Raw genomic sequence first — 109,897 nt, 5'->3', positions numbered from 1 at the left:
ATAGCACTCTAGGCCCCGGCTGCTTTCCGCTCCACTAAGTATTACATCTGTACGGTTTTCCGCTTTAAGCCGTGACATTTGAAGTGCTTAAACTGAGATATCTCCACTCCGTTAATTAAACACCTCTTGGAAGCCCAAGGCGAGGCGTGCTGGGGCTGTAATGGGACTCAGAAGTTTTGGCAGCGGTGCCCGGTGCCGGTGCCGGTGCCGGTGCCGGTGTTTGGCGTCGAGTGCTCTCGGGCAAGCGGCGAGGCACGTGCAGAGGAAACGAGTCGCCGTGGAAACGAGTCCTTTCATGATGCGACTCCCCAGGAGGCGCGGGGCCTCCAGCTGAGCCTCGTAACTCCCCACCCCTGCCCCCCCGTGCCATTCAGTCCACCCCTTCCTCCCCAAATCCACACTGAGAGAATTCCTTATGCAATCAATACTCTCAATCAATAATCAATGATAACTACCACAACAACAACAACAACAATAATAATAAAAAATAAGAATAATGATTATTATTATTATTATTATTATTATTATTTCCGCATGAAGACGGGCAAGAATCATTCCGTTGGTTCTCCATTTTGAATACGAGCCAGTTCCTTTCCTAGACCCACGAATGTCTCCATTTTGAATTTGTGCCAGTTCCTTTCTCAGACCCACGAATGTCATTAAAAGTGCATTTATCAGACACAGCAGCAGGCATAACAGTGCATTATTCAGTGGAGGGAAGGGATAAGAGTTATTCTTGCTACTCTTCTTTCCCGGTTCACTGGGACCACGGGTCTGACAAGCATCATTTGTCAGGTTCATAGCGAAGCAGTACCACGAACCCGACGAGTTTGATACCTCTGATCATGTGAGATATGTGCGCCTAAATTCCAGGGTTATTCTTCTAGTAACAGAATGGTCACAGAGTTCTGAAAAATCACGACACTGCTCCAAAATGGAGGCAAAGACTCATGTCGGCTCAATCAGTGACCTGCAACTTGATTAGCCGCTGGCTAAAAGTTGGTCGAGCCAATCATATTTCAGGAAACGAATCGCACACGACCTTGCCTTCCCCGCCGCTACAGTGCGGAATGATCAGGGGTCGTTGCTGCCTTAAGGTTCGAGGTTTGACTCATTCCACTCTCCGTAGACCCACTCATATCTGTGAAAAATATCCAACAGCGAAACGGATTGTTACTTTTGCTTCATACTTGTATTTTTATTTATTTATTTTTTTCAAGAAGAAAAAAGGGAAATAACATAAATATGTGACTAGTACTGGTGACATTAATAGCAATGGAAAATACATAATAATAAAATAAATGTTCTGGAAAAGTAAGAAGCCCTCAGGTCTCAACATCTAAAAGTTCCACCGGTCTGGCAAATGTAGCGTAGTATTTATACAGTGCCCACTGTCTGACGGGATAGAATGACACACACCCGTGGGATCTTTCTGTGCACAGAGGACCAAAGTAGCCTTAACAAGAGGGGTAGGGCTAAAGAGTATTGTGTTTGAATTATAGTCAAATTGTCAAATTGATTCAGAAAGAAACATCTCATGCAGCCTCTCTCTCTCTCTCTCTCTCTCTCTGTATGCGTTCTACCTGTCTTTGTGAATCACACATGTACAGTATACCTTCCTCAGGTGAGAGATCTGTGTCTGAATTGAGCCGATAGCTGAAGGAGTATACCCTAGTGTGAGGCCGGCCTCTTTAAATGCATTTCAGAGATGGAAAACAATGACTCCCCCCGGGAGTCCTGGTAAGCGATACCCTCCCGTGAATACACGTAAAATCAATATACACATAAAGGCACTCTAACCCTTTTCAGAATCTCTGGATTCGCACTGGGGTGGGCGCGAGGCCACTGCATCGGTAGGTAGTTGTTGGGAGGGGCCATCTGGAAGGCAACAGTGTGCGTATTTGTGTGTGTGTGTGTGCGTTTAGAGAGGGAGGGGGGTACAGGGTCTTCAATGCAAAAAGATGCAATCAACTGGGAATTGAATATTCTCATGCACTGTTAACATTCCAAGCCTGCTTCCTCCCTCCCTCCCTCCAACACCAATATTGTGATTATGAATTTGAATCCCTCCCGTAAATATCAGTAACCGCTCTGCCTGTTGCCCTCGGGGAAATACAGAGGATTCATTAAAAACATTTTGGGACTGACTGAATGTCAGCGCACTGCCTGTCAACTAAAATATTCATTTTCTCCGCTTGTGCTAATATTAATATAACTTCAAACAAACAGCAGTAGTAACTGCATATGAAATCATATTATTTTTTATGTGTTTAAAAAAAAAAAAAAATTATTGTGAAGGCAGATAGCTGTTTTATTTCAGGATTTCTTACTGTGCCCTCCAGGGATTTACACAATTCACTGTGCAAGCAGAGGAGCGACACAATAATACTGTCTGAAGTTACAGAATAAACAGTGACATGACGGTCCCACTGTACTGAGTAAAAAACCTCCCCTGTGTTTGCTGTGATGTATGCTGTCACAGCACGTTTGCAATGTAAACAGAGCCGGTTTTAATTATTCTCTAAGTGCAAATGTTTCGCGGTGTTCCCCTATGTGCTGTGCAGTACAATCACCCATAACCTAACCCCTAAGTCAACTCTTAACATATGAAACAAATGTGTGTATGATGCTTATATCAAAAAGTACATTATATCCTACATACTCCATTATAGTTAAAAGTTTATTTTACACTGAATGTCTTACTGAGCGTATGTTTTGCTGAAAGTCGCCATTTATATTTTTTGTACTATCATAATAAAGAACACAAACTCCCACACCGTGTCTGGCTAATCAATTCTAATTAATGCAGACATTCTAGAAGAAGAAACAAGACCTCAGGTGAACCTTTCCTTCCTCTGAGTCACAAACCTAGCCATCATTACATTACATTACAGGCATTTAGCAGACGCTCTTATCCAGAGCGACTCACACAACTTTTTACATAGGATTTTACATTGTATCCATTTATACAGCTGCATATATACTGAAGCAATTCATGTTAAGTACCTTGCTCAAGGGTACAACGGCAGTGTCCTTAGCCGGGAATCGAACCTGCGACCTTTCGGTTACAAGCCCAGTTCCTTACCCACTGTGCTACAAGCCGTCAGCGGAGAGTCGGACGAGCGGACCCGCTCCGAATCAACCTCCGCCCTTTCTACACCCAAACCGCCCCCTGAGCGAACGACGAGACGACGCGGGGAGAAGCGGCGCTCGAGCGGCCTCGTTTCCCGCAGCGCAGAGCACGTTCTCACGCCGACCATACGCCGCGCGCATCTTCGACCGCCTTTCGATACGTTCAGTCCGAACCGTCGCGAGGTTCGATGAACTGGCTGACACGAAAGAGAGAGAGAGACTCGGGTGGAAAATGGTGACTTCCCTTGAGCCAAACACTTCACTCTCTTTCAGTGTATATGTACAGATGCTGATCTTGTTTTATTTCACCTTGCACCCTTTTCATAGAATTAATGATATAGAATTTTAAAAAACCTCACAAATCCATTGGCTTTTATTGTCCGCCTCCTCTGGAAAAGGAGCAGGGTATGGAAGGGTGATTCAGCGTAGCTGTGAACCTTAGTCATTATATCATGGCCGCTTCAACAGCACAAAGAGCAGTGGGCAAATTAGCCAGCCAAGGCCCTAATAACCCCGACAGTGAATTACTTTTTAAAATGGCTTAAAACGGAAACGATTCTCAACGTTAAGGGTCGACTGAGGTAGGTTAGAATTATTGTGAAGGGATTTACATTTGCCTTTGCTACTTGAATTTTAAGCTTATAGCATATGTACTACTGAAGTGTTCTTTTCCTAAGCACGCAGCTTCATGTTACTGAGCTGAGTTTGCATGCTTACAGATTATATATTATTGATTTGAAGCCTCGAGCCTGTTCTGGGTGATGGATAAAATCATTTCTGCCTTCCATCTGTTTCCAACCTCTGTCTCTGTCTGTGGAAAGCGGTTCCCCCCCTTAGAGTGAGCCAAAAGCTGGCAAAAACACTGCTGCCATGCTGGGCAGCTGCTACGGTGCCTGGATCTGGGCATGGCATACAGTATCAAATCAAACGTAATGCCTTCGGATTATCTGCGGCGTGTAAAGCACCAGGCCAGAGAGCCCGTAGGTGTGGGAGCTGACTGACAGATCTCCGGGCACTGCTGACTGTCAGCGGAGGCGACGGGTAACAGGAAATGATGCGCGCCGATCAGTTTCGAAGCGACAGCGGCGAAGTGCGCCCGCCGTCGCTGAGAATTACAGACGCGACGGAGGAGGCCCGAGCAACGCGGGTCGTCCGGTTGCCGGCTTCGCGCCAATCGGCGACGGACGTAATCGAGCGTTAAAACGAGGGCTGCGAGATCCTCCTCTACGAAGGTTACGACAAACAAGCGCTTTTTGAAGCGCCGAGTCTGGCACCGTCTGGAGCCGAGGTGAGCTCTCGAAATGATCGCCCGGTTCGTACGGAAAGCGTCCGTTTTTCCGCGAGGCGGCGGGTCGAGGTTTCCCGCAGGCGGGCGCGGCGTCTATTTCAGGCACCCCGCGGAACATTCCGCTTCTCTGTGGCGCTAATTCGCTAACTCGGCCAAACCGTAATCCCAGGCAGAGACAGAATGGAGTCACATTCAGAGAATCTGGTTCAGCGCACACCCCCCCCCCCCCCCGCCCCCTCTTCCTTTCCCCAACCCCCACCCCCATCTGTCACACTCACGCACACACGCGCGCGCACACACACACACACACGCACACACACACACCGCCTGCCCGCGGTTACATAACCATAACATAATGTGATAAAGCTCTCTCTAAAGCCATCTCGATTCCCAGCGCGATTGAGCCAAACTCCAGGAATTACTGAATAATTTAAATCGAATGATGGCGAGGACATGGCTCGGAACCCGCCGCTAATTGAACTGCGGCTCCAGGTCCCCCCTAATGAGGAGGCGAACTGAGCGGCTCGAGCGTCTACCATCACCTGCAAACCGGAGACTGAAGCTCGGGCTTCCGAGGTCCTGCTTCTGCACATCGTTAACGGTAGCATCATTTAAAAAATATTCTACTCTTCTTTTTGACTGTATTTCTTTCCCTTTTTATGTGCTATTTCTTTCTATCTTCTCCCTGGCTTTGCCTCAGCCGTTTACTTGCTGGCCCAGTCTACTGTGTGCACCGAGAGTGGATGCTACCCTTATCACATGCTACACGCACGCAAATTCACACATGCCATGGCACTTTGTAAAACCCTTCACTGGCTTCCAGTGGTTGCATGCATTCAATTCAAATCACTCATACTGGCATACAACGCAACGAATGGCACCACCCCTTCCTATCTTCAGACAGTGATTACATCACTACCAGCCAGACCCTCCTGCCATTATGGAGTAGGGAAAAGGTACCCATCTGCTCAGTCTGTAGAATCTGCACGGCTACTACAAAGTGCTGTCACCAGAACACATGCGTGGCTTCAGTGATCAAAAGCAGTCTAGAAACACAGCGGCTAAAGTCAGTGTGTTAGTGACTGTAGTTGTTGCTTGGCGATGTCTTAATCGCACGCTCAAAAAAGTGAACAAACTCCATTGAGAGGCAGTGCTCATCGAGCGACGCTGTCCTCCCCCTCGTACAGAATTATCAGTCTTTCATCAGGCGGAAGGCAAGGTGGACGCGAGACCGTCGTAATGAATTGGGTAGTTATCTCTGGCGTTCCCAGCGCCCGGCGGACGATTTCTCACCGACTCTTCCTAATAAGAAGGGCCGCGTTTTCCGAGCGCGGCGGGGGTAGGCGACGCGACGCGGAACCGAGCGGGGGTTTTCATTTTTTTCCCCATCTCGCACGTGGTTTATAATGACTTTTATGTCCTTGTTTCAGAAAGCAGTGGCCGATCTAATTAACCTTCGTCGGCGAACGGGAGGAATCGCTGACTCGACCGTGTTCCGGTAATTGCCGGTGATTAGAGAGCGAGGGGCTGCCAAAGATTAGATTTGAGCTCCGCGTTAAACGGGGAGTTATTGCGACGCGTTGGCCGCACTTGCAATGCCCGCAGTGAGGAAATGATTCACTATGAAGAGGCAACACATTCAAAACAGTGATTTAGCATGGGGGGGGTGGTGGGGTGTATGGGTGGGGAGTGGGCACATAAAGAACAGAGCTCCTGGCTCTCCATCTTATCACCAAGGACTGATAAAAGCTTTGTCCCCTTGCATTTGATTTGAAAAATGATTCTGCTAAGCAGATACAGTCTATACCCAGGGGGCGGGATTCATAGAGTTTAGTGGTGATACATAACTATACAACCGCTTAATACTAATCTTCTTTCAGTCACAATACAGAATGTGAACTGAAACAAGCCAGCTTCCACAAATAAATACAAATACAAACACACAAAACTTTCAAGCAGACTGTTGATCCCTACAATAGCCTGTCATCAGCTAATAGCACAGCTACCACCAGAATCCGCCATTGTGGTTCTGCTCCAGGGTTAAGACGCAGGAATGTGGTGACCTGCAAAAGGCTCTACGTTGATTTCTAAAATAATTTACAGTCCAGAGAAATGCTTACATATTTCAAAAGTCATACACGCACATCTTCCTTAGCCAAGCTTTGTGTTCTGGGTTGAGCTGTGAAGAGAACAGTGCTTTAACCTCCTTTACGACCCAGAAACTAATTTTTGTCTCATGAAGGAAACATGAGTTCCTGGTCTTAATAATAGGAATCATATATTCTACTCTGCTGAAACAACTACAAGGCACATTCAATAAAAATAAAGAATATTTATGAAAATATTTTACCTCCAACATGTCTTGTCATCCACACACATATTATAAAAAAATTCAAACACTTAAACTTTTGTTTTTTTTTTCTGCTGGGGCCAAGGAGGATAAGGAAGGTGTTTGCCGTGCATTTCTCTGCACAATAAATAAATATGAAAGTGTATAAATGAATACGTAATAAGCAAAAGTAATAGTAATTCTGTAGAATTCCCACAATAGGTCAGGTATACATTTTCCTTTATTCTAGCGAATGGACTGGATTCAATGAATGTTTGCCCTTCACTTTGACCCTCAAAAAAACTCATTTTTTTTGAGGGTCAAAGCCGTTAATATTTTTCTTTTTTTTCCACAGGTGCACTCTGTAAGTTACTTTCTGGCATTCACAGAGCTCAACAGTGCCCGTGGGGAGAGAGAAAAAAGAATAACAATAACAACAAACTTTATTTAATTGTGAGAAAGTTAAGGAGCAATGTTGACTGAATCCAGACCGTTGTGTGAGGGAAACAATATTTTGTTTGAAGAGGACAGCTGCTGGATCTGCAGTGTTGTTGAGTCCCGCCTCCATCGCCGCTGGTGTTGGTCCACACAGAAAAGCCCAGCCGCTTCCTGAGCGGGTTTAATTAAGCAGATGCTATTTGATTACCCCCGAGTCACCGGAGAAAGGAAACGGTAAACCCGAGCGAGGGGGTTTGCGCAGAACCCCATTAAAAAGTACACGGGCTCTGTTTCGTCTCAATTCTCTACGCCAATTAGCTGTGACAGGACAAAGCCGCTCCGCTGGCTAATCAGTTCGCCGTCCCCCCGTGTCATTGATTTAGGTCATCGAAATTATTCAATAAGCCGTCAGCAACGAAGCGAAACGCAGAAGCAGCCGCACATCCAGATCAATAAAACGAGGACGGTTTTGTTTAAACCCCCCTTCCATGGATTTATTTTTTATTGTTTCGTTTTTCTTAAGGTAGAAAACGCAGCTTGTTTCTTTCTTTTTTTTTTTAGTTTAGTGTAGCATTGTCATGATGCCACTGCCAGTTTACAGTTTAATCTGAAGAGTTAGGCATGACAGGATGTTGTAGATTGTAGTAGAACACTACTGTAAGTACTGTAAGTCTACGAGATGCAGACTTATAGACTAATATCTTACAGACACACTGTTCTAAGTGCATAGAGTATACACACTGCATCTCAGACACACTGCTCTAAGTACAGAGAGTTTCCACACTGTAGCATAGACACACTGCTCTAAGAACAGAGTATACACACTACATCTCATAGACACACTGCTCTAAGTACAGTTTCCACGCTGTTGTGTAGACACACTGCTCTAAGAACAGAGTATACACACTACATCTCATAGACACACTGCTCTAAGTACAGTTTCCACGCTGTTGTATAGACACACTGCTTAAAGTACATAGAGCATACACATTGCATCTCAGACACACTGCTCTAAGTACAGAGAGTTTCCACATTGTTGCACAGACACACTGCTCAGTGCTCTAAGTAGAGAGAGTATACACAATGCATCTCATAGACAAACTGTTCTAAGTACAGAGATTTTCCACACTGTTGCATAGATACACAGCTCCAAGTAACAGAGAGTATACACACTATGTCTCATAGACACACTGTTCCAAGAACAGAGTTTCTACACTGCATCTCATAGACACACAGCTCTAAGTAACAGAGCGTTTCCACACTGGCGCAGAATCATTTCCTGTTGCCCACACGTCTCACTGTTCCTACGGCGTGGGCCACGGAGAGACTCATGGCTCGAGGCTCCAGCTATAAGCTTCTGCTCCATCCTGCGGCCAGACCCCGCTCCGCGGAATACCCACGATGCTCGTTACCGCGGTTCCAGTGGCCGCCGCGTCCTCAGACCTTTTAAGGAGACGAGACAGTCGGCGTGGCAACAGGCGGCGGAGAAGTGGAACTCAAGGGCTGACCCAATTATCCAAATGTGGATAAACACAGAGGAATGGGAAAGCAAATAGGCCCGGGCTTTTCGCTGTGGCACCACTTCGGCAGATAAACGAAACGTTTCCTGTATCCATGTTTCCCTCATCAACCGCAAGAGAAAATAAATGACCAGGGAGTTGGGGAGGGGGTTGGGAAGGGGGGTTGTGTCTGGAGCATGTTTACATGACAGATTACATTACCAAAAACATACAGAGTAAAAAAAAAAATACAGTCAAATGTATCTTACAACATACAAAATAACTCCCGAATGCAGCAATCGGTAAAATACAATCAAAATGGTGGAGGAGTTGGTTTAATTTCAGGTGCCATTTTACATGTGAAGTACAAACAAGCAAATGCTACTCACACCCCATACCTGATCACAAAATAGAAGGTTCTGTCTGTGGTGCATTCAAGGTAGAGCTCGAAAAACACTATTTGTATGCTCTACATTGCACTTATGCAGTGAAGCACCCATATCTTAGTTCTGGTTTTCAGCTGGCATATTGGATTATCTCGAAGGCACATTCCACTTGTTTATCCATTTCTAAAATAGCAGCAGTGTAGTGTAAGGTGTAAGGAACTGAGTTTATACCCTGGAGGTTGTTATACAGTTTGCATAACCTGAAAAGCTGTTGTAAAGTGTCTATGAATAAATGGATTGCATGAAACTGTACTGAAAATCAAATAAAAGCCAAGTTGTATAATCATCCTTTTGGTTTTGTCGAAATCAACAACACTGGCAGTGACAGTAGTGTGGTTTGTGATTGGAAAATGGGTTAAAGCTTACCCAGTTTGAATCTCAGCCCTCCAGCAGGAAACGCCACACTAATCCTATTGTTATTGTATTTTATTGATCTCTTCTCCGTTGGAAGGTTAAAAAATTTTTTTTTTAAATTTATTAATGAATTAATTATTTTTTTATATAGCTGTGGTTTCCTAGATATCTTCCTTGCAGTGTTCTCTATCTGAAACCGACCACTAACCCAGCTATCCATTGCTACTTAATTAACCTGCCTGGTTTAATAAACTACACTGAGAGTAGGATTGGCTGCTTTGAGCCGATTCTTCCAGGATGAGAGATGAACATCAACAAAATTGGCATGTGGTAATTGATGGATTATTATATTCCATTTCCATGATTGGACAGATTAATTTAGTGCTCTCCTGTACAGTTCATTTGGACTTTATGGTGCTATGCACATCCTCATGGAAATGGAACATTCAGAAAATATATTATAATGTATTATCAAGCCATTCAGTTTTGGAACAGAGGACAGTGTCTCTGACAGGTCACCTTGCATGTCCCCCACCCCCTCCCCCCCACACACACACACACGCACACCTCTACCTTTTCTCTCTTCCTCCCACACTTTCCGAGCCCTTCTCTCATATCTTCTGTCTCCCAACTCCCTCTAGTTCACTACCTCACAGACTTCCTCCTGCCTCTTCCTCTAAATTGCTCCCTTTCCGAAAAAGCTCTCCCCATCACTCTCTCTAAAAATCACTCACAACACAACCCATGTATGTCTTCCTGTCTCCACCAGTTCCTCAAAATCTGCACCCCTTCTTTTGTCCCAACCGAAATGTTCAATACCCATTGTGTTCAAAAGCGGTGCCAAAATATTTTTTGAGACGGGAGCAGGTATGTTAGCGATGCCTGATTCCTATTGGCCCTTGGTTTTCCAAGATCACTCCGATGACCATGACCTTTCGTAGTCTATGCACCTTCGTTATCCATCCTGTTTCCTGGTCCTTCATGGTCCCTCTGAACCAAGATTTTTCCTTCTTCATGGTTGCTCTTAATCTGATCCACAACCCCCTTACCTCTGCTGCTGCACAATCCTTCTGGAAACCATCCATCCTGCTGACGACCATTCATGATCCACAATCCCACCTGATACCTAGCCATCCTGGGCCAAAATTCCCCCTGATCTTTCCAATCCAGCGATATTCCGGACTCTTGCTCTAACATTAGTAGGCTGGGAATTGTGTTCACTCACACTTTCTGACAAGAAGGTTAATTATTTTTATTCAATTGCTTCTATGGTTTCTCTCAATGTGTGCACACCTACACATATTTAAAACCTGTATCAATCTTTATGCATTTGGACTCATCTTATTTTGCCTCAATATTTCAAATAATGTGTTTTTTAAGAAATGGGAAAATGCTAGTTTTCTGAAATACATTGCAGTATATTGAACAGAGACTGTAATTAAATTTTAAGTGTACAGGTCAAAACCAGTATTGATTTCACAACTCTAATCCAGTAAGCATATGTCTGTGGTTAATGCCATTATAGTTATTGTGGCATAATAGAGCTTGAGAATTGCCTCCCTCTTTATTTTTCTTAGGCTGTCAAGTTTTAAATTATAATGGAATTACAAAGAAAACAAAGCATCTCCATACTTGCATGTCAAGCTTTTTCTACGGGTGTTGTTCATAATTTGTGATGTTTACAGGCTGGATTTTTATTGCGTGCTTTATTTTGGAGACGAAGCGGTCTTTAATTATGTCGTTTGTAGATGTTCCCGTGTAAATGAGGGACACAAACGGCACAAAGGCGCGCGGTGTTTACGCCGACGTCTCGCGTGACTGCGCTTCCATTCATTCCCTTCACTTTGCCTCTTCTTTTGATTCTCAGCATCTCCCTCCACCGCTGTGTTAATCGCGCGCCCATTAAACTTCCCATTGACGGTGCTCGGAATGAATAAAAACAGCGTGACGGCACCAATTACAGAGGTGAGAGGAGCCGGAGCAGTGGAGAGGAGAAAGCTTATTCCTAAATCACCACGCGCCACAAGTGCCTTAGCTGCGTGCACTGAAAGGCGTACCAGACTGCCTTTTTCCCCCTGTGTATCGCGCTTAAAAATAAATAAATAAATAAATAAAATAAAAAAACTTGCGACTGCTTCTTTAGGTAATTGCCTTCCCAAGACATGCTGGCGGGGAAAGTAAATGATACGGGGAAAGAAAACGCGCACGTTACGTTAACTTTTAGATACGTTTAGATTTTCTGAACTGTATGAGCGCCCATCACCTATAAATCTGGTTGCCAGGTCTAGAAAAAGGCATGGAAAAACCCGCGCCCAAATGGAGTAAGGTAGCCGGAAGCTGGTGGCAAGTACCATAACTATGCCAACAGTTTATCGCTCCTTGTTTCCTTGCATTGTATTTACGTCCTCCGCCAAATAGAAGTCACAATAATCTTTTGAAAAGGGTCTTCACAAAGAGGCTATCTCATTTGCACAACTTCAATAATCTTAGTTGATAAAGTAATTGCCACTAATTAAGCACAGGTGATGACTGACAGCGACGATTTACATGATTTACATGCACCACTCACACGTTAATTTCAGTGCGATTACTTACTACTTGTTTTACAGGAGGATGATGGGAAATGCCCACATTAAAAATGTTTTTTTTTTAAAATAATAAATTCACGATTCAGCTAATTAACTAATCATGGTCTTTAATCAAGCCTTAGTAGAATCAGGTGTCTTAGTGGTGGGCTAAAACAAAAACCTGCAAGCACACCAAGCCTTTTCAGATAAATCTTATACGACAGGCTCGGGGCGTGCTTTATTTGGATGCATTTTTCTTTTTACTGCAGTGATACTCAATCCTAGTCCCAGAGTGCCAAAGAGTTTTCTTTGTTTTTGTTTTTTCCTTAAGATCACTGACTGATTCAGACCAGAGTAACCAGGTGACCTGAGTTAACTGTGCAATCAACTTCTTTGACTGAGCAATTTTGAGCTACTCAAGTTCTGAGTAACAATGAAAGCCAGCAGACCCTGCAGCTCTCCAGGACCAGGAGTGAGGACCACAGGCTCAAAGACATGCTTTTCACAGCATTTCAATTTCCATACATGTTCACAGTCCTGCCTGACAACAGCTCTTCTTAACTGTGCTATCTGGCTGGCAGTCCAAGAGACCTTGCCTCCTTTGTGACCAAGCAGGAGATGCTGCGTAATTGGTCGATATGATGCCAGCAGTAGCTATGCCAAATAATGACATCATTAAGTGATGATGCAATTATTAAGCAATTATTTTATTTATGGAAGCTATTAATATATTTCTGGTGTGTATTTTTATTTGTAAAGATGTTTGGGGAAATATTGTAAGTAGAAGTAAATGTGGCCCTTTGGCCTACTGAGTAAAAAAGTAACCAGGCTAAATAAATGTTTCCGGTGTCAGCAGCTAAGGCCAGGGGGCGGCTAGCATTTCTCTCCTAGCGCGTGCCAACAGAAGCAACAATTTTGGGGGCTTCTCAGCACAAATGATGACATCATAAACCTGAACCCTCAAAGGACTTTGCTCTAATGTTTGACGAAGAAGCTCCCTAAAAAATCCTGAAACTCCGATAGAGGTTGGCCGTATGGAGAGTGTAAAAATATAATCTGCACTACACATTTATAGCAAGTTATTTTGAGAATATGAGAAATAATTTAATATGTCAAAATATCTAGGATGATTCATGAATCGTGATGGTTTTGGGTTGCTAAACTTGATGCTGTAATCTTACAAATTATACAGCACAGCTACTACAAGGATTACATCTTTTGTATCACAAACCGGAGAGTTGGGGCCTGTGCAATCTTGCGCATTCCCAGTATCCATTGCACGAGAGGCCGCTCAGGAAGTGATGCAATCAACCTCCAATCTCGCTCATTGAAAACAGCGGCGTTCTGTCATCCATCTATATACTGTTAATGGCTGAGACACCCATACTGACCTTTTTTAAAAAATAAATTATTTATTTAACCTTTATTTACCCAGGGTTGGTTTGCTGAGCACGGATGCTCTTTTGCAGGAAAGCCCTGCTTCTATATTCTGAAGAATTGGAAAGACGCTAGCTGCTGTAAAGCCACACACAAGAGAAAAAAATGTACTGACAGAGCGGACCATGGGTTGCCATATTTTAACCTGGCAAAATCAAACAGATTTTCTTCACTGGTACGTTGTGTTTTATTTAGCAGTGTCTGTCGAACCTCATCAAAAATGTCATCACTTAAAGGCTTCCACAGTCGGTGTTCTAGGCAGTTAGCATGGACCTTCATTCACCACAGAAATAGCTGAATACTGTTGGCTGTACAAACCAGCCTTGCCGGCTACTAATTTGGTGTAAGCCTGATATTGACAACTTGATACTTTTCCTTTGAAGTCCACCTTCAAACACTCGCGGAATTTCTTTCAAGGAAACTTAAATATAACTTTCAGGTTCAGATTAAATAAGCATGGACATAACAGCGATGACTCCAGAGTAAACTATCGAAAATGGTTCTGAACAGGTGCTTTTCAACTAAATTATTAGGTAACACGTTAAAAAATGCATTTCTGGTGCAATTTTGATGATCATTTATTTTTTGCCTGGGTGAACATGAAAGGCATCCATTAATGAATCAAATATTAATAATGTCAAACTCTTCAGCACCAGAATTTATTAGCTTCTGTTTAAATACATCAAACAGAGCACATGGAACCCCCCCCCCCCCCCCCCCCCCCCCCCCCCCCCCCCCCCCCCCACACACACACACACACACACAGCTGAGAACACAACATGTATGTAATCAGCTCGACATGGGTCATACAGGTAGATGTAACGTTAGAGTGAAGACAACAGGAACCCACTTCAGCATATTTAGATCCATTTATTGATCCACGAGATGGCTCTTTTTTTAGTACAACGCAACAAGACAGTAACGCCGAGCACAGAAAATGAAAGAAAAAATAAAACAGTATAAAAAAGCTCTTTATCGGTTCCCCAAAGGAACAAAACCACAGAAAATTAAGACATAAAAAAAAAAAAAACCAGGGAGAGAGAGATCATGTCCCGACTCCAAAATAATAAAAAATATGAAGCAACAAACATGCACAGTCCTTCAATCTCTGACTGATATGATTTTTCTTTACTTTTTTGTAGGGGAGGAGGGGGAGGGGTAAGGGAAAGAAATTCAAGACTGTGATGTTGTGCCACAAAAACAGACAGTCCACAGCATTCCCAAGGTACATCAGCAATTGCAATTTGTAAACATTAAAACCCTCCTTTAAATATTCTTATTCCTACTGTCAATCCCACTCGGATGGGATTGTGACGTAGAAGCTCTCTGGCCTTTTGTTAGCAGTGGAATCTCAACAGCTTCCAGGTACTAATGATCTGGGGGGAAAAGGGGTGTGAAAAATCCCTGAACCTTTCCTTTGACGTTATGCTGAAATAACCAGCATCACATACATATCACGGTGCAAAGGCTTCTATGTACAATCTCAGATGCACGGACTTATTGAAAAGACAAATTTCTTGAATCTTAAAAAAAAAATAATAATAATAATAAACCAGAAAAAATGATAAAAACACATACAAAGAAAAATGCAATCTCGTTGCTTTCGTGTGCACACCGAGAGTCTTTTTCTCATGTTTACCAGGAAAGACAAGATCAGCGAAGGATGGGTTTATTCATCTTTTCCCTAGATAAGCGGCTCCTTCGCCCCGACCTCTGAGGCAAACATCGCACAGCACGCGGCTCACGCTACCAAAAGGTCAGAGAGACCGCAGGAGAGACCGCTCCTACACGTTCAAGGTAATGTTAAATATGACCGACAGATTTCCTTAACTGTTCACATCGCCTACAGTACATACATATGATACAACATGAGAACGAGGTTCAAGGCATTTTTTTCTTCTTCTTTTTTGTCATGTGCTGATGGAACTGCGTTGATCCATTTCTGACCAATGGGCCCCCTTGATCTGAAACTCGTACAGACAGACGCACACACACACACACACACATTGTTCAGAGTCTCACGATGACGCTGCCGAAGCAAAACAGGAAACCAATATAGTGAATCGGATACTGTAGTTCTCACACAAACCCGGTTGTTCGACAGCAGCCGAGGCAGGGAATCTCCAATCCCACCCCAGAAAAGTCCCACTCTGCTGCAGAGCGTTAGGGGTTCATTGGTAACCCTCCTCCGCCCCCACCCGATTTTTGAAATGTACCACTTTAGATGGTGAGGTTTCACGGTGACCCTTTTCCATCTCTTTAACCGTGCCGGGACACAAACAGCAAAAAGAGAGGCAAAGACGAGAGAGAGGAACACGGAAGATTCCAGAAACGGTCCTGTCACTGTTCTCGCTCGGTCCCCACCCAACTGGGAGTTGAGCGCTAGTCCAAGGCTGGTTGACCCAGCCTAAAACTCCAAACCCACTTCAAATGCTTCAAACGCTTTGAAAACATTTCCTTTCCTCTTCTTACTTTTCATCCTCTGTCGTTAACCTGTTTGAATTTTTTTTTTTTTTTTACATTTTTTGCTTTGTCTTTTCAATTTTTGATACAGTAGGCAAAGTCAGGCCGAGTCCAAGAGGAACAGGAAGTTAGCGAGCACTGAAGCGAAAAGACGCTCACTCCAACCTCCACCTGGACATACCCTATCTGGGCGACCCAGATTTAAAAAAAAAAAAAAAAAAAAAGACATTCTGTGAAGATGCTAAATGGCACAAATCCTGGTGATGTCACGTTAAAATGTGGGGTTTTGAAGCGACGCTTGGATCGTGAATGAGCACTCAGAGTGAGGGAGGGCGAGCGCACATTCGTCCATTCGCAAGCTGATTCGCATTTTTGCTCTTTTTCCACCGAGTCCAGCAGGCAGCGGTTGAATGCAGTCATTTACCACACAGTCATTGTGGACGGTTCAGACATGGAGCGCATTTCTTCTCCATCGCTCATGTTTCACTCTGAAATACGGCCTGGCTGGTCTTTCCCGACTTGGCCCCGGTGACTCTCGGCTAATTTCACCGAACAATGTCCATAAATCAGCCGCAGCGGAAAAGGACACCAGCTAGCTTTCGTACTTGTCCCACCACACTGGCTCACCCAACAAAAAAATAAAAGAAAAAGTGAAAAAGACAAAGCAGCGAATGAGAAAAAAGATTTAAAAAAACGCAATCTATAATTAAGGCGGCTAAAAAATATTGCAGAGTATTTTGGCCCCTGTTTTGAGACAGACTGCCAGAACAGTCAAAGTCCTTGACCCCAATCACTACAAAGGATCAAGAGTGGAAAGAAGGGAAAAATAAACAGTGAACAATGAATCTAAATTAAAAACATTTAAAAAAATGAAATCTTCTTTGGAGAGGAAGGATTTATTTGGTTAGGGTGTGTGAATTTAAAGAAGTAAGATGTTCTAAGGGATTAATAATGGGGTAAAAGAGGTGTAAATAAATTATTAGACAAAAAAAAAAGTAACTGGTCAGTAATTGTTGACTAGCCATTTTAGCTAGCGCAATTTTGAGCGTGCACTAGCGCAAGACCCGGGCACCAGCAGGCTTCATCCAGCTGGCGGGAAGTCCTCACGCGGCAAGGGACGTCACAGTGCGTCATCGAACCCTTACCCCATTTCCCCACTGCACAGCTGCACTGCCCACATTTAGGGAAGAGGGAGTAAGTAGCCTCTCCCATCTTGGGGGGGGGGGGGGGGGTGGGGGGGGGGCGTGTTTTGGGGAGTGAGGAGGCAGAGGCAAAGGCCAGCGCAACCCCTCCTTTCAAAACAAAGACGGGAGGGAGGGTGAGAGGGAACACACCCGCAGTCCGCAAGGTCGACACCCGAGGACGCCGACGCCTCGTTTTATTTCGGAGGAGGGCGAGGTGGAGGTGGGGGGTAGGTGGGGTTTTGGGGGGGGGGGTGGGGGGTGGTTGAGCTCACACCCACTCCTGCATGGAGCGCTTGCAGTACAGTATGTGGCGGGAAGTGCCCATCCGTTTGAACTGGAAGATGGTGTAGACCAGCACCAGCAGGCACAGCGCCAGGATGCAGGGGATGACGATGGCCACCGCCTTCACCGTGCCCGCCGTGTTGTCCAGCTTGATGACGATGTCCACGTCCTCCTCCGGGGGGCGCCAGTCCCGCTCGGGGTCCTGAGACTCGTCGCAGCCCATGAAGTCCTTCAGGATGGACCTGGGGTAGCCCGGCTCCACCCTCAGCTTCTGGTTGTTGAATTTCCAGTACTCTTTCCCTTTGTAGAAGTACGTGAAACCTGCAGGGGTTTTGGGACAACAAGGGAAGAAAATGAAAAAAAGGCCTCGGTCAGTTTAGCTACATTTGCCATTAAGGTTGTTTTTCTCTTTAGCATTTGTTTTTCAGAGGACAGATTCATACTGACACTGATGAAGTATGAAGAAATCAATAATCTGATGCATTATAGTATAATATTTATAGTTCATGTGAATTTCCGGTGCTCCCCTCTAATCTTCAATGCCTTTCCCTATATAATCTAATGCACTCTGTGATTTTTCTTTTAGAAATGTGTTGTGCACATTAAAATGCATATTGCTTCTCTGCGCACCTGCACACAAATGTTTTTCTTTCAAATTTATGCCTATATTAAATCTAACACATCTTTAAGTGGTCCTAACAGGGATGGAGCCAGCTAAGGTCACCAAGTCTAACTGAACGTACAGTACGCGCTGTGTTCAGGCGGCAGTGTGGACCGTGCACGTTTAGAGAGAACACGTGGCCGGCCAAACTATGCCTGGCAACACTGTGCCACCCTTCACGCACGGATGGGCGCGGCCACCGCCAAAACCGTGATCTCAGCACGCCGGGGGGAACGAGAGAAAACGCGAACCCCCCGCGTCTCTCCACCTGTCCGTCTCCAAAACCAGGAGTACGCTGACACCCCTTCCCTCCGACACCCATCTCCTCATCCTCGCCATGTGACCAGCCCTGGCCAATGAGAGCATCGCTCCGGCCCCTGAGGCCACTCCCATGGTTCCATCTCCCTCAAGGATGCCAGATTGGCCTTGGGAACGGGTCTCAATGTCCGTTTCCTCGCAGTCTGTCTGACCTAGTACACTCCGTTCCCCTTGTGAAATTTGCTTAAACACTCAATTAATTAATGAACTAACCTCAGCGAAAAGGCAGGGTCGTACCCAATCTGGCATTTAGGACTTGAGCAAGTGGAAGTGGAAATGACTATTAGCCATATTTATGGGCCATAACATTGACAGTTATTGGCTTATGCAAATCAGTCAGTAATTGTGATTGTTGTGCTTTAGAGCCTTGGTGATTATAGTGATGTCCTACAATGCAGTACAACACAGCACCTTAAAATAAATGATGCTGCTCATTTAGACTAATGTGAAAACGATGGGAACCTATGCAAGGAAACCAAAAAAAATAAATAAAAATCAAGAGTACATAAAATATTTGGTTAATGTCCCCTTCTCCTAAAGTCCATGGGTGATTTTTCGAGTGAGTTTTGAGGTATCTACCGTTGGCTTTGTCCACAAAGGCCCCCTGGGGGGAGTCTGGAACACCTTTCCACACTGTGATGGGTTTGGGGTACCCAGGGTCCATGGTCCTCATCTCCTCATTGTATCGCCAGTACCTTCAAACAAACCCCCAAAAAAGAGTACAATTAAAGTGTCTGTCCTTATTTTTTTAGTGGATTTGGCAAACATCTGTGGTGGCTGGTGGTCACAAAAGTTTGTTTTCACACTCCAAATACCAGAGTTCCATTTGAAACGAAGCTATTACTGGGAGCACATCGAGTGCTTATTTTACGTTGAAGATGATCCAGCGGTAATGTATTTTGGAGGAAGAAGACTGCATAGAGACGACCACCAATGTCGTCTGACATGGTAATATTGAGCAACACATCAAACCTAATTTTAAAGATGCTTTTTGGAATTTTTGACGCTTGCTCTTTGGCATTCGGCTTGCAAGTTCCTGTGCGTGCGTCATCACATTTGAATGCTTTTGGGATTGTTGCACCCGACACCACCAGTGGAAAACAGCACATAGAGGAGCAATTTATGACATTGAATTGATATTGCTACAAAAATGCCACTGTGAAAAGGTATCTAATATGGCATTTTATGGCATTTTTTATTATGAAAAAATAGAGGATTGACACTTTAATATCCTCAACTGCACAAAAAATAGTGTGCTTAATATCCTTGGCTGCTAACAAGAGTGGAAATGAAGTGTGGTGATAAGCAGTCTATTGCTGTCATTTTCAATGGCACACAGAAAGGTTACATCATCCTCCATACACACAGAACAGTAACATCATCCTCCATACAAACAGACCAGTAACACCATCCTCCATACAAACAGAACAGTGACATCATCCTCCATACACACACAGAACAGTAACATAATCCTCCATACACACAGAGCAGTAACCTCATCCTCCATACAAACAGAGCAGTGACATCATCCTCCATACACACAGAGCAGTGAGATCATCCTCCATACACACAGAGCAGTGACATCATCCTCCATACACACAGAACAGTGACATCATCCTCCATACACACAGAGCAGTGAGATCATCCTCCATACACACACAAAACAGTAACTTAATCCTCCATACACACACAGGGCAGTGACATCATCCTCCATACACACAAAGCAGTGACATCATCCTCCATACACACAAAGCAGTGAGATCATCCTTCATACATACAGAAGAGTGACATCATCCTCCATACACACAGAGCAGTGACATAATCCTCCATATACACAGAGCAGTGAGATCATCCTCCATTCACACAGAGCAGTGACATCATCCTCCATACACACAGAGCAGTGAGATCATCCTGTGTAAGCACCCACAGACATCATGCCAGCTTCTGCTCTTAATTATTTCATTACCCCTATCGTTTACATACTCATGTGACATGTGACACTACATGTGACTGCGGTCTCATCTGCAGCCAAGCAGGCGTTGGTGTATAATTGAATAATAAATAAAATGAAGAATTAAGAAGTTGGCATGAAATCCAGGAACAGATGCAGCCCTCTGGGAACAGGGTTCCTCCCCCATCATAAAGAATACAGCGATATAATCATCTACAAGCACCCTGTACGGCGATATCATCATCTACAAGCACCCTGTACAGCGATATCATCATCTACAAGCACCCTGTACGGCGATATCATCATCTACAAGCACCCTGTACGGCGATATCATAATCTACAAGCACCCTGTACGGCGATATAATGATCGACAAGCACCCTGTACGCCGATATCATAATCTACAAGCACTCTGTACGGCGATATAATGATCTACAAGCACCCTGTACGGTGATATCATCATCTACAAGCACCCTGTACGGAGATATCATCATCTACAAGCACCCTGTACAGCGATATCATCATCTACAAGCACCCTGTACAGCGATATCATCATCTACAAGCACCCTGTACAGCGATATCATCATCTACAAGCACTCTGTACAGTGATATCATCATCTACAAGCACCCTGTACAGCAATATCATAATCTACAAGCACCCTGTACAGTGATATAATGATCTACAAGCACCCTGTACGGCGATATCATCATCTACAAGCACCCTGTATGGAGATATCATCATCTACAAGCACCCTGTACGGCGATATCATCATCTACAAGCACCCTGTACAGCGATATCATCATCTACAAGCACCCTGTACAGCGATATCATCATCTACAAGCACCCTGTACAGCGATATCATCATCTACAAGCACCCTGTACAGCGATATCATCATCTACAAGCACTCTGTACAGTGATATCATCATCTACAAGCACCCTGTACAGCGATATCATAATCTACAAGCACCCTATACAGCCATATCATCATATACAAGCACACACAGCACAACAATATCATCATCTACAAGCACCCTGTACAGTCATATCATCATATACAAGCACACACAGCACAGCAATATCATCATCTACAAGCACACACAGAGTAGTGATGTCATCAGCTACAAGTATATACATGACACAGCAATGTCATCATCCATAACCGCAAAAGGAACACTGATGTCATCATCCACAACCACATACAGAACTGTGAAAACATCATGCACAACCACGTGTAGTGCAGATACCATGTCTTCAGCCACATACTGTACAGTGAGGTCATATAGACAGGAGGAGCCAACAGGAGTTCCGGGGATTGTGATTGGCTGTGCCAGGACTCACCTGTCCCCTTTGAAGAAGTATGTCTTGGCCACATCCTCCCACCACACGGCTGTCTCAATGCTCTGCGTGGGCATTCCGCTCCCGAACATGGAGATATCCTGGGGGTAGGTGGGCTGCAGCGTGGTGTCTTTGAACACCCAAAATCTGTTCCCTGCAAAACAGAGTCGCAAACAACACGGTTCACACCACAAGGCCTCCGCCGAGCTGGTTTTTAAACACACAAACCACACCGCATTGACCAATGAGCGTGACGGGGGGCTAGCAGGACAAACAGGGGAGAAAAGGACATTGATAATGATCTGAAATGGGTTATGGAGGGGGATTTGAATGGATCCTATTCCCAGGACAACACAAGGTCACAACAGCTGTCACCCCATGAAAGGACTTATATGTCCCAGATAGATTCAATTTCAATTGCTTTTCCATTTAGGCACCACAAAAGCGTGACGCTCATTAGAGACCGACATCATCCAATGTATCGCACGAGAACTGTATGGTTTCCAGAAGCCCCTTGTCAGTGACCGCACCTGTCACTTACTCCTGAATGAACAAGCTCCCGCTCGATTCAGGGAACTGCCGCTTCCGGAAAAATCTGAAGCCAATTCCACAGGCTGTGTGTGTGTTTCATCCTCGGAAATAACCCGCAGCTAACTGTGGCGATGGGCACCGACACTCCCTGCCTTCCAAACAGCGATTTCTAAATGTCACAATATCTCAGTTACTTGAGCCATCTCAAAACTGCTGTTGTGCGCAATCGAGCCGTTTGGGAGGGGGGGGGAGGAGGAGGGGGGGGGGGGGGGGTAACTGAAGCACCAGACATGCTCCGGAGTTTATGAGGAGAAGCGTTTCGATCTACCCGACTCGGGGACCTCTGGGTGAGTTTTATCCTCTTCATGTAATAGGGAAGGAAAAAAAAGTGTCTGGTACAGGGATCTCAAACTCGAATCCTGCGGGGTTATCGTTGGCTACTTTTTTTTTTGTGTGTGCGTGTTTCAGAACTCAAGTGCTTAATTAACATCATTGACCTGCTAAAGATCTATTTGGAGTTAAGGGCAAACTGCATTGTGGTTTTTGATTAAATATGGCCTTGAGACCATTACATTACATTACAGACATTTAGCAGACGCTCTTATCCAGAGCGACTTACACAACTTTTACATAGCATTTTTACATTGTATCCATTTATACAGCTGGATATATACTGAAGCAATTTTGGTTAAGTACCTTGCTCAAGGGTACAACGGCAGTGTTCTACCCGGGAATCGAACCTGCGACCTTTCGGTTACAAGCCCAGTTCCTTACCCACAGTGCTACACTCCGACCAAATCACACTGTACCCACTCCCTCCCTCTCCCTCCCCTCCCCCCCCTTAAAAAAACGTGAAAACTCACTAAACCGCTGTAGTAGACTGGTGGAGCACTGAAAGCCCCCATGGTGAACGGATTCGCTTTAGGGTCTCGAACGAGCGTTTTGACGAGACGCCTCAGAAACGTGTGGAAGACAAGGCTTCTATGCCACGCTCACGCTTCAGCGTGTGGCCCATCTGCCCTAAAATAACCCGCGTCCCAGCGGCACAGGAAGTCCCTCTATGGAGTCGGCAAATGGGCTGGAAAAGCAATCATTCCATCACCGGCGATGCTGAGCAGGAGCGGGAGAGGAAGAGGGAACACGCGAAGGGACGCAGGAGTCAACATTTTTGTCAGAAAAAGTCACTGAAACGCCGTCTAGGCGTTCCAGGTTAAAACCCGGCTGTATTTGGTTGAAAAGCGAAACTTTTCTAGCTGACGAGGATGAAGCCAGGCTATTTCCGGGTAAAACCTGAGCCATGCTGGCGTCAACCTGGTCCATTTATGTCAAAACGTCTCTAAACCTAGATTTCCACACCTCGAGACGTCTAGACTCCGCCTACTGCTGACTGGGCAAAAGATGCACTGTCTAAGAGGAGACTGGAACCCATGCCATTCCGGCGTATAATCCAGGGAAGTAAACACATGAATGTGTGTAAACGCAGCCCCTCGGCTCCGCTACTGCCTGCGCTGCCCACGCCAAAAAGCGAGGGAGGAGGAGGAGAGTGAGTGGAAAGGAAGGGTTTCTGCCCGTGGCTTATCGTTCTGCTCGTGAATATCTGATCATTTGTCGATGCCAGGCCCTTCCAACGAGGGGATAAAACGGCAGGGAAAGAAAGGGCGAGGGTGTTATCGCTGGCTTTTTATCCTGGAAATAATTCAGCAGTTTAAACAAAACAAAAAAAAAGAAAAAATAAACAGAAAAAGGTTTGGGCACAAGGTATTGAAGATATTGTGATGTTAGATCAAATATTTTCAAACCTAAATGCCTTGGTTTTTGTTTCAATTCGCTCTTTTAAAATGAAAATAAAGAAATAAAACTCTCCTGACTCAACTGACTTTTCTTTTAGCTGCACTTTCAGTCTGATGTGCTTCTCCATCATGCAGGTGAAGTAGGCTTTCATCTCTCCTTTTATTGGTGATGTTGCAACGAGGACACCTGCATGGCCGTTTGAAATTTGAAGTGTAATGGTCAAAAGATGTACCTTACTGTATGAGCAAGCTATGCCAAGACCTCACCGCTGCTCTCGCTCTCTCTCTCTCTCTCTCTCTCTCTCTGTCTCTTTCTGTCTCTCTCTCTGTTGTTTGTGTGTTTGTGCGTGTATGTCTGTGTTGTGTGTGCGCGTTTCTCAGTGAAGGATTAACTCCCTGCTTTCCTCGGTTAAATACAACAACCGCTCTCCAGATAAACCTCTGTCATAAATCTCCTGCAAACACTTCACCCCGCGGCCTTGAACTGGGGGGGGGGGGGGTGGGGGGGGGATTGGGCTGGACCATTCCTACATCATCATCTGGTGCTCACAGATTCTCTCTCAGATTTTAGGAGCACTGTCTTTTTCCTCCAAATGAATAAATAAAAAAAATACATTTACATTAGCTGCAGTAGCCTTCCACTTCACAGGCGAGACCTTATCAGCCGAACAAGTATAATGTATAATTCTGCCAGGGAAAAAAAACCAAAAAAACACACCCGACTCCAGTGCAACACGCTCGGTCCCTCGGCCAGGAGTCTGCCAGGCGCTGCCAGCTCCGTCTTCCATTATTAATGACGGGGGCGGGCGCCCAATAGCAGGCGGGCGTTCGATTGCCATGGAAACGGAGGCGCTGGCGCGTCGCCGCCTCCCTCTGATCGGGCCGGGTGAGACCGCGGACGCAAGGCCCCGGGCTCCGAGCAGAGGGCCCTCCTGCTTTACACGGCCTCAGCGCACACGACGCGCAACGACACGCGAGCGCGTGCTTATTGGGAGGCGATGCCGTTCTGTGACGGTGATGTCAGCGCTGTGGGCGTGGCCCAGTCAGCGCTTCAGTCTCCAGCGCCTGGTGTCTGTGACACTGTAGTGACCCAGTGGAGTAAAACACAGTTCAGATCGACTTTATTTGCACAGTGACTTTCACGGAGACCTTTGCACAAAGACGCTTTACAGAAATGGGACATAGAGGAAAGATTAGGCAAGACCGAGTCTGCACCCACAAAGATCCAGCAAGCCTGTCCATGACTACCCAGGCAAAAAAAAAAGAAAAGATTTGTATCTCAGGTTGTTTGTTGAAACTTATGCAATTGCTGTCCTGGGCGTGCAGTCAAATGGTTAGGGAACTGCGCTTGTAAAAGAGGTTGCAGGTTTGATTCCCATGGGAGGAGGGGGCGAGGCATTGCTACTGTGCCCTTGAATCATTTCAGTGAAATCAAGTCTTATGACCGGATTTTGGATACACGCCGTAAGCTTTGCACGTGGCTCGCGGTTACAATGTCTACAAATGCAAACGAACGCGAACGTAAGTAAAAAGTCTGCGGACCGTCTCTCACCTTTGAAGAACACGAACTTCCCCTCGCTGTTCTCGTAGACGGCGTCGATCTTGGGCGGAAGCCCCCTCCAGAAGTAGGCGATCTGCATGGGGTACCCCGGCATGACGGCGTTGTCCCGCACCCTCCAGAACCACTGGTCCTGAGGAGAGAGGAGGCGGAGAGAGCGGGTCACGAACGGCGGTCCACTACATGAAGAAAAAAAGAACAGCGATTTCACAAGAGGTCTCGCACGGAAGGCGGCTGGAAATAGTGCCTTTGCTGCGAGGCAGAGCTCGGGGAGTGAAACACCGCGGAAACACTTCATAACGTTGCAGCAAAAGGTGTGGCGAAGAAAAAAAGTCATAGAAACACTTTTTTTTTTTTTTTTTTTACCACCAGGAAGGCAGAACATGAGATACACAGGTTTCTCCCATGTGACAACGTTACGAGCGTACGTTGTGCGACTCAACAAGCGGATGAGAAAAAAATGGAGGAGAACACGGCGTTATCATCACTTTACACAAAATCCCCAGAAGGAATTCGGAAAAAGAAAGCTCACAAAAGGTTACAGCAGTACCGTGTAAGTAAAAAAAAGTGGCAATGATGTTATTTAATAGGTGGGTCCCACCTCTTCCCCTTTCTGAGTCTGCCTTGCATCATTAGTCCAGTGCTAATTGCCTATTTGCATGAGGGGCTTACAACACCGACTGTTTCATAACCCGCAGGATCTGCTGCCAGGCTGCTCAGCAGGAGTTTTTTTTTTCATTTACCCAGTGAACATTTTTGTTGTGAAAAGTCGATGAAACGTCGTCTAGGCATTCAAGGCCAAAAAACCGGCTACATTATGTTGAAAAGTTCAAGTTTTCTAGCTGACTAGGACAGGCTATATTTGGGGAAAACATGAGTCATATCGGCGTCAACCTAGTCCATTTATGTCAAAACCTCTCTCAACCTAGATTTCCACACCTTGAGATGTCTAGACTCACTGGGTAACAACAGCACTGTGCACAGAAAGACTGGAAGCCATAGCTTTCAGGTCTGTAATCCAGGAAGTAAACACATAAACGTGTAATTTCATAAATGCAAACCCGCAGACTGTGCTGTTCATGGCAAAAAGATCCGGTCAGGTAAAAGTGGGCTCATGCACGTGTCATACACACACACACACGCGCACACACAGCACATATGCACACAGCACACACACAGCACACATTCACACATACACACATACATATACACACACACACACACATGCAGGCATGCACACACACACGCACGCACACACACACACACACACACACACACACACACACAGATAACACCCGGCCCGGCTCATTAAAGCTGCGGGCCCCGGTAGCGGGGAGCGGAGCCTCGGGCCCCAGGGGAGATCAGGCGGCTCTCTCTCTCTCTCTCTCTCTCTCCCTCTCTCTCTCTCTCTCTCTCTCTCTCTCTCTCTCTCTCTCTCTCCTCCCCACGGGGGCCGCTCTATTTTTGCCTCCTTAAGCGCTGAGGCGGCTCTTAATTGCGCGACGCGCGGCCCGGGCTTCGGGAGCTAATCGCGCGCGCGCTTTCGCCGCTCGGCACAGCGTGCGAGATCTCACCCGCTCTCCCGCGGTCCGCGGGGCTCCCGCCGGCGCCGCCACAGGCCCGCCCCGCCCGGGAACCGTAAACACGCCGAAACGGCCCCGTGACTGGCGCGCGTGCCGCGGCGTTCTGACGCACTCCAGCGGGGGGGCGCTGACACCCCGATCGATTAAACGCGCGCATCAGCGAGGCGTTCGCTTCTGGAGGAGCTATAAAAAAACACGAGAAGCATTCAGAGGGGCGGCTGCAGGAAGCTGTGATTCGGCCTAGCTCTCGGAGCGAACCCCTTTTTTTTCCCCCACACGTTTTCAAAACACCTATCCGCTTCCGGAAAGTTCCATGTTAATCATGAAACTTGTGTTAGACGGGCAAACTGGGGAGAGGGAGCACTGTCTGTTAGGATCCCTATCCGCTGCGCTACAGAGAACAGCTCCGGACAGTGCTTGGGGCAATGCCGAAAAAGCTCACGCCACCGAACTCCTCAACCTTGGCTCTGAATTCCCCCCCAATGCAGCACACCGAGAGTGACACCTGTCTCTCCGCACGTCCCCTAGTCTCCGAGGGACGCGTTACCGTGGTGCCACTGGCATGGAGGCGGCGATCACACTTCCTGTTTTACAGCCGAGGGCCTTCACAAAGAAGAAAGAAAACAGCTATACTCACTCACTCACTCACACACACACACACACACACACACACACATACACGAAGTGTTGACAGCCTCTTCGGAGACGAGGGGCGCTAAAATGGGAGCTTCATAATGAATTGTCATGAAGCAGCGGTGCTAAGCACGCAGAACAGCGTCGTGCCGGTGAGTGAGCTTGCAGCAACGCGGCTGAGCTAACAGTAATGCTAATGCTAAGGAGCCTGTAATGGTGGCAGCAGCAGAGTAAGAGGAGGGGGTTTGAGTCGAAAGGAAGAGGGCCCCCCCACCCCCCCCCCCCCCCACCCTCACCATGCTGGCTATGTGGGCATTGGAGTGGCAGGTGTGTGGCAGTGCAGGGCTGGAGTGGTGCCCACATGGGCTGCCAGGGGGCAGAGAAACCCAAAATAGAACATAGCTGCACCCCAGTCCCCTGCACACCCCCTCCCCCTCCCTCCACCTTCCTGCTGCCTGTCACACAGTACAGGGACAAACAGAGAAAGGAGGCAGGGGGGTGGCAGCAGGTTGAGCCGAAGAGAAAGAGAGGGGGATGGAAAGTAAAACTGAGAAAATAGTCAAGATGGGGAGAGAGAGGCACAGGGACAAAAAATGGGATGGAGAAAAAAAAAAGGAGGGGGAGGAGGAGGGGGATAGAGAGAGAAAGAGAGGCAGCTTCGCTTCATGGCTCCAGGCTAGGGCCTCGTGATGGCAGTGGCTGTTCGACAAAATATTTTTAAAAAATCTCTCCTTGCAGAGTCACAGAGCACAACAAGACCGTGACAGACCAAGATCACCCGCCTCTGCTCGCCTTTGATCCCCGAACACAGCCTCGCACTCCCAATTAAATCCCCCCCAAAATATGATTGGATCAGCCACGGAAGGAATGAGCAAAAGAGACAAACGCCTTTAATTAAGCTCAGGACTTTTTCTCTTTTTTCTAATCCCTTCCAATTTCATTACTGCGTGGCCCCAATTAAATGGTGGAGCTCAGAAGCTAGAACACACATGCAAACGCACGCGTGCACACACACACACACACACACACGCACACAGAGAAGTCGGTTGCTCGTTTGTGCGACCCTTTTTGGTACTTAATCTACCCCTACGTGAACCTGTGATCAGTGTTTGACTGCGCTCTCTCTCTCTGTGCAGGCTGTATATTTTCTTTATGTAACTGTGCGTGTGTGTGTTTGTGTGTGTGAGTATTTGTGTGTGTGTGTGTTTGTGTGTGTGAGTATTTGTGTGCCAAACTTCTTGTTCTGACAGAAAATTGTCTCACAGCTCAGAGCCATTATCAGATAAAAGCTCGGAATTTGCTACTGGTTACAGACCTGAGTGTGCACTCTATCTCTTTTTCGCTTTCTCTCTCTCTCTCTCTCTCAGATCTGCTCCATCCTCGTGTCTCGTCTATCACTCTCTCTTTCTCTCTCTCTGTGTTTTAACAGATCAAATCAGAACTGAGCTGAATTATGAAAACCAGCCAGGATAGAAGTAGTTAAGAAACACTGCGCATGTCACACGAGTCTATACAGTACGTTGGATAAATAAGTACTGAAGACGCCTTCTGTACTGTAATAGTTCACTATTCTGTGCGCTGCATACCTTGACGATGCCTTCTGTACTGTAATGGTTCACTATTCTGCGCACTTCATACCTTGACGATGCCTTCTGTACTGTAATGGTTCACTATTCTGTGCACTGCATACCTTGAAGACGCCTTCTGTACTGTAATGGTTCACTATTCTGCGCACTGCATACCTTGAAGACGAACATCTCCCTGCGCAGGATGGCCAGCGTGTTGAAGCCGCCGTCGCAGATGTTGGGCTTGGCGTTGGGGTGTGCGGGCTTGTCCCCCGCTGGGAGGCGCGGGGGGCGGGTCTGGCGGTCGTGTTTTCGGGGGTCCGACGGGGGCGAGCGGGGGGGCGGGGCCGTGGGCAGCGGCCGGGTCGGCTGGGGGGCCTTGTCTGGGGGACCTGGAGATACACAGAAAAAAATAAAAATAAAAAAAGGAGATGAATTATACAATAAATGTATAATTCTGTCTACCTCATAACTTCATGGCAATATGAGCACAAGGTTATGAGCCTGGTCACAGTTACACAGCAAAACTCCCAGTAGAAAATCAAAGTCACATTATAGTTGAATGAACACTTCCTGTATGTGAGCCTGGTAAGGCTCATAAGCTTAAGGTGCTATGAACACCAGACAGACCCAAAGACCTCTGACTGAGCAGGACAGTCATCTCCAGCCTTATTTATGAGTTCTACAAGGCAAGGGTCACAGGCACACAGGAAGACGCCCTCAAGACCGCAAGGCCCCAAATGAGTTTCCAAGACGACCGCTGAAGGGTGCCGTGTTGCGACCAATGTATGTAACGGCAAACTTAAGGAGCAATATACACGTTCAATGGCAGGACTAGTCCACTTCCACACAATCAACCAAGCCTCCACAGGGGCCCACATTTAGTCTCTTTGATAGCACAAAGAGAAGGTAAGGAACTGCATCTATTAATACCAACAAAAAAAAGCAAGACAAAAATATTTAATAATCCTCCGAAAAAATAATAAAATCAATAAACTGATAAATATAATGAAATCCCGCGTTGCGCAGCCTCTGAAGGGAGAGCGGGTTTATCAGGATCGATGCAGGAGCGTGTAACGGCAGGAGTCTATTACAAACCCAACTGTCTGTTCGCAGCAAGATAAGCGTGGTCTGTGGGAAAATAAATAAATAAATAAATAAAGCTTTAAAATTCACTGTCAGGTTTTTCAAAGGCTCTCTTTGCCCCAAAGACAGCTGCTGTGAAAATCAGTTCTCGTATTAATTTTTTATTTTTTTATTTTTTTTAATAATTCACATGCTCAAGAGCTGGGAAGAAACATAATCATGGCGAAAAAAGATTTTCACTTCGAAAATTATTTATTAATGGTGTACAGAAAGCAGTTAATTGCCACTGCAAAATTTGCACAATCATTTACATATTCACCTACAGCTGTATGTCAGACATTATCTGAGAAAGAAACTGGTCTACCAGTAATTCCACCCCACTGTCAACGAAAACACACAAAGGATAATAATCCAAATCACATTATGCCCTGGTAAAAATGGAAAATGGAAACTGTTACTAAGACTAATTCCTCTTCTTAAAAAAAAAAAATAACATTCATATATGCACAGCTGTGGTTGCTAAGATACTGTAATTACTGTGTGTGTTTGTGCGTGCGCGTGCTATATATTCCCACCAATCAGAGACACGCAGTAATCTCCCCCGTGTCACCGCCGCTGAACGTTACGAGCGCGTTCGCTCGGCGAATCGCGCGGGGGTACGGCACGCTCCCGGCCGCGGCTCTGTTGACTGCTGAGCGTTTTTCGGGGTTTCGCTGGGGCGGCGGGGCTTGATCTCGGGGCGCTCGCTGACACAAAAGAGGGCCGATCGGACCCGACTAGGGTGCCTTATCCTGGGGACGTGAGGTTGAGAGAGCTCGCGAGCTGACGAAACGCCGGCCTCCAGAACGGAGAGCCCTTCTCCTGCGGCTGACCCCACCCCCGCCCCTCCCTCCCTCCCTCCAGCTCAGCCCCCTGTTCCTCTCATTCCTCCACTCTTTCTTTCTCTCTTTCTCTTTTTCCCATTCATCTCTCTGTCTACATCTTCCGCACAGTCTCTGTTCCCCTGAAACTCAGCCTTTCCTCCCTCTCTCAGAATTTCTCACGTCGCTCTCTCCTTCTCTCCAACACTTTCTTTACTTGACTTTTGTTCTTTTCTCTCTCTCTCACACACACGCACACATTCCCTCCCTTGTTTACCTCCTCATCCTCTTTCTCTCTCTCTCTCTCTCTCTCCCTCTCTGGAGAGGTTGGGGGAGGTGTAGAGGCAGGCATAGAGAGGTATACAAGTGTGTGTCTGTGTGTGTGTGTGTGTATGTCTGTGTGTGTGAGTGTGTGTATCTGTGTAAGTGTGCGTGTGTGTGTGTGTGTGCGTGTGTGTGACCCAGGGGCCATGGAGGAAACCAGGGGTCCCTTGGGAACCTCTTTTTCATCAGAAACCCTTTTTATGTATTTCCTGCTGATTGAAACATCTATGAATGATTCTGCTTAGAACTGCATCACTGCATCAAAAGAGCTTGTTCTCAAAAAAAAAAAAAAAAAAAAAAAAAAATCATTATTTTATCATCTAATGAGTCAGTCTGACTGGAAATCATTTTCAGATTTCTGTAGGAAAAAAGGTGTCTGAACAAGAAGCTGGGAGTAAATGTCCACGCAGGTACACAGCGCACGCACGGAGTCGATCTCCAATACAGCGAATCCAGCCAAACACTGCCTTTCATATTCTCACCGAGGCACAGCCCTGCTCCCATTGGAGGAGAGACACCCAGGAAACAGCACTCAAGAGCATTAATAACCTTAATGGCCCCAGCAGCAGGAGAGCACGGCGGCGCGCTGGTTCGTCTGTGAACGGGGGTGTGAATCTGCCTGTAATGGCGTTTTGGAAATGGGAACACACTTCGGGGAACTGGAGACCCGAATCCCACTCAGAGCCATTACTGTAGGCAAACCTCCACCAACACCTGTCAGCTACAGCTGAGCCGCTAGCCCAGGGGTCTGGTGCTGAGGGCTGGTGTGTGTGTGTCTGTGTGTGTGTGTGTGTGTGCGTGCGTGTGTGTGTGTCTTTGTCTGTGTGTGCGTGTGTGTGTGTGTTGGCATTGTTCCGTCAAGAATTGCATTGTGCACTCCGCTACTTTATCAGAAGATTTCAAATCAAACAAATGCTTGGGATGATTAAATAAATCAGAGTGGAAGTTGGAATGAAATCCCAAAATGGATCACTCCTCATTGTGCACCCCTGCACTGTTCACTCCCTCATGGATCCAGCTTCAGAGACCTCTCCCCCTGTCATTGTCCCCCCCCACCCCCCTCCCCCCCACCCCCAGGCACCATCACCACAGTGACATACCGTAGATTTTCTGGATCCCCTGAAGGTCGTCGTAAGGCAGTTTGAAGTTCTCGGTGTCCATGTACTGGTAGAAGGGCGCCATGATGGCGGTCGGGTCGTTGGAATGCTCCAAGCCCAGGGCGTGGCCCAGCTCGTGCACCGCCACCAGGAAGAGGTCATTTCCTGCGGAGACAACAAAGAAACCAGTTGGGATGGGGGAGACGGATACAGTGGCCATGGCAACTACTACCGGGGTGGGGGGGGAGATGGTCATGATGAGACTATAGTCCTGTACCTGTGGGAGTTACCCCAGCCGAAGTACCAGAACACACAACACCATACATTAACATGTGTGTGTACACGTGTGTGCGTGTGTGTGTGTGTGTGTGTGTGTGTGTGTTTGTGCTTGTGTAATAGATCTAGGGACTCTGAGAAGGGCTTTAAGCACTTGTCAGCGCTCTTGCAATTAAGGCCAGGGTTTTACAGCAGCTGACCCACTGACCCGGGACTGGAAATGAGAGAAACACAGCCTGCATATGGCAGTGCAGCTCTCCGTATGTCCCGTGATTCCTGATTGGGTCTCAGAAGGACGCTGCAGCTGAGTGCTCACACATTACCGGTACTTGCTACCCCTAACCCTCCCTCAGCACCAAACGCTCTTCATTTTTCATCTTATAAAATAATACTTAGGCCTGTTTCACTTTCTTTCTTTCTGTTGAGAGTCTGTAAAGAGCATGGAATAATCTGCTGGAGCAATAAGAGTAGAATAATCTTCTGGACCAATAAGAGTGGAATAACGTGCTGGACCAATCAGAGTAGGGTAACCCGCTGGAACAGTCAGAGTGGAATGACCTTTTGAACCAATCTGAGTGGGATGACCTGTAGCACCAATCAGAGTAGGATAACCCACTAGAGTGCTTTCTCCTCACCTCAATCAGATATAAAAACAAAAAGTTAAAAAAAAAAACCTTTAACCAGTGAAAATGGTTCAGAAATGAACTGACTTAAATACACCAATGCAATTGTCTGATCACATCATTCTTCATAGGAACAGCATTTATGGCCAGAATATGGCCGGTGGTCGTCCTGCACTCAAATACAGCAGCCAAACGCTTTCCAAGAGGCCCTTTTGTTACGCTTCCCTTTGACTGCTGTGGTGTTCCCCTCCGTGTGAAATACCGCGAACAGCCACGGTTAATAGTACGCGGGTACCAGTCTTGTGGTTCAGCACAACTCCTCGCAGGGCTTTACAGTATAAGCTTGCGCTGTGATGTCATTCCCACAGAGAGATATCGGAGAGCGTATCTATGGAAACGCAAACTGAGCGTGCCACCGGGGGCGAGAGCACGAGTACAGTGCCCTGAAATAAGGATAAGGCTCTTGAGGAAATGAAAAAAAGATGGAGAAAGAGCGAGAGAGAGCGAGGGAAAAAAAAATGTTTGGTGATAAAGATCTGAGGGGAAACAAGGCACAGGAGGCATATTTCGGTGTAAAACGTTCTCTTTTTAGGTACTCTGTTGTAGTCCCTTGCAGAGCCAGACAGAGGAATGGAGGGGGGGGGGGGGTAGAGGGGGGGGTGCTGAGCAGGCTGCTCCAAAATCTGTAGCCCATGAGCTGGGAAGAGGAAGAGGCAGCAGTTAGACCCACAGGGGAACTGGAGATTTTGGCATCTCCTCAGATGGAGACCACGTGGGGAGGGTAGATTGGAGGGTCCTGTAAGGACACTGTTCCCTTCAGGGCAGCAGCCACACATGATGGGGCAGTGGGCCTGGAAAACACCACAGACCACTGCCTAGATCACCATGCGCCCTGGATGCTGGATGTTTACATGAGAGAGAAAACTACTGTGTGTGTGTGTGTGCGTGTGTGCGCATGCGTGCGTGTGTGTGTCTGCGTGTGTGTTTGGGTGTGTGTGTGTTATGATTTATGACTGGCAAATCTGTACTGATTTCTTTTTGCACCATTAATTATTTTATGCATTTAACATTTGTTTGATAGGGATTCACAAACATTAGCACAAATGCATTGCGGAAAACAATAATCGGAAGCACTATGCTGTAATATTTCTGACTCTTGTCAATAATGTGCTAAAAGTGGATTAACATTCTGACTGAAAGGAAGCCTTAGCACCCTGAAGCCATCCGGTAAAAACGTGGGCCCCCTAAAAACAGGGCTTAGAGAGTTATCACAGCAATTCTCAAGGGCCTTGCTGGCATAGTCTTTCTGAGCGTTAGCCAGTATGCTTGAAGGGACCAATATGCCTGCCTGAAACATTGGTACCAAGCGCAGGCAGTAAAAAAAAGGTCAGAAGGTCAGATGATCGCCCTGTCTTGTCACAGCCACAGATGTCAGCTGTACATTATGTGCTTAAAAACCAACTCCGGGTCTCAGCATGTTTTATGGGTCAGGCCATTAATCAGTCGTCATTTTAAAAGCACTTTCTGTAGGTCCGCCATCTCCGCTACGTACCCCTTCACCACCATGATCGTATCTGTCTGTCTAATTATTTTCTTATTTTGAGAAAACTCTTTCTGAGTGGAGTTTTCTCCCCATGTCCCCATGAATTTTCCTCCCACAGTCCAAAGACATGCAGGTTAGGTTAGTTGGAGAGTCTAAATTGCCCCTAGGTATGAGTGTGTGAGTGAATGATGTGTGCGCCCTGTGATGGACAGGCAACCTGTCCAGGGTGTATTCCTGCCTCTTGGCCAATGCATGCTGGGATAGGCTCCAGCACCCCTCATTGCCCTGACCAGGAATAAGTGGGTTAGATAATGGATGGATGGATTATCCAACCCAACACATCAGGTGAGACAGCTGAGAGCTCGTTAGTCTTCTGTTATAATGAGTGGGAACAGGTTGCACAGACGGTAGAAAAAAATAGATACATTTTTAAAAACTAAAAACGTGGCCATCTGTGACAAGAGTACATCGGAAACACCGAGAACAAACGGATGAAATGACGCACGCAGGAAGCCGACCGAAAGGAAGCCATTTAACAGATGGACTGCGCAGCACTGCGCAGCACTGCGCAGCTCCGCGCAGCTCCGCTTCCAGGCGTTCCTTCAGACGGACCGACGCCCGCACGCAACGCGGCAGGGATATCACAGCCTCGAGCGGCAGAACGTCTTCTGCTCCCGACCCGGGGAGATTGATCACCAGGCCGCGCGCGCCGTTAGCATCCATCAATTCGCACGCCGGGCTCGAACACGGGGGTCACGTCCGGCGCCGCCCCGTCCCACTCCATCACCCTCCGCTCTTCCGCGGCTATGAAGGGCGGCGATGACAGCACTCTAAAATGAGATGATGCGAGCGACTCGAAAGTGGCGGGAATTTTACACGGCCAATCGGTTAACGGGCCACAAGCGACGAGGTCCGCGCGCGCTTATCTCCCGCTGCCGCACCCGCACGAGTCACCAGGTGCGACGAGACGGGGCCTGACACTTCGGTCGGTAACCGTGGCGACTCTGCCAGTCAAACTCCAGGGAACGCGCTATAAATAGCCGAATGAGAACCCGGGCCAGGAAAACCCGCGGAGCGGGAGAGAGGTTTGGGGGGAATCAAGACGGAGAGCCGGACCGAGGGCAGGACGCACGGGAGAGAGAAAAAAGGTGTCAGAAAATAGCGCGTTTGGAGGACTGCGTTCAGCTGGCGAGCGCTCAGCGCTCTATGGTGTCTCCTCTGGGCGGAGTCACCGCCAGTGTCCTTCTGGTTCCCTGTGTGACTGCAGGCGAATAAATCCCTCTTCCTTCTGCCACACAACAGCGATATGTCCCATTTCTAGCAGCAGAACTGAACGTGCGGGAGAAACGGCCGGGTGTATAATAGACGCGGCTCTGATTTGATGCCTGGAGGCCCTGATATTGAGTCAGCAAGACGTGAGACAGGCGCCAAAACTCGGGTCGCCTGCGACCTCTGTCCTGTGACCGAAGACCTTGCCGTCTTCCCGAACAGAAGCGCTATTTCTGTTTATTTCAGCATTTTCCTCATAATCTCTGCACTATTTTAGATATGTCTGTCTTCCTTAAAAAATAAAAAAAATTTTCAATATTCAAAGCAATTTTACAGATTTGTTGTTTTTATGCTGTGCAGTTGTGAAGCTGCAAGCTCAAACATGTTTGCACCTGACTCCTCATTAGCCATTAGCACCATTCACACTGATAAATATAGAAAATACCCCATAACCAAATACACATAACCAAAACAGCCAGCCCATAGCCAAACACTTCTGGTGGCATGTTGCTATACTGTGCTGGGCTGCTAACCTGCTGCTTTAGCACAATGATAGACCTCCTGGTGGACACGCCCCCATAGTGACCTCACAGGAAGTGGATTCAGGTCTGGCTCTGCCTGAACCTCAGGTGTACCGCACAACCCCGCACGCCGTTCCCAGAGCCGCCGGGGACTGTCCTACAAACACAACCCGGATCCCCCCCGACAACAGTCACCGTCGCCGAGACACACAAACCATAGCAACTGAGAAAAATCCAATCGGAGAAGATCTGCTATATCTGAGCCCGTGCGCATCACACTGTCTATTCCAGGCGGTGAAATTGATTTTTTTTTTTTTTATCCCTGCAGAATGGGCTGAGGGACTATACTGAACCCGAACCAAAAGGAATAAGATCTAAAGAGCCCAACTGCGATCACACAGACACAGTTTAAATGAAAGTAGAGACAGATCCCATCGGCGTCCAGTATCCAGAGCGAGTTATCCTCCGGGCCGGGAGCTCGAGTGGTAGAAGAGCGAGAGATAGTGTAGAACTGCAGAAAGAACGGAGGCCACCTCCCCCCCACCCCCCCCCCCCCCCCCCCCCCCCCCCCCCCCCGGCCCCCCCAGCTCCAACCTATCCCCCACACCTATACCCACCCCTGCCCCAAACTCTCTCAAATACTCGGTTATATTAAACAGGGGCTTGTTGACAGGGCAAACAGCAAGTCCTGTGAAAGCAAATCTCACACAGAGTAGAATTAAATATGACCCATCGATTTGAGAGTCCTCTTCTGTCTGTTTGAGCGGCAGAATTCCATCAGCCCTTTTTTATATGAGAGGGGAACTAGAGGCGCCTACTCTGCAAAGCAAAAAATCCGAATGGTCTCACAGGTCGATCTCAGTAGACGGCCAATCAAAACCTCGAAGCCATATTTACACGCAAACAAATGGCGTAGCAGGGAGAGCAACCGGATTTAAATCTGCGTTTCCCCAAACCTGCGCAACAGTGCGACCGCAGAGAAGCAAAGCACTTCATCTCCCCTAATTTAGACTTTAAATTCATGACCTACTGGAACACTTAAACGAATTGTTTGCGCTAATTAGCAAACTGTAAAAAAAAAATTCAGTCGTAAAAAAAAAAGTAGGAGTGAATATATACGCAGGGCTGTTTTGGCAGCTGCATCTGACTGTTATTCCAGCGTTCCTGGCGGAGACGTACTCATGTACATCGTCAAAAAAAAAAAAAAACTTTACTCAGGCAATATAACTCAGTTGGGCATCGATCGAGGACGCAGCCCGCCGCCGCCAGAGCGTCAGGCCACGAATGTTGGAGTCGTGACGCATTTACAATACCCGCAACTTTCCTTACAACCGGCGAAGGCCCCGATGCTGGACTCAGGAGATCAATCAGACGCGTTCACAGTCCCACACACGGTGCTCAGCCTATTTTTATTCCGAGGCACCAACAAAGCAACGGCATTTCTTTCTTCTCTCGCAATTTTAGCCCTGGTGGGAGTAAGTCGATATTTTTATTGCGCACTTTTGTCCATCTCATACATACTCAGGAAGCGTGTGCGGTGTAATATTTGTGTAAGCAGGTACCACTCACTAATTCAGGGAAGGGTACCACTGTAGCTCCCATCGCTTCACTGTAGAAAACCTCATCCCCTCTCCCGCCTCCCCCGGTGCCACCCCCCCCTTTGTCAAGCCCCCAAAAATGCCCCAAATATGGGGGTGGGTGTCTGAAACCAGCTTGTATATATTCTGGTTGGTTCTGATTTCTGGACCCCTCCTGCTAAGTCTGCGGATTTTAAATTCACCGCTCCCCACCACGTCCAAATCAGACTGCAGGAGCAGCCGTGCAGATTGTCCACGCCCACCCGGGTCAGAAACCGGGCCGAAATCCTCCTCTCTGACGTCCCGGACCCCGTGGCCGCGCGGCGTAACTGCTCCTCATTGAGAGGCCACACTGAGGAGGTTAGCTTACAGCACCTTTAGCCTTCCCGTTGTGTCCTGTCTACAGCCGTGTCTTCCCCAGTCAAAACCCTGTACACACACACACACACACACACACACACACACATACACCCGTGTAGGGCATGGGGAAGCCTCATGCAATGATCAGTGTTTACAGTGAAAGTTTTTTTTCGGAGGAATTTAGCATTTTTATAAAAGCACTCTGGACTCATCCACCCCCCTCCCCCCCCTGGGGGGTGTTGGAGCAGCAGACCGGAACACTTCAGCTGCAGACATTAGTGTTTTGAACCCCCCCCTCCCGCCCACACTCCCACATCCCAGACCCCCAGACAGCATGATTCACCGGGTGACCTCGTTCTGCCCCGATAACAACTCTTCTGTTTGTCAACACTCTCTCTCTCTCTCTCCTTCCCTCTGTTTCCCTCTCCCTCTTTCTCTCCTCATTTACCCTGTTTCCCACGCTGTTGGTCTCTCTCTCTCTCTCTCCCTCCCTTTCTCTTTCTCTCTGGGGCATCTGTTGTATAACATGCTGTCTCCACATTTCTCCCCTTTCTTTCCCCCTCTCCTTCTCTCTTCATTTACTGTTCCTATCTGTTGCTCTCTCTCTCCTCATTTATCCTCTCTCTTCCTCTTTCATTCTCTCTTTGTCTACCTCCTCTCTCCCCCCTCCTCCTCCCTCTCTCTCCATCCCTCTCTCCTCATTTACCGTTTTGCTCTGTTGCTCTCTCTCTCTCCTTATTTACCCTCTCTCTTCCTCTTTCATTCAACTCTCGGTCTACCTCCTCTCTCTCCCCCTCCTCCTCCCTCTCTCTCTTTCTTTCTCTCTCTCCTCATTTACCCTGTCTCTTGCCTTCCCTAACCTCCCACTTATTTACTCTCTGTCTCTGCCCGACCGGCCCGTCTCTCTCCTCGTCCGTCTGCACTTCCCCATTTGCCCTGTCTCATCGCCTCCTCATAATTCACAGCCTTGTTTACTTTGACTCTCCGTTCGTCTGTCTTCCCTCTCATTTCTCTGTCAGTTAGGAGTGTAGTTCGGCTTTGTCTCTCTACCTCTCCTTCCGCTGCCCTCCCTCTTAATTGATCCCGTCGCCAGAAAATGACTGACTTCGGGGGCAGATGACTGACGGGGGAGAGTTTAACTGTTATGGGAGAGTTTAACTGTTATTTCAAAATGGCGGGTGCCGTTACATCTGCCCGTAACATTAGTTTTGCACCTTTCAGAGGTCCCCCCCTCTCCTCCCTGCCTCTTCTGTGATAGTCTCAGATAGTCTGTTAGATCTCACAGAGTCCAAAGACTCTCTCTCTCCTTACTGTTGCAGCGACTGGCGAAGCAGCTCAGACACACAGCCATCAGGCCATCACATCATTAGAGAGCGGTTCATTCAAAGGTGACTAACACGGTCGTGACACATCACTTCCGCGGGTCTCGAACTTTATGTCCGAATCGACAGGCTCACCTTAGGCCCTCCTTCCCTTCGTTGAGGTGATGCGGTCGGCAAGAAAATATTCAGTAACGCCCCCAAAAAGGTGGGCGGGATTATTGCTCTGACCTGAAATGCTTTCTCCGGGCTAATAACAAAGCGGTACAAGTGCTACATAACAAACGATGTTAATTTAGCGGACGCTCTTATCCAAGGGCAGGATGCGGTGCTTAATGAGGTCGGTATTCGAGGTAGGGGGGTCACTCACCGTCGTGGTTGGGGTTCCCCAGGGTCCAGGGCTCGTCCGAATCGAAGTGCGTGTCCCCGCCGATGCCGGGCCCGGGGAAGTAGGCGTGCGCCAGGAAGCCGCCCTCCCCGTCGAAGGGCGAGCTGTCGCCGTGGAAACCCGAGGCGAATATGATGGTGATGTCGACGTCCCGCTTGCCGTTCTCCAGGGCGCTGTAGGGCACGGCCTCGAAGCGCAGCGGCGTGACGCTCTGCCACACGTCGAACGCCCGCCGGATGGCGTTGTGCGTCTCGGCCAGGCCCACTTTGGGGGTGACGTTCTTTATGCTGCGGGGGGGAGGGGGGGCAAAAAAAAGGTCAGCACGGCGTCACGGCAACAAAGAGAGAGAGAGAGAACATGCGTATAGGGCGAGGATCTGCGTGAAACACGCGAGCAGAGAGAACAGACTGTAGAACACACGTGCAACACGCATGTAAGACAAGAAGATATGCTGAGCACAAGTGAACATGCAGTAGGACACACAAGTAAGACAAAATGTTCATAACAGGCACACATCCTGATAGATCTTTCAATAATCAGTACAGTTCAGTCCAATAAAAGGGCAGCAACACAGCAGTCTACCTCACACTGGAGATAAGTGTTGAGCGTTACAGCGTCTGACAGAGTGACCATAATCAATGGGTCAAACCGGGAAAAGGAACATTTCTTTAGATGTTCAAAGTGAGAAAAAAAACAGCTGACCTTTCATTCCCAACCAGGAGGAATGGATTTGTCCACAATGAGTCTCTATTATGGCAGTAAATGGCTACCCACAGTGCATTGAGCTGGGAAGGAGTCAACTAGGGACACAGCCACAAGTCTAGGGACTCCAGAGCTACTATGTGATAAGGGCCTGAAAGCACTGAAACCCTGGAGGGGCCACTCTCCAACCGGCCAATCAGTGAGCTCACCAAATAGGATCTACATCTAATTATTTCCCATGGCAACAGAGCCATTCTAATTTCCTTTCTCCTACTGGGGTTTAATCACACCACCCGCTTTATTGCTAACGCTTCTACAGCATTAGCACAACGTTGTAGGAATGTTCTGTAGCAGCAAATCAGTCTCTCACGCTTTGGTGTGCTCAAATACAGCAGGGGAGTTTTAGCATGTGAAAAGACTTTAGCACATGCAGAAACCAATAACAAGACCAATGATTGGTCACACTGTTTGTTCTGAACCAATCATAGGTTGTGTTACTAGTTTTGCGTGGGCTAAAAGGTTTTTCACATGCTAAGTCTGCACTTCCCATAAGGGAACACACACATACCAAGGCAAGCAGACCCCAGCCAATCAAATACTGCCGATAACACACGCAAGGCAATGTTCTCACATGAACTCTTCTAAGATTTTTTTTTTCTGTTTTCAAACAAAGGAAAGCATAACGTGAATTATCGTGTAAGTTCAATATAAACACCGCCCTGGTGTCGATTCTGGTCTCCCTCCAGACTTTCCATCCGCCACCATTCAGAATACACGGAGAATTAAATTAATCTATTCTGCAGAGCCGTGACAAGAATATTTATGAGGATCACAGAATCGTTCTCTCAGTCTGGATCAGTCAACCGTAAGGACTTTTAAAACATAAGGTAAAAAACTCATTTTTTAAGCAACAGAGAAGAAGAGAGAGACAGAGACAAGGAGAGGTAAGGAGAGGGTCTGGATATTCCGTTTAAATATGAAAAACCACGTATTACAGAAACAGTGCCCAGCATTTCATGTCCTGTCTTTATTTTACAAATCCCTTGGGCTCATGAAAATCAACAGTTGTGCTCTCTGATCAGAAAAAAAAAAGAAAGAAAGAAATTAAATGTTTCAAAGTTAACTTTTAAAATTGTGGTTTCGGGCGGCTCGGCTGAACTTTAGCATTTGGTCTTTATCGCACGCCGGCAGATTTGGCGGAAATGGAAGCCGCCGCCGCCGTTACCCATGTGCCTCAGAAATCCATCAGCCACAGACCCTGGGCCCACTGTTTTTACCGCCGCGTCTGAAGGGCCCGGCGTCTGATCAAATTAAAAGAGGGGCCGCATTTGAATAATGCCTCTAAAAAGACAGCTTTATCTTATTCTGCTGAGGCCATCCATCAAAGTTAAATGGGGGCAAGGATTCGGCTTCTACCACACACACACTCCCCCCCCCCCACCCCCACCCCTTCACCACTACCACCACCACCACACACCTCCTCAAATCTCCCCTCTCTCAAAGTGCTGTTGATGCTGAAAAATGAAAAGCTTTTGCTGCAAAGCACGTTTAATATATTTAACAATTCAATTCAATACCGCAGAGGTGTCAGCCAATCAGTAACCCAGAACTGTTCAGGAAGCATTCTTATTGTTGAGTTGATGCTTGCATAAGTCATTCAGTCTACAACTACAGTCAGGCATGCAATCACAGGCACACACACTCACAGACACACACACACACACACACACACATTCACATCACAACCGCAATGTACTGTAGGTAATTCACAGAGAATGCAGAATTTCCTGACAAGTTATTACTGTGGTAGAACAGACTTGCTTCTGAGGACTTCAGTTCACAAACATCCCAAAATCTACCGCTGCGGCTTTTTCAGGGTAATGAACCAAAAGGGTCCTGTTTTATGCTTCCGTTTGCCGAGCCTGTTCACGCTCTTCAGCCTGGCAATTAATCATGGACATTTTTTCTGACAGCTCAAGGCAATGGGATGTCCGACACATATGGAAGGCCTGGCTAGACTCAAAAAGATCTTCAGTGGTGAGGGGTACTGTCATACAGAAGAGCAGGGTTTACTGACGAGGACTACGGAGAAAATAACTTTGACAAGTCTGCACTTGAAAGAACGAGTTTGATTTGAAGAAGATCTGCTCTTTCTTCCCATCAATCCAAGGAGTTAATCGCTCGCTAAAAGACTGCATCCATCAATTGTGCTCATCAAACGCTCATTAGCACCAGGAAAGAAAAAGAGTAAATAACTCATGCACTTCTTTAATATTTATTATTTTGTTTTGCTTAGACTGGGTAACTGGCGAGGATAAATGAGGCTTTACAATTTCATCACATTGCTTTGGAGTTACTTGAAGTGTATTTTGTTTCTCTGCTTTGGACCCTGAACCCACAAATGCCCAGACACACACCAATGCAAAGCTGGCAGCACATCAGAAACGTTTGTATCCAAAAGATTCTTCTTTGCACAGATAAACAGAGGCAATGTAAAATGTACACTATAACTGAAATTCATATTTCTTTAGAACTTCAGGAAGTGATCTGTCCCTTGAACCTGGTGACTGCTGCATCAACCCAGTGAACTCACAACTATGGAGATCTAAGGAAAATGAATCCTGTACAATAACCATACCACCCACACATACATACACACACACGCACACACACTCACATACGCACACACACACACACACACGCACGCACGCACACACACACACATACACACCCACACACACACACACACACCTACTCACACACACACACGCACGCACGCACACACACACACACATACACACCCACACACACACACACACACACCTACTCACACACTCTCACACACACACACACACACATACGCACACTTGCACACACATACACACATATGCACATATGCACACACACACACATACACCCACACACACACACACTCACATGCACACTTGCACAGACAAAAAAATAGAAAATAAAAATAAAGAAACTACTCCACCTATTAAAATCTAAAATGGAAAAGTCCCCAAGTCTCTTCCAGGGACTGGGGTGGGGAATAGAATCTCTTCCATTCGCACTCTCTTATCTGCAGGGAAACTGTTATTTAAGAAGAACAGAGAAGAGATTCCAACGCTCCACTTTTCCTTTTTTTTCTCAACATTGCTTAGGTAACGTCTAAAAATCGTCTCTCATTGATCGTATCTTCCTCCTAATTAATGCTTTCTTTGTGCTAGTTAATTGTTAAGTTCTGACCTTTTCTCGCTCTTTATTGAGCGAGAAAAGACTGAACCAAATAGTAACGATGCGCTGCGATGCGGAAGAAAAGGTGAGAAAAAATTTTAAGGACACAGAAAAAAAGCAGAAAGGGGAAATGACAGAGCTGGAGTCTGTGTCTACTGGACGGGCATCAAAGACTTTTCCTGTGTAGAAGAGGGGAATGCAGCTCTTAATTAGACAGGCGGGGCTGTCTGTTAACCCAAAGGGCCAGACTCGACGGCACCGGGCCTGGTGGCACACACACACCCTCGTCATGAGAACCGGCACAAGATCTCTATCTGACTGAGAAGAGCGACCACAGACCCACCGCGATCCTAATTACATCATCCTCCATATAACTCAATCTCAGGCTAAGGGGGCGGAAGGGTTGACTTCTTAATCATGGCAGGAACACACACACACACACCGGCAGACACACACACTCACACCTGTACTTCCCCTTCTCAAAAAAAAAGTTAATGACAATTCCACAAGAGAGGGAAAAAAAAAAAAACCTTCCCAGACGTCCGGAGAGAGAGGTAAATGAGGCAGCCAAAAAAAAAAAAAAAACAGCCTTTGCACCCATCCTCTCTATCCTTTCATTCCGGATAACCCGCCCTGCGATCTCTGTCTCCGGAGCGGGGGATTTTTCACTCCTAATTTCAGGAACCAACTTCCCTTACGGAAATGAAATAAAGCATAAATATATTGTCCGTATGTGGACTGCGTCTGTATATTAAATTTAAACGATATAGTTTCCATATATTTTGTGTGCTGTCCTTTCAATCAGCAGACAGTCTCAGTATTGGAAAGTAGGCCCGCACACACTTTTGTCAATCAGTGACTTGAAACACTCTGCAGTGTGGGAAAACTAGCAGACACGGAAGGCCTACATAATTTCACTTTAAGATCCCTGGGGTAATGGTGAATAGGACTAAGCTCTGAACTGTGAAGTTATGGGTTTGAATCCTACATGGGGCAAAGCACTGTTTCACTTTGGATAAAGGAGTCGCAAAATCAACCAAACTGCATTCATACAGCGCATTTTACAAAGGAATTGTCATGATAGGCTTGGCAGCATTCTCTGGCCTAAAACTGCCTCCAAAGCAAACCAAAGGTAGCAGTGATAAGAACAAATTTGCTATAAGGGCTACAAGAAGAAGCTTTGGGGAAAAACACATAATGGCATCAATTTTTCAAGTCAATACACACTGCTGAATATGCATGATGTAACATCTAAGCATAAGTCAGGCTTACTGTGTAAATAAGCAGCATGCATTGTTGTTGTGAACAGAGCTCATACTCCTATGGTTATGTAGTCCCCAGCCCACTTCCTTTACGCTCACCTGTATGTGATGTGCTTGTGTTGCCACTTCTGCCCCGTGAGGGCATAGCGTCGCCTCCTCACGTTCAGTTTTGAGCCCCCTCCCTGCTGGTCCGGGACCCCACACCGAGGCTTCTTCATCCAGCTGCGGGGGGGGGGGGGGGGGGGGGGGGGGGGGGAGGGACACAGAAACGCACACACCGTCAGGCGCTTCCTGATGACATCATCTCAGTGCGATCCATCTTTGTGTTCCCGTCATATCCATCACACACACACACACAATCAGACACTTCCTGATGACATCGTCTCAGTGCGACCCGCTTTTGTGTTCCCATCATACCTATTCACAAATTCTGCAGACCAGGGTTCTGCAACCCAGCAGGGACCCGCAGGGTCTGCTGGGGTTCTTGTTGCTACTCGGCACTCAACGGATTGATTTCACACTTAATTCACCTCAACTGGTGCCGTGGACCTGAACTGGTTGCTAATTAGAAGGTAAAAAAAAAAAAGCCCGCAGATCCCCCAGTATCTCCCGGGGCCAGGGTGGTGGTTCCCCCTGCTGTAAACTCACCAGTCTCGTCTCCACATTCCTAACCTTTTAAACTTCCCGCCTCCCTGCCATTGCAGCAGAATCACTGCAGTTCTATGCCCTTCATAAGTATTCATGAATGGGGGCGTGGCCGGGCACTAACACTAAGGAAGGGGACGTTCTGTGCCATGACATAGCACCGCAAACTCCTGTTGCCACCCGGAAACCTCCAACCGCGACGGAGTAGGGAGGACAGAAGGAACTCAGCGGGTGACCATCTGGTTTGTCTATAGAATCTGTGACGCAATCACAGCGCCGTAACACAGCCCACCGCAGCAAGATTTTCCTGGCAACCCTTCTCATCACAGAGCATGGTGCAGAGCAGGGGGATTATTTTTTTTAAAAAGGGGGGGTGTTGAGGTGACCCTACAGCCCATGATCACACTGTACGCTGCGCTAGATCCTCTGCGGGCACTTAAAAATCCTCCCATGGGAACTTGCACAAACGGTGCAGAGGTAGGATTTATCCAGCGCTCACTGCTTAATGTCTCTCTCTCAGTCTCTCTCTCTCTCTTTTATCTTTTAAACGGGATGGTGAAAAGTTTACTCCTTGTTCTCCATGAGTGCAATTCATGAAAAAAGAAAACACACTTTATGCACCACAATTCACACCCTGTGCATGCAGATGTACCTGTAACCTGTTAAAAGTCTTAAATTACAAAGTACACACACGCCAGTAGTATAATGCTCAAAGGGCAACATATTTTCAGTTCTTAAGAATCACAGATGCAAAGGACACGTGCTGTGTGCATGTATAATTGTCAACAGAAAATGTGCAGTTACAACATCATAAGAACCATCCATCAACTACAAATAATATTATTGCTATATATAACTATTACTACTCACTACTGCAGTACTACTACTAGTATAATAGAATAGTATAATAATACTAATACGAATACTCATATGCATAGTGGTCTGTTCTGTTGTATCCAGACAAGTGTAATATCTCTGCTGGACTGTATACAATTGGTGAAAGGTCAAGCAGGAAGGTAAAATCCCCCTGGTCTTCAGAAACAAGCTGTTTTCACAGCAGTAGACACACAAAGTAAAGGACAAAGTCTCACCTCAGTGTGACATCACTACATCAATATTAAGAAGCAAAAAAAAAAAGAAAAAAGCAATGATTAAAATCTTGCAGGGAGACAATGTTTGATTACTTGAGGAAATTAAACATCAGGTACAAGGGGGAAAAAATGAAATTATACTTATTTACTTTGATTGCTTGATTCATATCCATAAATAACTCAAATGGAATAACTCTTGGACATTTGTCAACTCGGCTAAATTGTTTAATTAATTAACACACAAAGAATATTAGTGGGCAAATGACCACCAGCAACTGTTCTTACATGTCTCAAAAAATGAAAAAAGTGTCCCGTGAAGTGCAAATCCATTTGACAGAAGCATCAACTTTCAGTAGAAATTTTTACCACTTTCATTTCTGTCACCATAACACCTTTAAAATCTAAAAGCCCTGATGAACATACATCTGCAATATATTGTAAATATGTGGAATTAAATATATATATATATGTAATAAGAAATATGTTTCACAGCAGTGCAAAATTATTTGTAAAATACACTGGCATATCTGAAATTGATCATTTGTATATTTCTCCACATGCTGTGAAGTTGTTGTGACCTCCTATCTGATCCCGACTTTGCATTTAATCTGAAAATATTGATCGTTTCTTTTTTTTTTTTTTACCCATTTTAGTAAGGGAGGCTATGACTGAGCCCGCCCCCGCATTCCGGGGGGGGGGGGGAGGCATTGCCATGGAGACGCAGCAGCCCTGTGGCAGGTGGGCGGGCGGGCGGGGGGCGGGCGGGCCGGGGGGGCGGGGGTACTCACTCTACGGTCCTCCTGTTCAGGGTGCCGGTGACGTTGAGGCCGTACAGGCGCTGCATGGCAGCGATAGCGTTGTGCATGGTCTGGGCCGAGCGCAGCACAGCCATGCGGGGGTCGGTGCGGGGCAGATAGCCGTATCTCTGCAGCCAGGTCTGCGGGGGGGAGGAGGGGGGGGGGGGGGGGAGAGGGGGCGTTACACACAGAGAGGCCAGGTACCTGCCTGTACACACACACACACGCGCGCACACACATGCATACACACATGCACACACTCATACACACACACGCATGGAGGCATGCATGCATGTACACACACGCACATGCAAGCACACATGCACACACATGCACGCACTCACATGCACACACACACACACACACACACACACATCTAGGATAAAAGCATCAGCTAACAGGCAAAATGTACAGTAATGCTAAATTCTGCAATGTAATACACATATAACCACAGACACACACAATGCAGTCACACACACTACCTTTAAGTTTGCACACATACTGCATAGGACTGCACAACCCCACACCTCTTTGTGCACTGTGAACCTGTGCCCTCATAACGCGTCTCAGAATAGGACTGCTGATCCAGGTTAAGGCTTCTCTTGCCCGCATCCTAACCGCTTCCTTTATGAGCTGTAAGGCAGAACTGATCCTAGCATGGACGCTCTACTTTAACGGTGACTCTATGGTACCTCTGCGCTTCTCCCTTTCATGTCTATCCAGCAGGGCAGGAGAAAGCGGGGGGGGCGGAGAAAGAAGAAAGATGGATGCCAAAACACCATCCCTCCCGGGTGAGGGGGTTTGACGTGCGGTCGTGTCGAGTCGGCAAAGGGCTGACTCACAGATGTGACACCGCGCAACGCGACGCAAACGCCTACCCCGAGTTTCACCCTCGCACAGTCGCACAGCTGCGCTGCTCCTCTTTGAAAAACTCAGAACCCGAAGCCAAACATTGCCAGAGTGTCAGGAAGAAAGAAAAACAGCTATCGCAATATATCCCAGTGGACTGGAGCTGATTTAGCAACTATTACAGCGCTTTCAAAACACTCTGCGTGAGTATAAATCCAAGTCTGACACGCCTTTGAAATTAATATCCCACGGATTCCGCACAAAAGCATTGCAAATGCCAAAAAATGATCAAATTGCCTAATAAACTGCGCTAATGCTTTATACATCGCCTTTGCGATGTCATACAAACGTTTGATTCAGCATTTTCAGTATTAGAGGATGTTCTGATACTACAGAGTGGCCTTAGAAGCAGGTACTGGCGCTTGGCACAAAACAAGCCCACTTTTTTTTATATGGCTGTTTATATCTCACAGTGTTTTCATGACACTGCAAATGTTGTGACAGCATTTCCACAACTAAGCCAGAACTCAGCGGCTGAATATTTTGTGCGCTCGCTCTGTTTCTCTTTTGATCCAGCTGCGTGACTTGTGGCACCGCTGGGTCCCTTTGGAATTTTCGGGAATTACGTCAGAAGGAGAGCGCAACCGCGGAGAAACGGGCGCTCTTTTCTCCGGTTCCAAAAAAAAAGAAAAGGAAAGTGCAGTAAAAAACAGAGCCTCTGTTCACTGCTCACATCAGGAGGACAGCTGCGATTACACTGAACTGGCGGGAAAGAGGTTTGCAGAGTGCAAAGTTAAGACTACACAATCTCAGAGACTTCGGCACAGGAGTGACACCGTGCACACATATAAGCACATAGGCATACTGAACTGCATGCACAAAGGGACACACACACACACACACACACACACACACGTAGACACACACACACACACGCGTATGGTAACGCCGCCGCTCATCCACCAGACACGCCATTCAGAGTGCCGTCCTCTTTCGAAGTGGCGCCATTTAAGACCCTCCCCACTCCAGCGGGGTGGAACCTTTCATTTATCCCCTCAGGGTCCCCTCAGTGCGGAGAGAGCCATCGCACCCACGCCACATTAACGCACAGATCACCCGGCGCCCAGCACGAGCGAGTCCACACGCCAAAGCTGCCGCTGTCCTGCGGCTCTCTGGGATCAACGACAGAGGGCCGTCCCCTCCCCAGAACCGGAGCGCCCCCGTACACAAAAGCCAGAATATAGACATCTAGAGGGGTGTAAATCTAAGTTGAGAGGTGTTCTGACATAAAAACGGACTTGTTTTACTCCAATATAGCCCAGGTTTTATCTGAATATAGCCCGGCTACGTCTTACTTGGCTAGAAAATTCTCACTTTTAGTCCAAATGTAGCCGGGTTTTCACCTGAACGCCTACACAGCGATTCACTGACGTTCCACCACACAAATCATCACTGGGATACCGCAATATATTGTAAATATGTGGCCTTTTTGGAAAACACAATGATAATAAAGATATTTAATAGCCGTACATCGCAATATCTGAAAGCTGCAATAATTGGAATGCGGTTAATATGTTTGTTGTAGGTTGCGTTTCCGGCAGAAATTCGACGTTTTCAACTGATTCGTTGGCTACGCTGGCCACGCCTCCTTGGCTTGCTTCTGTGCATTTGGCTGAAATTGTTCCTCCCCTCCGGCACTGAAGAGCCACCAAAGCTAAATCACACACTCACAGCTGATCCTAAGCCTGGATTTGTCCTCCTGCGCTAACAAGTGAGCCACACTAGTCTGCTGGAATTGTAAAGTATGTCACACTAGAAGGAGGGGAAGAATTTAAGGAGCGCACTATTGCCTAGCCAAATATGCCTCACTAGTCTGTTGAAACAAGGAGGAACCTTCCATTATACCACACATAATGGAGGGGGAATGATGTGAGGAGTGCGCCATTGTCTCCCCAAGAAAAAAACATGAATCAAAACAGATTAAAAACCTTAAATTGGCCGTGACTTAGCCCTTCCCTGTGATGTATGCAGACCACATATGGGGAGGCATTCATATCACTTTGTAGCCTTAATGGCTCCCTGTTGGGATCTTAAAGAACCGCAAAGATCTCATTGTACCACTTGAAAGAGTAATGGGGTCAGCCTTGCTGTTCCAGCCAAATTCTTAATCCAGTTCTCTCGCCCTGACTTCCTAATCACCCAACCCCCACAGCTGACTGACTGTGCCTCTGAAAGGCACTTTTTGGAGAAGGGGACGAAAACCCCTCCCGCCTCCTCCCAAATCCGCTCACCAGGAGGAACCTGAGTCGGGTGGACCTGCCACAGGAACGGTATCCTGACTGGTGCAGTACGGAGCACAGCCGACATTCACCACAGCATAGCAACCGCACCCAGAGGTCCAACAACACCGGACACAGTGCAGAAGGATTCCCCACCCCCCTCCCCCCCTAAAGCATATTATATGCAGAGCATATTACATTTCCCATAATCCTTTGGTCAATTACACTATGTACATTTACATAACTTTTTTCATCTCTTTTTCCACTCATCAGTTCTGTCCACAGATATAGGGAGATAGGGAGAGAGAGGGAGAGAGGGAGAGAGAGAGGGATAGAGAGAGAGAGAGATTATAGGCTGTTCATAAGATGGCTTTCCATGGTACACTATGCTTTTATGGTCGGTGATGGTCCTATTTTCGCATTTCACAAGCTCCTTGACTGTAGAAGTGTGCATTAGAAACTACAAATATGGCAACAACAAAAAAAGTAACAGTTGGAGTTCAGTGCTCAGCATCTACCTTGCCCAGAGAGACACTCAGTCGGGTACTTGGAGTCGTTTAACATGAAAAGGTCTCCAGTGGACATAATGTAGCAGAATTTAGCAGGGTCTTCTCGAGTGGCTCGCTAGTGCATGATCAGTAGCGACCTGCTCGAGCTGACAGCTCCCGGGCACGGACATCTTAATGAACCGTGATGATTACGTCTCTGTCCCAATCAGCCGGAAGGGGGGGGGGGGCCTGGGCGGGGGTCAGAGGTTAACAAGTGAAGGGTCTTAATTGGCCTTGAGGGAAAATTAAAGCAAAGCACCCAGCCCTCCTTCCCCCTGGTGAAAAAATGAACACTTTATCATCTCCAAGGACCTCACTCAGGGCCGTGTCCATGGCAACGCGGAGAGGCTCGTTAACAGCAGCGACAGCCCGCACTCCAGTGACAGCAGCCGGCTGTCAGACTCGTTTGCTCCAGGTCAGCGCTGAATGCAGGGGGATTAAGCGCTGAAAACACTGTCGACACAAAGCGCGGCATTGTGGGACGGAACAAGGAAGGAGGCGTTCAATCGGGCTAGAGTCTGAGGGAGTACGTTCGCCAAGTAAGCACCGCACCTCCTCTGGTGTGGTATAACAACAGGGTACCATGTCATTGACACAGAGTACACACACCATAATAGCCACTGAAGAAACACAACAGTTCTGTCACAAGGGTGGTGTCTTTGTATCACTGACATTGTGTAGGCACGAGTGTACCGGTGCTCAATGTGTAGCCTGAGGGTGCACAGGCCGTTTATTTTCTTTATGCAATGTGTATGTGCTGTATGTTTTCTTTCCGTGTGTGTGTGTGTGTGTATGCGTGTGTGTGCGTGTGTGTGTGTGTGTGTGCCAAAATGTGGCAGGAAATTCTCTCGCAGCTCAGAGCCATTACCAGACAAAAGCTCTGATTGGTTATTGGTTATGGACCTAAGCACTCGCTCGCTCTCTCTCTCTCTGTCTCTCTCTCTCTCTCTCTCTGATTTGACTAATTCAGCAGGAGGCACTGCCAGGGTCGTCTTGGCAACCGATTGCCTCGCCCTCTCCCAACATCTTTCCGTGGGCGTGCGTTGCGAGGGGCTTGATGCTAAGTGGCTGTCTGATCGGAACTGGCCGAACCCGCTAACTACTGCCCGTTGCAATCTTCAACTGGCTTGTTTTTTTTTTGTTTGTTTTGTTTTTTTTCTCAAGATTTAATATTTGGTCGCTGCTTTTTATTTTTTTTTTTTTTAGCATGTACTGTACCAGAAAAAAATAAGGGGGGGGGGGGGAGCAGAAATGGATTAATCTAAAAAAAAACTACTTTCGTCAGCTGGGAAGTGAAGGCTGCTGCCTGCGGCTCCAGCTCTCATTCAGTATCAGTTTGGGCTGAGCTCGTGTGGACTTTCTCCCGGTGGTCTCTTCACACAGAGAAGCCTCAGCTGTGCTGTCACCCACTCCCTGCCTACACAGGACACACGTGATCTTTTCTTCCTAGAACGCCCTGGATAACATGACACATGTATATATCTCGTATTTAACCCAGAAGTTCGGAGTTAGGACCACTTGTAATCATCATCAGAACTGAACCTACTGGTGTACAGAGGCCTCCTTTATCCTTCATCGTTACGTCATCTCTCAATTTTTAATTCCGGCAGACCCACTTTCGATGGGAATCCTATTAAATTAAACAGGTAGTCTCAGGAGTGACACATACTGCCGGTAAAAAGGCTTTTCTTGCCTGTGGTAATGGAACAGAAAGGCCCAGAAAAAAAAAAAATATAGATCATAACAGTGAGTCAACCCCGGGTCTGCATTAGAGATCAATACAACACAATACAATACAAAGATTCCAAAGCTTTATCAGTCCCACGCATGCGTTACAGATCACAGCAGAACAATCCATTCTGAATCTGCATTGAAGGTTGTAGCATCCCTACTGCTAATCCCAGAACCAGCACAGAAACTGATTTTTGAAACGTTAGCACTGCGTATCTTGCCGGGTCAAGACAAAGAAAGGCTTTCACACAAGAGGGGCCTGCAGGGGACTGTAACATCTGCGTTCCCGTACCACGGAAAAACCTCGTGTGCCGAAATTAGCAACCCTACAGAGCTGCTACCCGACACAGGACACGTCGTTGCCTTAGCGTCCATCTAGCATTACCGCGCTAATCCAAGTTGGGGCAGAATAAATAAACACAGGCCCTGTTCATTTAAAAGTAATTAGGGAGAGAGAGAGAGCGTTCTGCTGCCCCTTGCCTCTCACCCAGAGAGGGGGTGGGGTGGGGGGGGGGGGGGGTTGGGTTTTGGGGGAGGGGGGTTGGCAGGAACGACAGCACCCGGCTTCAATTATTCAACCCCGCCGTCGCGGTCGAGAACGGCGCTGGTAACTTGAGCGTCTCCGCAGCGGTTCAGAAGCCCTGTCTATTGTTACGCCAGCAGCGGCCACAAGGCCAGCACTGTGGCCTGCTACTGCCTGACTAAGCTGTGTCTGGAGCACGGCTGTACCATTTCAATATTTAAAGGCATTTCACTACGTTGGATGTTTAGCTTGAACGTATTATAAAATAACGCACTCTATGATGCACTGGCGATATCTGTCTTTACGAACGTTTGCCGAATTGGTGCACTTTCACCTGTATGTGTTATTCCAAAACGGGATGTTCGGGATGTTTCTGGAATTGCATTTCATCAGGGGTGTCAGCTGAAGTTTGCCAAAGGGATGAAAAGTCATGTGGAGCTGGCTTGTTTTCTGTTGGACCTACAGTATGTGTTGGACCTGTAAGTAACATTACCTCTAGCTACACTGCTAGGGTTAGCAGACATATGTTTTTTGACCAGAAAGCCCGGTTTTCATATTACGTGTGCATGCCCGGTCTGTGGTCCTAACCAGACAATGCAGAGTAATATCAGGTCCGAGTAATTGAAGAGAGAAATTTACCGGTAATTTCTAATGAATTCTCGTGTCTGTGACGGGTACTCGGGGGGGGTGAGTGGCCGGGTTTGACAACGAAGGAGGAGACTTCTTCGATTGTAAACACAAGGCAAAAAAAAAAATCATAAATAGTACGCGTTTAAAAAGCTGTCGGCTTTGCTTCTGTTTTCCGATTCCGACTCGGACGCGGACGAATCGTTGTCTGAATTCTCCGCCGCGCTTGATTAGGAGAGTCATGCGGGGTTTGTTTTGCCGTGGCCTGATATGAACCCCTTATCGGCGATTGGTCGGGGTCTGTAGAGGTGCGCGCACGGTGCACGGCACGACCGCAGCCGTCTGTCTTCTGCAATGTGTGCATGCGCTCGCGACGAGCCCTGGTGTCACACAGCATATCGTGAAAAATTGATCGTGTTTTCTTGGCTCAGTCATCCAGTCTACATGACCGTAATCAAGATATGCACATAACAGCACGGCTAGCGTATGACATAAGGGAATAAGGCTTTGCGCTGAAAAAACTGGTACTACTTCTGCACATAACATAGCTTCCCATTCAAATAAAATGTTGGATTTTGCAGAGTTCAGGGTACTTCCTTCTCTGGGCTGTGAAGAGGCTGAAATGCTGACGCCCCGATCATCACACATCTGGAGTTTGGAGGGGTTTTTGAGGGCAGCTCACGGGCTGACCGAAGCTCAGACTGATGGGACCGCTTCACAGCGGTCAACCGTTCCCTCGACCGGAAAACAAACGGCGACGGCAGCTCCCGAAGACGAAGGGTTCTGACAATCACAGGCTGCTTGTTTACGCGTTCGTGTGTGTGTGTGTGTGTCTGTGTATAGGGGTGTGTGTGTGTGTGTGTGTGTGTGTGCGTGTGTGTCTGTGTATGTGTGCATGTGCGTGTGTGTGTGTGTGTGTGTGCATGTACGTGTTTGTGTGTGTGTGCGTGTGCATGTTTGTGTGTGTGTGCCTGCGTGTGTGTGTGCATATGACAAGGTCCCACGAGCTGCACATTTAGGACAACATCAAAGGCAAATGAAATCAGAGACGTCTTTGTGCCTCCATACTGTAATTCGCTGAGGACAAAACAAATTTGGCACTCCGGAATACTGCACATTTTATTAGTCTATACCTGAGTCGGCCCACAGGACAGCATCAGGTGGCAGAACGAGCTAAAGTTTCTGCACCTCTGACCGCACTAAAATAAACCACACAAAGGTACTGTAATACAGTACGGCTGAGGGAACCGCTGCAGAAGTGTTTTCACACTGCTGTCTGGTGACCCAGCGTTTTAAGGTTTTCTTTTTCCCCCCCCTCAAAGCGGATGGAAAATCACACCCGAAATTGCTGTTTACCGAGTCAGGAACACAACACATGCAGCTATTCCTCAGAGGGAATGCAGAGATCACCTACAAAGGACAATGATAAAATATTTGCATAGCAAGCACACATAAACACGGCCAGATGCCGGCTTTAAAAAAAACAGTAGGCTGAGGTCTTCCAAGAGGTCATGACCTCTGCCTCTGCACCAATCACAGGCTAGGTTTCTCACCCTCCCTTCGAGTGCCTCTCTCATTTGGATGAGGGGAGGCGTCCCATGATCCTCCAGTTCCTCCCCACGGCGACGCGGGAAGCCTTGGCACAAAGGCCGGCGTCTGACTCACGCAGCCGCCCGGGTTCGGCTTCGCCCGGGCGTCACCGCCCCAACTCGGCCAACCGCGGGGCGGCAACACGCTGGCCGCGGCTGTCGCCGTGGTAACCAGCCGGCGCTGCCCTTTCCGTCATCAAAGGGAGCCGCGGCGGGCGCGGCGCTGAGTCCCGGCGCTCTCCGCCGGGGGCCTGGCACGCCTTAAATCCGCTCCTCTCGCGCGACGCTCGGTCTGGCCGTCCGCCTGACGCCCCTCTACTGAGGCGCTCGCGAGGAAAAGATGGGGGGGGGGGGCCGCACTTTTCCACAACGCTTTTCGCGCCAACGTGACGCAAGGGAAACGTTGCGAGAGAACGATGCTAGCGGGGGGGGGGGGGGGGACTTTTGGATGGAAGGAAGGAAGGAAGGAAGGAAGGAAGGAAGAAGACGCTCCCTCAGCCGCTGGCACAACACATCGGACAAACAAACACACCCACACCCTGCCTGAGGAAAAAAGCCTCCAAGCGTTCTTGTGAAAGGCCACATCCAGCCAGGTGTGATTTATAGCATTTAAATGGGGCACAACCGTGCATTGGATATGTAGATTCACATTCACAATGCAGAGCCACACTACGCACAAACACGGCCATATGGGAGAGCGATGTGCCCACAGAGCGAAAATGTGCTCATACAGTGATGCCAGTTTTCTCTTTGCCATCTGGATCACGTATCTATAGCATTCCGGTTTGTGATGAGCAGTATATGCATTGCCAAAGAAATAGAAAAACAAGTCTTACTTATGCAGAGGGAAAAAGGCAACATGAAAATATAGGCATAATTCATAGATATGGTTTATTTACCTCGATTTAAGGAAGAATTAGAATCAAAAGTGGCAAAATCACAGGGCATAATTTAGCCTACTAAGACCTTCAGCACATGCAAAACCGATAACATGACCAATGATCCGTCACGGTATTAGATTTGCACCAATCACTGGTATTGTTATTGGCCTTACGTGTGCTAAAAGGTTTCGCACAAGCTGAAGGTCTTAGTAAATCAGGCCCACAGTGTTTAGAATCGCACTGTGCCTCTCACTTTTATCTGTCCCACTGCTAGGCCGCCACTGGTTCAAAGGGGGATAGAAACAGACCTCCTTCACGGAGCAGGAACCAACAGAAGCGCCCTAACGGCTGGAACTCAAACACACAACCTCCCGATGCACGAGCTCTGTGCACCGAGCATAGCCGCCCTGCTCGGAGGCATCACATGGCGGCTGCTGACGCAACGAGGATGACGCCAATTAGACAGCGGAGAAGGGCGGACGGCATTTGTTTTCGCCCCGCCGTCCGTCATCCTCGTATCCCGGGTAACCGCAGCCCTGCCGAACGGGACACGTGAGCGCACGCCGGGGTTTGGGACGGCTGGCACACGCCAGGTCGCCCTCCCGCCAGCGCCCCCCCCCCCCCCCCCCATCGGCACAGCTCCGCCCCACACCGCTGCGGGACGCCCGCTCCTCCTCACTCGCTCACCCGCAAACAAACAACAAAGAAGAAGCTCATTAAAAAGAGATCGCCCGCGGGCTACGTCTGCCCTGTCGGGTTTCACGCGGCTCAGGTTTCCGTGGCGACACTGGTGCGAACAACGCGCGCGCTCACACGTGACATCGTCTGAATCGACCTGTGTGGGCCCGCCGTGCTTGTGTGTTTGTGTTTGTGTGTTTCATGACTTTCTCAAGTAGTTCCCACAAAGTCTCATGAAGGTATACAACTCCCCCCAGACCGGAAGGCTATGTCACAGACTGCATTCCGTGTCATGCTAAATTTTAAAAGCGGAACATGACCAGACCACCATCTGTCATTTGAGAAATTCATTTCTGTAGCCTCAAACAAAGAGTGAAAATCAAGTTACTTCGTGGCAGAGGGAGCAGATTGTCTAGCTGTGTCTTCTAACTGAATAAAGTGCAAGATGAAATACTGCCCTTGCAGGGAATCCATGAGCAAGTAAATAGCAATATCAGTAATCGCTCAATTAGGCAAGAGAATGCATTTATTGAGTGGTTGACATAGCTGTTGGCTGCTTTACCTGCACGCTGTGTTTGATCCCAGTATTAGTTTAGCTGACGAGTTGGGTTCTCTGAGTGATTTCCGTCGCGCGCAGTTTTGCACCTTACTTTTGTAAGCTTACCGAGTTGGTTAATATAAATACTGGGTTATCGGACGCAAAATATCCGTGCTTCAATCTGTGCTGCACGGTCAGGGAGTTGATGTTACCATCGGTTCAAAAAATTAGTGGCCTGCACATTGTTCTACTACTTTGGCATTTAAAAAGCGCACGTGGCATCTCTCCAAAAGTGAAAATATCCTACAGAAGTCGAACGCCGTACTGAGCGTAAAACGGCGTGCCATCGATGTCAAGCTGCAAACAATAATTTATGTGATTTTATAACATAACAGATAAGCAGGCTTAAAGACTTGAGTTAGAAAACTTAAACGATACAGTGCAATGTTATTTTTGGTTTACTGTAGTGCAATACAGCATTGTACACTTTTGTAATACCGTCGCTTTATCGTCACCATCAACTCAATACAGACATGTGCAATTAACACATAACATGAAGACGCAAAACAAACAACCAAAATTAGTCAAGCCTCCAGTCATAGGCACTTTTAAGCTTTAATGCATTAACCCTAAAAATATAAGCCAAAAAATGAAGACTTATTTACCCAGGCAAAATGGGAGTACGCCGTCCTTTGAGAGCTGACGGAACAGATTGACTTTAAAACAGAACATACTGTAACGAAGTCCTGGAAGTTTCACGTAAGAAATGACACTCGCCCAAACGTTGTTTACAATGCTTCACGTGCTGAAACAATAAGAAAATATCTAGGCTATAAATGTTACACGTGGCGTCGAATAAGACCGTAATTCACCTAGAGGGCACATAGGCTCACGTTTGAATTAATCGCAGAATTCACAGCTTCTGATGCTGATTTTAAAAGTGGGGTTTTGATTCTGTGTCATCATCGGTGCATCGGGGTTTGCATTCACTACTCTTTGCATGTACAAGAACAAAATGACAATCCAAAGGCAATCCGCACAAAAAAACGAGCTTAATTCATTCGAACAACGATGGCCGATTTGAGCATCACACCCCCGGTCTTACCTCCACGCTGAACGGCTGCTCTTCGCCATACACGGCACATAAAATCCACAGAAAAAATTGCAAGCACACCCCTGGATAAAAACAATTCAAATGTCTTCTACTATTGAATGTTAACAACATCATAATGACCCCTTTATTGTTGTTCTTTGTTTTCTTTATTTACAAAAAAAGTCAACAAAACAAAACTGAAATGAAATAAATCCTTGTGTCTCAGATGGAGAAAAACATCATTCAAGAGAAATGTATCGCTGCCCAGTCGAGTTTCACCGAGATGGAGAGGAGGGGGAAAGAGATATCCCAGGATGTGTCGCGATGCGTTGCAATATATCTGTCCCCTTTCCTTCTTTATGTCCGCAGTCGGTTCTGTTTCAGCGAGTTCAATATTATGATCAGTCGCATTTGGCAGCAACTGCTGGTTCCAGTACTCCGCGGCATAGCTGGTGGTTTTCAACCATACGTCTCCTTACAGCGCCTGCGCTGTGCGCTTCCGAACCCCCAACAGCGCAGCATGTAATAACACTCCCCTTCTGGACTGCGCACAGATCGGCGTCACGAAATGCTGGCTCGGGTACCGAGCTACTGTATATGGAATCCAGTAAGGGTGGAACACGAAGTGCGTACAGTATCGCCGGATCCAATTTCCACTTCCGAGACCATGAGTATCATCCGTGCAGCGCTGCAGAGACATTACGGGCAACATTAGCATTTTCTGTGTCTATTTCTTCCGCTTCTTGCAATTAACTACATTATGGTATTTAGTATAGCATTTAGCGGACGCTTTTATCGGGAGCGATTTACGCAGTTTAGGCCTGCTTTTGCATACGATTCATTAAATGCAGTTGTATATTTTATTGAAGCAATTCAGTTTAGTACCTTGGGAATCAAACCCATAACCTTCGAGTTAAAAGCACTGTTCCCTGACCGTCATGCTTCTTCTTATTCTTCTTCTTCATTGTTGAAGGACTACTATATTTATTATCCCAAATCATGTTTTACGTGTTTTATTGGTTACTATCAACGACACATTCTTTGATATTAAAATGCATAATTGATAAAAATGATTAATGAATATCACTTTATTTTAAGTGAAGATTTTTCCATATGACTACATATGATATGAGACTTGCTTCACATGTATTCTTTTTTCCCCTTCAATTCTATGTGTTTCAGTATTTTATTTATTTATTTATTTATTTATTTATTTATTTATTTATTTATTATAGTGCCATGAAACAGCTCAGCAGCTCTTTCCGCACGAGGCCCCGAAGATGTGCAAAGAACCGAGGGCTCAATTGGTCGTTCACACATAGCCCACTAGAGGGCGATGATAATAAGCCAACTCCAATTGCTAAAATTACTGCACCAATTTATTATTATTATTATAATTATTATAATTATTGATTTATGTATTTATTTTAGTTGCAGTTTGGGGAAGATGCGATTGTAGATTAGCCCACTGACCTGCCATGGACCATTAACAACACATGCATTACACTCCTGTATATATCCAGAAATGTCAATATTGTTTCAGTATATTGCAGTTCTGTTAGGGATTATCACTGAGACGGGTTTCTTATAGTCCCCATTACACAGTGTGAAACTTTCCTGACTAGAAATAGAAGAGTAAATAAGTACTTAAAGAATATGTCCACCTGGACAAACAGGAAGTAGCCTGCAGCTCAGCACACAGGATGACACATTTTGTCAATGGCTGTTGCGGGGATCATTCTGATTACCAAGCAAATCAGGGGGAGGAGGGGGTCAATTTTTCAAGGGAAATGGGGGTTAAGATGCTCGCACCTGACTTTCAGGACGAAGTAAATCCGGCAGTGAACTTGCGAATCAGTGAACTGGGGACCTTGGATCCACACCAGCTTCGCTGCTGCCGCCCACCACTGTGACTCGACCCAGAGCCTGTAGGATCACTGGACGATCCATCGATGTTACTGAGACGTGTACCTCGTGTACGGCCTTTTGTTGGCAGTTTTACCTTTGAAGGCAGTAGAATTACATCACATTGCAGGCATTTAGCGACTTGCACAACTTTTTTTTGCATAGTATATTACATTTGCATGTACATACAGCTGGATATATAATGAAGCACTGGTTAAAGTTAAGTACCTTGCTCAAGGGTCCAGCAGCAGTATACCCTGGGAATCGAACCGGTGACCTTTAGGTTTCAAGACCAGCTCCTTACCCATTACACTACACTGCCACCCTAGAATGTGAATGCATGTGGGCTAATCACCCGCGCTTTGTGTTGATAGCATGGCCAGCCGCGTGGCGCATCCTCTGAAGACGGATCTCGTCCAATTCACCCAAATTATCTTTTAGTCTTCTTTTTCCCTATGGCCGGGCATCTGTCGCGTTGCTAGTTGCTCCCGGGAGCTTGCAGGCGTGGCTTAAACAAGTTCAGGGTGAGCGTTTGTCAACCGGGGGTTAGAGGGAGTTGAGCGGGGATTCTCTTCAGTAAGCCTGTGCCTGGCCCCCAGAGGGCAGTTTCTGTGCAGCCTCTGGGTTTATGATACAGTATTTCACCTTCTTGGTATATTTTACCTGGCGTGAACTGCGCTGTTCTGTCTGTGTGCATCTACAAAATGTGCTAATATATGCATGCAGTTACTGCGAATATGCCATATACGAATATATATATATATATATAGATATATTATCTGCGGCATGCAATACATTTTAATATCTTTTTTTTTTATAGAATACATTCCTTAGGTGCAAGACTTCACAGTTTAATGTAGATTACTGCCTTTGGAAAGCACAGACATGAATCAGCTGAGTCTATGCAAATCAGCGGGGAGGGGGGCGGGTAGAGGAGTTGGGGGGGGGGGGGGGGCGGTGAGATAAATTTAAACAGACCACTGACTCACAGCCTTAAATGAATGCAAAGAAACGGGAATCAGCAGCAGCAGATAAAGAGGCCGTTAGCCGCGAAGATGAGGAGCCCATTTTCACGGTTCCGCACCGTTTGGTCATGTCCAGCTTCTGGGGCGAACCCAATTTCATCGCTAACATCACTATAAATTAATGCATGCATTTTTTTTTTTTTTTTTGCCATGCTTGTTTAATTTTTAAAAAAAGAGAGGACGATGAAAAGAAGAAGAAGAGGAAGAAAAACAGAAGGCTCTGGGCTTGTCACAGTTAACTCACTGCGCACCAAGAGAATAAATGGTAAATGGACTGCATTTATATAGCACTTTTATCCAAAGCGCTTTACAATTGATGCCTCTCATTCACACACACACTCACACACCAACGGTGAAAGGCTGCCATGCAAGGTACCAATCAGCTTGTTGGGAGCAATTAGGGGTTAGGTGTCTTGCTCAGGGACACTTTGACACGCCCAGGGTGGGGGATAAAACCGGCAACCCTCTGACTGTCAGACAACCGCTTTTACCTCCTGAGCTATGTTGAGAGGAAAGGCCATCAGGTTAAAGTACAGGAAAAACAAACAGAATGCAAGCAGTAGCGGCCTGGATATTCACTGGGCTGTTCAGGCACACTGAGGTGGATAGAGACAGGGGATGACATAAATGATGATAATTAACAGCTATTAAGGTAATTTTATACAGGAAACAGGCTAAGCTTGTGAGTTTGATTAATTCACGATTCAGATAGCATCCTTGGGGGGGGGGGGGGTGGGGTGAGGTTGTTGTCACGCACAGAGTGAAATGTTATGTTTACTCTGGACAGATTGAGGAGACAACAACTGTTCCTTTTAATTGTTTTCAGTGTTCTTTTTTAATTAATTAATTTATTTGTTTGTTTTTTATTTCCTTGTGAAGCACCTTGTGATTTTTGCTGCTGGAAGATGCTGTATGAATAAACTTTACTAGCTTACTGGCTCAGTACATCCGAATAATTCAGCATACTGGATTTGCACACTGAGAGAGAGGATATGCGACAGTTGATAAGACACTGGTGAAAAAGTGGACCAGGGTGGTGTACAGGGGTGTCATGAGTCCCAGGTAAGTGTCCAGCAGATCCAAGGGCACTGCATCCAAGCTGAATTTACAGGGGCACCAGGAAGAAGCATGGAATTCAGTGCGATTCTTGTTTTTCGTTTCCCTTGGAGACAGAATCGCAAAGAAGCGGTTCATCTCACGAACCAGGAAGCAGGCAGCCCAAAATAAATGGAGGCTGTGTATTCTACACAGTAAATGATAACTTTAGCTTCCTCCCCTTGCTGAGATGGGTCTGTCAGAAATGCATTATTTGCTTTCTTGACTTAAATCAGAGGTTTTATTATGTATTTATTTATTTATGTATTTTGAACTGACACTTAGCTTGAGTTCTCTGATAACTCAAGGAAAGACTTTTTATTTCTTTGAGGTGGGTGTCACCTTTCTTTACTCAGGCCTGGTCTCACAGAAAGTTCTAGAAGCTTTCATTTGAATGCAAATTATTTGAAAACCCTGGTCTAAACCGATGCTCCAGAAAGCATTTTTAAATAATTTATTTATTTTAATTTATTTATTTTTTTGGTACTGTGCTCTGTTTTATTTTTTATTCTGCCAGGCCATCTGTGCCATCCTGGGCGCATTTCCTTGGCCTCCTCAGGAAATCCTTTTTGGGGAGCGTACCTTTTTGGAGACGAGGGTGCGTTGGCCCTTCTCTTCCTGCTGCACCTGATCTCAGGCTGCCAGGGCCTGCCGTCACCTCTGCTGAGGCCACCGTTCCCATCCAGGCCACCTCTACACCTGCTCACTACCCCCCCCCCCCCCCCCAAAAAAAACCCTCCTCCGCACCCATCTGTCTTCCTCTCATCTCCTACAGGGAAATCAATATGTAGGTCAATCCGAAAGTTCACTTTTTCATAAAAGAATTACAATAAAAAGAACAAGTGAATATATAAATAGTAAAATTGATACTGAAAAAATATGTGTTAGAGACATTTTTTAAGGTGCCCAAAATCCATTAGCAAACCATTTGAAATTTTGTTTGAAAGGCCTTATTGTTTTGGACGTTGTAGCATGTGATTTTTAAAAATATATATGTTTACTGTAACATACTGTATATGATTGTACTTCATGTGCCTATGCCTTCATTGAAAATTGACATTGACCTGGAAAAGCTTTCATTTGAAAATTAAAAAAGAAACAGTGAAGAATAACGGAGTTACAGTGGATTCCCCAGTGAGCGTTGTCTGGATCAGTTTTAATGTTTTAAGTTTAGGGTGACATGAATAAGCTGATTCCGAATCCGTTTGGTGGTGGAAGTATGGGATGCGACTAAGCTGATTCTGGACCAGTTTTAGTGTTTGATGTTGCAGATGAGGCATGGATAAACTGGACCTGGATCAGTTTTAGCAGTCAAAGGTTAAAATGAGGCTTTGGTAAGCTGATTCCGGGTCAGTTCTTTGGGGCAGGACATGCTTGGTTTAACTGGCAGTGTGTGTCAATGTCATTGTCATTACCTAACTGCTTTCTTTGCAGTGGTCCTAATGGCCGCTAGATGCTGTTGTCCAGGAAAGTCAATACAAAGCCTTCCTCAAACAGCAGTTTTGGTAAGTGTTATTGCCCCTTTGAGCTTGCAACACAGTCTATTTTCGTCACACAACAGCCACAGGCTGGCACTCATGAAAAAATAAGAATTATTTGACATTAGATATAGAAACAATAGCAACCTGGCCTGTCTTTCTTACCAGATATAAAATGTTCTCCTTCACTTTACATATTCATATCCATTCATATCCGCTCATAGTCCCTTACATCTGTCATCCTTAATCTATCATTATGCATTCTACGCAACATCCTTACAACTTACTGTAAAAGAGCACTTACAGAACTCGTCGACAGTGGAATCCATCTGGGGTCATAAACGAGTTATGCCTGATCGGTGCTGGAGTAAAGCAGAAGACAGAGACTGCAGTTGGCAGCTGGGGGGGAGGAGGGGAGGGGGGAGGACGGGGGACGGGGGGGGTTGGGTGGAAAGTCAGCTCCTTCTGGAGCAGATTGGTGTGGGCGTAAACCTTCACATTTTGCCGTGAGTAACATGGTGGCCAGCTGACAGCCCTTCTCACACACCATCCCAGGAAATCAGAGTGATGGAGAGGATCCATATTCAAATTGACTCTGTGCAGAAACCCAGTCTGGATAGCACACAGGGTGTTTTTCTTTCCTCCCCTCCTCAAATTATTTTTTTTACAGATTCAGTTTACCTTAAGCAAACATCACATTCTACAACATGACACAAAAATGATGACTGTACTGGTTTCTGACATTATATTACACTCAACGAGCCAAATGCAGTCTTTCTGTTAGTCTTTCTAGAGATAGCCAGAATTAAAAAGTTATACTTATACACTCTGCAAATAAAGCAATGAGCATTCCTTTATTTTGTTTAAAATTTTATATCTGACATTTTCTTTATATCTTTATAGTACATCACACATTCAAAATATTCCTCATTTTAGTTTCATGTTTCAGCATGTTCATGTAGCATGCATCCCATAATAATTGTGGGTACAAACTGATCCTTTAAGGGCTTTTGTGAGTATTTTGTGATTTCATAAAATTTCCAGCTTTATGAACTTTCATCTGTTACCCTTTGACTACTTTATGCAAAAACAAACACTTGATCATATGCAAAAGTGCTTGGGGACAATATCTGCATCCAGATGCAAGGCTTCAGAAGCTCACTGATCAAAGATCAAGATACTGGGACCTGCTTAATAACACATCGTTTGAAATAATCCCACCATTTCAAATAATTGGACAGACTCACTGATACTTTGGCATGACTGCGAAAAAAATAATTTTTAGGCCTTTCTCTCTCCTGCCACAAAATCCCACGTAATCTTACAACCTGCCAGGCGTTATGTAAGATCATTTATAAAATGCCTTCCATAAAAAAAAAAAAAAATCCTTTTTACTGACTGGTAACCAAGCAACCTAACCCTCTACTTCCTGTGGGATGACAGTGAAGAGCTCAGCTTGGCAGCCATTGTCTCTCTACATTGTTTATGTAAAAATGTACGCACAGGAATATTTTTGGTTCTAGTGTACCTCAACAGCGATTGAATTTGATTAATATTGATAGCTGGCACAGCAAATCTATTTTAATGCTACCGTTATATTTATATGGAACAGTGGCAACCAACCCTGTTCCTGGATATCTACCATCATGTAGGTTTCAAAGCCTAATTTGGCTCACCTGATTCTACTGCTGTAATTAGCAGCTCAATGAAATCTCTAGCTGTTGAATGGTGTTTGCTTTGTTAAGTACTTAAAAAAACTATTTCTTTTTGTGTGTCTTGAGCGTCTAACGTCCGCACCCCGTTTAAATCCGAACGATCGCACGTCGACTCTCTGCCGCTCGACGTTCGCGGCGCGACCGCGGCGTGAACGAGGGGGAGCGCAGGCGGCCGTGCGCTGTCCTCGGAAGCGCGCGATGCGGTCGCGTGAGGCTTCGTTTCCAGCCGCGGTCCACACACGCGGCTCGCTGGCGTGAGGCAGGAGGGGGGGGACACTTCACGAGCAGCTCTGCTCAGCAGGTGAGCTGCAAGCGGCCGATCGATCAAGGTCACTTAGTGCGTGACGAGACGCTGTCACCCCTCCCCCCCCCTCCCTCTCTCCCCGGGGGGGGGAGGCTAGCGCTAATTCTGGGTTGCCTGAGAAGGGGGGAGGGGGGTGGGGTGGGTGGGGGGGGCTGTTGATCACACAGTCTAGATTTTATATCTGGCCATGATGTTTCTTGTTCAGTCATCACTTACATAGAATCACATGACTCAAAAAACCCGAAACACTGAACGATGAACAAGCTCTACCAAACGACATCATGCACAGTGTTTCTGCCTGGGGTGTGGGACCGCAAACTTCAGACATTTACAGCATACACACACACGTGTACACACATACACGCGCGCACACACACACATACACACACACACACACACATGCATGCACGTACACACACACACACATACACACACGCATACGCACATACATAGACACACACACGCAAGCGTGTACACACACACACAGACACACATACACAAACACAGACACATACAAACATGCATAGACACACACACGCAAGTGCACACACACACACACACACACACACACACACACGTGTAAACGACTCCTGCCGGCCGCATCCCGACGGGGTTCGCGGTGAACCCCAGCAGTTTCCTGTCTCCTCTCATGATTGACGGAACAGGACAGGACGAGGCGGGGACAAAACCTGCGTTTTCCTCACGTTGATTCATTTCTCACAGGTCCAGGTCCTCACCTGACCCTCCGCGCCCCAGATGGCCGATGTACCGCTTCTCCCCAGCCCCTCGCTGGGTTCTTGGAGGGGCGGAGATCCCTGCACAAATCCCTGCGCAGCAGATTAAGCTCACGGTGTACAAAGCCAATCTGCTCGTGGCGTAGAATGCGTGGGCTTGTGATCCGGATATTTTTAGTCTGTTTGTTTTCGGTCTATTTCTGGCCACGGTGGCCACCCCCGATGGAGAAACCTGTTTGCTTCTTTGAACGGATCTTTCTTTGTCAACTGGGGGGTGATAGTAAATTCTTTACTTTGCATTGCATTCATTTAGCAGGCTGTCTTATCCTGAGCGACTTACTGTGCAATTATAGAAGCATTCACCTGATCACTATGAACATTAGTGCCAAACCCTGCTTACAACATTGCCAGACCAAGGAGTGTGCAATACTACACTAACCAAGAACCAAAATACAAATTCTCAACCTGTATGGGCTGCCTCTGATCCAAATATGTGTCCAGTCAGGACCATACCCTGTAAGAGCTGATTTAACACTGAACATTTTACTGTTCCTCCTGTTGTAACGTCCACTGTACGTTTGGAGCACTGAACGCTGAACACTGAACACTTCTCGGTTCCATGCGAGGGGTACATTTCACATGCAGCTTGTGCAGGCAGTCCGCTGGCACCCAGACCGCCTGAAGGGGTCGCTGGTGCGCAGTTGAGACGCAGTCACCCTCTTCCCTGAAGGGCACTACTGCCGCTCAGCCGCTGCCCCGCTGGGTCTCTGACCTCACTCACCCCTGGCGCGATCCGGGTTTGATACGGGATAATGAGGCCCCATCCACACACTGGAACGGCCCTCTAACAAGACGAGCTGTCCAGAAGCCCCACTCGCCCCATGTGACTGAACAGGAAAAAATAAAATGGATGACCTGAGGTGAGACCATTCGACTGGAACTGAAGCTCCCCTGCCTGGTCGCCGTGGATCGGATGTGCGGACTAGACTCCGATGTGCGTGTGCCGATAAGAGTGCAAGCTGTCAGCGGTTTCCGCGGCGACTCTCCCGTCTCTGAGAATGAGGTCCCGGTCAAGTGTCCCGCAGGGACGTGGCTGTCTAGCCTGTTAATTTTCCCGTGAATAAGTGGAACGCCTTGCACGTTGTAGCCCGGGATGGTAAATCCCTGATGAATCCCAGGTCTGTTAATGTCATGGAAACCATGCAGGAATTGTAGGAATGGAGTCAATCTGGCTCAAATGTTGGATCAGTTTTTTATTTAAATTTTTTATAACTCATGCTTATTTTTTTATTAATGTGGTATGAGGGGGCTTTGGAGAGGCTGAGTTTAAGATGACGGCAATGTGTTTTCCGGAAAGTTCCAAATCGAGACACATGCTCAACTTATTACAGCACACAGTGGCACCACCCTCTGACCCTCTCCTCCACACTCCTGAATTATACCTGTGCTCCACTTCAACCCACTCCCTCATCCCCATTGACTGGAAACACATTGCTGTTCCTGGGCTTAGACTCACAGACACGTGACTTCCCCTCAGTCCCCCCATGAACGTCACCATCTTCCTGTTCCAGAAACTGCAGAAACATCGACTCAGGAACAAGCCAAAAATACATCAGAACGAAGAAGACCCTTCATTGCGAAAACCCCAGCAGAGGATTCCAACCCTTGAAGTGCACTACCCACGCGAAATACGCTTCTGCTCGTCCGGATGCCGTAAAATCAAACCATGTGATCAAAACGAGTGCTCTTATTTGTTCAGACGTCGTTCGGCTTTGACCTCACATTTTGGTGGTTTTTTTGTTTTTCACATAAGTTTTATTATGGATCAGGTTTCTCCAAGTCCCGGCCTTATGTATTATGATCTTAGAGCCAAAACTGATCTAAGATCAGTACCCTTCATCTACAACACCCTCTGAATGTGGACCAGACATATATGCGCACACGTCTACATGCATGCACATACACACAAACACACCTGCACATGCAAACGCATATGTACGCACCCGCACACACACACACACATGCACACACATGTGCACACATACATGTGCACAAGCAAACACACATGTACATACACACACATGCACATGCAAACACATATGTACACACCCTCTCACACACACACACACACACACACACACAGGTGGTCAGTAAGGGAAACTGTACACCGTGAGTGTGAGAGAGCATTGGGAGCTTATTAATTAATGGCGGATTAATTTGGCGGAAAAAACTCTCAGTCATCACTGAAGGCCCGAGCTGCGCGTCAGGGCGTTCCGCGAAAACTCGGCTTCCCACTCCCATCCAGATGGAGCGATGACATCAGGCTGCACCTCATCCTCCTGCAATCTGGCCTCGCAGAGTTAGCCCTGTGAACAAGCACGCCCGGGCATTTGCCATGCCTGCAACGCGTCTGATTGGACGTTGGCTAGTGCATAAGGGAACCTGGGGACTCTTTTTTCTCTGAAAAAAATAAAAAATAAATAAATAAATAACACAAGTTCACGGATTTGCCTAACCATCTAATAGTCATGCCTGATAATGAAAATAGCTTTTTTTTTGCAGCAAATGTAATTTGATGCAAAGTGTGTAGGATTGTCAAAGCTGTTCTGCACTAGATAAATGTGATAAATGCAAATGAAGTTTCTGGCAGGCTGGCCATATGGGGACGTGTACTGGAGGTGAGTCCCCCAGTGTGTCCCTCAGTGGCCACACTGCTCAGCGTGGATGGTTTCCTGAGCTAAAAACAAAAGTATCCCAGCCCAGGGAACTACGTAATTGCATTCTCATCGAAATACCTGGAACAGGCACAGGAACATCTCCTCGTGGTAGTCAACATTGACATGCTCATTGACTGCCCCTAAACCACGCACGTTTTGAAGGTTAGCCACGTCTTTTCCGAAGGGGTTACTGTGACTCCGTTCTTACGAACTTCACTCTGTCAGCGCTGAGGGGAACTGTTGCCTCTGTGTTAGCCCGCGGCGCTGACGTTAGCATTGCAGTGAGTCGAGAGGGTGCATCTGCCAAGGAAACACGCCCCCTCTGCCGTCCCACTGGAAGATGCTCTCGTCAGCGTCGCTAGGTATTTGGAACGGCCATCTGTTGCTTCTGGTCTGAGCCCAAATAACACGTTTAAACGGAATTGCCTCATTAGTGGCTTGCCATTGGAATCTGATCTTTTTAAAGATAAAAAAAAGTAGTTGTACAATCAAATAGATGCAATGCGGTTTCCTCCAGGAACCTACCCTCATATAGGCAAACGGAATGTTTGGTTTAGTTCAGGTGACGCGCCGCAGCTGGATGCTGAGTAGTCGTGATCCTGGTATTTCCTTGTTCTTGCGAGGTGCTACCGCGCCATCATAAAGCCATCAGCGGTGAGAACACAGGACAGGGCTGTGTTTATCTCAAACGACCAAGGCTGTTCAGGCCGTTATTCACTCTAGGCGAGATTAGCTGCTCGCTGGAAAATTTACCCCGGACTCTCACAAAGCACCGCAAATAGCAGACAGGCCTGGAATATTACCCCTGAACGAGGAGGAAAAGCTTGAGCAAAGGTCAAAAATAAATTCATTTCCAAAGCTGAACACTGGGTCTTTATACGTGGAATCCCTACTTCTTTATTTCTCTGTCGCCAAGATTTTGCACGCAGTAAGTGAATTAGCATGCGTATGACCGCCCCTTCCTGAAACTTGCTGAAGGATCATGGGTAAACACATATGACTGCCCATGCTGGTCTGTTTTATGAACTACATTTTTCATAAAAGAACATCTCTGCTGTGAATTTAGTGAATTTGGTGACGTTTTTTTCTTATATAAAGTCAACAAGAGGTATTGTGAGAACTTCATATGTGTGTGTGTGTGTGTGTGTGGTGTAGGGGGCCGGGGGTGGGGGGGTGTTTTATTTGAAGACAGAAGCAGGGTATAAAATGAGCCAACACTCCTGAATTTACGGCCCTGTGGTCAGTGGTTTGTGAAATGACCATGTAAAACTGCCCTGAATGGAAATTAAATGAAAAATGTCATAGTGTAAGAAGTGAATTTCAAACACTGCAGATTTTGCTGGACATTAAAAGCATGATGATAATGTATTATAATAATGACATGTAGCAGAGCATATTGTGCAAAACATTGCATGTGTAATCAAGAGAGTGATGTTGCAAGGACATTAAATGCAGACGAGGATGTTTTGCATGTGTGTGTGTGAGAGAGAGATAAAGAGAGAGAGAGAGTGAGAGAGAGGCTTTGGTGCCCCTTTATTAAAATATCTTTATCAATTCATTACACTAGAATAAAGATAACAACAACAACAACAATAATAATAATAATAATAATAATAAAAGAGCTAAAAAAAACCCAAAATACATACCAGTACGTAATACGCATACTCAACCCTCAAGCACACCGAGATCACCCCCTTCAGTACGCTCAATACATCTGTATGCCCACTGTTTTGAGCCTAATTGTGATCTTCAGTCAAGAACTTGATAAGCAGAATGTGTTCTTTTAGCCGGGCTAAAACAACTACCTGCACCCACATCAGCCCATGTCAGATAAGACTGGATGCCCCTGGTCCTGTCAATCAATCCTAATTATATACCCATCTGTCCGTGATTATCCGTGCATCCGTATTGAAATCTGTCGCTGTTTGAGTTGGCAATATTTACTGCGTATTTCCTGCCAATGCAACATTTGAATTTGAATTTGAAATGCTGCTGAGAGAGGGCTGCCCAATTGCACTGAAAAAAAATGCTTCATTGCATATAAACGTAAAATTTGACTTCAGTCTGTTATACCTATATTTATTAGGGTTTCTCAATTGAAAAAACATTAGAGAAAATATATATAGATGTAGCAAACTGAAGTAAAAATGTTACGTTTATCCAATGAAATATTTTTCATCTGCGTACTGCTGCAGACTCTTTGGAGTTCAAAGTGGTTGTGAAATATGGAGGAAGCAGTCTGCACTGTACGGCTAATGCTTTCTTTTCTCCGATAAGGGCCTTGCTCTTGTCATTCTCTCTCTCCATCCTTTCTGTGTCTCTGCACCTCCATCTCTTATCACTCACTCACTGTGTCTCTTTCTATGCACCTTTCTACATATGTTTTCATCTTACCTTAATCTCTCCATCTCTCACTATCTCTCTCCTTTTCCTATTTTTCCTCAACTCTCTCAATCCCCTCTCCCTTTCTTTTTTTCCTTCTCTCTTTCTCTGATTCTGGCCCCTTGGCATGAGTAAACAATAGGTGGACATATGAACTGTATCTCTCTCTCTCTCTCTCTCTCTCTCTGTTTCTGGCCCCTAGGCATGAGTAAATGATAGGTGCACACAGGACCTGTATCTCACTTTCTCTCTCTCTCTCTCTCTCTCTCTCTCTCTCTCTCGCTCCCTCTGTGTCTGGCCCCTAGGCAAGAGTAAACAATAAGTGCACAGAGGAACTGTAGTCAAAGAGAGCACGGGGGGACGCTGACGGGGAAGTGATCGGTCATCGGCTCGCTGCCCCTTGGGGAAGATGAGACGGCTCTTCCCTTGCTCTGACCTCTTCACTCCTCTGGTGTGGTGAAGCGGTCTTCCCTCTCCTCCTGGCCCCTCTGAAGGGGGAATTAACTGGGGCAGCTGTTTCCTGTTCAATATTCTCTGAGGATTTAAATGCGTTTAGCCTCAGAGAATAGTGAACAAGTGCTTATATAGGCTTTATTAACGGTTTGTTACTCTATTTAAATGGCGGTGTTAAATTTAACAGCATTTTTCATGCAGAGTAGTATGTGTCTGCATAGACTTACGCTATCAAAACATGTCCTCAAGTATTTGTGCTGTGTGGATGTTTTTTGGCCCCATGTGGTTTGTTTCTGCTTGGCATAAACACATTCTATTACCCGAGGCCGGCGATAACAACAATACACTGCTCCCTCCTGAATGTGAAAGGGAGAAAGGTCAGGGTAACATTTTCATGTCTGTTATTTTGTGAATTCAGAGGCTCTTTGTATACCCATCAATGGTAGCTGTGATAAACAACAGTACGCCCTGACTTGTGATTGTGTGTTTATGAGTGTATGAGACTATGCATACGCATGTGCGTATGGATGTGTGTTTGTGCGTGGTGTGTGCTCATGGGCGCTTGTATGTGCATGTGTGTGTGCATGCGTGTGTGTATGTACAGTATGTCTTGTGCATGGGTATGCATGTTTGTGTATGTACGAGCACGTGTGCATGTGTGAGTGCATACACGTGTGTGTACTGTATGTCTGCGTGTGCATGTGTGTGTGCGTGTGTGTGTGTTTGCACATGTGTGGTTGTGTGTGTGTGTATGCATGCATGTGTGTGTGTGCTTGTGTGAGCACGTGTGTTGATGTTTGGTGGCAGTGTAGCATAGTGGATAAGGCACTGGGCATGTAACTGAAAGGTCACAGATTCGATTCCTGGGTATTTTACCCTTGAGCAAGGTACTTAACCTGCATTGCTTGAGTATATGTGTATAAAGCGGATGCAGCGTAAATGCTATGTGAAAGGTTCTGTAAATCGCTCTGGTTTATATGAGTGCCTGTAATGTAGTTATGTGTGTTTGTGTGAGCATGTGTGTTTATGTGTGTGAGCGAGCGAGCGAGCGTGCGTGTGCGTGCGTGCACGTGTGTGCCGTGTACACGTGCATGTGCGTGTGTGCATGTGTGTGCACGTGTGTGCCGTGTACACGTGCGTGTGCATGCGTGCACGTGTGTGCCGTGTGCATGTGCGTGTGTGCATGTGTGTGCACGTGTGTGCCGTGTACACGTGCGTGTGCATGCGTGCACGTGTGTGCCGTGTACACGTGCGTGTGCATGCGTGCACGTGTGTGCCGTGTACACGTGAGGCGGTTAAATGAGGCGCTGCTGCTCAATCATGCTGTGTCACTCTGGCAGAAAGAGAGCTGAGCGAGAGAGAGAGAGCCACCTGACTCAGCACGCAGACAGACAGCCAGGATTCACTTACACTCTCCTTTCCCATCATGCACCCCTGTCAATCCACTCACACTTCACACCCTCCCTCTAAAATGCTGCTCATTAAGTACGTGAAATTAAGGCAAGAGAACAGACATATGGTGAATTACCTGCTCTTGTAATATCCATCAGTTCATTTGCCTTTTTAAAGTATCTGAAGAGCAGATGGTGTGCGATGCGAGGGAGGTTGTAGTTTAAATATTTCCTTATTTACATTATCTCTACCGCGTTTAATGACCAGGGAGGTTTTTCTCTCAGGCACACTTAATTTTTATATATTTATTTTTCATCTCTTTTTTTTATTTATCTATCTATCCGTTTCCATTAAAGCTCCATCGCTGGGCTTGGAGTACAGTTCCACCCTCGCGTCGAGTCGTCTCTGCAGAATGTATATTATGAAAAAGGGAGGCGTATTAAATGCTTATTCCTGTAAGACCCGAAAGCGCTCGTTTAAATCAGCGATTCCCTCGCCAGGCTTTTTTTTTTTTTTTGCGGTTAAGAAGCGTCCGTCGTGCCAAGTCCCACTCTGGCAACATCCACTGGCCTCCCTCTCTCCATTATTTAAATTGCCTTTAACCCCATGATCAATTTTTACGGGCCTGACAGAGGGAGGGGTGTGCGGCACTAAGCATTCTTATCCCTGTCACTTTGATTTGATTAAACCGCGGTGGTCTGTCCGTCGGACGGTAAAGGGAGAAGGGAGAAGGGGGGTGGGGGAGGGGGGGAGGGGGGGTGTACAGGGGCTCCAGACAGAGGCACTTAAGGTGGCCACACCCACAACCACCAGACATTCAAATTCATGTCATCCGTAGACCCTGAGATTAGTCACGTAACTTAACTATAAATTATTTTTCTCTTCACTAATGTAGTTGTGTTTGAACACCTGAACTACAGCATAGCACCTGAGCATCAAACTACTGCACCTGAGAACAGAACTACAGCATAGCACCTGAGCATCAAACTACTTCATCTGAGCACAGAACTACAGTATAGCACCTGAGCAGCAAACTACTGCACCTGAGAACAGAACTACAGCATAGAACCTGAGCAGCAAACTACTGCACCTGAGCACAGAACTACAGCATAGCACCTGAGCATCAAACTACTGCACCTGAGAACAGAACTACTGTTTAGAACCTGAGCAGCAAACTACTGCACCTGAGCACAGAACTACAGTATAGCACCTGAGCACCAAACTACTGCAGCTGAGCACAGAACTACAGTCAAGGGCACAGACTAGCAGGTGGAGGTACAGACGTACAGTTCTAGGGTACATACTTCAGAGTGCTTCAGAGTAACGAACGCCGAGAAGTGTTGGAAAGAGAGCCTGAACCAGCTGTGAGTTTGAATAAGAAGCCTCCTATATTTTCCCTTGGTGAGTTCATTCACCTCCCCTCCTCCTCCTTATACTCATTAAACGGCTGCTTGACCTTGCTCAGCTAACACACACCATGGCAAAGTGAGATAAACTCTGCACTGCTGACATCACATTTTCTCCTCTAGATTGGTTTTTACATAAGACCCTGAAAATAGTGTACCCAAAGAAATTAGTGCCCCCCCCCCTTCCACCCACACAGATGAAAATGGGTCAGAAAGGTCTTAGAGGAAAATAAAGGATACTTGAAAAAAGGGGCGAAGGGGGTGGCGGTGGGGGGGGGGGTTGTTGGGTGAACAAATTTGGGGATTTTATGGCCCAGATGAGTATTTCTGAGGGATTAGAGGGGAAGGAAGGATTCAGCTCTTATATGCAAAACTCACTCTTTCGAGTGCAGGAGGGGTCAATCCAAGCTGAGGACTTTTGCGGGTGTTGGGGGCATGTTGATGGAGCGGCCATGTTTGCTCTTCGCCTCGTTTTTGTGCTGTGAGATATTTCAGTCATCCATTTTGTCTCTGTAATTTTCTAACAATGCGCATTCCTGGTCAATGCAACATCAAGAGAAGTTAACTAACGTTACGGGATCAAGACGTCAATTCTTACACCTATTACCATTCTAAATTGAATGGTTTAGTGTATATAAAAAAAATAAATAAATAAATCTGACATGCTGGCTAGTCTCAGACTCCACTGGCACCGGGACAATATGGCCGCCAGAGGTAAGCAAAAAAATTCTCCTCCTCAGCTCTGCGTCTGAGATTAAATGCTGGCGGGAACTTCTGCCCCGCTGCCTCATCCTGAAATTGGGAAAGTGTTCTGGAGTTAATACATTATGTCCTGTCCTGCCCTGTGTTTAATTCATTTATTCATTTATATGTTTTTGCAAGACCACAGTCGATACTCCTTGAACTTGATTAATAGTTGCAGAGTATATTTTTGTTGATTTTGTTTTTTTAAATATAAGTTGAATAAATGTTTTGAAATCAATAAAACTGATGAAGAGAGCAACGCATCCTTCTCATTCTACATGATCCGCTTTGCAGAGCCTTCAAGGAAATGGAAGGCAAAAAAAAATACTTGCAAATAAGCCTGTTATCCGTAGGCTTAAGAGTAAAGTTTAATTTATTTTACATTTATTTTGCATAACATGTGGATCAAAGGTCAAGAAACTAAATTACTTGTGGAGGATCATCCGTGCATATCATATTTCCTCTTCTTCAAAAAAAAAAGAAAAAGAAAGAAAGAAACAGCGAAATTATTCACAGACCATGTCAAGACCTTGGAATGAGCTCTATATAAATACGACCTTTGACCTTTGCAAAACTCATTTTTTATTTTGCAGTCTGTTTTTTTTTTCTCCATCCCTCGTTTTTCTTTTTTGACCTTGATGGCTTTGCACAGTAACTGATTAATACTGCACTTGCAGTGGCCCGCCATGATTAAAATTGGGTGCGATAGAACTGGCTGATTGTACTGGAGTGAGGAGGAGTTGATAGGCTGGACTTTATAATTTAACTGAATTTATTTCCACAGAATGTGTTTGCATTGGGGATGTCCTTGACCAACATGCCCATTACTTGTGCTTGTGTTATCATGCCATTCCATCGTCTGAATGACACAAAGAATTGCTCCCTGGTTGTGCTATGAAAGTTTACTTAAAGCAAACTGTGTTTGTTTTTACGGTTGTAGATCTTGCCTTTAAATCAACATTCAGCAGAGGCCTTGAGATATTCTTGCAGATCGAACATGAAAAGCTTTCCATGTGTTTCACTATGTTAGCATCACTGCTTGAAAACAGCTACTATGCTTTCACTTAATTTCCCTTTGAGGAAGTTCTTTTTGAGGAATACTGGCTTTTCTAGGCAGTTTTTAGACAAACAGACAGATCAGGGCTATTATTCTTTTTTTTGTCAAACAGAGTAATTTAGCTGAAGCTCTTTGCAGTGACAAATATTAACAACCTTGAAAATTGGTCCTGCTGCCACCTGGCTTTGAGATGAGAATTCAGCAGCGATAAAATACCTCGCCAGTTAGCTGCAGCCATGTTTAATTAATCTCTGGCAAACGAGCCATTCCATTGATTAATGGTGTCATGTCTGGATCTTAAATACAGTATTGGGCCTCAATGAGTTTCACTCAATCAATTCCTGAACCACAGCCTCGACTCTAATGTTATAATGAAAGGGGGGGGGGGGGGGGGGTCCAGCTCCTCTCTATCTACCTTTACCACTTCCTGTACTTTTGTCACCTGGTCACCCTTGAGAGCCATGAACTCACGCTGCCCACTAAACAAAGTTATGTCAGATCTGTTCTGCTATCCTGCATGCCAAGGGCAGATGTAAAGAAAATAATGGCGCTGATGCTCGCTCTGTTTCCACTGTTTGGTGGAAAAAGACCATCAGTTAAAGGAGAGCTTTGGTTAATGTTAATGTTAATCACCTTCGCAGCCCTCTTCAGAAGCACATAATACATCTTTTCAGTTTTCTCTGTCTCCTATTGGTTGAAATAGCGTCACATGTATAATTTCTATGTATCGTATTGGCTGAAATAGCATCACGTGTACAAAGTCGTCACAAGGCTCAACAGCCTCCATTTTGTCTGATTCTAGATCAGTGCAGAGGGATGCTGAGTAACAGATATTTGCAGATATTCTCAAAGCTCATGATGCATGTAGTCAGTTTTGAATATGAGCACTCCATTTATAATGAATTGTTTAAATAGCATAACATCCTTTGATGTTCAGTCAAGGAACAAAACACAAATAAAAATGCATCATTTCACAACCTGAAAGAGTGAATCACTTTACAAATTGACAGTGCTGTAATTAATATTGATTGTCTGAGTGTGCATTAATATTCGACTAGGGTAGGGGGGGAAAGGCAGAAGCATATTCAACACAATTAAGAGTAAGTTGGGGAAGTCAGCATGACACACTTTTTAAAAAATAAATCTTATGACTCATTTTAAACCCCGTGGTAGAGCTTCTCCACCAGACTGTGACTTGTTTTGATGTATTCTGTTTTTTTTTTTTTTTTGTTTTGTTTGTTTTTTTTAAAACTCGGAATTGTGTTTTTGGTAATTATATGCATAAATGAATATGCATCAGCTGACCAAGTGTAAAAATCAGTCTCACTGCTAAGAGTGTTATTAATATGCATGGTTTGTCAACAAATTACAACGACTGCAAGAAGACAGTGTTGAGAGCTGTGGTTCACCTGGATAAATTCAGTGCCACTGGTTTATTGTGCGCAAGTCAGCCATTGTGTATCCAGATTTTCCTGATGTTGCCATAGTCACACATTTTACAAAATTGTACTCCACAGAATTCGGCTCTAACCCCACTGTTAAACAAAATAATAATTCACAATCAAAAAACTGTGTCCTAGGTTCACGCTAACTTGCGCAAGTTGATTATTTTCTATTTATTTTGAACTAGTTTTGAACGCATTTTGAACTGGTTATTATATTCTCCATTTTTCTTTTCTTCCCGATTTGAAAAGCCCAATTACATATTTAAACCTTTTCCAACACTGGAGCATAATGCATCTATTCTTCTTTCTAAAACTCTCACCAGCTGAACTGGAACAGAAGCTGTAGTGATAGATATAGGATTTGAATTATTCCACCCAAAAGCAAAAAAAAAAAAAAAAGGAACTTAAAATGCAGAATTGTAAAATATGTTAAATATATTTAATTAGTTGAATGACACTGAATCATCTAATATGTCAGTGGAGATGTAGGCTACACATGACACAGATTTGATCATCTATACTGTCAAAGCATGAATATTTGTTAATGCAGTGTGATGAAATGACTAAAAAGGCCTTTTGCATGCATTAAATGCGGCGATTTTATGAATGAATGCGTTTTTGTGAATGGATTTAATTTTTTCTCAACCGGGTCAGATTAATTAATAACAAAATAGGAAATTTCCATTATCCGAGAATATGAGGGAAATTAGTGTTGGCGCATTTTATCTGACACTTTCCATATATTAATCAAACAACAAAGTTGTCTTTTTTATGTCTCATAATGCATTTCACATTTTGTTCAGTGCCCATGAGAGGCCTCGCCTAAGCTTCGTGCTTTCGTGCTTGCATTCAGCACAGCGTAATGTCATAACTGCCATCTGTCGTTCGCAACAGGGAAAATAATAATAATAAAAAAGTTGTTTTTCTGTGGGAATTATTTTAAAACGGTCGTTTAGACAATGCAGGGAGGGAAGAAGAAAACAAAAATAACGTTTTGGACACGCTCCCGTTTCTCGGTCATCTGCGCCGCGGCGCTGCCGGTGCGTGGTCAGATGGCCGGAGCTGCTGGTCGGTTGGGTGGCGGTTGAGCTTTTCGGGTCACTCGTGACGTGAGCTGAGGAACGGGTCCGAGGCCTCTGACAAGGCGCGCCATATCGAGGGGCCTCTGACTCACCGGAGAAAGCAGAAGGAGGCTGTTTTTTTCTCTCTCTCTCTCTCTCTCTCCCTCTCTCTCTCTCTCTCTCCCTCTGTCGCCAGTGCGTTTGATCCAATATTCCTTATATGGGGAAGGCAATGTTCGTCATAGCCTCTCGCAGAACAAGCAACACGTTTATTTTTGTGTCAGTGGCACACGGAGCTCCAGTTTAAAGTGGGCCGTCCGCGTCTTGCATCGGAACTTTCCCCCCGCGCCACCGCGGCTGAACGGGAACCGAAAGGCGTCAAATAAAAGTTTCCCCAGAGCTGGAAATGTTACCGATGACGACGACGACGACAATAACAACAACAATAACAACGACGACAACGACATCCACCACAATGACTACAGGAAAGGCTTGCATTCGTGACAGAAGTAACGCCCACGGTGTATGCTCTGAATGGACTGTTCCTGTCCTCAAACATTATCATTTTCTGAAGAACAGTGCCGGGGTGGCTGTGGAACATTGTACCTGTTTGAAATAAAAGGTTTATGGCCCACAAGTGGTCCTACACATTTCATAAGTTTGGTGACCAGGGGCCTGTATCATGAAATAGGATTACTGAGTTAGCTAAGTTAGCTTTGCTGAGCGAAAACCACATTTTTTTTACTCTTATGTAACAGCTTTCTACTTCAGTCCATGCTCCAGATTTGGGAGGGTTTTGAGTTTTGCACAATGCAGTTATCAAGCTAACTCAGCGATCATACTTTGTGATTTCGGCCCCAGTGCTTACAAACAGAATTAGGCATAAAACTGTCTGCATATCATCACCTGAAATGTCCATATACGCAGCTGTATGATGGAGCTAAAATCCTATACCAAACTGCTGCAACACTGTCGTTTAGGCAAGATGGCACCTGTGCTTGGCATTGCCGCTGCCCGTCTGGTCCTACCTGTGCTGTGTGTCGTTGTATTAGTTGCGTCTTTGTTTGTCCAAGATGTGCATGCTGCCTGGGTCTGAAAACAAATAAATAATATGCACAATAAAGTGTCAATTCAACTCGTGCTGTGGGAAAATGTCTTCTTTCCCAGTGTCTGGCTGGCTCTCCAGTGCCTGGGAAAAAACTGATAATTCAAACAATTCCCATTTATGTGCTGAAATACAATGGTTCCTCTTCTACTCACGGTTTCCCCCACAATATTTCTCTTGTGTATTATTACCTCCAGCCTTCACATTGACAGATTGGGGCTTGTGGATGGGGAGGGGGAGTGGGGGGTGGGGGTAGGGGGGTTGTGGGGGGAGAGGGGAGGGGGTGTGGGAGTGGGGGGGTTGGGTTGGGGGGTTGTGGGGGGAGAGGGGAGGGGGTGTTGGGGGGTTGTGGGGGGAGAGGGGAGGAGGAGTGGGAGTGGGGGGGTTGGGTTGGGGGGTTGTGGGGGGAGAGGGGAGGGGGTGTTGGGGGGTTGTGGGGGGAGAGGGGAGGAGGAGTGGGAGTGGGGGGGTTGGGTTGGGGGGTTGTGGGGGGAGAGGGGAGGGGGTGTTGGGGGGTTGTGGGGGGAGAGGGGAGGGGGTGGTGGGGGGTTGTGGGGGGAGAGGGGAGGAGGAGTGGGAGTGGGGGGGGTTGGGTTGGGGGGTTGTGGGGGGAGAGGGGAGGGGGTGTTGGGGGGTTGTGGGGGGAGAGGGGAGGAGGAGTGGGAGTGGGGGGGTTGGGTTGGGGGGTTGTGGGGGAGAGGGGAGGGGGTGTGGGGGATGTTGAACGTATTGGTAATGGAGGGCTTTATCGCCAGCTCCAGTACATCACACACCACTGGCCGTTCCCGACATAGCAATCTCTACATGTTCCAATAAATGTAGCGGTTGTATTTCCGTAAAAGACGACGACGTGTTGAATGTAGATGTGCTGCCAGTGCCCACCCCCCCTTCTCTCCCTCTCTCTCTCCCTTCCTCTCTCTCACTCTCTACCCCCTCCCTCTGTCTTTATTCCACTATCCCTCTCTCTCGCTCTCTCGCTTTCTCTCTCCCTTCATCTCTCTCACACTCTACCCCCTCCCTGTCTTTATTCCACTATCTCTCTCTCTCTCTTTCTCTATCTCCATTTCTCTCACACTCTGTCCCCCACCTCTCTCTTTATTCCTCTATCTCTCTCTCTCCCTCCCTCCCTCTCTCTCAGACTCTACCCCTCCCTCTCTCTCTCTCTCTCTCTCTCTCATACTCTACCCCTCCCTCTGTCTTTATTCCTCTCTCTCTCTCTCTCTCTCTCTCTCTCATACTCTGTGTGGGCCTCTAATATAAGGTGGCAGTAAGACAACACTCAGTGGAATGAGCAATGTTGTTTCGGTGCTTTTTTTTTGTTTGTCCACAGGATGACATACGGTATCAGACAGGAGCAGAATGGACGGAGACAGAGCCAATGCAGAAACGTGCCAGACCACCAACTCGTGCACCTCACTTCACAAGCTGGCAAGCTTCCACACACACACAGCTCACACATCCCGATCTCACAGAAACAGTCTGTGTCCACCCCTCACAGCCTCCCCCCCCAGCAGACCATGTGGCTCTCAAAAAGGCCATTGAAACACAGAAGGTTTTGGGTTTATCGAGCTGGGAAAAGTAAAAGCTATCCTAGTGGCTTGCTCAAGTGAAGTGAACCCTGTGATGTAATACCCTTCTAAGCTGACTCATCAGCGGGAGATGTTCAAATTGGGCAGACGGGCGGTTTTGGGGGCGGGGGGGGCAGATGGTATGGGGGGTGTTGTGTGTTCTCTGGGGAAAATTAGTGTGGTGACATGGTAACATAGAAAACTGGTGGTAATTCCTTAAAAACTTTTTTTTTCCTGTAATTTTTTTCAATCTTTTCATTTTTTTTTACACAGTCAATGGCAGTTTAGTAACTTTTTACGAATAGTCATTTTAAATAATAATGTTTTGTGTTTATTCATGTTCCCTTAGTCTAATATTACATTTTGTCAAAAGATTTGAAACCATTCATTGTGACAAATATGCAATAACAGAGGAAATCAACGAGGGGGCAGATAACTTTTCAGGGCACTGTATCTGTTGATCTGTTTGTCTGTCTATTTATTTGTCTATCGATTTTTTTGTCTGTATCTTACTCATCGTGACACGGCCACTGAAGCCATTTGGGGGGGAAGCATAGCTTGAGGGACGTGCCTGTCTTGCCATCTGTCTCCATAATGCCTCTGAAAGGCTGCTGAACGTTCTAAATCACACACTGTCCTGGTTTCCACAGACAGACCTGGCAACCACGAGGGCCCAGGTGATCTCACAGAGGTGAGCCAAAACACAGTCTGACCCTGCTGCCCCTGACTGCTGAGACCTTCTGTCTGCCCTTTTTAAATAGACCCCCCCCCCCCCCCACACACACCCCCCTCCCCCAACACTGGCCCCCGCCTTCTCTCCACAGAAAATGGCATAAACTAACGCAGATTAACCAGTGGAGGGTCATCTACTGCGGCAAACATACGCACATACATGCACACAGAGACACACAAATGCACATGCAGACACAGAAACACAACCAAACACATACATGCACAAGCAAACCAAGTGGCCCACCCAAATTAAGCCTTTTATAATAATAATAATAATAATAATGAACCACTGAAATGCATGCTTTGACTGTGAGTAGGGACACACTAGCTTGGATTTATTGTCTCTCCTCTCCAGCCATGATCAAGCATAAGTAATTTGTGGAAAATGATGAGCCCAAAATCTGTGGACTGTGTGGTGGAGCAGCTCCTCAACCTCCACACAAACCCATTTCAACCCTGAAAACACAGTAAGCGTTTGCAGCCACATACAGAAGATCTACACATTCGCCGCCGCTTCAGCCACCATTCAGTAGGCACTCATATCTACAGCAACTTACATTTTTTTGACCTGCAATCAGTGTTTAAAGCCGGATATTTACTGAAATAAATAAGGTAATCAGGTAAAGTAACTTACAACATAGTAACAACAAGAGTATACCCCGTGGGAATAGAACCTGTTTCCAGTACCTCCATCGTTATCCTACACTGTCACCCCCGGACCAATTTTGCAAAACAGGAAACGAGGCACACTCCACAACCCGTGCAGCAAAAAAAAAAAAAAAAGAGGCGCAGAACTTCTTTTTTCACAAAATTCGAAACAAGCCCCGTTTCATTGGTGAGTGGCATGTAATGCCTTCTCAATCTTAATGAAATCTTAATAAGCGATGCCCACAGGCCAGGCTTGCTCATTCACAGGCTGTTCGGCCCGAATGTCTCCTTCCCACGCCTACGCTCAGTCAGTTTGGTATCTGTGTCACCACCGGTGCCGAGCGCAGCCCAGCTCCAGCACCACTTCTGCTCAAGTTTCCCATGAGGCGGAAACTTCAGCCCCTGCAGCCGAGGAGAAACTTTGAGTAAAAAAAAAAAAATGCATATTAACATTCTCAAGCCCTCACTTTTCATGGATTGTTCCTATTGTCTAGGTTTACTGTTTTTTTTTTAGTTGTTTTGTTCTGTGAATAAGGATGCTGTTAACATGCACTGATGTTGTTTTGAAAGCCCTGGCTATCTGAGAGTTCTGCACAGAGAGAAATCATGTCCTCCATGGCCTCCACCCACTCACAGTACAAACAAAATACACATGTGATTGCTGTGGATAAAGGAACTTAAAACCTTACAGAACAAGCTGATACGTGTAGTACAGGTACACACACACAGACATGTGCATGCATATACAAGCATGCACACACACACGACCCACACACACATACATACACACACCTCAGGCACACACACACATCCCACGCACACACACACACACATACATATACACACCACAGGCACACACACACACGCCACACACACGTACGCACGCACACACACACAGCAGGGCCTTTACGGTGTATGCTTCTCAGGAGTCTGTAATTATTGTATTATATTAAGTACAATCTAGAATATACTGAATTTGCAAAAAAAAAAAAACTAATTTAGAAAATTAAGAGTTTGATACTCCCTCAGCAACAGCTGAAGAGCCAGCACTATGATTAACGAGTGCAACAATTCAAAGATCCACTCTCGGCCTCTGCAGATCATGCTAGCTAACCAAAAAGCCACGTGCTTGCTTATCATTGTCCGCATGCAGCAGTATCTCTGACCATGTCCAAACTGATAGACTTGAAGTAATCTGCTAATATGGACTAATTTACGTCGTAATTGGGCAAATTGAGTCAGCCGACACGATCGAGTTAAAACAGCTATGATTGAATTTGTTCTCGGGAACGTCGTTTGGAGTATAACGGCAGCTTGTGTTCTGCGACGAGAAGCCTTTTGGGGGTTGCACCGCGGTGCGGAGCCGCGCCAGATATAATGTTATTGATTTAATTTGATGTACGTCTATCTGAGTCCATTAGAGAGAAAAGTGTACATATTCTTCCCGTTGGACCAGACAGCAATATAAATGTAAAGATGTGTCCCCCAAACTATTAGGGTTCTCAGCTGGCTGGCAGCATATTTTCTTCGATATATTGAACAAAATGTTCCGCCCTCAAATCCATTTTTTTTTCACCGCACCATCTATTTGGTATTCCAATTCTGTTGGCTCACTCTCATCATATGCAAACCACAGCAGGAAATGATTTCTGGACCAAAACGTAACTCATTTAAATACAAGACAGATGAACAGACAAGGCACGGGGAGGAGTTAGTTGAGTTAGCTGGCCAATCCCGTTGCTCGGGTGTGGGAAGAGCCAAGGAGTGGGATGAACATCTCTGTTGTGTGATTGGCCAATACATTTTTCCAAGCCTCCAATAAATGACAAGCATTGCAATGACAGCAGATGGGGCTGTGGCAGGCCCTTACAGCACAAAATACACGGAAGGATACAAATAGAGACGAGGGTCTAGTTAATCTGAGCAGCAATAATGTTTTTGAAATAGCTTTTTAAATTCATGTACAAATATTTTTCTTTGGTTGATCTCTTTAACATATAATTTCAACTCTGCAGTTCTCATTTATTTCTTTATGTCAGATAATACATAATTGGTGCATAATTACTGGAAAAGAAATCCTCATGCAAAATTAAAATGGTGCATTGACTAGAGAAAAGCTTTTTATTTGAGTTTGGGCTTGAATACTGTATTTAAAAATATCTAAGCCCAAACATTTCATACTATAGGCTAAACCTGTATATTTTCATTTTTCGAATATTGTGGTTGTGGTGGGATTATGTTTAGATGAGTTTTACTGCTGTTATTTGTACAATGGAAAATGTGTGCCTGTGGTCCAGCAATACTACAGCAGACAGCTATACAGTACTGTGTGCGTGTGTGTGTGTGCGCGTGTACGTGTGTGTACGTGTACACGTGCACATGTGTGTGTGTGCATGCATGCGTGTACTTGTGTGTATGTGTACGTGTGTGTGTGTGTGTGTGTGCATGTCTGTATGTGTTTAAACACATGTGTATGTTTGTGCATGGCTATAAATATGTACATGTGTCTCTGGTATATTCATGTACATAATAGATTAATGATTGCTGTGGGTTCCAGGCATGTATAATGAGTTTCATTTCAAATGTCAGTGAGAAGTAGAGTCAATTATGAGATATTAAATTTGATATGGAAAAACAGAGCCATAACCCCCCACCCACCCTCTGCTTTTCCCACCATGCAAACTCGCAAATGAAGTCGATTTGTCAGAGTTGCTCCCAGAGGCAACAGACAGAAATAATATTCATTGTGCCACAGATGGAAAATCAAGCACAAAATCCTGATGATCTGACACAAATCTTATCCCCCTCGTTCTAAGTATTCCTCTAAATTCAGTTGTCGTCATAAATCAGTGTAATGCAGAGCACCCACAGCAACCCTGTTACTGTTTATTGCTGTCTAAACCACCCTGCAAATTGAGAAGTGACATTAGCATTGATTTAGTTCGATTTTACTCTGTCTCTCAGTCGTGGCAAGAATGCATAAATATATAAATAACAACATTTCTATCCATGGAAATGCCTTTTTTTTTGTTGCTAGCACTCACTGTGATTTGTGGACCATTTATTGTACAAAACAAAGACATGAAATCTAGAAATAGGGTTTGACTGATGTGTACAGTATAATTTACATTTTAAAAATACCCAGAAATGCATACATGGCATGGCTTTAGATGTCCTTCAATTATAAAAAAAATAATAATTCTTTGCGCAATTTGGGAAGGGGGTGAGGTCAGTCAAATGAATTATGTTAATTTGTGACAAAGGTTTTTTTTATGTTGTTTTTGGTTTGATAGTTTGATATTTATTGCTAAATATTTTTATTAAGAAGCAGGGAGCTGTGCAAGCAGTTGTCAGCTGTATTATTCTGTATGAGAGGGCATAACTGGCTAAAGTAAACTGGGAGGTGTGTAAAGTAAAGTAAAGTGTGAGGCCCTACAGGTGGGGCACTGGAGAGGAGAGACAGTCCCCATTCTGCCCAGTGGATTAATGTGGGGAAGGTATGTGATAAAATCTTTGCTACCCCAGTTGTCCTATATAGGGGAAGGGTTCTGGTTGTTAATAACATGGTTGCACTGACTACTAACTACTTCTGATCTGAGCAGCACTGGATATGGGCTACAGTGCTACATCTTCCAGTAGGGGGAAGGAGAACAGGGCCTAATGACATTCCCTCCTGGATAAAGGCCTTCAGGTTTAAAGCAGCTCAGAGACTTCTTTATGACCGTGGGGCGAGATGGCTGGGCCCAGCCAACCTGATATTAGGGAAGGCTGGTCGCCCGGGATACGGCAAACAGCTGTTCTTCCTGAATGTAGACGAGATGGATATCACAGAGCTCACACCTCTCTTACCCTCAGTCCATCTGGCATGGCCGGGCCTTCAGGTCTCCAGAGTGCCCAGCGAGGCACCAGGAATGTGGATCCTTGAGTAACCGCTGTTTTTTTTAAAAAATAACTCTACAAGATGATGCTCTGTCCTCCGCCAGTCTAAGATCCGCTCTGCGTGAAGCTGGCTGCGTTAAGCGGGGACACTGCTTGAAGGCCACATGCACATCTGTGGATGTGGCCTGGGACATACAAAACAACATTAACGCCCCCAGACTGCAGTCACAAATTGTTAGAGGTCTGCGCACCCTTGTCAGAGCCCCTCGGAGCATTTTCTAAAAGCCGTACTCTGTCCGTCCAATGGGACGATGAATGTGAGTATAGTGTCCCATCTCTGACTATCACTCTTGCCATCGGGGAGTGGCAGGAGGGGGGGGGGATCTGTTTCTCTCTTTTAAAACCCCAAAGCTGCGGGAGTTCAAAGAGGTGGGTAAGATAGCGGCACATTGCATCTGTGTTGAGGTGTGTCTTACTTATGCTCTTTGACAGGGATGAAAGCGACGAGGTTGACTGGGGTTTTTGGCCCACATATTTCCAAGAAAGGCTGCTGGCGGTCCCTATACAAGCTGCTCATTGAAAAACGCACAGCTGGTCTCCCATGGAGGATAGTGCATGGGGCTATAGCTGCAAACAAACACATCTTGATCCCAGCTTAAGGGTGGGCTGTCCTTTCACTTGCACATTTACTTTTTGGTTGTTCTGGATTAGTGGGCCTGTTTTACATGTTAAAACTACGGTTTTTGGGACTGCGGGAGTGTTTTTCCTTTGATTTTCTTTATTTTTGGTCCTAGGTATCCAGCCAAAAAAAAAAGTACATGTTTTGTACACTGAAACATTGAGGCATTCTCTCCCATTGGTTTGTGGCAGACCCATTTTTTATGTTTACTTTGTCGCTGCTCAATTTGCTCTCCCCAAGTTCCCTCTGCCAACATGGTGGCAATTACAATTCACCACTAGAAATGAGTGTTGTAACCTCTCTGAAGGCTGTGGCTCAAAAGTGCAGTTTGGGATGCAATCGCAACTGCAAGATGAATGCTTTATTAAAGTCATTATTGATAAGAGTACATATGCTGCATTCAAGGCTGAATTAACTGCAGAATAAAAAGAAACCATAAATACTTGCAGTTACTACAGCCTCTAGGACTGGAACTTGCAATCCCTGTCTGAAAAAACATAACAAGGGTATATTGCGAAAAAAATATAAAAATACATTTAAATAAAAATATAACAGTAGACACAACTCACCAGAGTATTTGAATAATTGAAATCTTTGCAAACTGTAAGAAATAACTGAATGTCAGTTGCAGTGTCTAGTTTTGATCAACAGGTAGCGCTATTGGCTTATTTATTGCCAAGGGACCTCTAGCATAGCACATTGGTCCCAAAAATTTTCTAAATAAAGTTCACAAAAAAAGAGTAATGAACAGCATTTTCATAAAACCACAATACATCCATCACATCCTAACAAATTGACTTACAAATATCAAAAAATGTCCAATAAATTATTTCCATAAGGTTTGGCTAAATGAGCACTCAAAAAAAAAAAAAAAGCTTCAGATACAGAGCTAGAGAATGAAAGCTGTTTATCCTGGTCAGAGTCGTGGGGGGTGCTGGAGCCTATGCCAGCATGCATTGGGCGAGAGGCAGGAATAAGGAACACATCTGTTGTTCAATTGGTCGACAGTGGGAACATGTCAAGCAACTCCGAATGAGCTCAAAACCATCGTTTAGTGAGCCAGCTAATTAAGCCCACAAGGAAACACTACGGGTAGCTCCCCTAATTGATACACAAGTGAGCAAACTACGGAAAAAAAGGCAACTGGACAGAAATGAGAAAACATCTGCTTGCCTAGAGTCTGGTCTTTTCGACGGTTCAGCTGGATGCATTTCCCTCGGACGTGGACCAATCAATCGCAAATTGGTGCATCGTTAAGTATAAATATTATCTGAACGCAACACATTACCTGTCCCCGTGTTAACCATCTGCCGCTCATCCGTCTGAAGCACTCGCATTTCGGGAACTTGAGCTCTGTGGAAAAACTGTGCAAGGCATGTCTTTCAGGGAACAGATGCTTTCAAATTATGGTTCAGTCATGTTGGCACACCAGTGATGTGCAGTAGGGTTAGGTCAGGTAAACACTGAGTTCCCATCACATGGTGTCACCTAAGCTCACCTATTGAAGAGCACAAGACATTTTGATGCATTAATGTGCTAGGAGAATACGTAGTGGGGAGGGGGGGGGGGGGGGGGGGGGGGCATAATTGTCTGTTTTAGGGTGACCAGTGACCCAGTGACCTCCAAACCCCATTCCCCAACTCCACATGAACCGGGGCTGCAGTGTAGTATAATGTGTAAGGAGCTGGTCTTGTAATCTAAAGGTCACTGGTTCAATTGCCGGGTAGGGAACTGCTGTTTTACCCTTGAACAATGTACTTAAAATGCATTGCTTCAGTATATATCCAGCTGTATAAATGGATGCAATGTAAAATGCTGTGTAAAAAGTTTTGTAAGTCACTCTTAATAAGAGTGTCTGCTAAATACCTGTAATGTAATGTATTCATATGACCAAAGAACATTTACATGGTGCAGGCAGTGCATTATGACTATAAAGGTCGAGACACAATCGCGCCAAATTCATTGCTTCTATTTTTTTTCGTCTCTCCTTCGCTTTCGCTTCAGACTAAGCGGACTGGATGAGGTGGTGACACCAGCGCGGCCTCTGCTGTGATTCACAGCATTCGAAACATGCTTGTGTGCCGCTGTGGCACGAGTCGTTGGGTTCAATGCAAACAAGACGCATTCCTGGAACTGACACCAATATATTGTACAGAGTTCACTTGTCATCGTCTATATGAGAACCTTATGCTGCTATGTCCTGCTGCCAGTATATGTCCATCTCTCTCTCTCTCTCTCTCTCACTCTCTCTGTCTGGAAAATTGCCCGTGATTGACTGGTGATCAACACATGCTGGGATAGGCCCCAGTATCTCTTGTGACCCTGACCAGGAATAAGTGGGTATAGATAATGAATGAATGGATGGATGGATGAATCGACAATGAAGTTCTCTCTCTCTCTCTCTCTGTTTGTCGGTATGTGGCAGGGGAGGGGAAGGGGGGGGGTTGGGAGGCACGGGGTTGGATGGGTGGATAGACAGTCCTCATAATTATTAGGAATGATTCAGCACCTGAGTTAGCAATAAAGCACAGTTGTTTTTGTGCCTCGACAGGAAATACAGTAAAACAAGGAATACTGTCACATGATCAGTTGTAGACAATTTCCTTTGGGAAAACTATTGCTTCATGTAACAAAACTTTTTTTTCTCTGCAGAGAAACAAGTTTCACTCTCAGATTGTTTTCCTTACGTTTTTTTTCTCCCATTTTTTTCTTCCTTATTCTGAGTAGTGTTAAAAACCTGGTTAGCATCTGCTAGGCCCATGGAGTTCCACCAGAACTCCAGTGTGAAAACATGCTTTCAGCATACTGGCAAAGAGAAGACTGGCCCCCCGTAGCTCTATTTAAACTGGGGGGGGGGGGGGGGGGTAGATCAGGGGTAGTTGTGTGAGAAACCCCTCAGATACACCAAACGGTGCGTCGTGGTCACCAACCGTAAGAAACCAAAGCTTATCACGTCAGGGTCGGGATTATTAAAATAGCGCCACACAGATGCAGCGACCCTGTAAATATCAGTGAAGGTCCTCAGGTGTGAAATATACAGGCTAGGCTACCCCACGAATCTAAAAAGCCTGACAAACAGTTCCAGTCCAGTTTCTTCTCACCTGTTGTTCATGTGTAGATGGATGTAATGTTTTATTGATCTTTTTATTACTATTATTATTGGTGTAGTTATTGTTCTTGTGGTTGTTTTTAAATGCCGAACGTTATTTAGAATCTATATTGGGAGCTGTACATGGCAACCCACGTCAGATATTGTTGTTATTATTATGTTACTAAATAGAATGCACCCATATAGTGGACACTTCGGTTTTAAATTTACTTAAAGGTGAATCTCTGAACATAATTTGTCTGTATTACTGACTCGATTGATATTCTCTCCAAACGTCAGTTACAAAACTAAAATTGCCCGCTGGCAGAAATCATTTATTTAGATTAGGAGAATGACCCAAACCAACCTTGTTCGAACACCAGGAGCAGTCTGCTGTGGATATGTGGTAATAAACTAAAGCAATCTCAATTAGTTGACTAGATTGCTTGAAGGCACACAAATTATGTCCAGAAGGGTTGGACTCCACCGTGCGGTAAACAAACTCAACACCATAGAGCCTTTCGGGAGAAAACAGACCTTCTCCTCCCAGTACCCAGCTCCAAAAATAGATGGAAATATGAGACTGTTCCTGCTGCAACAAAACATGTAGGAAGAGCTATTGCTACACAGCTCAACCCGAAACAGCCCTGCGTTCAGGTGTTTTCTCCCAGCAGCAGAGTGGCACTGTCCAACCGTTAAAGAGGAATTTAACGGTCTCGTCCAGCCTTGACAATTTACAGTTTGATATTTGGCAGACGCTCTTATATCCAGAGCGACGCACAAAGACTTCCCTTGTTTACCTCATACACACAGATCCTTAAGTGGTAAGTGGAGTTCTAATGCTGCTTTTATTGTTGTTTTGCAATTCGTTTTTTTTCATCTGATTTTGTCGACACAGTGACAACAGCTGGAGCTTTTTTCTCACGGTATCAACGCAAAATGGCAAACTTGTGACCATAAAATAGTATCATTATATCGTTTAAGGAAACTTTAAAACTACGTTCCTGATTCGGTGGGTCGACTATGCACGTTTAGAAAGTTTAAAAAAGAGCCCGCACTCAGCAATAGGAAATAATTAGATTTTATTTGGAAAGTTTCGGTTCGAAACCGATTTTAATGCAGTTAAGGAAATGTAGACAATAAACATCTTCGAAGGTTAACATTGGCAGTAGGCCTATATACATTGGGCTGTTAATGATTTTCAACTGAATGAGGATTTGAAACTTGACGTCCTAACGTGAATGCAAACTAATAGTGTAGTTTCACCGTCATATAAAAACACCTATTTGCACGCTGAGGACGATTCGCCTGGAAATCAAACATTCGTGGAAAACAGCAATATGAACTTCCCATATTATTTAATGTCACGGATATCAGCTTTATTTTATTTTTAAAATGTAAATTAAATGTAGTAAAACTATATTTTCTACTGAATTGATAGGTGATGCAAAGCAAGTATGTTGTTATGAGTACAATGCTTTTCAATAAGGTCTTACAGGTGCTCTGAACATCACAGACAGAAAATGAGTGTTTAAATATATTATTCAAAACTAGGCATTGCCCTGTTTGTGTAATGTACTTAATATGTCCATCATCACGGTGAATTTGGTGAGTTTTAAGGGACATTAATCAGGGACTTGTCAGTGCTGCACAGCTGATCGCGGCATTCGCGGGCATAGACTTCGTAGAAGGGGTTCTGCGTAATCTCTCGACCTGCCTACGAACTGGGTGAACTTGGCCCAGTGTGCCACAGGGCGTTCGTGCCCAGGCTTGATGCAACACTGGATGCTCTAGATTGTTGGTATGTGGCAGGTCTAGATGGGATGAATTAAATATCCTTGTGTTCTTGTGTTGTGCTATTGGCACCTGCCCTGGGTGTCCCCAAAGATGATCATGGTTTGCACAGGTGGAAAATTCAGATTCACGATGTAAAAGTCCTCCCTAGTATTTTGTTCCAGTTGCCTGGATTTGCTGAATTGTGCAATTCTTTGGTCAGGAGCTATAACTAAGTAGCGAAATCAGCTGGCTGAGTTCATGGATGAAGCACACGGGGCAGGACTTTTACTTCCTGACCCCCTGGACTTTCCGCCTCTGGCCCGGTGGTGACATGGTGTGCCCTTCCCCCCCCCCCCTTCCAGCCCTCTTCATGCTGGTAGGATGAAGCAGAACGTTCGCGCCATGGCGGCCTGCCCCGCGGAGTTCTGCCCGGGGTCCCGGGCCAGCTCGGAGGTGGACCTGAAGGCCCCGCCCGTGGAGAAGATGCAGATGAAGAAGGAGATCTCGCTGCTGAACGGGATCTGCCTCATCGTGGGCAACATGATCGGCTCGGGGATCTTCGTCTCGCCCAAGGGCGTGCTGATGCACAGCGCCTCCTACGGGCTGTCGCTGGTCATCTGGGCCCTGGGCGGCATCTTCTCCGTCTTCGGGGCGCTCTGCTACGCCGAGCTGGGCACCACCATCACCAAGTCGGGCGCCAGCTACGCCTACATCCTGGAGGCCTTCGGCGGCTTCGTGGCCTTCATCCGCCTGTGGACCTCCATCCTGCTCATCGAGCCGGCCAGCCAGGCCGTCATCTCCATCACCTTCGCCAACTACCTGGTGGAGGGGATGTACCCCACCTGCCAGCCCCCCTACGATGCCGTCCGGCTCATCGCCGCCGCCTGCCTTTGTGAGTACCTGCCACCGCGTCGGTTGGTTTGCATCCAATAGGAGAGTGACAGCAACAGAGGCTGGCTTCGTAAACCCCACAATGGCTGGAGCGGCTATATGGTGTATTATCAAGAAATTGCTGATTTGACAAAACCCGCCATGGAGACCAACAGACTTTTTATTGGTCGTGGTTCACAGTATTCAGTATTTTAACCCATTTGGGGTTTGTGAAGCTTCGCTCCCTCTTCACTATAAACTATACATATGTAAATCACAAGTATGTAGGATGTTCTTTGTGACGTAAGTTTTTTTTTTTTTTTTTTTACTTCAGTTCTGTTGTGTTTACTGTCTGCCAACTTGTTATTGTGTGGAGAGAATGCGTGTTCTAAACAAAGTGGTACTTACAGTCTTAAAAGTCTTAGTCTGGTTTAAAACTTTAAGACCGCAGTGTGTGTTCAGTCATTCGGGGAAAACGGTGAGGCACGATATTTACGTTTCTGGAAGCAAACAAAATTTGTTTTGAAGGACTGGTCTTTCAGCACCCAGGCATGCTGGGACGTTCCCGCCGGCCCTCGTGCACTCGTTCACAAGGGCCGGCTGTCACAATGTCCTATTTACAGAACTGCCACGTGGATCCCCGCGCTGATGAATTATGAAAATATTACTCCAATAATCCTCCTTTGAAGTAGCCATTTTAGCAGTCAGTTGACTTAGAAGGTTTGGCTCCAATGTTTCTGTTTCACAATGCAGTCTATAAATCCAGATTCCGCATGATACAGGGTGAGTTGTTAAAAGAAATGTAATGGATAACCTCTCTGCAACCATTTTCTTCATATTTGGTAACTTTAGTGCTGCTCTATACTGTACAGTATAGGTGTTTACTACGAAGACTGAATGATTTTTGCTTCGCGTAAACATGTTTTTCCCGCACGCACGTGTGTGGTTTTGTTGTGTTAGCGCAATCCCATTCTAATAGAAAACAGGCAAAGAAGGGGGATGGGGCATGCAGCTCCCCCGCCCCCATCCCCTCCCCCCTCCCCCCTCCCCGGGTCTGTGTTTACTGCAGTGTTGGAGCACAGACTGTTCCCATGTGGGGTGGAGGGGGGGGTGGGGGTGGGGGGGTGAGTTCCAAGTCATGGCTTGTGAGAGGAAGCAGAGTGGCTGAGCGCTTGTGTTTCAGATGCCTGCAGGGCAGTCGACAGGGGGGGTGGGGTGGGGGGGCAGTGGGGAGTGGGGGGGGGGGGGGGGTGCTATCCTAACTGTCTGCCTCCAGCTGGGAGGAAGGAGATAGGATCGGGAGGGCGGAGCTTAGGAAGGAAGGGAAAAGTACTGGGCAGTGTGCACCGGCCAAGTGGTGTTCCCCATCTGTGGCTGGGGAGAGGTGAAGAGCCCCTGTTTACAGGAGGTCTGTGGAATACGGCGAGAAGAAGAGGCTGCTCTTCACACTGATATCGTTTCCCAACTCACACCCACCACTCCCATTATCTCATTATCATCATATCATTACATTACGTTGCATTTATTAAGCAGACGCTTTTATCCAAAGCGACGTACAATATGAATATCAGCGTATGATATCCATATTGTGTATCTGTAGCATATGAATATCAGCGCACGGGTGCACCGTAACAGCGCACCGTTCAACAGCTACACAGAAATGAATGTGTTTGAAGCCTGGCTGCTCTCTGACACGGTTCTGTCCGTCTCGCCCGCTAGGCCTCGCGTTGAGTTATATTCGGCGTTCAGCTCAGCTCCCGGGCAACGTGCCAAAATCGACGCGCTTGTCATCGACGCAAACACCGCTTCGCGCAATAACAGATCTTTTTACAGTCGCCATAAAGTCCAGTGTTCTGATCACCCATATTTTATCCTCTATCTTTTTATTTTCTCTTTCTCTCTCTCGCTCTCTTTCTCTCTCTCTCCAATTTTTTCATTTCCTTTCTGGGGAGCATTTAATGTAAGGTCACATTTTTTTGTCTTCTGTCTTTGTAAAATTTAGTTTTTCAATATGATTGTACAAAAGGAGTTTTTATTTATTTAATGAAGTACTTTTACAATCAATCTCTCTCTTTCTCTCACTCTCTCTCTCGCTCTCTTTCTCTCAGGTATGCTGATCTTTATTAATTGTGCCTATGTAAAGTGGGGCACATTGGTCCAAGACGTCTTCACTTACACCAAACTCCTGGCTCTCCTTTTGGTCATCGTAGTGGGCCTCATGAAAATAGCACAAGGTGAGAGGTGGATGCTGGGATTTGGAGTTCAGAAACAGTTGATAAGTCGAGCATATAGTGGGGAAGTTTGAAAGATGTAAAAGAAAATAATTCATTTGAACTTAATTTAATTAATACACTGCAACATGTTTTCAAGTCCTGTACCAATTTTGTATACAAAAGTTTTTGGGGGGTCATTTTGACCCCAGGCTCTGTGGCTGTGTACAAAATAAGAAATAGGAAGCATTTTTTGTTATCTCTGATTTTTTATGGATGATTCTGGTGACTCTTTCCCATAAGGTTTCAAACTTTCACTTACCTCAGCCTCTAAAAGGAGAAGTTTTTCACAGATTTTTAATATTTAGGAATAAAAGGCTAGCCATTTTGGGAGACATTAAGAAGGCAAAACACAAAGTGGCAAAATTGTGTTAATAATTTTTGTGCCAGTTTAAAGTGTTGGGGTCAATTTTACCCTGAACATAAAAGGCCTCATAAAGTTTCAACATAATATGAGGGTTAAAAAAACCTCACAACTAAAACAGATAGTAGCTCCTTACGTTGTTCCACTATGTACAAATTCAGGCCTTGGAATTCACTGGACAGGAATCGCCTAAAGACAATTGTTTTCTGCCAATATTATGTAAATATACTTTTATATCGTACAAAAAAGTACCCGTTCAGCATTCATTTCTCTGTAGCATATGAATAGGTGTCATTTCTGGTAGTGTAAATATGTGAAACTGTACTACTTATCTTGGCTAGGAGAGACTAAGAATTTCGACAACCCCTTTGAGGGGTCCACCACGGACCCGGGGAACATCGCCCTGGCTCTGTACTCCGCCCTCTTCTCCTACTCTGGCTGGGACACCCTCAACTTCGTCACCGAGGAGATACAGAACCCTGAACGGTAACCCTGCGGCCCGAAATGCAAGCACAGCCTGACCTTGCCGTTTGGACAGGACTGCAGTGTAGTACAATGGGTTAATAGGAGCTGATCTTGTAACCTCAAGGTCACATGTTCAGTTCCCAGGTAGGACGCTGCCGTTGTGCCCTTGAGCAAGGTGCTTAACCAGCATTGCTTCAGTATACATCCAGCTGTATAACTGGATGCAGTGTAAATGTTATGTATAGAGTTGTGTAAGTCGCTCTGGATAAGGCCGTCTGCTAAATGCCTGTAATGTAATGTAATGGCTGGGCCTGTGCCCAAGCATAACCTCACACTCACACCCCAACTGAAAATGATCCAGTTAGGTCCTTACATATGGGCATTTACGCTTGTGGATTTTCCATATGTACCATCTTCAAATGTGAAGGTGCGACATACAGAGCATTGTAATATAAAAGTATAGGCCGAGCAAAACCCAATTTGCAGTCCAATATGAAGGTGGGCAGGCCCCATCAGTAAGATCTCTGTGACCTCTTTGGCAGTGGATCAGAACCAAGGCCTGACATCACTGGAATGGGTCATAATCAAAAGCTTTTTACAGCAATTTAGCTGCTTTACTGAGAAACAGAAGGAACATTGAAACTAGGCCTGAACCCCCAAAATGCAAGTGAGATTTAAAAAGAAAAAAAACTCCCCGGTGGGAAGAAAAACACTTAAAATGGTGTCGAGAAAAAACTCTCAGATGGGAAGAAATCTCGGGAGGAACCCGGCTATAGAGGGGGGGCCCATCATCCGCTAGCCGGTCTGGTGTACAGTTGGAAGATACAGGAAAGTATTAAGGGATCTATCACAGCAATTTCACTTTTTGTCCTAACATTACGAGCAGCACTGTCCATTGCCCTGCCTGCCTCGCCCAAAGCCTCTTATCCTTCTCCCAGGAACCTGCCTCTGGCCATTGCAGTCTCCATGCCCATAGTGACCATCATCTACCTGCTCACCAACGTGGCATACTACGTGGTGCTGGACATGCCATCCCTGCTGGCCAGCGATGCGGTTGCCGTGGTGAGGATGCCTTTGTTTATTCTGCTGATGTCACACACCGTGTCTTTCTGTTTCACAGTAAACCTGCAAGTCTCACCTCCGGTCATTATAGTGCTAACTTGCACTGGCTATTGACATTCATCATTCACATTATTTTCTTAGAAAGTGTATTGCATAATTATAATGTGAGCCTTGTAGTTTGTCAGATGTATCAGGTTATCAACAGCTGTTGTAATGGATTACCCCCCTCCCCTCCCCCTTCGCTCTACTCCCCTCCCCTCCCCCCAAGACTTTTGGGAACGTAGTCCTTGGGCCGGTGAAGTGGATCATCCCCATCTCCGTGGCCATATCCTGCTACGGTGGGCTTAACGCATCTATCATTGCTGCCTCCAGGTACCTCAGACAGGGGGGGCGGGGCTGAGGGGTTTATGTAAAACACTGACATCCATTTCACTTCAAGGTAAAAGGACAACACTTTATAATATACGTATTATAAAGGTTAAGGAACCAGGCTTGTAACTCAAGAGGTTTCAGGTTCGATTCCCAGGTGGGGACACAGCTGATAGTTTACCTGAGTTGCTTTTGTTAATGTCCAGCTGTCTGAAATGGACTTTTGCAAAGCAAGAACAAAAAAAGTTAAGCTGTGTAAGTCACTGTTGAGAGTGTGTCTGATCAATGGCTGAATGTAAGTTTCAGGACTGTACTGGTGACCAATAAAGTATTTGTTTGTCTCACTCAGTTATTAGCTTATTTTCATATTAAAAATTCCAGTGTTAATTCAACTCCAACAGAGTGTATATGAGTCCAATAGGGACCATGTGTACACTGTTGGAATTAACTTAACACTGAACATTTTACTGCGTGTAAGCAGGATAGTGGAATTGATGAACTGTCTCTCTGGTTGGCAGGCTGTTTTTCGTGGGGGCGAGGGAGGGACACCTCCCAGACAGCCTCAGCCTGATCCATGCAGAACGCTACACCCCCATCCCAGCCCTCATCTTCAATGTAAGTTGCCCCCCCCTCCCCCCCACTTTAAGACTACTGTTGGGTCAGAGCGAAAAAAACTCCGGAGCTGGTATCTCCCGCTGGCTGCTGTTTTGGTGCTCCTTTTAGAACCGAGCTTGTAAGAAAACAGAAAACAGTGGCACCTTAATGCTGTCGAGCTCAACCAAAGATAGCACCTCTCCTTTTGTGTAAATCCTCCACAGTTGACTCTGCAGGGGAAACAGATAAAAAATAATTGGTTCTGGCTCTGTCGCTTCTGCGGCTATCTGTCGCTCCCTCCCGGGGTTGAGGATGGCCCCCCGTCTGAGGCGGCGGTGTTAGCGAATAGGGCGCAGATCTCTGAGGTGACGGCTGGCCTTGCGTTTGCCTCGGCAGGGCCTGATGGGGCTGATCTTCCTGTGCGTGGAGGACGTCTTCCGGCTCATCAGCTACTTCAGCTTCAGCTACTGGCTGTTCGTGGGCCTGTCCGTGGCGGGCCTGATCTACCTGCGAATCACGCAGCCCGACCGGCACCGGCCCGTCAAAGTGAGGACTCAATGCGTGCTGCATACAGTACTACACTCGCGGTTCAGCGCAAGCACTCCTAACAATCAATTACATGTCAGGCGTCATAACATAATACCTATGAGTCACTGCAGAGGTCATGATACCCTTGACTGAGAGCGTAGAGGCATCCCATATAACAGCCATAAGTCACTGCAGGCAGACATACCATATAATACTGCAGGTGTCCCCTGCACACTACACTCACAAGTCTCACCCAGGAGTGTTTACACACTGTATTAGTGAGTCACTGCAGGTGTCCCCTGCACACTACACAAACGAGTCACACCGAAGAGTGTTTACACACTGTATTAGTGAGTCACTGCAGGAGTGTTTACACACTGTATTAGTGAGTCACTGTGGGTGTCCTGATATGTCATACTCAGGTGTCACGACAGGCAGTCCTTGCTAATTGTAACTGTGTGCAGGAGTCCTCACACTCTACTCACTCACTCTTTCACTGAAGGAGTAGTTGCTTAGTACAGATGGAATGCTACAGGAGTCCTTACTCAGGGTGTGTGACCATGCGGTATAACAGCATCAGCGCTAACTCCTCTCCCTTCTCTCCTCTCCTCTCTCCTCTTTCTCCCTCCTCTCCTCTCTCTCCCGCAGCTGACCCTCTTCTTCCCCTTCGTGTACTGCCTGTGCAGCCTGTTCCTGGTCATCGTCCCGCTCTACGGGGACACCATTAACTCCCTGATCGGGGTGGCCATAGCGCTGTCGGGAGTGCCCGTGTACTACGTGGGGATCTACCTACCCGAGGACAGGAGGCCCAAGTTCATCGGCCGAATAAACGGTGAGCGCGCTGGTGAAAGCAGCAGGCTCACAGGCCCGATGCCTCAGTGAGGTGTTTGAAATGAAGGAAAGCTTTGCAAAGTCACTTTGGATAAGAGTGTCTGTTAATTGCCTAAATGCAGTGTCATGTTTAACACGCCATGGTGTAATTGTATCCCAGCAATTACACTTGAGAATGCTAGGAAAAAAAAAACATTCTCAAGCTCAAGATGAGCAATTTCTCAGGAAGAATACTACTATAGTACATAGCTGTAATTGGCTTGGGGAAACAAATAATAATGAGGAAAGAAGTATAGCCACACAATCAACTGTTGTAAAGTAATAACACAGCGCAAATAGAAACCACAAACTGCCTTTGGAATGGTGTGTGTTTGTGTGTGTGTGTGTCTGTGTCTGTGTGTGTGTGCGTGCCATAGAACAAGTTATTCAGTGAAGGAGTGACACCTCTAAAAGTAACATTAAAGCTATAACATTGCCACTGTGTCTTTGGAGCATTGGGGTGCTGTAAGGGCTTTAAGGTGTTTCTAATATCGGCAGTTTTGTGAAAACGAAGCTTTGTGTTAGCGCGAGTGCTTGTGGAGTCTCCCTCCAGCTGAACTGTGATGTCCGTCCTTCCCCAGCTGCGGTCACCAGATACACGCAGATGATCTGCTTCTGCTGCCTGACGGAGCTCGACACCGAGCCCAGCCCGCCCTCCGGCGACAAGACCCAGTGATGTCACAGCCCCGCCCGCATCATGCACCAATCGCCGGAGGGGTCCCTGAAGAGACCACGCCCACAACTTGGCCCTTCCACACCAAGCGGGTCTGTTTTCCTGGGCGGTTCTGTTCAAGGAGTGCTGCCCTCAGTTCTGGCATGCTCAGTGCATCGTGCTCTACAGATTTTTTTTTTTTTTCCCCTCATACTACTTTCTGTTTTGGGTTGTGGGATTTTGGACAACACGACTTTATAAAGACTATTTAAAAAAAATAAATTAAAAAAAAAGTGACAGGGAGGACACTGGACTTCGGTTCTGATGTGGTTCCGCGGTTGGTCCTGCGCGTACGTTGCCCTGAGTTTGAACGGACTGCCGTAACGGCATGGAACAGGGCCTCTGCCTCTCTGCCAGGCCGGCCTGTTCTTGAGAGAACACTCAGGGCTAAAGGACTGTGGGACACAGCCAAAGTGGACGTTCTTCTGCTGGAACATTCACACAAACGTACCAACAATGCCTGCTGTTCGCCCGTGGAAACCCAAAGCTTCTTATCGCTTTGTGGCACTTTCCAACAGTGCAGCGAAGAATTTCCATATCAGTGTTCCGTTTGCTCGTGTTCCGTTCTGTTTATATCACAAACAACTTATTTCATTATTCAGATTGGCGATCTCTTGTCCGGTCAATGTATTTACACACACCACTCACTTACAAGTGCTAACCTTAAATGCTCTGAATAGATTTCTCTGTTTATTTGTGTGTCAGTTTATTTGTCAGGGTATGGACTTGAAAAACAGGGTGGACCAACATGTGCCAAAGCTGGCAAAAAAAAAATGTCTGGTATCCAATACATCAGGGGTGCCCAGCCCTGCTCCTGGAGATCTACCATCGTGTAAGTTTTCATTTCAACCCTAATTCGGAGCACCCGATTCTACTAATTTACCGCTGAAGGTGATCTCAAGCTGTTGACTGAAGGTGTGCTTTGTTAGGGTTGGAGCAAAAACCTACCGGATGGTAGATCTCCAGGAAGAGGGTTGGGCAGCCCTGCAATGCATCCATGTAGCGATGGAAAAGACTGTACATCACAAATCAGAGGAACGAAAGAATGGCCTCAGACAAAAATCTGCTGCGATTTGCACAAAAAACCGACAGAGCCAAAATTGAAATAAATGATGTATTACATTTTTTTTTCAATGTAGTAATTGTATATTTTGATGATTAAAGTCACAGTTTTTGTGTTTTTGATGGTGAATCTGTTTTGTAATTTTTTGTTGGCCAGGGACAAATATTACTTTATACTAATATATTATATTACTTTATACTAAAGTGAATTCTTGTTGAATCTTTAAATGATTTCTTCATATGATTATATTTTGGTTAGTTATATCTTTAATCATAGGGATCTGCACAAAGGTTTTTTAAATATATGCATCAAGAGAGTTAAAGTACCTCAAATATGTGCTTAAAACAAGCTGTTGGTGTCTCCTGATGTCACCACTGACAAATTTAAAATGCAGTAGTACCTTTGGTTGTCACTAGAGGGCTGAAATTTTCTGCTTTTTCTTTTTCTCTAACGTTTGTGGTTTTTTCACGAGGTTTTCCTTTCCTTTCCTGAAAAGCTAAATATTTTTCAATATTTTCCATAATTTTTAAATCTTCCATTTGAAGATCTCTGGTTCCTCTGTGACTTGAATTGTTTTTGTATGAAGTGCAACCAGTGAAATGTTTGCTCTTTTATTAAGAGCACCTCATGAAATAAAACATAGAACTTGAGATGGGAGAGGGATTATAAAAACAGCTGGACCAGGATGTCCTGGCATAAAGATTTATGGGATAAAGATTTATTGAGGGGCGTCTGTTTGTTGAGGTCAGCTCTTTGAGTTCGCAGGATTGGGGGGGGGGGGGGTGGGGGGAGAAGCCTTCAAATATAGTTGGGGGAGGGGAGTTTTTAAGAGGGTGGTCTGCCATCGGTGTCTCGGGTGTACCTAGAGTAGCCATTAGGACCGTGGTCCATGTCTGGCCCCGCCGCCCATTTGCCCTCATGTTTATGCACGAGTCAGCGTTTTTTAAATGATCCGCTGCAGGCACAGACCGGAGGGCCCAGTAAATCAGCCGCCAACGACTGACAAATATGAATTTGAAATGAATTAAATTACAAGGGTTACTCCCGGCCATCACTTACAAGACATTTTTAAGAAATTATTCTCAACCGTTTCAAAGCACAGACGGTGACCCTTTGTACATTTGCCGGTAGTTTTTACAGTTGAGACTGGTAAGAAAATCCTGTATTCTTCTGCTGGACTTGCATTATCATTTTTTCTGGGTTTGATTAGATTTCATAAACATATATTTATGTGCACTTTATTTTAAAGTCGGCTTTAAATATATTTATATTCTTTACGACCCTGGCCTTTCCATTTTGGCAAACATTTTCCTAGCACTGTGATCTGGATTTTAAATCAAGGGCAAATATTGTGTTTCATTATATTTATAAACGGTTCTTTCTCTAAATAGATAAGATGGCAGAGAGGAGCGAACTGGTACAGAGGTAGACTGTGAACTGTCAAGCCTTCTTTTCAAAATGGTTTGCGGGGTGTAAAGCCATTTTTGGTTAAAAAAAAGGCCATTTCTGGTTTGAGCACCTGTGAATAGCAGCATTCCTTAGGTTTCCCAGTTTAAAGTGCGTGTCTGTTGTGTTTTTCTGACAAAATGAACAGGAATAATAATTTTAAATAGGTCTGAGGAGGCTTTGGGTTTCTGGCACTCTGTCTCATTGAGGGGGCAGAACAGTGGTGCAGTGAATAGCACTGTCGCCTCACTGCAAGACGGTACTGTGTTCAAATCCTGACCGAGGGCCTTTGGGTTTGGAGTTTGCATGTTCTTGTGTCTACGTGGGTTTCCTCTGGGTACTCCAGTTTCCTCACACAGTCCAAAGACATGCAGTAGCTTAATTACAGATTCTAAATTACTTGTAGGTATGAATGTGTGAGTGAATAGTGTATGTGCCGTGCAATGAATTGCCGATCTGTCCGGGGTGTATTCCTGCTTCTTGCATACTGCATTCTGGGATAATCCCCCCCCCCCCCCACTTCGTTTTGGCTGAATGGATGGCTGGATGAATTGAAGGATGTCTCATTGAAAGGCGATGACACAACTGTCACAACTTTGTGTGCTTCACGGAGAGCAGTTGCTCAAGAGGATGCTTGACCTTTTATGGTTAAAGTGATGGGATTAAATGTGTACGTGGCTCTCTTTTGCAAGCTAATACTAAAGCTCATTTAACATATGCAAATGTATCCAGCGCAGTTTTGTGCATCTTAAGAGCAGATGTGGCAGGCTTTCTCGTGTAATAAGTAGTGACATCAAGTTTCATGTGTATTGCTCGATTTCAATACTCCATTCACAGTCTGACCGACTCAGGCCGAAGCACTTTCTGCAATCTCTGCTCCACCTACTGGCGACACAGAGAATAATTAATGCTGGCTTGTGAAAAATACAGTTCTAAACGCTTATTTAAACTGTTAACCTTGATCACAGCAGCACGAGTGTATGGGACATGTCCTCAGCAAGAGGACATTTATGTGTACAGTAGAAGGGAACACAGCAGCAAATGGAATGAATGCATTTTTAATCATGATGAATGATTGCCACTTTGATGCTGGGGAGTGCCACCTTCTCCAGAACTTGACCACTGCATGCGCTGGTGGCTTGTATAGGGTATCTGTGCTGGTGTGTGTGTTTGCATCCTCGCCTGTGCACGCGTGTGTGTGTGTGCATGTGTGCCTGTGTCTGTGCGTGTGCATTTGTGCGCACGTGTGGGTGTGTGTGTGTGCTTAAGGGGAGGCGTTATGCTCGAGAGGATTCTTGACCTTTACGGTTAAAGTGTGTGAAAAACAATCATCAGGATGAGAGCTGTCTTTATGCATTTGTAAAAAAAAAATATAATAAAAAACCTTCATGGAGCCCTCAATGGATTGGGACCATGTGATGTCACAGTCTGGCCGGATTGTATACTGACAGCATTCGCATGGTTTCGACCGCATGACTGACCTGCACGGATGCTCTGCAGTTTGACACGGTTCGCGCGTGGCTTCTGTGTCATGGCTGTCCTCCCAATGCAACATCATTAGGAGTATCAGCATACGATGCAACCAGACATGAAACATATGAAATGGAGTTGGCTTTGTCAATTTTAAAATTCTCATTAAGAATTCAGTTTACCAGGTAGAATGCATAGGATGTGATGTGGCACATTTTGATAAAGTCTTATGTACTTAATGTTGTGCTCTGTGTGGACCCCAGGAAGAATAGCTGCTGCTTCTGCTGCAGCTAAAGGGGGACCTAAGAAATTAAATAAAATACATCACTCTGTTTGCTGGTGGGGGGGTGGGAGGGTCACTGTATTGCTGTATTGTAGTGCATTGTGGGTAACACTGCAGCCAATGTGAGGTTGTAACCAGTGGTGAACAATTTGTTGTTCTGAATTTTGTTTTATTTTTATTTCTTTGGTGGCAGGTCAGTTTCCTCATATCCTGATCTTAATTGCACTTACAGTAATAATTAGGGGGTTTCAAATATACTTCAGACAACTAAACCCCCACAAAATATTCCCAATAAAATCAATATTTAGTTTTAAATAAACTTTTAATATTTACGTACGTAGGTGTTGTTGTTGTTGTTCTTCTTCTCCTTCTTCTTCTTCTTCTTATTATTATTGATAATCTGGAAAGAATACAATCGATAATCTCCTGAATACTACGCTGCACATATGTTTATTGGATTCTTTAAACGAATTTTGAAAGAAATCGAAGGACATGAGCTATGGAGTTGCATGCAGCGCGAGCATACAGTAGCCTATTTCAAGCTACCTGGATGCGGAATTAAACTATTAAACTATGAGACCATTCCTTGAAGTGGAACGCTCAATGTCCAGAGCACATATAAAGCATATCTGCTTCAAACCAGCGCGAGAGATTAGTGCCGCTGTACGGGTGTTTAGAGGTCATAGGCGATGCTTATCAACTGTCCGTTTTTCGGAATAGTCTTCGCAATTGATTTCACGGAACTTGCTTTCACACTTGTGACTGGCCTGTGGTGTTGCGCGTGTTTGCAAAGGGACGATTAAAATAGCCGGTTTTGTTCAAGCGTCTCTCAGACTTCAGGTTGCTATTACCATCGCGTGGACGTGAAGAGTGCAGAACCGTTTTCAGGATGCAAGTGAAATTTTGGTTTCTGTCGGCCTTGGTTTTGGGAGCCTGCGTAATCATCGCCGCCCAACCCCTCCGCGCGCAGTGCAAAGTGATATGGTACGTTATTATCGCCAACGACTTGTTTGATTCTGCATATTACTTATTGTTTATTTGCACTGGGCATGAACATGGTCTGTTGTAATTTGTTGTAATTGCTCTGTTGTAATTCCAGACCCTGCATAGATTTTATTTTGGGATATACAGTGGGGACCAAAAGTCTGTGGACACTACCAAGTCCCAGTTGTTTGCATTATTTATCAAGGAATAATGCAATTATGATACTCCAGTTACCCTTCTTATTGAACAATACACTGTATAGAACAAGGGGAGCTTATTAGGATGGCATTCCCACCATACTCTTTGGACCTGAACCCAGTCGAACGTCTGTGGGAGCAGCTGAAGAGGGAAAAACAGCCAAACATCAAGTAACATCAACAGATCTTTTCTGGGAAGTGTTGAGAAAGTGCCGGGATGAAATGGAAGATGAGATGTTGCATAAGCCGGTGGAATCAGGGCGATGAAAGGCAGGCACGCAAAGTTCTAACAATTTTTGACCTTCGACAAATTGACTTACATTATTACAAAAAGAATGTATTCTTGAATAGTGAGAAGTGTAAGATTTGTTTTAGCCTTCGATAAATAATGAAAACAGTCTTGTTAGTGTCCTCATGCTTTTGGTCCCCACTTTTATATGGGTTCATTGTAAATATTAGAAGTCATAGCTAAAATACCTTAGATGGGGCAAAACTGTGCTAACACACTGTCTGTGTTAAAGTGGTGTAGGCTATTGCTCGCATGAACATCATTAAAATTGAGTACCGGAAGACTTGCTGAAAGGACTTCTAAGTTCTGACATCTTTCTTTCACAAATGCAAAAAAAACAAGACATGCAATAGGAACTAATGCAATAGGAACAGGTGATTTAAAAGTTCAAAATTAAGGAAAGAAAAAATAACAGTCACAAATGTTACTGCCTATAACTACAATATTTATGTCCAGCTCCAGCCTGATACTGTGTAAGCATAATCAGCCAACATAAACGTATTGTAAAGGTCGCTATCAGGCATTGTTTTCAGGGTCCGTTATAACTTTTGAAATGACATTACCTTTTTGATATTTGAATATGAATATATTACATCCACCATTACATTTTACAAACTGATAACATTTAACAGCTTTGTGTTCAAAATGCAAGACCCACACTTTAACCCCATTTAACAATTTAGTCCTCTACCATCAGGACAGCTCTCAGCACCTGCCTTCAGTAAGTGGCAATCTTCTGCAATGAAACCATTCAAAGCGCCTAGCTATGAGTGAATAATCAAAGAAGCCAGGAAAATGTCCAGGATATGAATGGGAATCTGAAAGCACGTATCTCTCTTTCACTCTCTCTCTCTCTGGCTTGCCACAGGATACTGAGCATGCCGTGCATCAATGTTGAATTGGCTCTGTCGAGTCAGATCGAGGCGTGGGCAATGACAGACTGTACCATGGACAGTGAGAAGTGCCAGTATGAAGTAAGGGCTAAAAATCACACACACCCACATGCACGCACGCACGCACGCACACACACATACAAATGCACTCACACACACGCATGCACAAACACGCACACGTGCACACACACACACACACACACACACACTTATCAGTCTGGTGGCACTATGGGAAGGGTGAACAATCTATTCCAGAGTGCTGAAAAAGCATATTTGCATAAAAGCTGGCATACAGTCCGTGTGCTGAATTTGTGCTTGGTCCACATGGGTATGCCTGTAACTCCCATTCCAAAGAACACCTTTTAAATCATATTACAGAATTTTTCTTTGAGTGCTCTTAATATCTGTTTGTTCATTTTCTCACTGAAGCGACAGAACCAAAATGGATTACAAGTTTTACTTGTTACCTGATAGCATAAATAGGATCTTAAATTAAAGTCCTGCTCTGCCCTCTCTGCTTCCACACCAGCTGATTTCAGCCAACCAGACCCAAATCATCGCCAGGCACACCTCGGCTGCGTGCAAGTACGTGGACAACATCAGGTTCTTCCTGAGGTCAGACGCCGAAAACCTGAACTGCCGCCTTGTGGTAAGATGAGGCCACGCCCCTTTTCCCCGCAACTCAGAAGAGGTCGAAGGTCATGAAAGTGATCGCCCCGTTCTGTTTAGTGGAATCAGTGATTCGTTAGGGGAACAGTTCTCTTCCTGAGGTTTTTTGATATTATTTATTTTTTTAGTTTTTGTGTATGTTATTGATCAAGCCAAATAGTTTTTGTTTGTCTGTGTAACAACTATGTTTCCTGAAGCTGCACATATGAACAGATGAATTTATAGCACTTAGCACTTTACACAGTGCTAGTGATTGACATTCACACGTATTCCACTGTCTCTTTGAAAATAGAGAATCCACCACACTTGCACCATATTGCTTTTTCCCGAACACAATTCTGTGTGATATTTGATCAGCAGTTTGATTGCATTGTTCGCCCATACAGGTGAACTACATTGACGTTGCTGCCGTTGCAAAACTATTATTGTTAACACTGTTGTGTAAAAACTTTCTCTC

The 109,897-nt window shown here is 45.8% G+C and overlaps 2 protein-coding genes across 3 annotated transcripts; one reads left to right on the top strand and one right to left on the bottom strand.

Annotated features, from left to right (window-relative positions):
* Positions 1 to 14,340: 14,340 nt before the first annotated feature.
* On the bottom strand, positions 14,341 to 60,246 carry LOC118234709 (matrix metalloproteinase-16-like). 2 transcript variants are annotated; one of them, XM_035431477.1, is made up of 11 exons: positions 59,667 to 60,246; positions 48,310 to 48,458; positions 47,522 to 47,536; positions 45,885 to 46,007; positions 40,570 to 40,874; positions 32,715 to 32,876; positions 29,522 to 29,736; positions 25,558 to 25,696; positions 21,688 to 21,838; positions 18,978 to 19,093; positions 14,341 to 17,740 (listed from the first exon to the last, which is right to left on the bottom strand). In XM_035431477.1, exons 1-11 carry the CDS (start codon positions 59,787 to 59,789, stop codon positions 17,406 to 17,408), a joined length of 1,833 nt encoding a protein of 610 aa, XP_035287368.1. In that variant the 5' UTR covers positions 59,790 to 60,246; the 3' UTR covers positions 14,341 to 17,405. The 2 variants fall into 2 exon arrangements, with proteins under 2 accessions (XP_035287368.1, XP_035287369.1); XM_035431478.1 differs by lacking the exon at positions 47,522 to 47,536 and having other exon boundaries at positions 17,406 to 17,740.
* A 32,591-nt stretch (positions 60,247 to 92,837) lies between these two features.
* Positions 92,838 to 103,338, top strand: LOC118232888 (Y+L amino acid transporter 2-like). The gene is made up of 10 exons (XM_035428109.1): positions 92,838 to 93,090; positions 94,405 to 94,934; positions 97,021 to 97,146; positions 97,888 to 98,032; positions 98,950 to 99,073; positions 99,342 to 99,445; positions 99,961 to 100,057; positions 100,433 to 100,582; positions 101,213 to 101,396; positions 102,016 to 103,338. Exons 2-10 carry the CDS (start codon positions 94,424 to 94,426, stop codon positions 102,108 to 102,110), a joined length of 1,536 nt encoding a protein of 511 aa, XP_035284000.1. The 5' UTR covers positions 92,838 to 93,090; positions 94,405 to 94,423; the 3' UTR covers positions 102,111 to 103,338.
* Positions 103,339 to 109,897: the final 6,559 nt, after the last annotated feature.

This window comes from Anguilla anguilla, chromosome 8 (assembly GCF_013347855.1).
Source record: "Anguilla anguilla isolate fAngAng1 chromosome 8, fAngAng1.pri, whole genome shotgun sequence".
Taxonomy (NCBI): domain Eukaryota; kingdom Metazoa; phylum Chordata; class Actinopteri; order Anguilliformes; family Anguillidae; genus Anguilla; species Anguilla anguilla.
This window is presented reverse-complemented; position numbering and strand designations above follow the sequence as displayed.

Excerpts from the sequence above, each read along its gene's own strand:
- LOC118234709 (XM_035431477.1), bottom strand. The coding sequence starts at position 59,789 with ATGATGTTGTTAACATTCAATAGTAGAAGACATTTGAATTGTTTTTAT. Across the intron at positions 29,737-32,714 it reads GGGGATCCAGAAAATCTACG|GTCCCCCAGACAAGGCCCCC; the intron begins GTATGTCACTGT and ends GTGTATCTCCAG. Across the intron at positions 19,094-21,687 it reads TACTTCTTCAAAGGGGACAG|GTACTGGCGATACAATGAGG; the intron begins GTGAGTCCTGGC and ends GTTTGTTTGAAG.
- LOC118232888 (XM_035428109.1), top strand. The coding sequence starts at position 94,424 with ATGAAGCAGAACGTTCGCGCCATGGCGGCCTGCCCCGCGGAGTTCTGC. Across the intron at positions 94,935-97,020 it reads CATCGCCGCCGCCTGCCTTT|GTATGCTGATCTTTATTAAT; the intron begins GTGAGTACCTGC and ends TCTTTCTCTCAG. Across the intron at positions 100,583-101,212 it reads ACCGGCACCGGCCCGTCAAA|CTGACCCTCTTCTTCCCCTT; the intron begins GTGAGGACTCAA and ends TCTCTCCCGCAG.